Below are 111,776 nucleotides of genomic sequence, written 5' to 3' on the forward strand. Positions count from 1 at the left end.
GCATACCAGGTTGAACAAAATGGAAAATGATGAAATACCTGCAATGAAAGGCATTGGGCGACTTTAACCATCAGTCATTGATATGACTGACATGGACCAGAGGTCATAAACCCGATGCATTTGTGGGGAATATAGGGTCTTAGGGCATCTTCATATTTGCGAATTTTGAAGGGTCATTCACTCTTTTCCCAGCTGCAGTTGAATGCATCAGGAAACCCTGATCCATTGATCCGGAGATCCAGGCGTCGGTAGGACTCTTGTGTTTCCACGCCTCCCACTTTCACCCCCATTGTGGTGAATCTCCGGCTCACACACACTTTGCCAGACTTCCAGGAGTTGGAGCGAGTGACCGAAGACGAAACAACACGCCGACAACGTTTAAAAAAAGAAAAACCGTGTCTTCTTTCACGCATGGATCTACTTTCTTCTCTTGTGGGATTTCAAAGAGCTGCAATGGTTTGCGCTGCTGGGAATTTTGAAGACTCGTACCGGAGAGAAAGGGCACACGTTCTCTACGCTGCAAAGTTGTAAAAGTAGTTTCCCTTGAAGTCCCCCCCGCCACCAGTTAAGACTCCGTGTTTCTTCAGCCTGTAGACCCACAACCATCATGGCGAGGCGGACGAGGGAGAAACCTCTGGGTTTGACGCCGAATACGCGCGCTGCTTTCCGGGATAAGCACCTTCGGTTTCACAGGGGCTTGTTGGCTTTTTCGTGGAGCTTCGTTTTAATGTGCTCGGCTTTTTCTTGTGGATATTGCGGAGCCGAAACGGAGTTTTCCATCCTGGAAGAAGCGCAAGTTTTGGCCGATCAGATGAAAAAGCTGTCCTCCCAGGAGCTGGGAGTCTTTACTATGCAGGTAAACATGGATCAGAAATGCTTTAAAAGTGTGTGCTTGTTTATGTGTAAAAGTGTGAGAAATGGCTGTGCCACTTGATGTTGGAGCGGATTTAAAGAGCCAAACTGGTACAAGCAGGATTTTCAAAACAACAAAAATAATGTAGCCTAATAATCATAGAGGGAAACTTTGTTGACAGACATGTTACAGTGTTACGAAACAATAAGCTCTTTGGTTGCCAGTGTTTCACTGTAACAACAGGCGCTTTGAAGTTAGGACGCATTTATCTGGGGCATCAACACGCTGGAGGTTTCACCTTTATTATCCCCTAATCCGCTTAAAAATACGAATTTTACAACAGATCAGTTATTTAAACACACTCTGTGTGTGTGTATGTGTGTGTGTGTGTGTCTCTCTCTGCTGGAAAGGTGAATAAACTGTCACCTAACTTACATTGATTCTCATTTGAAATCAGCCATGACGCAACATTTAATTGTGGATTGGCTCTAATCCAACAGCATTACAGGCTTGTGCCTGGTTATAAAGATGCACACATGCCATTGTGCTGATAAAAAAAAAAACTGGTTATAATGTAACATGCCTTCCAGTGTGTCTGAGAATTGTGCTATGTAGGTCTCCTTAACGTCAATAACAATGACTAAATCCATTTTTATTTAACTTGGCTGCAGCCCACAGATCCAATCAGAGAATCAGCCTTTTGGACACAAGGAGAAGGGATTCTCCTCACAATTAACTACAAACACTACACAACGATTATTTTAATTATTAGTTAATCTATTGCTGTTTTTGTGGAGTAATCGATGAATCGCGTGGTTAGTAAAATGTTAGAAACTATTGAAAAATGCAGTCACAAGTTCCCAGAGGTCTAGGTGATGTCTTCAAATTGTTTATGGTCGACCAACAGTCCAGAACCCCCCAGAGATATTCAGTATACAATGATATAAAAGGAGAAAAGCAGCAAATAAAAGAAGCTGTAAACTGTGATATTTGTTGTTTCCATTTTTGCTTGATGGAGGGCTTAAATTATGTCACTATTTTCAAAATTGTTGAAGATTAATTTTGTTATCGATTCATTGTTTCAACTCTGACTGCAACTGACTTTGACTGAACTGATTTTTGAGTTTGATGAGTAAATGCCCTTATTAAATGATACAAACCTTGATTTATCATTGATGTTAGTGCTGAAACGGCCAGTTGATTTTTTACTTTTTTTTTTTTAGAAACAAATATGCCAAAACGGCACAGACTCTAGTAAACTGACAATCTTAGGGGTTTGAATAGAAAGCAAGCCATTTGAATTAGAGCTTAAATGTTTAGTCCATTAATTAGTTGGTCAACAGAAAATGCATTGACTATCAACTATTCTGATGATTATACTATAAAAATGAAATTGATTAATTTAAAGTCAGTTTAAGCAACAATACCACACATTCCTCCGTTCCACCTTTTGAATTCTGAGGATTTGCTGTTTATGTGATAATAACTAAACGCTGTTGGTCGGACAAACGATCAACATTAGTTACTATTGTCTGGCCTTTCATAGATCGATCAAGAAGATAATCAACAGATTAATCGATAATGAAAATAATCGCTTGCTGCAGCCCTGATTTTATTAAACGTGCTATGTGAACACAATGAAAACACCACTTGGCCATGTCCATGCGTGCAGACCTGCGTTGAGTCACCAAATGGCAGGGGGTGCAGAGTGCACTGCCGGTTGCTGCAGGGTGTGAGAGGGGGGGTGTTTAGCACTTCAGAGGCAGAGGAGCTCACAGGCCACGAACACAGAGGCAAGGCAGCGGGGGGGCCCTGCCCCCAAATGGTGTTTCATCTTCTCTGCTTCCACCCTGAGCTTCCTTCATCCCGGCCTATGGGAGACGGCTTTGATGGCTTCCTCTGATCCCCCTGGATCCGCCTTTGACGCCACTCATCCTTCCCCGAGCTCCAGTTTCTCTAGCTGATTGTAGAGTTTGTCTTTTTTTATTTATTTTTTGCTCTGTATTATTCTTGTTCTCTGCTGGTGCATACAGTGAAATTACTCACACCTCTTCTATCAGCTGCAAAGATGTAATTCATGCAAAAATATTTTAATATATTTCAAATACTTTCTTTCTAATGCCTCATTCAGATTTCATATAACCCTTTCTAAATTATTTATGGAAGCATTCATTCAGCATCATCCCCCTGTATCGTGGGAAAACAGCTTTGAGGCAGTAATGTTGTACAAGCTGTGAAAATCTGACTTGGCATGAAGCTAATGAGAGTTTGATTGAAGCGGTGCATTTCGTGGATTTGTCAGAGTGGTTTTCCACGAATGTAAGAGATGTGCGTCCAGTATAAACAGTCCACATCTGCCCGTGAAAGCAACTGTAGGAATCTGTTGGCCATGCTGTCTGTGCGGACACCTGCTCTGATGCTCAGATGTGGCCTGACTCGCAGTCTGCAGGTGTGTCTGTTGAACTGGATTTCACTTTATCTTTCTGTCTCTTTGGCAGTTTCCCCCTTTTCCCTGTGCACGAAGCAGTGATTTTCCACACTGTGATCTCCCCCCCCCAAAAAATGAGTTTGTATCCAAACAGCACCATTGACTTCAAGTTCAGCTTTCTGGAGTCACAGCTGCCATTCATTATCTCTTTGAGGCTCTTTTTGTGTTTTTTTTTGGCACAAAGACATCAACGTGCAAAAGTTCATGCTGTACTATTTTGGAGAAGATCAGAAGGTTTTGTCATCAAGCGAGCATCCCAGCATCTCCGTTTAAAGCGTAATTCTACCTCTCTCCGCTCCACCCCTCATTCTCTGGCAGATGTGTAATTTGAGGCTTTCCTTGTCAATGCTTCTGAGTCACTGGGTCAACCTTGTTCAATCTGTCATTGAGTTACTCCATTATCAGGGGACACAAGGGTGTACAGACGACACTCTGGTTAAGTTGATAGGTCCAGAGGATGTTTTTCTTTCAGATTTAGAAATGGCTTCTTTATTGTCCTTTTTCTATCTAAAAACACAGTCTGTACAGAGCCTCACATAAATACATAGGTACATGAATACATCATACACCCCAACATAACTACATGAAAGACATCATATACATCCACACATAGATATATATGTATGGTATGTTGTAAAAGCCATTCCCTCGGAAATTTTAAAGATTAACATTTTTAAGGTATTCCGCTACAATCTGTTACAATTAGTTCAGTTTATTTTTAGTAATTCAGTTGCTTTGTAACTGATTATTGCAACTACAAACTGTAACGTTTGCTGTAGGGCTGCAACTTTTTGTTATTGTCGTAACTGATTGATCTATCATGCTCTCTGTTATTTGATCATCGTTTAGTTTATGAAATCAATCAATCAAGAATCATCAATCAAACATTTCTCTGAGTCAAGGACATCTTCAAATGCTTTATTCTTAGGGCTGGGCAATATATCGATATTATATCGATATCGTGATATGAGACTAGATATCGTCTTAGATTTTGGATATTGTAATATCGTGATATGACATAAGCGTTGTCTTTTACTGGTGTTAAAGGCTGCATTACAGTAAAGTGAAATACTTTTCTGAACTTACCAGACTGTTCTAGCTGTTCTATTATTTGCCTCTTCCCCACTTAGTCATTATGTCCACATTACTGATGATTATTTATCTAAAATCTAAGTGTGAAGATATTTTGTTAGAGCACCAATTGTCAACCCTACAATATCGCCACAATATTGATATCGAGGTATTTGGTCAAGAATATTGTGATATCTGATTTTCTCCATATCGCCCTATTTATTCAGTCTAACCAACAGTCCACAACCATAATAAAAAAATTAAATATGATGAAGAAAAGCATAAACATGTCACATTTGAGAAGCCAGAACCAGTGAATGTTTGGCATTTTTATTATAAAAATGACTGATTACTGACAATTAATCAAGAATCAAAATAGTTGCTAATAAATCTCTATTTTCAGTCTCTAGCATGATTCACCCAACCGTTTAGTGTTTTGCATTCATTTCCCATCATTTACATATTACATTTTCCTTTTTAATGTGTTATTTCTTTTAAACAGCCTTTGTGTGGCTTGTGTTAAGTTGTTGCTAATCAATACTATTTGTATCTTTGATTGTTGCAGCCTGGCATTGTCTCTTAGTGTAAAAATCAGGAAGTTAATACTCTAATTAATAGTTAAGAAATTATTTCTTATTCTGAATGATTTCTGCCATGCAACTCTCAGCAATTGTTGTGAAAGTAGACAATCTTCTCTGATATACTGTATGTAACTAATAATGAGCATTTCATGTCAGATTTTCTGCGGCTTAAAGCAGGAGGGGTTTGCACAGCAATTTAGACTTGGATCTAAATATGAAATTGAATCTCCTTTCCTTTTTCCATGTTATTAAAACATGGGCATGGTGCTTCTCGTACGCTAGAGCCAGGACCCCGCTACATGTTTCCAGCCACAGTTGCAGCAACACACACTTGATCACTGTTGGAAACCAACAGCATAGATTGTCACTAAATGGTGAAGCCTAAAAGAGATCAGTCATCGCTGTGTGAAAGGTCCAGCTCACTTGCCTTTATAGAGAGGCTATTTCCTTTTGTAAAATCGGATGATTATTTACAAAGGAAATTTCACTGTGTTAGTTTTAAGGGCCTTAATCCCCCTCAGAGAAGTGTGGTTTGTTATTAAGGCTGGCTCATCCAGCATCCACGGCCCCCTAAATGAATATTGATAGTAATTTGAGGGCAATGGAGGGTTTACGCAGGAAAAGAGAAAATTGGCACTGTCATTAGGCTGTGATTTTCTGGGTTTGGGTTTGGTCCAAGGGCAACAACAGTTGAGGGGCTATCACAGAGCCCCAGTTCCTGCTTTGTTTGGTTTTTGTTATTTATATTTTTTACTTAGACTAGACATTATCTAAATGTCTTCCACCTGCCTTTATTTATCTACTTTCTCTTTTGTCTGTTTCTCTCGGCTGCTGTGTTTCTTCTCTTTGCCTCACTTTGTATTGAATCCCTTGCAGAGACGGAGAGGGAGGATGAGGAGGAGGGCTAGAGGATATACAGCAGGACATCAGAATTCTTGCTAGGTTCTCTGCAGTACAGCTTCAAAGCCTTCTTGCTTCTTATTGCATTGCCTTCATGGCTGTGTGTTGAAACAGTCAAGGTTACCACGAGCCTCAGAGGCCCTCGGCTACATGTTGGAGTATTTCTATCTCTCATTCATGCACTCTTTTCACTTTAAATGTGTGTATGAGCCGCTCTACATCCACCCTGACATGCTATAGCACTCCATGCAGGGCTTGTAGATGCTGACTGCGTGTTCAGTTGAACAGAAAGTTATAGTATATAGTGTGTATATCTATATATAGGCTATTTTATGAAAGAAGCGCACATGTACAAACATTTTGTCTTCACAGTAATACTCATCCAATATATCTCTAAGCAGATTCCTACAGTTGTCTTGTTGAGGACACAATGGGCCTCTTTTCGTTGCCCACCCCTCAGGGCACAGGGTTTACATAATGAAACCAACTATTCCCTGAAACATACCTTGGGTGGAGGACAGAAACCTTCTCTTTTTCATTTTCAGTAAATCTAACATTTTCACGCACAATGGAGTATAATGTAGGATACTGAACTAATCTCTGGTTCTTGGTTAATGTCCATACCATTACCGCTAAACCATCCAATCAAGGTTTTGTATGATTAACAGGGATGTTTTGCTGTGTGCTGTTCATACTGGTGCTGCAGAACTGGGGCACGTTTTTAGGATGTCGTTATATTGCTCACATTTCTAATGTAAAACTTCCAAAAAACACATTGATTTCTTTTGGCCACTTTTAGGCCAGCAAAACGAGCTGTAAATACAAAAATGTACATATTATCACTTTATTCTCCATTATGTTAGCCAGCAAACTGCTAACCTCATCTATTCATCATTTGCTGCTAGCGTGCAGTGGAAAAATGGTTGAAAATGATGATGTAGATAACAGAGAGGGCAGGGCTGGACTGGGGTAAAAACAAAATCAGCCCTGGACTTTTGAGACCCAGACCAGCCCACCAAAATCGACCAGACACCAACCATCCTTGCACAACCCTTCAACACATGACACAGCAGGGTTCAACATTGGTAGAATGGTAGATTTGCTTGATTCACCAGCAAAAAAAAAAACCCTGCATACCAGCCCCTAATACTCTCACTTATCTGAGTGGTAAGTAAGAGAGTATGATAATGTACTCACTGATTCAAAAAGGCTGCCTGGCTCCTGATGGCAAGATGGCTAAAGGTTGAGGGTGGAGTATGGCTGTCATCAAGATGTCTTGTATAGTAAACAAGTGACAAGTCTGTAAGTTAAACTTAAAGTGCTCATACTGTGCTTTTTGGCTTTTCCCCTTTCCTTTATTGTGTTATATATCTTTTTGTGCACGTTATAGGTTTACAAAGTGAAAAAGCCCAAAGTCCACCCCAAAGGCACTATCATCTCCAACAGAAAACACTGTTCACCAACTGCTCCAAACGGCTCTATTGTAGTCTAGCCTTTACTTCTGTGACGAACGTGTCACTTTGTAACACACGTTATAATGCTCGCCTAGCTGCTAGCATGGCACTCCCTTATACTCTGCAACTGACAAGCTAGCAGTACTTACTGCGCATGTGCGACTCCCAACAAAGATGGTACAGAAGTAAGATGTCTCACTCTGTAGCTAAAACAGAGAGCTCAACACACAGGGTGAAAAGAGGAGCTGCAGCAATGTGTAATACAACAAATATATGGTGTTTTCTGAAAATTAAACCACATAAACCTATTCTGGTACAACCTCTAAATACAATTATGAACCTTTTATGAGCACTTTAAGCTGCATTTTGTACACAGTATGCTTATGTTAGTGGAATCTGAATAAATCAGAAAGTTATAGTACTATGTTTGCAAGTGCCTTAGCTTGCTAAAACATAACTAACATTAGCTTACTAACAGCTAACTTGTCCTCTCTGGTAGACAATGGGTGCTAAAACAGTTGTTTGATATGCTTAAATCTCGTGTTTTTTAGCTAGCTACGGGCACTTTGTTGTGCTATTTTTGCCGCGGGTGTGGGCGGGACTTAAATGATCTGTCTCTATGATAGGATTGAAGTGGGCCATAGTGGGATGTGATTGGCCAGTGTTCAGATGAGAGACAAACCAGTTGGCCAATCATGTGATCTCTCTCCTCTTTATGGGCCCATTCAGCCCACACAAATAGACCGGCCCACCGGGAAATCTCCCGGTACTCCCGATGGCCAATCCATGCCTGAGAGAGGGTGAACCAAAACAGTGAAGTTGCGGGCTATAAAACCAAAACAGTGACGGTTAAACGTTGGAGCTGAGAGAAACTGCAGAGTCGAGGGATAATTCTCTGTGGGTTTCCCACTACGAGTGTCTCCTTTTACATAACCGAGTTAATTCATACACATGTACAAAAAAATGATCACAGCTGCTTTAACTTAACAATTGTGTTAAAGTGCAGTCAAGAAAAAAAAGTGGCATTCATGGGTGAAAAGGCTAAGTGTCTGTAGGGTTTCTATGGATTTAATAACGTTTTCACATATTCATTTGCATCAGGGTTTGGAGCCACACTGGATAATATTCTTTAACCCATTCACACCAATGACAAACACTGGTTTCCCTCCCCACCTCTCATGTTATCTTACTGCATTAAATGTCTGTCACGTTTTGAAAGTTGTAGGGGTTTCTTTCTCCTCCTTTCTCTCTTGTGTGATGTTCAGGTCGTCTGAGCTATAGGTGCTTTGCATTAGACAGCCTTGCATTGCGATGGCACAACCTCTCCTTCTCAGTCCAACCATAAATCATGATGTGCCTTAGCAGTTTATGAGCCATTCAAGGCTGTGCTGAACTATCTGCACAGATAGTTTCATAGCAGCAGGTGGTGCTTCTCTGTATCGTTTCCCAGAAAATGAAAACCGGCAGCTGATGGGACGAATGCGTCACGTGGGTCTTTTTTCTCTGGAAATTCACAGCCAGACTGTCATGGCGGCTTGTTCAGAATACGATCTCATATTGTACTAAAATAGTTCACCGAAATGTGTTTCTGAAAACCTTTTAAGCGAGAAATAGGCCATACAGTTGCTGAATCTGTCTTCATTTCAGATCGACAAAGGTCAGTTTAAAAGATTTTCATCAGATTGTGAGAGACCCATCCGCTCGCCATTTCCGGGTGAGTCCCGACTGCCCTGTCTCCGACTGAGCATGTCGGGTCGGCCAAAATAAAGGCCGACGGCTCCTCCAACGGACGTTGGCACAGAACACACCGAACAGACTCGAGTCACTGACCTCGCCAGACTGTCCGAGGGCCGATAATCGGGTTAGTGTGTCAGGGCCCTTAGTGTGGGGGCTTTAGTAGTCTGTCTTTTTATTTTTTATTTTTATCCAAGCTGAATTGAAAGTGAACATGGTAACTGATGTGATAATCTGCTGGATATACATGACCTTATTTCCAAGCTAAACTTTTCTGTCATATAAAAGTTAAATAGTTACATTGAAATTAATAATTGTTTCTTGAGTCAATTTAAAAAAAATGAGAAACAGGGCTCTCAGCCAACACCTGCGACATCTGCAATGTTTTAAAACTTGGAAGGTATTCGTTATAAGTTCTCATCATTCATGGCCTGTCCAAAACCTGTGGAAACAGCCCAGTTCTGTCGACTATTACCTTTATCATCCCGTCACAATGCTGGAGAGAACAGAAAGGACCACATTTTCATTAAATGGGGAGCTGCTTGTATGTTTTGGCTTGAGTCCAGGCACCGAGAGGCTCAGGCGCCCCTCATATCCAACAGTGTCTCCAACCTCCAAACTGAACACGCATCAGACACTGTGAAATCCCCAGACTCGTTGGACAAAACTGGGGATTAAGTGCTGCTGTCCGATGGAAACCTTGTTGCATCTGGATTCATATCCAACTGGTCAATCTGAAATATTTGAATTGGTCATTGGATGGTTTAATGAGCTTTGGTATGCTGAAGCACAACTTCTACATGGGGATAAATTCCATAAAAATACAATAGAAAAGTATTGTATATCATGCTTCTTAAAGGTCTTTTAGCCACATTTTGTCCCAACATAGATCTTCAGAAAACCAGGGTCCAAACGTGGGCCTAAAACAGGATTTATGCTTCTGCGGAGGCTCCATGCAGAGCTTTCGCTGTAGCCTACGTAAGTGGCCTGAAGTTTATGGGTTGGTGTGTGCATCAATCTCTTTAAGAGAATAGCAGGGCCGGCATGTGTGTGCGCCGGGGAGTGTGTGGTAGAGCGAGTGAGAGAGTGATGGCGATTAACTTCGGAGCGAGTACCGACTCTAGAGTCATAGTGAGAGAAACAAAGTGTATCCACTGTGCTTTCTGACCATGGTCGGAAATCAGAAGCGGGAAAAGTTAACCCTCTCCTTGATTTCATGTTTATGGAGAAGCAGAACCCGGAAATGAGTAGGGGGGAATGCGACGCTACCAAGCCACGGCCAAGCAGACCAATCACAGTTGTTGCTGTCTGCGTCGCCGCAACGTGTAGTTAAATTTTTTAGAGAGGTGCACGTCAGGCTACGGTGTAGTGTTCGAATCTCCACGTAACTACGTACGTTCCCACAGCGTCGATTTAACGCAGAAGCATAAATCGGCCTTAAAGCTTAAGTGATGTCTGATTCCAGTGTGTGGTTAGCTTTTTCTATTGTACTGCAGATTGTCAGTAATATAAGTGAAAAATGAATTTTGTCTTGTTAGCTACATTAGCTGTTTTGAGTCCCGTAAACTGTGACTCGAATGGTTAAATTAAACACACACCTGCCGCAGTTTGTGGGACTGTCGTGATTTAAGGTGGCTGGCTCTGGCTATCTTGGAGTGAATGTAATGGTCGCATCAGCGAGAGGGACACAATGTTCTCAGTTTGTTGATGAGGTATTATGATTAAAACGGGATTGAACGGAAGTCGTGTGCAGATTTGTCTTTGTTCAGTCTGTCCCTACCTGCCGGGCAGCTAACACTAGCTAGCTGTCTGCAGATATGAGGCTGGAGGGTCGTCAGCAAACAGTCAATAAGAGCAGATGATTTACTGAGCGGACTTTTCTGCTCTTATCTGCGCTGAAACTGATTATTAAAGTGGATGTATGTGCACTACTTAGTTGAAACCTCAGGTACTGGCAGTCCATAGCTGTGTGGCATAACATGTATTTTTTTTAATATGCATAATGATGACAGTCTCTCATGTGGTGCAGGTATTTTATCATTCTTGCGCAAATATCTTGCAAATGTATTCATAAAAGTCAGAAGTTTCAGGTCTGCATTTTGCTGGAGGAAACATTTGAGATTGTATTCTTTGGCTCCATCGCCCTGGGCTATTTATCCTATTTGTAAAGATTTAATTCTGAGTGACAACACAACCACAAATTGGCTATAAGGCATTCAAACTTAGTTTGGTTAGGGTTAGAAATGTGACTACAGTCATTGTCAAATATCTTTTTTTTTGAGGGACACAAGTCATAAGTTGACTTTGTGAAATAAAATGTTCATATTTTCTTTTGACACCAGTCAACTTTTAACAGTTGCCAACAGAGACCTGAACAGACAGGATGTATCATTTGGAGTCTGGCTTCATCTTGATTTGAATCTACCTGCAGCCCTCTTCCATATCTAACATAACTGTGCTAGAAGCTGGCTTGAAGAAAGATATGTGGAGAAAAACATTTTCAAGATGTGTTTTCTTTTTCCCCAGAGCTTTTGAACAACATGGCTCCAATTCATTTCAATCAAATCCCTTTAATTTATTTTGCCTGTGTAAATACAGCCTAGTGCACCGTCTTTTGGTTCCTGCTGGGCTGCGGCCGGGACGGAGCATAAAACTGATGTTCTTCCCCTTCTGCACCAGCTGTTGTGGTTTAAATCTGTCTGTACTGTCGTGGCCAGATCATTTATCTGACCGCTTTTTGATCTGTTTCCCACATTTCCCAGTTAAAGAAGGCCTCTCTTTGGTTGGCCTTGACTGAAATTGGTTTTGCAGTCTCTTGCAGCCTTTTGCCTTTTTCTGTCTGCTTTTGCTTGCTCTAAATCTCTCCCAGCTTACATCTCGTTGTTGACCTGCTCTACAATGCTGAGCTCCTGTTAAGAATCTAGAGAGTGAACATTTCCTTGGCTGCAATCTAAGTGCAATGTAGATAAACACGGGCAGATTAGGATATTAGTTATTAGTTTTACCTCTGATAAACATCGGGATGCCAATTGCAGGTGTGCACACATGCATACACAAGTCTGTGTTCTATCATAATCGCGTTGCTAGTTGAATTAAATGGAAATCATTTTGATAATTAGTTAGTTATAGTTATTCATTCTTAAAGCAATAATGCCAAATACTCAGCAGTTCTAGCTTTTTTTTTTTTTTTTTAAATGTAAGGATTTGCTTCATTTATCCATTTTAAATCATCGGAAGCTAAGGCCACGTCCACACGTACCAAAACAATCTTTTTTCCCCCCGTCTTCCCTGGCATCGTGTCAAGAATATTTGCGTCCAAATGGATCCATTTGTAAATGACTCAACACGCTACTTCATGTTCCAGGCCTAATAGGTGGCGCTGTTTCTGCTACAGAAATTCACCAAAAATAGAGAAGAAGAGGCGGAGCATGCCCATAAGGCTTGTGCGCCGTATACAGACAGTAGAAGAAGAAACCAAACACAAGAAGACGACGAAATGCCTCAATATCTTCAGCAGGAACACAAGCATGTAGTCCGCCGTTGTTATGAGACGTCGTCGCGGGATAAGAGGTCGAAGGCTAGAGGTCGAGGGGTGCGGTGATGACATCGATACGCAAGTATACGGCTTCGCTGTCCAAACGAAGCCGCAAGGGCGGCGTTTTCGAATTTTTTATCCCTGGGACCAGGTTTCAAAAAAGTGCGTCTTCAGGCAGTGCGTTTACAGGATTTGTTTGGACGATCGGCCAAAACAATGCGTTTATACCAAAAAGTGTTTCTGTGTGGATGGCCCCTAAATGTCTTTGGGTTTCGAAAAGTTGGTACGACAACATAAGAAATTTCAGGAGGTCACCTCAGCTCTGAGAAAGTGTGATGCCCATTTTTTCACTATTCTTTTCAAGATTTTATAAACTTGGCAATTAATTGATTGAGAAAATAACCATGTGACATAATTGGTACTTGAATGTAGATCCTGACCAGATAACTCTCAATTCACAAAGGCAAGTTTTGACTCTTACTTTTCACAATTTATTCATAATAAAATTCTTGTCTGCTTGCTTTCTCTTCATTCTCCATTTTCTTGCTGTAGACATGCAACTAATGGTTGTTATTATTGATTAATCACAGGTTATAGTTGTCTATTTAGTCTTTTAAATGTCCAAAAAAATCACATATTGCCATAAATCCATATTCAGTTTATGATGACATAAAAAAAGAGAAAAGTAGCTAATCCTCAACGCATATATTTACTTAATATAATTAATATTTATAATACTTTTGCCAGCATAATACTTTTTTATGATTAATCGAAACAGTTGAATCTGCCGATTAATCAACTGATCCTTTCAGCACTCTTTTTCTTTGTATTGAACTGAGCCCTGTGCACCAAACTTCCAGGTCTTCAGTGAAAGTAGCTACCTCTTTCCTCTTAAGGAGGAGAACTAATTAACTGGCTGTGTTTAATCAGCTCATTCCCACATTTTTTAATGACTCCCCCTCTCTCTATTGCCTCTCTCACTCTTTATCTCCCATTCTCTGTCACCCCCTCGGCCTCGTCTTTTTTTCACACAGCCTAACACACTCTCTCTCTCTCTCTCTCTCTCACACACACACACACACACACACACACACTCTCTTTGTCTCTCACACACACACACACACACACACACACACACACACACACACACAAAGCGAGAGAGAGAGAGAGAGAGAGAGAGAGAGAGAGAGAGAGAGAGTTACTTAGTTAGCTCCAACAGGGCTGACCTGGCAGTGTGAGCCAAGGGACCTCAGGCCACCCCTTAGCAAGTCAGTCCCTTCACTCGCCACAATGGGCAAGACTCAAAAATGAACTCTCCTTGAAAGAGAGAAAAAGGGGAAAGGAAAGGGGCGGGGGCTTGTGGTGAAGGCAAGGGGGCAGTGAGCAAAATACCCGACTTTGAGGGCAAGGAGAGTAGAGGGATCAGTTCCCTCCCCCCAAACAACATGCATTTGTAAGGCCCCCCATCCCCCTCATGGTGCACACACACTCCTGCAGGAGAGGCTTTGCATTCTCGATGAGGAGAGAGTTGGAGATCCTACTGTGGAAAAGCAGACCAAACTGTTTTTTATGCCTATTTTTTCTCTCTGTCTCTCTCGCTCTTTCTCTCTCTGTCTCTCTCTCTCTCTCTCTCTGTGCCTCTCTCTCAGGGCTCTGCATTGCATACATAAACTGGTGGTAACCCTAACTTCACAGTTGTTGAGAAACGCTGTTTCCGAAGTTGTCTCGAATTTCCATCCACGTTTTTTAGGCCTGTGTGCAGTATTTTTGTATTTGGATAGGTGCAGATCTGACTGAATATGTAATAGTAGGCTTTGGGTGACGACTGGAAGAGATTGTGTGCAGCAGTGGCTGCCAAGAAATAGCAGGTCTCTCAGATTGTGGAGTCTCGTACAGACATACACAAACCACCCACTGTCACTGCAGTTTGAATCTTTGTCTCTGATGGTGAGGAATTACATGACGCCTCTCTGACTCGAGGGTCACGGGGTTGTGGAGGTCAGCTCAGTAAGTCTAACTTCTCCCCTCACGGCCATTCACAAACATAATGACATCAGCCGGTTAAAGGTGCAGTCTGTAATGAATAACACAAAATCAAAAGTACTTTTTGTGCACTCTGAATTGTGGATTAGTTTTTCCAAAACGGGCCAAACATCGGTACACCAAATTAAAGGCAGAGTCGGTGTATTTGTTACACAGATAAGCAGCCTGTGATGTCGCTAACGTTAGTCATAAAAGCTAGAAAGTGCAGGTTAGCTTCAACCATTTTTATTAAGAACATTCATTCGTTCTTGGGTAAAACACTTAACTCCTTGCTAATGGGTACATTACTGACTGTAACTTGACTGCTTCCAGACATTATTGTATGCAAACTTTTTTGGAAGAAAGTAAAAAATGGATGAAGAGCTGAATGGAATTGTTAACATTTTGGGAATCCCTGTTGACAGTTAGGGCCTTTTAACACCTGAATGTCCGGACCGAGGTTCATGTTTTAGTTACATTTGGATACATATGATTCAGTTAGTTCTGGTTTCACACTTCAGTTATGCTAGCACTAAAGAACTATACATGACATAACTATGTCCTGTCGTCATACGTGAGCCGCATCTCCCGATACTTGTAATTGGTTGGTTTGTAGACTCTCGTATCCTGTCTCTGGTGTCTGGATTGTTTCGGATTCCTGCTCTCCCTGTGCTAACCGCGGCTCTTTTTGTTTTGTTGCGTTGTTAAGAAGCAAGACACGGGAACTTTATTTGGGTTTTGAGGAGCTACGTACAACATTTAGTCAGAGACAAACTGAAACCTACACTGTACATTTACTACCACTTAACAAGTAAACTACTAATGTATTCTCTGTTCTGATTGGCCGACAGCTGTCTGCTCTGAGCTATTCCTTAAAGGATCGTCCCCGGTCTTAGAACACATCTATAGCCTGCCAGAACTTCCTGTATTTAGTCCGAAAGTCTGAACCATCCAAAAAATGCCTTCACACTAGAAACCAACCAGACCATGGTTCAGTTTGATCTGGACCGAGACAACCTCTTATGGTCAGACCAAATTTCGGCTGTTTGGTCCGGGGGAGGTTTCACGCTTGTAATTTTGGTGCGGAACAAACTGAAAACTCTGAAAGTCTGGACCAAACAAAGTACAATAGATGTGAAAGGCCCCTTAGATGAGATGATTGATACCACTTGTTCACTACATATGGAGCTGAAGCTGGGAGGTGATTATGGCTTAGCATAGAGACTCAGCTAGCCCTAGCTTTGCAAGTTTTGTTTTTGTGGTTCATATCCTTTCATACTGAAATAATTGCATGATATAATATTGGTAGATTAATAGTAGAAAGCCACCGTCATTTCTCTGTTTCTTTTGGTTTTCCGTTGTGCCTTGAGGTCTTGGCAGTCTGCACTTCTGCACAATTTCTCCTTTGTCTGTCTTCTCCATCTTCATCCTCTCATCTTCTCTGCTTCTCATTCCTATCGGTGTAATTGTGTCTGCCGGTGGTGGTATGTGAAACTGTCCTGTGCCTTTTTGTCTTCCGCTGGTTCGCTGGCTTTGAAGATAAGTCAGGAAGTGACCCGGGCTAATGAGTTGAACTTTGAACTTTCTGCCTCTGTCTCCGTAAGACGAGGCTGGTTCGGAAGATGAAAAAGAGATTTTTCTCGCAGATAAAATAGCAAGGAAGAAAATGTGATACAGCTTGCTAATTAGGAGGCAGGGAGGAGTGTCAGGGTGAAAAATGGGTAGACTGCTTCAGACACTTTCAATGTTCCAAACACATGTAAACACCCAAAGGCACACTCTTACGCTACCTTTATCTCTACCTACACACACATATTTCACATAAACACAGACTTCTATAAAGCTTTATGTACGGAGCGGCTGCAGCTGTGTTTAGCTATCAGTGTCTCTGAGCTTAGTTATGTTTCTGCCAAACGACTGGCTTATTTAATCTGGACTGACTCACAAGCAATGGAAGACGAGCATTAGGGAAGCCAAACATGCTTTGGTGTTTTAACACATTTTCTCCTGCTGGCATGTCAACATGTCTCCATATCACCAAAGAATGAAGCTCATTTTTCCTTAACGAAGAAAGTGTCCTTTTTTTCTATCTTAGTTCATTCATATTTCTGATATGATTTTGACATACTTATTTCAATGCAGAGAAACAACAAACTTTCCAAGTAGAAAAGAAAGCTCATTTAGGTGAGACATGATAACCGAGTCCTTAGGTTTTTAAGTTTTCAGCTCAGTGCCTAAATGATGCCTCACGCTAGATCCCAGACTCATAAAAAAACATTGCTCTTGTTGCGTAGGGACCATCTTGAAATCATCTTGCAGCACATCTTGGCCTGGGGTTTCTCATTTTTTTCCCTCTCTGGCTGTCTCAATCTGTGTGTGCAGGTTATCTTTGTTGGTTGGATTTGTTCTAGCTGAGAGGTCTAACGTCCAGCCAGTGGTCCGTTTCACTACTTGAGCATTCATTTGTGTTTTTCTCCAGCAGAAGCTCAGCTAACTCTTTCTACAAGAAACCATCGTCTTATCTGGTCCTCTCTATCCTTCCAAACTTCCATCTCCCAGACTTTTGTTGTCTTTCCAGAAGGCCTGCTCACTGCCAGGTTTGGCTGCCTGGTGCCATGCCAGCTTTTTTCAGTCTGTCTAGCCCTGGTCTTAGCACCGTCAGCCAGCTGGGGTTTCTGCTGGCATCTCTTGGCAGCTCAACAAGAGACAACCCTTGTCTATACATCAAGCCCTTTCTCTACATTTTAAGGAACTTGCTTATTTATATGTGAATACATGTTACAGTGAATAATTACAAAAATATTGGATCATGGCTAGGGCTGCACAATTAATCGCAATTTTATCGTATGTATCAAATTACGGGGGGGCAATATTTGTTAAAGGCAAAATATGTGTTCTTCTGAATGAAGTATTGTGGGGCTGCAGAGACATCCTGGGCCTACAAATCCTATCCTACAGACTAAAGGAAAACATCTCTGTTTGGTACAGATTCTTGCAAAAATCACACTACATGACTATAGTACATTTTTATGTGTGTTTCAATGAAAATGAGAGTGATGATCCAAAAAACTGATCATTCCCTCGTGTGTGTGTGTGTGTGTGTGTGTTCTTGTTTAACTACATTCGTGGGGTCCAAAAACCGGGAATACAGTATACTTGTGGGGTCTGGACAGCTTTGTGGGGCCAAAATGCTGGACCCCACAAGTTTAAAGGGCTGTTTGAGGGTTAAGACTTGGTTTTATGATTAGGGTTAGAATTAGGTTATGGTTAGGGTGATGGTAAGGGTTAAGGTTAGGCATTTAGTTGTGATGGTTAAGGTTAGGGTAAGGGGCTAGGGAATGCATTATGTCAATGATGGGTCCCCACAAAGATAGTGAGACTGTGTGTGTGAATGAGTGAGTTGGTTTACATTTGCTTGCGTGTGTGATAGGGGTTGATTGATACGGCAGCGATTTTGCTGTAGCATTTATATCAGGGGAGCTATCCATCCCTTGTTGACTAAGACCACTGCAGCCAATCATAAATTAATATACTGTAAACCTGAACCATAGTGCTGTGCAACATTTTAAAACAATACCATAAAAAAGTTTAAAAAAAAACGAACAACAAAACTTTAGCCCTTTGTCTACAACTAAATATTTACCATATAATACTGGAGAAATCAAACAAAAATAATACTTTGCCTGCATATTGCCCTCTTTTCTAGGCATTTGAGACAATGTCATCAAAATAGAAAACAAAACGCTTATCATAGTTTGTACAATACAAAAGAAAATAGGACTCGATAATGCTATTATAAAAATATATAAAAGTATATGCTGTCATATCACCCACACTTAGAATGTGAATATATTAATATTGTTAGTGTATAATAACGTCCCAGACCAGGCATTTTGATTGACCGTTATAGCAGTGATGCCAAATCGAAGAGTCTTTTTTTTAGAGAGGTGCTGTCGTATGTCTCCTGCATATTTCAGAACCGAAACGCTGCTCTCCCGCTTCTCGTATTCACAGCAGCAAAGCCACTCATCATTTACATTCTAGAAACTTGTGAATGTCCTTGGGGAACGCTCTCGCTCTCTCTCTCTCTCGAAAGTGTCTGCACACAGCAATGATTGACTTATGAATCTGAATAGGAGAGGTTTCCGATATTTAAAGAGCACAGGGAAGAAACCTGATGCATATTCAGCTGACATGCACCACAGGCCTGCCTGCTGCCTGAGTGCTCCGCTTGACATGTTTGTGAAACACAGACGCTGTGTGTGGTTTGCTTGCGTGTTAATGAATGTAAATTAGACATTTCTTTCTATTAGGGCTGGGTATCGAACTTCGATACTTTTAAGGCACCGACCGAATTGCTTCCATAGTATTGAGTATCGAAAAATGCCTTGTCATTCATTACCAAATTTCAATACCTAATGCGTAACTCTCATCAGAGTCAGTGAGCCAAAAAGCATGCAGCAGGCTTGTACCAAGATCTAGTAATACTTGTGATTGGCTGTCCAACATTACAAGTCAAGGAGGCATGCAGGAAAAACTCTACGTTACGCACAGAGACGGGGCTCACTCGTCTGTGTTGTATTTTGAGGGGCTTGACTACAGTGTCAGCACATAGTTCTATGCAAAAATTGTATGTATAAAGGCTTGAGGCTGCCCTACACGTTACTTTAGGCCCAGTTTAATATGCAACTTCATTTTATACAGTATGTAGTAGGGGGTCCCTGCTCCGTCTCTCTTTCAGTTAAGGGGTCCTTGGTTTAAAAAACGTTGAAGACCCCTGCTTTATTGAATGAATCAAATCTGAACATATCTGTCAGTGGCTTGTTGATCATTACATTGTTAGTTAATTTCCTAACCTGGCCTGGCCTGGCCTGGGACACACATTCATACGGTTTGATAAAGTAACGTTACTTATTGGACTTTAACTTATCATTGCACTTACAATAACGAGCGTAGCTGTCCTCAATTGAGGTCATTGTGTCGTCTCATCTCCGGGTTTTTCCTGCAGCCACCGTGTGTGATTTTGTGTGTGTGTGTGTGTGTGTGCGTGTACGCGTCAGTTGCGGGGGGAACTGAGCAGCCCCGCCCACTGCAGAGAGCCAACAGGATTGAAACAGCAGCAGCTTTCAGCGACTTTAGAGAGAAAAATTGTTACAGCGTACATTAATGTTAAAATACAGGTAGGCAGGACGGTCTGAAATGTTTTGCACGGTCTTTCGCTGTACGTTTTGTTTGTAAATGTGAGATGTTCGAGTCAGTCGCACACGTCTCGTCTTCATCAGAAACAAAGAAATGATCAACCCGTGGCTGTTCTCACTCCCGCTTGGTCATTGGCTCTCAGAGTCACATACTGACGCAACGTGGGACTGCTGGGATTGGTTGAAGTCGTGGGAAACTTCAGGTTATTGGTCAAATTTGCGAGTTGCACCAAATTCGCGGTGATTGGTTGAATTCGCGTGAATTGGCGCGATCGCGACATCGCGAAATCTTGGAGGGACTGAATACCTCTGCAATTTGCAGATATTAGTTTCTAATATCAGTGGAGAATCGGAGTTTTTATGTTATGTTTGTTTGATGCTCATCTCAGACAACTGGAAACACCAGGGTTGTGTAATGCCCTCTTAATAAAGGTTTTCAAACTTTGCACCCTTGAGTATTAGTGTGTGCTGAAGAAATACTCTATTTCAAGTTGTGTGTGCCAATGTGGCAACAATTTAGTCACCTTTTATTCTGCATTAATTAAGTCTGAGACTGACTGAGAAAGCACTGTTATCCATACTCTTGTCGTTGATTTGAGTTTCTAGCAAAAGCTGTATGTGTGTGTTTGTGGGAATACTGACCTCGCCTAAACCAAAACCAACAGGTGCACATCTCTGATCTCTTTGTTTGCATTTCTTTTCCCCCTCTGTCTTTCTCCCCTCCCTGTCTTTAATCTCTCAACAAATCTTCATGCCGGTCGGTTGAGTATTGTTTTTTTCCCCCTCAGATTCCAAGAATCCAAACTTATCATTTGAGGACATCATCGTGGGCTTTGGGAAACACTGATCAACATTTTTCACCATTTTCTGACATTTTATAGACCAAACAACTAATTGATTAATCAAGAAAATAATCGACAGATCAATCGACAATGAAAATAATCGTTAGTTGCAGCCCTAATCAATATCCTCTTTTGGTCCGTCGTTATTTACTTTACCGCTTTCTTCGTTCCTTTGCACCGCCTCCATCTCTTAGGCAGTTCTGCTGACTTCCGAGGCAGCTTTGTGATACAAATTGTGTTTGTGAGTTACTCCACTGCAGAAAAGGGAGATTTGTGTATGTGCGTGTATTTTATGTGTGTACTTAGGCTGTGTGGTTTCCTGCCGTTATTGAGGGTCACAATTCATAAACCTCCATGTCCTCCTTTTAATTCCCTTGTATCTGCGTGCGTGCGTGCATGTGCAGTTGCAGAGCATTGCCTATGTAGACATGTTAGACGTGAAAAGTTCTGCTGTTGTTCGCCACTGGGTGCATGATCCATCTGTGTAAATGTGTCATTTCTACATGAGTCTATATGACGGTGTATAAATGTGCTTGTATATGTATTTCTGTAATTCAGCCAAGCATTGCCGATGTTTTTCCTTCCTCACCACAGCTCCCAGGTTGCCTCCCTTGGCATCCTGAGTAGCCAACACAAATCCTGCATCCAGTTAATCATGTCATGTCATAAAGATTAATGCTTTGCTGTGCTGCGTTACGCTGTGGCATTACTCTACTCAGTAATAATATTTTATATTAGTAATAGTCACGAGTGTATTTGGAAAATCTCTGTTACCAGGTTGTCATTTATGTGTCTGAAGTAGATACCTGTTGCCCTGATCATATGCAAAATTGTCCATAAAGTAACGTAACACAGGACAAAGACCATATGTCAACCCACATTTGACCGATGTCTTCCAGACTGCTGTTACTGGTTAAATCCAGGTTATTGGTGTGAGCACCAGGGTCAGCAAGACCAGGCTCCCCTTAGTTTAGTTAAAAACCAGTATCATGTGTAGCTTAAGCCTCTCTGCAGAGCGACCCTTGCCTCTATTAATCAGTGCGTGTAACTGCCCTAAGAATACATGAAGTAGAACAAGACGCCCGGGCTATTAGACCTTATAACAGTGGCCAGACATGATCTCACATCGTGCTCAGAAACCCGAGAAGGAGACCACCCCGGGAAATTTTGTTTTTCGTCCCTGTCCTTTCTCTTCTTTATCTCTTTCCCCATCTCTCCAATCTGTTCCTCTGTTGGTTAGTTTTTTCTGCAGCCCCCTCACATTCACCTGCCTGAGACATACACACATTATATTCGTTTAGGCAGTATCCTTATTTTTCTTTCTCTTCTTCCTCAATACCTTTGTATTCATTCCTTAACATAGTTTTGATTCTTACCGCCTTCCAATTTTAAAGATTAAAAAAAAGTGAAAATGATTGTTCAGAGAAGCCATTGAGTTAGCACAGCGCTGTTTTTATGGCACATATTCGAGAACGCAGTGTCTTATTTTCTTATTATTATGGTGACTTTAGTGTGGCTTTTGTCTACTGAACATATATAATGATGCTTGTTAACTGCAAGTAAAAGCCTTACAGATTAGTCCACAGCATAGGAATGTGAAGATAATCCAGGATAGTTTGTACAGACAGTGCAGGCGCCCCATCTGAACATCCCTTCACTTGGCTGAGAGAGCGGGGCTGATTTGGCAGGAAGCGTATATCAAAGTTTTGAATTTATTGGCCCTGTGTGACGAGACCTTCTGCACTGTCTCTGTTTCTCTTTCTCTGCCTTTTCTTTGACCCCCGGCTTAGAGTTTATCAGTCTCCTTTTTTTCACACACTGTTTTTTTTTATATCCTTTGGACATCTCTAAGGGGTCAGTATGAAGTTTTGGCCTTGGCAGGGTGTACCACAAGGGTGTGACTGGGACTTGTGGTGCCAGAGGCTGCTGGCAGGCTGGCATTGGGCCCTGAGGTGGTTGAAGCCCAGTCTAATCCAGAGGTTAAGTGTTTGCGAGGCTCTTGCTTAGTTTCCACTGCTGCGCCGCCTGTTTGCTTTATTTATGTCGTTTGTCATCTCAGTTAAAGCTGTTGTTTCTGAAAGATTTTTATTTTATAATAATAAACTCCAGCCGACAAAGGAATACAGAGGGGATCGATTCCCAGCATGTTTTGAAATTGAGCATTTTTTCCAGATTTTAAAGTGTCACACACAAGTGAAATACACGAAAGCAATGTGTCAGTATCCATTCCTAACTAAAGGATATCCATTGTAAACATGCACGAGGCCCCACTATAGGTCTCAACTGATAATTGAAAGGAATGTATAGTACACATTAGCCAACCATGATTTGCAGCAGAGGTTCTTTTTTAGTTCTTTATGAACTCCCTCACCCCGATCCCCACAGTAATTTACTAGCATTCTTGACATGAAGTTGGTCATATGAAATGAGCACAGTACTTAATTTGGATCTCAACTAAATGGCCTTTTGTCCCCATTTTATTCACAAAATTACCAAATTATCGATGACATTAATGGCTACACAGTGTATGATGGTTTAACTACGATAATCCTTTGGCTTTAGTCTCTTTCATGTTGTGAGAACACAAACACCCTCATTTATGGACCTTTTTGATATGGAGCAACATTCAAATCCCCTATAAAAACAGAGTTTTCTCATTATCTTGCATTCCTGTGTCAAACTTATTTGACCGCAATGAGGTTTTGTTTTCGTCCTCTTTCACTGCCTAGATTTTATCAGCTAAATGGAGGCGTTCAGGTATGCAGCTTTGATCTGTCTTTGGAAAGTTTTCACATTGGCTCCACTTTAACAGCCAGTTGCTATTCCCATAATGCACTGCTGGCTTGGCGCTACTGCCGCTACATACCGTATGTGTTGTATGTGCTGCTTTCAGGCTAAACTCAAAAAAGTCGAAAGAAAATTAGTTTGATATCCCATTAGAGCCTTATACGGTATATTCCAATATATACTGCTTACAAAGTTAAGTACACTTTTATTAAAAAATAGGAATGCCACCATCAAGAACTGAGTGTTTCATTAAGTTTTAGTGTTTCTAATTAGTCAAGTATGATCAGTGCATGGTTGATGTGGCCTGCAGCCTTATTTTAATGATTGCTTTAACATCAAAGGGCCTTGTGTGGGGGTAATGACCTGCACTCTACATGTATGCCTCTTACCACAGCTACTCTATATAGGCTCTCAAAGGCACACACACACACTAAGATGTTGTGCTAAGATAAGAAATCTGGATCATCAGTGTTACCACTACTTCTTAACTCTGAGCATTGTGTTTATGTCAGAACTTCAGACAATTTTGGGCACAATGTCCCTCTTTATGCCTGCACTCTCCATTCAACCCACAATTTACACGGTTTGATGGTGAGTGCCCACAACAAAAGGGGGCGGAAACCTAATTTACTCTCACAATGGGTGCTTTCCGACCGGATAGTACTTGTACTTTTTAGAGGAAAAGTACACTTCTAAGCAGTTCTAAGAACTACTCTCCCCCAAAATCTTTTTTTCTGTTTGCGTTCCCACTGGCCAAGTGGCCATAGGGACTGGTAGGCGGGGTAAGGGAGTGACGCAAGCACGGCAACGTGCTGGTCTAGTGACGATGCTATCGTGCGTGCGTGCGAGAGAGACTGTGTGTGTGTGTGTGTGTGTGTGTGTGTGTGTGTGACGGCCAGCGAACCGCAGGACACGCTTGTGGAGTTTAACTCCGAAAAGAAAGTTAATCTTATGATGGACATGTGTTGTGATATTTAAACAAACGAACCGTCAACGGCGAAATAAAAGCCTCTTATTTACGAGACCGGTCTGAGAGACCTCCAGCTTACAGCGGGGTCTCTGAGCATGATTGGCCGAGCTGTCGCCTCACTTCATTGAGCTTCTCAACTCCGAAAACTTTGAAGCAAATTGTCAATTCGGCATAAATTTTCGCAAGACTGCCTATATTCGAAATCTAAACAGTTAAAAATGCCCCGTTGTTGCTCTGTCTGCAAGTTCTGAGTTGGCAGTGGGCGTGACTTATAAGTTTGACCAATCAAGTACACCTAGGAAAAGGGAAAAGTCCCTGCTACTGAGGCCAGAGGAACTTAAAAATTTTTCCTGTCGGAACACAACGAAAAAAGTGTTCTAGGAACGTTTAGTTCTAAGTTCTAACTGCAAAAATCCCTCCGGTCGGAAATTCCCTTAAACTGCTAGCTTATGGCTCTCATTTGAGTCACAATGCCTTATTTTCAGACTGCAAGCCACAACTCAGATGGTTCATTACCATCCTTTATGCTACAGGAGGGCTACATGGGGTAACACTAGACATGAAGTACTTTTTGATTTCACAGAGACAACAAGGTAAAACATCTACAGCGTCCGTACTGGCTTTGGTTGTTATCAAACCACTGCACTGCTATCTTTCTCTTCTCTCTACTGCTCTCGTCTGACCCTGTCCCACTCTCCCTCAGTTTTCGCCTCTCCTCTCTTCTTCTCTCCTCCACCCTCCATTCCATCCCATTTTTTTCTCACATGTGGAACGCATTATATCCTGTCTGGTGGAGAGGGAGAGCAAACATCCCAGGCTGACTGAGACTGAGAGCCTCCCGGGTAGGTGTAGGGGGTGGTGGGGAGGCTGGTAGGATCTGCATGGTGGTGACTCTCTCTCTCTGTTGGCCCCGATGCTGTTTGGACAAAAGGGGGTCTTGTTATTTCAGAACCTCAGCACCCGATAGCTGACAGGCTTTACCCTCCCACCGCATTGGGCTCGACGAGACCCTGGTGGAATGAGTGAGAGGGAGATAAAGAAAGTCCATTTAGAGGTCTTTGCACTTTATAGTACATTTGGCGTGAATAATATCTAAAGCATCTGTAGCTGTGAGTTTTTTTTTTTTATTTAAATATGTTTATTGATTTTCAAGAAAAAGAAAGAAGAGAGAGGGGAAAAAAAACCTAACAAAACACATAACATACAGAACACAGCACATCTTGGATTACAACAATATTCCAAATGTGACGGTTTGCTGCTTTTCTTGTTCTTATATTATAGTAAAATGTTAAAATACATGTGATGACGTCGCTGGTGTTGTAGGATGTTTTGGTGGCCATATTTCACTGTTTTCTGATATTTTAAAGACCAAATAATTAATGAAAGAAATGTATCGTCAGAGTAATCTGTAATGAAAGTAATAGTTAGTTGCAGCCCTAATACAAAACAACAAGAGAAAACAGGTACCAAAAACCATACCTCCATTATCCATTCATTGCCATTGAATTTTTGTTAGTGTGTTTTGGGAATTGTGCTCATATCTGTATCAAAGGCGGCGTCCTTGAATTATGGTTTAAACCATCAAGGAATGTTTCTGAAAATGGGTCTCTTTCCTTGTTGCCTTTTCTGGCAGCTTTATACATGTATATCGCTGAAGATACTGACCATTATTGTAGCTCTTAGTTAAGTTAAATAAATACTGTTACTGCTCTTGTTTAAATGGCATGCCTCATCAAGAAGGCGTGAAATCATTTTGGGTGATGTCCGAGAAATAGAATAAGGGACTCTGGTCGAAAACATGCCTTTTTTTCTTTCTTTTTTTCAAGTTGCACCGCATTGAAAAGTCATCACATGTGGTCAGTGTGACACATTTGTCCAAGGCCTTGGACTTGGATGTTGAAAAGGTTCCCAGTCTTCACTTTATGTCCCAAAGTGGATACCATGACAGCAGGCTATAACCACCACCACACCCTTAGCGCTTAGATCCGGACCCACTCAATTGCAATGTGCTTAGTTATATCTTTAAAACATTTTCAAGATTTTCAGTCAATTCCCATATCTGGCAGTACTTTCCTCCCAAGTGCCCATTGATTACATTGGAAAGCCGCACGTGTCTATTCACAATTTCATATTACTGCATCAGATTCTGAAGGCTTACGGAAGATCCAATTATTTTACTTTTCTTTCTCAGTGTTACTGTGACTGAAATCAGAATAGTAGTAGCTCAGCAGTAGCAGAATGAGAGGGAGGTATGAAAGTGGGGGATTTGCGATTGACATCAGGCCTGAAAGTGTGATCATTCAGTGCTTCTGTAAAGCAGTGCAGCCTGGGATTTAGACTTTGCTTTTAAAAGAACATTGGACTGTTTTCTCCATTACAGCTTAAAGTCACATTACCGCATTTTTACGAAGATATAAAAGCTAAGAATCATTTCTGCATGTGGCAGCAATCCTCCCTATTTTGCATGTGCACATGAACGTCCACAAGCTCACAAAGACACGTAAAGAAGATTTAAAATGGAGCACAGTAAATTAGCTAACCGTGGTGCTCCAAGCCTTTGACTAGCAGGCTGCATGCAAACATGCACTCTCCACACTAACACAATGTGTGGGCCAGGGCTTTTGGAGCCCTTGCCTCAGGTTGTCCATTCGTTAGATTCAAGCAAATTAAATTGACCCACAAGCAAATTAAATTGACCCACAGAACCCTCTAAACGAAGCAGCAAGCAGTTGGCAGACACTGACAGTCTTGCATTTAATTAGCTCCAGAGCCTGCTCCACTGGGATGAAATAGAGATTCACTTAATTAGCAAGGGTTTGGTTTCTCTATGGCCATTATAGTGACATTTAGAGACCCACATTGGACAGGTCTCCTCCTGTAACTTCCTGTAACCCCTCCTTCGTTCTTTTCCATCTTTTTTATGGTGCCATGGTCACCTTGATGAGTTTAGATTCATTCCATTCAAGGCATTGCTTTGGAGATCTGTGCAGGATTGTGCAAACAAACTCTGGTGAGACAAGACAAAATATGGATTCCCTTATATTTTCCCTAATATTTGGTTGGGTGACACTTTAAAGGATGCATTTACCCGTTTTTAAAACGCTCTTTTCCCGTCATTTATAGACGCATTCAAAACAACTTCACCAAGAGCTTCAGTTTTAAGAAACTTAAATCTACATTGATTGATTCTTTTTTCGCAACTTGGTTTTGTTCAGGCCTGATGATTAGTCTCCTTTTACAATCACGTCAGCATGTTGAATTATAGCCATTATCACAATATGAATTCTTTCATATCATATGATATTAAAAATTCCCACCGGTATTATCGTGACCAATATGATATAGCACACCCCTATGTCCCACTAATTAAAAGAGAATCACAAGCCTGGCTTTTATAAACTCAACTTCCTGCTGGCAAGACTGTAGCTAGGAGAAATACTGTTTAAGCTCGATGAAAAGATGCCGCAGAACCAAAAATTGCATGTTATCTGGTTTCTAACGGAGCTGTGGCTGTGTTGTGCATAGTTATAATTGATAGGAAACACAGTGAATCCTTTTTTGAAGCATTTCTGAGTTTTCTAGGTTAGTTCACCAGGTTCCTCCCCATAGAAAAATGAATGAATACAAATGCTCTTTTCTTCTCTTGTTCAGGTCTATGTGTTGTGGAGCTTTAAACTGCAGGTGCAATTATTTCAGACTTTTTTTGTTGTATTGCAAAAATACAGAAACTGTGTGCTCTCTCTCTCTCTCACTCACTCACTCACTCACACACACTCACACACACTCTCTCTCCCCAGCTCTCTTTTACACTCCCAGGTGCCAGTTACCTGACTCTGCTTTGTAGTGTTCAGGAAAAAATCGAGATGGGAGGGCGACGTTCGGGATGGAGACATGGCAAAGGGTCTTGGAAAAGTAAAAAAAAAACAACACATGCACATCAGAGGCGAAGCTCTGATGCCGCATCCCCAGCTCCAGCTCTTTGTAGTGCAATGAGCAGAGAGTTGGAGGGAGAGAGGAAAAGCCAAGGGGGGGAGATAAAGCATTGAAGGAAGGAGGGAGGCTGAGCTGTATACCAGCAACATGGAGGAAGCAGCAGTTACTCTCCCTTGGGCTTTAGGCATTTATCTGTCAGTTGTATGGAAACCAATCTCTCAGACTCTACAGCTCCAAAACATCTACACTGCAACATAATGTGTGAATGTGTATGTGTGTAAGACGTTTACAGACATTTTCTACAATGAGAAGCCTGTAGTGACAGTTAAGCAGTCGAAGAGCTACACATACATGCACCAGGCCTGGGCATAGCCCTCATTCACAGTCTGCACATTGGCACACCATCACTTTGACTTGCTCACACACCCATGCTCCCATTTTTGCCCTCTGGTCTGTTCAGAGATAAACCGTGGATCAGTGATCAGCAAGCCCTGAAGACAGGATGTGTGTGTGTGTGTGTGTGTGTGTGTGTGTGTGTGTGTGTGTGTGTGTGTGTGTGTGTGTGTGTGTGTGTGTGTGTGTGTGTGTGTGTGTGTGTGTGTGTGTGTGTGTGTGCGTGCACACGTGTGTGCGCGCGCTAGTTCAATTCCAAATTAGGGTGGCTTACGGCTCCAATCTGGCCTTTGAAGATGGGGGGAATTGCTAATAGATGTGTTCTCAATTCAGCCCAGTTGGCCTTCTCTTTCCTACTTCCTTTTTTTCTTTCCTTATTCGCTTTTGCCTTTACCTCTCCACAGTCTGCTTCATTTTTCTCTTCTCTTTTACCCTTTATCACTGTGCCTGTTTCCATGTATTTTCACCTAAAAACATACACAAGTGACTCTCAAAGTCTCTTCTTCTTTGGGCTGGTATTTTCGGTCATCTCTCTGGATTTTAAGTCTCTGCCTCGCACAGAACAGAAGAGTCTCTTTAAAAGAGAAGAGCCTCTTGGGGTAGTTTATAGCATCCCCAAGAGAGCCTGACAGAAGAGCTAAAGAGGCAGGCCCAATTAAATGGATGCCATATTCTTGGAGAGTTCCCATGGTTAAGCTGCTATAACGGGGTGCAAAGAGAATTGGGGGGCCAGGAAAGAGAAACAAAATGATAAAGGGGAGAGGTTGTTTTTTTTGTGGGACTCTACACATCAACAGTGCAATCTAACAGCATGTACTAAAGCAGCATTGCAGGAGTTTTCTTGTGATGTGTAATCTGCTCAATCTTAATCTCTTATTTTCCTATAATTGAGAGGGGAGCAGGTTAAGTTATATGTCTGGACAAAGCTGGGAAAGAGTTTAAATGATACGTCTTCTAATACACGCAACACAATAAGACTGCAACAACTACCAACCCTGTATCATTATAACAAATATACTACAACACAGGTTGTGTTATTCATCTCTGTAACTTGCAGTTTGAGCTTCCACAGAGGTTTAGTCATTCATGTGAACCACTGGTCCGTGGTTAGGATTAACCTTAAGGTGGATGGATTTAAAACTGGTTTAATGACACAAAGGCTGGTGCTGATCAATGGACAGGAGTTTGGATGCATTTCTTGTGAGATTAGTGTTGAGAAAGCTGCCTATTTGGAACCAGTTAAATGTTTTATTTTAAAGGGGCCCTGCAGAGTTTTCTTGTAAACAAACAAAAGTTATGTATACATTCAGTGTCACCAAAACGCATTGTGTGTATCCTTGAGGTCTAACAAACAAAATGTGGACTGTATTTCCTTCCTCATAAAACATTTACCAAAGCTGATTTTATTTATTTTAAATCCAGCATTGTTTACGGGCTTGCAGTCTTCTTCCTCCCTGCCTCTGTTGATCCATTGCAGCATATCTTTACACGTTACTGCCACCTGTGGATTAGTGGAATAGTGTTTTAAAAAAAAAAATAAAAAAAATAAAATAAATTGGTAGGACTGTGTATAGTGTCCCTTTAACTCGGCATTGGAAAAAAAGGGTAATCCTATATAAAGAGTCATGTCGACTTGTTTGTAACTTTGGTTCATTAGTCATCCAAATGGATCACTGGTGTATGGGCAGTCAACATGCTGTTGCTACTAAATGATTTTATTCCACAGCATGGTAAATGAAGCAAAGGCTTCATAATGTTGCTGTTTGAGATGGAGCATCTTCGGTAAAATATTGTTGCTTCCCTGTTTCATTGTCTATCATTCCAGTCACTAATGTGAGATTTCTTCTATAGTAACTTTTTTTTAAAGAAACACAAATACATTCACAAAGTTAGATTTCTACCGAAGTACTTCCAAAACATTCCCATGTGACTTGGCATCAGTGACTACGTTTAAATGCACTTAATATTCCGGTTTTTGCCCTTTTTCCAAAAAAGACGATATTTCGACTAAGCTATTTACATGGCTAATGAAACTGAATATTCCACTTATATTCCCATTTACATGTAGCCATGCAAAAAAATTTTTTTTTCAAAGTTTACCAGCGGTGGCGGACTTGTTGGACCGTGCAAACACAGCGTCCCTCTTTCATTCCTTCAACCAGCTTCTTGAAAAGGTTGGCGTAGCGATGTTTGTCAAAAACCTGTTGATATCCAAGTCTTTAATAATGTTTGAAAGTTGCTGTGTTTCTCCTTCTTATCCGGTCTGCAGCCTTGCAAACTGTTGGCTGGTTGGTTTGTGTACAGCAACCCTAGCAACGCACAGAGCTGACCATGAGCAGTAAACAGGCAAGATGCCATAAATTGGGCTTAAACTGCAGTAAAACCCCCGATTGAGACGCATATTCCGAAGGCGCTGTATACATGTCCAAAGAATGCCTCTAAAAGCCGAATAATATCGGAATATCCCACGTCTTAATCGGAAAATGCTATATTCGGAAAAAGGCCTTATTCCGAATATTCAACCGGAATATGCTGTTTACATGACCTGGATCAAATTCGGAATATTGTCATTTTCGGAATAATAGTGGAATATTGGTGTGTATGTACACATACAGAGTGTTGGATATCCATTGCATAATGTAAGTGTGGATTTTCCTCATCTTCTTGTATCTCTCATATGTATTTTTTCTATACTGCCCAGTCCTACCTGGAGGCAGTAAGGTGTATAGGGAAGTCTGAGTACACCACTGCCACTGTACAGTTGTGTGTGTGCCTCTATACTGGTGTGAATTTGTCTGTGTACATTTCAGTGTTTGATTATGGCTCAGGGGAGGCCACAGGCTCACGGTGGCCCAGGCAGCCTCAGACCTCTCGGGTTTCAGAGCTGAGCATTCCTCCCTGGCTGCTCCATAGCTGTGAAAACCGCAAAGCAGCTCCAACAACAAACACTCAAGGCATCGGGGGAAAGACAGCTAACCTGTGACTAATCAACAACAGGAGTTTTCTTTTGCTTCAGGATTTGTTCCCAATTTTTCAGAATTGCTGGCTTAATGGAAACTAAGTGTTTCTCCATTCCAGTGCCTATTTCTACCCACACTTTCCTTCTCTTTTGTTAGTGTAGTGTTTTGAGAGCACATGACTCCTGCTTAGAAGTGACAGCTCTGTTTGTGTGTCCTTGTTCGTGTTTATTTGGTAGTTCTACATCTTTGGACCTTCTCGTCTTTCCACTAAGATGGGTGTGGAACAGTAGACTGTCTGGGCTTGGTTTTGCACTTTGTAAATAACTCGGTAGTGAAATATGTAGCTGTGTGTGTAGTGATAACCTAACGGTTTGTATAGCTCTTCTCTGTTAGTCTCATGCCTCTGTAAAATAAAAGGAATATGCTCAAAAACAGTCACGACTGCTGACTGATTTTAGACGAGCGGGATTAAAACTGAGCACAATGTTAACGCTTGTTTTGTCTTCTTATTGACCACGTTGTTCTTCTGGGTCAAAATTGAATTTTTCAAACATTTTTTTTAATGCTTTTTTCGATGCTTTTGACGCTTATTTTAAATGTTTTTGTCACTTATTTCGACGTTTTTTATTTTTTTATTTTTTTTTAAATTTATGGTCAATAAACCTTATACCTAATTTTTGAGTTAAAAAAAATTAGAAATTCTGAATTATTTTGACTAATAGTTAAGATCAGAAACATTAAAATTTAAAAAAAAAAAAAAATGTAATGCTATAAAATTGAATAACACACCCAAAATTCAATGAAAGTAATCATTAATTTTACTTGCGAAGAATGTTGGATGGGTTCCATACAGTGTATATCCGTGCATCCATGTTATATCTAGGCAATTTGGTTGAAAGAACCATTTTTCTGATATTAAAAACTTTGAAAGTGGGGATAATTTGACCCAAGGAAAACGCAAGGGTTAACATTTTGTTGAAGACAGATTGACAATTAGCACCGTTTGTTTATAGGCCACATTAGACGTAATAGAATTTTCAGGACTACCATTAACTGCCATAATTATGGCCCAGAAGAGGCATTGTAAGGAGATCTTGCAGCATAGCTGCATCTGTTTATTTGCATCTTTGTATCTCTGTGGTTTTGTTTGTCAACTGTTTTACAAAAAAATCTATTAATTAAATATGTTTTGTTTTCCAGCCAAAAATGTAAACATTTGAATGGTTTCAGCTTCTCAAATGTCAGACTTTGCTGCTACTCCTTGTTTTACATTATAGCAACTTGAATATCTCTGGGTTTTGTAGTGTCAGTGAGACCAAAGAGCATCAAATTGTGAGTTCTGATGTTTTATAGACCAAAGGATTGATCTATTAAAGGAGAAAATAGTCATCATATTAGTGGATTAATGGCCCTACTTTCATGATGGTGCCTTTACTTACATTTCTTTGCAAGAGTCGGTGGAAGAAGTATATTTTTAAGGCATCCTAGTATAAATCAGGTTCTTTTGATATTTTGAAGGCTACATTATCCTGAAGGAACTTCTCCTCTTTCCCTTTAACTGTGAAAACTAATACAACTTTGTTTTGTTCCTTGTAAAGGTGTAGCTACAGCTAGGCAATAACAGTCTGTAGTGAATCAGCCCCAGTTTAGTTGGATGTGGTCCATTCTGGGTAATTGGTGTCCTGTGGAATGTATCTAACAAAAGGTGTGGACAGGCAGCAGGAAATGGTTGCAGTGTGGAACCAGGTAATTTAAGGCTGTGTTTGCAGTGGGGTGGCTTACAGTGAAACAACTGCCTACCTGCTGCCTCAACACAAACATTAGTTTGTAGCTGCCACATAGCACTTGTGTGTGTGTGTGTGTGTGTGTGTGTGTGTGTGTGTGTGTGTGTCAAAGAGAGAAACTGTTTAGCTGATGGGACCCAGGAGACCATCTAAAAAAAATGTGTGTGTGTGTTATTCAGGCAGCTCTTAAAATGTGTTTCTAAAGCTCTCTTAGTGTGTGTTAAGGCTGAGGTCACACCAGGACTAATTTTCTCCATGCCTAATGTAGTGCCCCGCTTCCTATTCACTTAACAATATAAACCAGGGACTATTAAAATGTTTCAGTCTGGAAGGTGAATAGATTCAGACAGGTGACGCATTTTGCTACCAGACCTAGAAACTGATGTAAATGACAGAACATTATTGTCTGGGTCTATGGGTTGGTTGTTTTGGCAGTTTATCATTCTCTCTGGACCAGTAATAAAAAGGCTCCAGATGCAACTGTCTGAGCAGAGAAAAGCATCAATACTGATGTCTGCCTCACTCTGGATCTATAATCAAGACTATGTAACTACGTCAGTTTGGTAGTTGTTCATTAATTACCCATAGTCACACCATATTTTGTTAGGCACTATCATAATACTAAACAACCCACAACACTGGGGACATGTGAATACATCACCAAGCAATCATTTAGTTTGTCTTGTGTGTTATTACATGATGTAGTAAATTATATATTTGATTTCTTAAAAAATGGCCTCACTGCATTTTGACTTGCCATAGCTGGAGAATCACAAGTGTAACTGATTTAACATTAGTAAGCCAAAATACAAAGGTCCTGAAACACCTGAATGTAGCAGTCATTAATGGTATTAGTTAATGTTATTAATTACACCTGTGCTTGACAAATCAAAATGTAATTTTCATTAGAAAGGACTATCAACTCAGTTTTTGTTTGTTTTTGCGCATTTAGTTACTTGGCCCAGTTTATCCAGCAGTAGTCTCTCTTTGCCAGACCATCCACACGCTGCGGAGTGGAGGAGGGTCTGGGTCTAGCATTCTGGGATGGGAGAAAAACGTGCTCTGGTTTATTGGCATTTCTTGAAACTAGAGATGGGCCGATAGCAGTATCGGTATCGCCTCCGATACTGCCTAAAACGCTGGTATCGGGAAGTAATGGAGTTTATGCACCGATCCGATACCACGTAATAAAGCCCTAAAGAAAATCTTTGTTAAAGTAGTTTATTTGTTCTTTTTCCGTTATAACTGACTGTCAAACTGGTTCTGTGGCATTCATTGTTTGTGTTTGTTCATGTTTCACAAAGAGTTTAACCTGAGCCAGACCGACAACAAAGATAGAAATCATATCACATCAATACAGGGATAGTAGTATACAGTTGTTAAAACATAATAAAATATATGACACACTGGTATTGGATCGGTACTCGGTATCGGCCGATACGCAAGTTCAGGTATCAGAATCGGTATCGGGAAGCAAAAAATGGTATCAGACTATCTCTACTTGAAACCAATCACAATCGTCATAGGCGGTGTTAAGCGCAGGACGGAGGTACGGTGCTGCTGCAAAATAGCCTTAGGGAAGGAACTTGTTTTGATAAAATAGTTGTGCGAGGTAGCTGTCTCAATTTACCCTGCAGAGATCTGAGGAGCAGTTAACCATACTCCTCATAAATCCACTGGAGTTTAAAATTCCAACACAAATAAAGCGGAAGGAAACCGACATCGGCGAAAATACATGCATCCAGCAGAATTTCCTGCGGCACCAGAGCAATCCCGGAAGTGGAACGTCAAGGATGTAGACTAATCCAGCAGTAACTTTGGATGAGTTGTTTGAACTCTGGATTTTCTCCATAGAGTAACGGTGCTGGTTTAGTAAAACTAGCTGGACTTTCTGCAGATTCTTGAAGATATTTAGCCTCTCGGGCTAAAAATGTCTTCACTTCAGTCCAGTTGCCTATAGTCTCGCTTTGCCAGACCCTCCTCCCAAGCGTGCTGGAGGAGAGTCTGGCTACTCCACATAGCATTCAGGAATGGGAGGAAAACGTGCTCTGGTTTATTGGCATTACTTTAAACCAATCACAATCGTCCTGGGCGGTGCTAAGCACCGGAGAAAAGCCGCGGTGCTGCTGCAAAATAGCCTCGGGAAGGAACTTGTTTTGGTGGAACGTGTACGTTTAAAAGTTGTTTTAGTCGTGCAACAGAAAACTCAGATTGGACAGATAGTCTAGCTAGCTGTCTGGATTTACCCTGCAGAGATCTGAGAAAAGGTTAACCATAGTCCTCATAAATCGACCGGAGTTTAAAATGCCAACAGAAAGGAAGCCCAAGGCAACGGATATCCAGCCTAAATGAGTGAAATCCGGCGGATTTTCCGGCGGCAACGGAGTAATCCCGGAAGTGGAACGTCAAGGATATAGACTAAGTTGCCTATGACTTAATGGTGCACTTGTAGATCCACTGTGACCTGGATGATCACAGATTTATCTAAATCAAAAAGGTACTGCTGAAATTGAGGATGTTCAGTTACTGAACAGTTGTTTGCACTGAATATAGACTACCTTGTATGGTTCTACTTTAACCTGTTAAAACGCCACCACTGCCATGTGATTTCTTTGATATTTCTTCACTACTTAAGGGAATCATGTCTCAAGTTTAAACCTGAAAATGTCCTTTATTTGCACATGTTTAACAAGGTAGTACAATTCAGGTGTTGTGGTTGCAATGGCACCATTGAAAAAAAAAAACTAAATAAATGAATGCATGAATGAATGGATTTTCTGAAAAGTCTACTACTTTTTTAAGCCAAACATCAGATACATCAATGTATGGAATATTGTTGCAACACAAATGATTAAAAACAAAAGCTTCAAGAAAATACAAGATAAAACTATCTAGAAAGAATTGTGCAAAAAAGAAGTAAACAAGACAAGAGTATCTGACACATTCAATTGCAATTTCTTCGTACTTTGTGAAATCCATGAATATTGAAACATTTTGGTCTGCACACAGCATCATTATAGCTGGAATGCTTAATTAGCATGAATGAATGGCACGCAGCCCCCAAAAGCTCCTGGTTTGACTGGATTCTTTGTAAAGGTGAGGAAGTGCAGGCATGGCACCAAGCATAAAGAGGTGTGAATGCTTAAACTCTTTGTTAACCTTGTGATAATAATGCAATAGTTTGTAGATTCCCACAGGGAAAGTACTTTTGCAGACTACTTTTTTGTAGATGTAATCCCAGAGTGTTGATAACAAAAGGAATCTGCTCAGCAACACCTGGAACAAAAATCTCTCTCTATGAAGGAACTCTGCCAATACTCTTTCTCAAGAGATAGTTTTCCGTTATTGGATCCAAATCTTCTGCATTCCTCCTGATCTAACCTCACCGTCTCTCTCTTCTTTCTCCCTACAGAGGATTTTCAACTCGTTTGTGTATACTGAGAAGACATCAAACGGAGAGACAGAAGTGCAGCAGGTGAGTAACCGGCTTCTCCTTTCGTGTGTGTGTGTGTGTGTCTGCATGCTTGGATGGCACCATAGATTGTCTGTTTGGGTGTATTGTTCAATACAGCAGCAATGAACAGACACACTAGCACATACACTCGCCATCAGAGGAAAAAGAGGGTTTATTAAAATTCTGCGGCTGCTGTCTCATTGTCTTTGAAGTTCTGTTTTTCCACAAGTCTGTGAGCTGTCTGTCTCCCTCCCTCTGCTCACAATATGAGTGCAGAGCTGCAGTAAGACAGAATAAGAAGGCTTGAGGGAGAGAAGGGCATATTTTTGATGAACTTAAATCCACAAGTCAAAAATGTATGTGAGCCATTTTAGTCCCATATTGGAAATAAAATATCTTTCAATTTTCTAGCGTCCAGCATCCAGTCAAACATGATTATATGCAGGCATTGTGTGTGTGTGTGTGTGTGTGTGTGTGTGTGTGTGTGTGTGTGCGTGCGCGCAAAGAGGAAGAGTGACGGTAAACACCAGACTGGTAAACAGCCACCAGCAAGAACAGACAGGTGGATGTTTGTTTGCATTTCTCCTGTGACTATGTTTCTGTGTGTTTATCAGGGTACCCATCTGTGTGAAATATAAAATACCTCTCACCTCGCAGCTATTTACTATTCCAGAGGCAGCTCCAAATTGGCCTTGAAGCATTACTGTTTCTTTTCAATAGTGGCGTAGCCTTTTCCTTCGTAACTTGCACAGAAATAGTATTTATATACAACCCCTAGTATTTCCACGCTATAGAGAGTTCATCGTGATAATCATAACCTGTTTTGCAAGTCTCTCTTAGGTCTAAACGCATTTCCATTTACAAAATCCTCAGCTACAATACTTCTTAGGTTTTGAATTGATATCACATGGATTAAGTGTAGAGCACTGACTTCACGTCCTTGTTGGAATAGTTTAACGGGGGGCGCGACGATGACGACTTATTTTCGTAACAACACGCTGTTGGATGCTGTCCTCCTCTCCTACTTCAATGACTAACAAATCTCTCTCTCTCCCTGACCCGGTCTTTCACTGGTTGAAGCCTGAAAATATTGTAAACAAATTAATAACATAACTAATTACACTGATCGGACTGTTCAGCTCTGTTTCAGACTGATACCTCCGGTTCATGCTGGTCCTCAACCTCAACACGTGCCTTTTTCAGTTGCGGAAAATACTTTTCAATACTCATCTGGATTGAAGCAGCAAACATTCAGTGTAAGAGTAAAAAAAATGACATAACATTATTTATAATACGTTTATTTGATTCACAGCTGCTACATATAGTGTTTTGACCTCGACAACCCAACTGCATTTTTACCGCAAACTTGCGACTAGTTAACTTTCTAAAGTAGGCACAATCGCTTGTTTGCTAAGAGTCGGGTCGGGACTCCAACATTAACACACAACATTGTATTCAGAATATAAAATATTTTTATGGCACTTTTTAATGTGAGATTGTGTAAAGGTGTTCACGAGATAGATACCAACCTTTCGTGAACTTGTGAATTTCGCCAGCCGTCTTCTCTCCTTTATGGAGACAGACGCTGTGTGCACGGTGGAAGGGTGTGTGTGTGTGTGTGTGTGTGTGTGTGTGTGTGTGTGTGTGTGTGTGTGTGTGTGTGTGTGTGTGTGTGTGTGTGTGTGTGTGTGTGTGTGTGTGAGAGAGCGAGACGCAAGTGACAGAGAGACAGAGGAGAGCAGGGAAAGGAAATGCAGCTGAACGTGTTTTAAATAGCGTAAAAAAAAAAAAAAAGAATAACGAAAAGCAATGTACGGCGGCCGGTGTTGATAATGCGGCGCACCACCACACATTAGTCTATGTGTGGGAAACACTGGTGGTCATACATTCTAGCTGCAATCCCCCTGAGGCAGATTCCAACTAATTCAGATGACAGCTCTGGCATAGTTGGCTTGCGTGTTTTCTCTGGGCAGAGGGGCTGTGTCCATGAGCCAAAGTGAGACTCAGTTAGGAGTGGGTCTGCAGAGGAAGAGAGAGCAGGGAGCGACGGCAAGGAGACGAGTTTCTCCTCTGGAAATTCATTATTTAGAGAGCAGATATCTGTCCCTCTCTAATGACACGAGCTCTCCCTCACTCTGTCTTTGTCATTGAGTCCGTTCCTGTCTATTCTATCGTTTTACTCTTTGACGTGCTGTCAGTGAATATCAAGAATTGAAACTGCTTGATGCTGTTGTATGTTACAATGCTGGTCCCACATTCACATGCATGCAATGCTTTGGCTTAGCAATGGGTTGTTTTAACAAAGTAATATCCATGAGTTCTATGAGATTTGAATAAAGATTAGGCTTTATACAGCCGATGCAATCCATCAAAACCCATAATCCAATCAAAAAAAGAAATCATGAGCTACCTACTGATAACTATTTATTATGGAGAATTAAACTGCTGTTGTGGCCAGGTCAATCCTGTGAAAGATCATTTTAATCTCAGTGAGGCCTTTCCCTGGTTATATAAAGTTTTATATATATATATATATATATATATATATATATATATATATATATATATATACACACACACACACACACACACACACACACACACACACACACACACACACACACACACACACAGGTACTGGTCATATAATTAGAATATCATGAAAAAAGCTGATTTATTTCAGTAATTCCATTCAAAAAAGTGAAACTTGTATAATGTATACATTCATTCCACACAGACTGATATATTTCAAGTGTTTATTTCTTTTAATTTTGATGATAATAACTGACAACTAATGAAAACCCCAAATTCAGTATCTCAGAAAATTAGAATATTGTGACAAGGTTCAATATTGAAGACACCTGGTGCCACACTCTAATCAGCTAATTAACTCAAAACACCTGCAAAGGCCTTTAAATGGTCTCTCAGTCTAGTTCTGTAGGCTACACAATCATGGGGAAGACTGCTGACTTGACAGCTGTCCAAAAGACGACCATTGACACCTTGCACAAGGAGGGCAAGACACAAAAGGTCATTGCTAAAGAGGCTGGCTGTTCACAGAGCTCTGTGTCCAAGCACATTAATAGAGAGGTGAAGGGAAGGAAAATATGTGGTAGAAAAAAAGTGTACAACGAATAGGGATAACCGCACCCTGGAGAGGATTGTGAAACAAAACCCATTCAAAAATGTGGGGGAGATTCACAAAGAGTGGACTGCAGCTGGAGTCAGTGCTTCAAGAACCACCACGCACAGATGTATGCAAGACATGGGTTTCAGCTGTCGCATTCCTTGTGTCAAGCCACTCCTGAACAAGACACAGCGTCAGAAGCGTCTCGCCTGGGCTAAAGACAAAAAGGACTGGACTGCTGCTGAGTGGTCCAAAGTTCTGTTCTCTGATGAAAGTACATTTTGCATTTCCTTTGGAAATCAAGGTCCCCGAGTCTGGAGGAAGAGAGGAGAGGCACAGAATCCACGTTGTGGATTACTGGATTACGTCCAGTGTAAAGTTTCCACAGTCAGTGATGGTTTGGGGTGCCATGTCAGCTGCTGGTGTTGGTCCACTGTGTTTTCTGAGGTTCAGGGTCAACGCAGCCGTCTACCAGGAAGTTTTAGAGCACTTCATGCTTCCTGCTGCTGACCAACTTTATGGAGATGCAGATTTCATTTTCCAACAGGACTTGGCACCTGCACACAGTGCCAAAGCTACCAGTACCTGGTTTAAGGACCATGGTATCCCTGTTCTTAATTGGCCAGCAAACTCGCCTGACCTTAACCCTATAGAAAATCTATGGGGTATTGTGAAGAGGAAGATGCGATATGCCAGACCCCAACAATGCAGAAGAGCTGAAGGCCACTATCAGAGCAACCTGGGCTCTCCTAACACCTGAGCAGTGCCACAGACTGATCGACTCCATGCCACACCACATTGCTGCAGTAATTCAGGCAAAAGGAGCCCCAACTAAGTATTGAGTGCTGTACATGCTCATACTTTTCATGTTCATACTTTTCAGTTGGCCAACAGTTCTAAAAATCCTTTTTTTTTGTATTGGTCTTAAGTAATATTCTAATTTTCTGAGATACTGCATTTGGGGTTTTCAGTAGTTGTCAGTTATAATCATCAAAAGTAAAAGAAATAAACACGTGGAATATATCAGTCTGTGTGGAATGAATGTATACATTATAAAAGTTTCACTTTTTGAATGGAATTACTGAAATAAATCAACTTTTTCATGATATTCTAATTATATGACCAGCGTGTGTGTGTGTGTGTGTGTGTGTGTGTATATATATATATATATCCATCCATCCATCTTCATCCGCTTATCCGGGGTCGGGTCGCGGGGGTAGAAGCTCCAGCTGGGGACCCCAAACTTCCCTTTCCCGGGCCACATTAACCAGCTCCGACTGGGGGATCCCGAGGCGTTCCCAGGCCAGGTTAGAGATATAATCCCTCCACCTAGTCCTGGGTCTCCCCCGAGGCCTCCTCCCAGCTGGACGTGCCTGGAACACCTACCTAGGGAGGTGCCCAGGGGGCATCCTTACCAGATGCCCGAACCACCTCAACTGGCTCCTTTCGACGCAAAGGAGCAGCGGCTCTACTCCGAGTTCCTCACGGATGACTGAGCTTCTCACCCTATCTCTAAGGGAGACGCCAGCCACCCTCCTGAGGAAACCATTTCGGCCGCTTGTACCCTGGATCTTGTTCTTTCGGTCATGACCCTATATATATATAATATAAATCACTTTACATAGATTCTAAAAGTTAATATGAAGTACTACACTTAGCCGTATGTACAGGCTAGGATTGGATGTACCCGCATTAGGAGTGCTACAGTATATCAGTTCAGTATACGACTCTATACTACTCTATATGACTCTGTGTGTAGGAGTGTTATGGCTGTCAGTCACAGCCCAGGTAGATGCAGTCTTCACAAAGTGACATTTAAGAAATGGAAGGAAAAGGACAACCAAACATGGTTCCATTCAAGTGAGAAATGAGATTTTGATTATTTCAACATTTCTTTGTCAGGTCTACACTGCTGACATGTTATCTGTTTACTGCATTTACTCCTTTCTTCAACGGTATCAGTTAGGGGCATAAGAAACTAAATATATCTCACTTTTTCTTGGTATATACAAGTAAATTTAAAAGTAAATTTAAACAAACAATCCACAGCATCAGCCTGATATCAAATTAACAGTTAATTAATCTTGTTGTGTTTTGTGAGTTAATTCCAGAAAATAGCAGTGTCTGGGTCTCATATTGGTATCACTAAGATCATTGTCTCTTGCTCATGCTCTTCTGGTGTCATTTCTTCTATTGTAAACTGACACAGCTTTTCATGACAGACTTGTGAGCAGGAGGTTTTTTCCCCCATTTTATCATTGAAAGACATTTAAAATCATGCTAAAAAGTTCACATCACCTTCGGTAGGGCAAACAAAGAAGCAGTGTGCTATGTTTAACAAAACTTTCATTGGAAACAATGTGTCCCCTTCTCACCAGTGAAAATGCACTAATTCAATAACAAAATTAGTTAATCCAAGGAGAAGCGGGACATGTGCAGTCAAGTTTCCACTGTGCAGTTTATTAGTTCTGCAGAACTCGACTAGCATCCCTGTTATACTCCCTATATTAACCTCATCCCAAAGTAAGTCCTGGTCTTGCCATAAACACCAGTAACTGTGGTTGAAAGCTGCCTGGCTAACCTTAAAATTTCCAGGACAAGATGTTGGGGTGAGCCGCTCTATTCACTCCAGTTCTGTGGCTGAACCAACCCCACTGGGTGCTGTAAACTCTAAAAGCCGGTTGGATGGGTCGAAGAGAGAGGAGCCCTGTGTTTTGGAGTGTGTGGTTAGTCTGCAGAGCACAGGTTTGCTTTGGTTGCACTGTGGCAGACTGTAACTTAAGCTTTAAGTTGCACGGCTCGAAGTGTCTGGTTTCTCTTAAGTCACTCTGTTAAAAGTCCAGTCTTTCTTTCTCTCTTCTCCCCCCCCAGCTATGGAAACACTCCTCAGCTGAACACTGGCCCATTTCCCCCTTTTTAATACAAAGTCCACTGAAGCTAATTGCCATGCTGCTATGCATGGACAGTACTGTGTGTGGGGGAGTACCACATTTTGTGTGTTTAACTTTATGTCCGCATGTGAGAGCGCACATGTTAGTGTCTTGGTGTGTGTGGGTGTGTTCCTTGTGGTTGAGCAGGAGTAATTGTGGGCTGCGCCTCAGGCCCCTGTTAAACCACTAATAGGAATAGCGGCCGGCTGATTAGGTGTACAAGCGGTCAGTGGGTCGCGGTACATTTCCCTGTTCCTGGCTTGAATCGCAGCCCTTTTGCAGGCACCGGTAATTATGGGATGTGAACAAAGGGGCTCCAGTTACTGTGGAAATAAGCCTTTCTCTGTATTCAAAAAGGCTGAGAAGGTAACTTACAATTGCTTTGGAAAGTATTTAGACCACAGCCATTTTTTTTGGCGTTATTGTTTCCACCAATGTGCACATACCCCTTGATGAGACATTTTTGCAATTAATCTGAAATCTAAATAAAAAAAACTTAATTTACACAGGTATTCTAACACTTTGTACAACTATCTGAATTCAGTTCAGGTGCATCCCTTATCCTTTAACCAACCGTGAGGTCTTTAGAAGTTGATTAGACCCCACTGGTCAAATTCAGTTAGGTGGTCATGATTCTGCCAACTCGCATTATAGTATGAGTATTTTGGCCCTCATGAAGGCTGGGTCATGACCGAAAGAAGAAGATCCAGGGTACAAGCGGCCGAAATGGGTTTCCTCAGGAGGGTGGCTGGCGTCTCCCTTAGAGATAGGGTGAGAAGCTCAGTCATCCGTGAGGAGCTCGGAGTAGAGCCGCTGCTCCTTTGCGTCGAAAGGAGCCAGTTGAGGTGGTTCGGGCATCTGGTAAGGATGCCCCCTGGGTGCCTCCCTAGGGAGGTGTTCCAGGCACATCCAGCTGGGAGGAGGCCTCGGGGGAGACCCAGGACTAGGTGGAGGGATTATATTTCCAACCTGGCCTGGGAACGCCTCGGGATCCCCCAGTCGGAGCTGGTTAATGTGGCTCGGTAAAGGGAAGTTTGGGGTCCCCTGCTGGAGCTGCTACCCCCGCGACCCGATACCGGATAAGCGGACGAAGATGGATGGATGTCTTAGCAACACATTAGCCTCAGAAAGCTAGTATAATGGCTATCTTGGTTAGCCGTAAACTGGTCACAGATAAACTAAATGAGCAAATCACAAAACGGCTATTATAAAATTAGTATCTACAGAGAATGTTTCCAGCACAGACATTTGGGGAGTAGATAAAAGATGATTGGTAATATTTGCTTAGTCACAATTAACAAAACGGTGGATGTAACAATGTCAGTTAAGATGCAGAAGTTAAATCAGATTTCTGTGGTTATCAAGTATTGTACTAAAGCGTATCAAAACATTACATCCCAACAACTCCATGCTCACCACATCATTCAAAGCTCTTACATGTTTCACATATTTTAGATGGGAAAGTAATCTAAAAGTAACTGGCTCTAACTAGTAATTAGTTATTTAGCAGATTGTGAGTAAACTCAAGCTTTCAAATGCAGTGGATAATCTGTAACAGATTACATGAATGTGATGTTTCAGATTAAGTGGATGTGAGTTCCTCACAATTCCCCATAACATCCTTTCAAGGCAAAAGAAAGCAAGAACAGGAATCTCTTATAAAGAGGTGGTGGTGGTGGTGGTGGTGCGCTTGTTATTAATATCCACCCCCCAGGAGGCGGCTGCAGAGCTGGTTATTAGTTTTCCCAAAGGAGCTGGAACCCCATTTTTAAAAGCGCACTGTGAGATATGTGCTCAACCAGAACCCAGTCCTCCAGAGGAACAAAAACAAAGTATAATGTATGCATGTCCAGGGGCCTTCATTAAGGGCCCCAGTAACCACTGACTGAATTGGCTGTTTTGCATTTGTTTTAAAACACCATTTTACATAAATGCACTGCATAAGATAGCAGGCACATTCATATAAGAGCTGGAACTTTATAACCCAAAACCTCTTTTATGCACTTGTTTTATGCATGTTCTTTTCCACAAATATTTACAATGCCTCTGCTCCCAACATTCAACTTTTGTATTGTCCCAATGTTGTCTTATAGGGTGGATTTTCGTATTAAATGATGAAGGGTGTGCTGTGTGGGAATTGTTTTTTGTTCTCCAGCCTCAGACATCCATCATTCGGCTCTGCTTTTAACAGTGATGGATTTCACACTTAGTTCAGCCTGAGTTCTGGGCATCTTTGATGTTGCTTAGCTTTATTTGAGATTATTGAATTGTGTTTGTGTATGCATGTATGTTCAGAACTGACGTGTGTGTGTGTGTGTGTGTAAAAACATTTGTCAATCTCGCATGGATAGGGTTGGGCATCGTTTGGATTTTAACGATTCTGATTCCGATTCTTCCTTTCGATTCCGGTTCTTATCGATTCTCGATTCTTTGAGAGGTGGAGTTGAAACGGGTCACATGCTTATTTTCACAAATAAGAGGAAAGTTTTATTTTAATTCAATGGTGGTTTGCAGTTTTACAGGGGTTTTTCAACGTAAAATAAAGCCCCACTAGAGCGCTGCTTACTGTGCTCCATGGCTGCAACACAACAAGCGCCTGGCTGCTACGGAAACCAAAACTTGTACATATTAAATTGAGAAGCGATGAGAGGATTGAAAACCAAATCCTCTTAATGATTCCAAACGATTCCAATAAAGAAACGATTCTACTGGAATCGTAATTTTTGAAACGATTCCAAGTAGGAATTGGTTCTCGATGCCCAACCCTACGCATGGATAACATTAAGGTGTTGTTGGTTGACGTTTGCAGAGTTAAAATTCTGGCAGCTTGAGGACAGAGACAGCACTGTGTGCTTTGAATCAATGCACAATTCTAGCATTACCTTTTTAAAGATCCATCACGTCATCGTTGCAGAAAGAGGGCTAAATTTAGAGGTTAGCTATTTATATTTAAAACTTTAAGAAATAGAAGAAAGCAGAGGTCACAGTAAGAGGAAGCTTGTTTAAGAACAAAGCAGCAAAAAGTTAGAGAGAAGCAGATGCACTGCAAGCAACCAGCAAAGAAAATGCACTGAGATTTATGAAAAAAAAAAGGAAGAAAAATAGTGGGAGAGAAAAATAGTAAGTAAGCAGCAAATGAGATTAAGTGAAGGCAAAAGAGAAAAGGCTGCTCTAGGTCAGTTTCTTTATTCAGCTGTATTTAAATGCATATAGCCCACTATAATGAGTTAACAGGGGAGGGGAAAAGGGAAATAACAGATGAATAGAAATGCTTGAAAGTAAACTGTTCTGACCTGCAGTTAAATACACAATTCAAATATTGTAACACAGACGTGTGTGCATGCACGTGTTATCTTTTTGCTACTTTAGGCTTTAGTTTGGCAGATTTTAGGCAGGCTAAGGACTACATAATATCCCATCTAGTCTTTCAGGTAAAAAATGGATTTAAGGAAGTAAGAGATTAGGTGTATCCACTAATCATTGTCGTGTTGATGTATCTGTGTTTCCCTTGTGCAGTTGGCCAAAAAGATCCGAGAAAAGTTTAACCGCTACCTGGATGTGGTGAACCGGAACAAACAGGTGGTGGAGGCCTCATACACCGCTCACCTCACCTCTCCGCTCACTGCGATACAGGACTGCTGCTCCATACCTGCATCTATGATGGAGTGAGTAACACACACACACACACACACACACACTCTCTCTCTCTCTCTCTCTCTCTCTCTCTCTCTCTCTCTCTCTCTCTCTCTCTCTCTCTCTCTCTCTCTCTCTCTCTCACTCACTCACTCACTCACTCTTTCCTCTTTGTCTTTCTCATAACACTTGCACACAAATCTCAGCAGGAGGTTCATTCACTGTGTGTAAATTTACCTCCTACTGTTAGCACCTGCACTCTGCTCTCTATACATTGCTTTATGCTTCAAACACACACACACACACACACACACACACACACACACACACACACACACAAATCCTCATCTCTTCCTTGTTTAAACCATTTATGATCATCTTTGGATGACATCACATCATTTGCAGCCTTGAGCACTACTGGCGCACTCTGATACTTGGCAGCGTTTTTAAACTAGCTTTATTTCAGAACCTATTCAGGCAGTTAGTAGTTGTGCCAGTTGTTGCTTTCACTGCCGTGTACCTTGACATTAAAATATGTTATGGTACTTGGAGCTAGGGAAGGCAGGGAGATACTGGGTTTTTAAACGGGTAACGGAGGTTTTTGGAAAACCTGGAGGTTTAACGGCTGTGTTTGCATCAACTTATATTCCGTAAATGTTTTATTTCATCTTGATATTTAAACAATTCTAAACCTTGCAACACAAATGGCAATGTTATTGATGACAACGTGACACAAATTTGATTTTAGTATATTATCTTCATTGTGTTTCTTAATATAGTCATGGGGCTTTGTGGAAAGGGTGCCCACATGACAAAAGTGTATTTTGAAACTGGGTGTGAGACCAAATGTGTCATCTTTTAAGTCCACTACTGAGAGAGTTTAAAAATGCCCCAGGCCACAGTATAGACCCAGCTTTTCAGCCAGTCACCAACTCCAGCAGGCAAAAACACAGTTCAAAGCTGAGAGCTGCTTTCAGTTCTAATCTACAGAGCAGCAGCTGTCTCTACCCATCATCCTCCCTCTCTCTCTCTCTCTCTCTCTCTCTCTCTTTCTCCATTTCTGTCTATATCCCTCTCCTTTATCAGCTGATGTAACCAGTTATTGCTCTCTGAAGTTTTCGTGCTGCAGACTTCACAGGCTGCAAGGTTGCCTGTCCTTTCTTCAGTCTTGCAGCAAGGAGACCACATGGCTCAGAGCCACTGGCCATCTGTAGTCAAACCATGCACAGGACATACTGTACATACATTCAACAGTTGTTCACATGCAGACATGTTGTATTTATGTCCCGACTCGTGCACCCATGTCCAAAATCATGGATTTACAGCTCCGAGAGACCATTTGAGGCACAAATTGCTGAGAAAAGGTTGATATAAGACCCGGGTAGGAAGGATGGACTGATGCGGGGGTGGTGTTGTGGGGGGATGAACATACCAAACTAAAGCTGAGTCTGACAGATCCCTGAACTTCAAAGGATCTTCCTCAGGGGAGGAAAAACGCACACAGCTTGCTGGCTTTCATTTTTTGGTTTATGCAAGTCCGTGAGATACTTTAAGGAACAGTATGCGGAATAATTGTGCTATCTCTTCTGAGCGCTCTGCATCAGGAAGCAGCTGAAGAACCGAGCACCTCTAGGGTAGTTTAGGCTTTGATATGTCCCTTCAGTATGTCTAAAACTGACGGGAACTGTAGTTTTTGAATGCTAACAAAATCCTTGTTCTTAAAATGGTTAGTAAATCCATACCACTAATTTTGGGGGCATCATCTGCATCTGTGAAAATGTTGGCTGATACACAACTAGAACTTACAGAAATGACAAATGTATGCTTAAAATAATTTAGAGACAGTGTCGCTGGTACTTAGTTTGTCCACCAGAGAAAACTGAAAGTTTATTTGTTGTTGTTGTTTACATGTCCTGGTCACGAATCGTAAATGAATTTAAGAGATCTTTATCAAAGATGTTTGTGTATGTCATGTTTTTATGAAAAATGTATTATTGGCTGATATACTGTTTGATTATTTGATTATTGTAACTCTCAAAAACAGATATTGGTATAAGCCAAAAATCCAGGATCAGTGGGACTATAATGATTAATATTAATAAACATTGTTTGCAAATAGTTCAAGTACTATACAGCAGTGCTGCTCAACCTATTTACTTAAAAAAATGGCTGCCTAGTAGTTAAGGTCCCGGCCATGCCGCAATCTCCCTGGTTCGCATCCAGCCAGGAAAGGTTGTCGCATCTCGCTTAATTAAGGCATAAAATGCAAAAGAAAAAAAAAGAAAAAAAAGAAGAAGAAAAGAAAAAGAAGTCAGAAAGAAAATGTAATTTCATGTTCCTGGTTGAGAAGGATCTATGCCAAAACCAGGACAGCAATTCGGCTCTATGTAGTCTACTTCAGAGTGTCCTTTATTAGTCTCAGGCATCAGCTGCTTCTGGGGGTCTCAGTCAGGTCAGCCAGTTTAGAGGGGGATCAGGTGGTTCACAGAGTGTTCATGTCTGTTAGCCGTCAAGCTAGCAGGCTATCATTTCACAGGGAGGCTACCAAGGGCAGTGCTTAGTGCCCAGTGGTATGCTTTAATCACAGCTGGGTCTCAACGACAGACTGTACCTGAAAATAGAAAATGTATGTGACATGTAGAGTGTGTCTGTGCGTGTCTGTTTATTTTTAACATGTAATCTCCAGTTGCTCATTTCAACTGCTATGTAGTTGTAAAAGTGAGAAGTGTGCTTGGGAGCAGCCCAGGTGGAATTTAATGGTCTCATTTCACCAGTAGTTCTAGAGGAGATAAGCTGCAAATGGACTGTGTAAGAAAAATGCTATTCATATGATCCTGAAGAGTTCTTTTTAAGAGGTAAAAATAAAATAATATATACATGCATACATGCATACATACATACATACATACATACATACATACATACATACATACATACATACATACATACATGCATGCATGCATAAAATAAAAGAAGAGGGAAAGTTAACATGACAAGGTCTCCCTAAAGCTGGCCGGGCCATTGAAGCTCCCTGCAGGCATCACAGTGGCGAAGTCTGGCGATTTTGAGGTAATCATGGTGCTAGATGAAAAGTTAAGGCACCAAAGTAACTACAATTTATCCCGAGGGATACATGAATGTTTTGTTCCAAAATTCACGGCAATCCATCCATCCATTTAAAGTGCTCATATTATGCTCATTTTCATATTATGCTCGTAAGTGCCTTTTGGGGTGGGCTTTTTGACTTTGTAAACCTGTAACGTGCACAAAAAGATATATAACACAATAAAGGAAAGGGGAAAAGCCAAAAAGCATAATAGGAGCACTTTAACTCATAACTCCCTTCATGGTGCCACTTCACGTTAAGTCTATGCCCATTACTACCTCTATTACCGTATCTAATACAATTTAAAGAAATACTTTTTGCAACCCTGCTCCTATCTAGGATTGGGTACCGTTTGGATTTTTACAATTCCGATGCCAACCGGTACTTTTAAAACGATTCCGATTCCTAACCGATTCTTGAAAAATGACATGGATTTTTTTTTTTTTTTTATTGAAAATGATTTAACAATATATTAACGTTTTAAAGTACTTACATATATAATAAGTAAACCTAAGTCACCTAACAAATAATTACAATAATGTAACAACAAATAACAGTTACACTATTAACAAGTAACCATAAATGTTGAGTTGGTATGCCAACCAGCCTTAAACTTTCTCTTTACCTCTCCTGACTTACGGCATGTCCTGCACAGAAGAAAACTCTCTCAGATGGTGTCCAAGAGGCCTGTACACACAGGTATGAGTTTGAAGGGGCAGACAATTTGGGGAGGCTGTCCCGCCTCCCCCCACCACCAGGCTACAGGGTCTTGTCCTGAACGATAGACTAGCAGAACAAGTGTAATATGTTTACTAGCGATCACGTGCAGTGAATGGTTAATATGCTTTCACGTCCGTTTCGGCCCAGAGAGAAAATATGGCATTTTAAAAGCAGCCTACATTTATGATAGCGTGATATTTGTACGTCCGTTTCGGAGCGTGAACAAAAAGCCGTCTATCAGCAGTGATAGTAGAGTGCATGTCGGAAAATAGCGCGGACATGCGTATCACACCGTGAGCGGGCACGTGCGCCACTCTGAGGAAAAGGGAGAAAGAAAAAGTCTGCCGCTGTCCGGAGCGACAGAGGGAAAATATTTCAGTCGGAACCGAAATGAGGAACCGAAATTTGCGTTCTAATCCGGTCCGAATACTACCGTTTGCGTAGGAACCGGATCCATAGTGGAACCGGGTTTCGGTACCCAACCCTACTCCTATCTGTGACAAATACTGATCTTTCCCATAAATCAGGCCTTCACTTTCCAATACAATAGGCATAAGATATGCAACTTCTGTGTTTAGGAAGAATTTTTATTTTAATGGGAGCATCTTCAAAAAGCAGTTGGAATCAACTCCTTGTCCAACTCCTACCAAGTGTTTTGTTTTTAGCCTTATATTGTACATTTAGATAGTGTTTTTTCATTTTCTTTTTAAAAATAAAAAGTTTCAGAAAGCTTTCTCACACTACAGTATATGTTGGAGACAACTGAGATGTGCGTTGTGCAAAAGGGTCTCTAACTCATTTCACAAAACAGATATATGATAGGTAATGTATAATTTATATATTGCAGGTTTTTCAACTACAAGAATTGTACGCATATTGGTTTGCACACCTGCTTTTCCTGCGTCCCATATGACAAAGTCACTAGCATGGGTCTGGGTGGCTAAAGAGAAAACCAAATGCCTAACATTATATCATCATATCAAATTAGGGATGATATTGCAGAATTTCCAGTACCCTCACTCATAAATTAAAGACACCATAGTGCTAATACAGAGCTCCTGTTTCTTAAGAAGAATTCTCACCATCTGTTCTATCGGCAGATTTACAGTCCAGATCAAGAGTATACGTGGCAACTACTCAAGAGTTCCAGCTTCAGATCAAGTTGATCTTTTGGTTGCTCAGTCAGCACAATGAGTATACCTCTGTTTGCACATCAGAGAAGGAGATGGCAAAATACCAGGCAGGTTGGGAGGGGGTTTGTTTAAGTGAAGCCGTCTGCTTTAATTTGGGCCGATTTGACTTGTTGAATCGTCCAGTGGGCAGTCAGAATCAATGACCAATCTGATTGGTGGAGTGCTAGCCCTTGACTAGCAAATCAGTACACTTATGTCGAAACACTTACCGGAAATGAATCTTTGTCAAAAAAACTGACAGATTCAGCAACTGTATCTGGCAACTGCCTATTTCTCGCTTAAAATGTTTTCAGAAACACATTTCAGTGAACTATTTTCGTAAAATACGAGATCGTATTCCGAACCAGCCACCATTATGGTCGGCTTTGAAATTCGGGAGAAGCCAGACCCACGTGACGCGTTCGTCATTTCCGGTTTTCATTTTTTTGGCAACAATACAGATTAACGCTGCCTGCTGTTATGGAGACGTATTACGTCTCACGCACGCACAGAACATACGCTCAAGTCGGCGTCGCTTCGGTGTGTTCCGAGGCACTTTTTGGACCGACGGGAGCCAAATGATCAGTCCGGCTGCCTTTTCTGCCGATGGTCAGCCGTCGGGTTGGTGTGTCAGAGCCTTTACTCCCTAGTAGGTAGATTAATGGGCAGCACAGCAGTGTGAAGCTAGGTTTATGGTCGCCATGGTGTTCCAGGCGCGATGTGCGCGTGCCATACGATATCACCACGTCTGTTGTTTCCAGTGTAAAGGCTCCTCGTCACGCACCTCTGACTTTTTGTAACTTCCGTTTCGACATGGTCGGTTGGGAAGACTGGCCGAGCAGGTTCACCTGTACAAACATCTGTATGATTCTTTATGTAAAGACCACATGGAGTCAAACAGCCATAAATATGTGTAAGAGAGAGCCACCACACTGGGAAAAGAAGAAACATTTTGCTGGAGAGTGTGAAAAAACATGAGACGTTTTGTCAAAGCCTAAAAACGGCCCTTATTGAAAGAGTGTCCGTAACATCGAGAGTCATTTCCACTTGGAGATAGGCGACAGTAAGGTTATTAATTACACAAATGTAATGTTTGACAGTATGTAGATGTTTATCATGTATGTACTACTGTTGCCAGGCAGCCTGCTTTCCTTTACTTTTGCTCTCTTCTTTACCATTTCTTGCTTATTCACAGACTTTTACAAAATTGTATTTTGTTTGTTTACTGAAGCATTACAAATACATTAGAAAGGGTATTACTCTTGACGTTGGAGCGTGCACAACAGCAAACCTCTTCAAGGTAATTGTAAACGCTGGGCTTTTTGAATGGTGTGTGATTGCCTCCTCTGTGGATATACATGGTTCCTGCAGCAGGGTACAATCTAGAGATGTTCCGATACCGATACCAGTATTGGTATTGCCTCTGATACTGCCTAAAACGCTGGTATCGGGAAGTACTGGAGTTTATGCACCGATCCGATACCACATAATAAAGTCCTAAAGAAAATCTACGTTAAAGTAGTTTATTTATGTTCTTTTTCTGTTATAACTGTCAAACTGGATAATAAAAGAAAGTTCTGTGGCATTCATTGTTTGTGTTTGTTTATGTTTCACAAAGAGTTTAACCTGAGCCAGACCGACAACAAAGATAGAAATCATATCACATCAATACAGGGATAGTAGTATACAGTTGTTAAAACATAATAAAATATATGACACACTGGTATCGGATCAGTACTCGGTATCGGCCGATACGCAAGTTCAGGTATCGGAATCGGTATCGGGAAGCAAAAAATGGTGTCGGACCATCTCTAGTACAATCCTAATATAATGGATTGTATTAACAGTGGATGGCTAGTAACTGCTGAACATGACAGATGGGTGCCTGTTTTTTTTTCTCTTGCAAAACCCCATTTGGCTCTTTAGAACTGATGCATTGTATATATTTTATTTACATGCTGGATTTAAAAATGTAAATGTAAAGAGCATCAATAGATAGGACACTCACAGGCCCATTACTGCTGCTGTCTATCTGTTTAATTGTCCTCAGGATCCTTTCTAATTGCTGCATAGAGAACAACCCCTTTTGGGAGGTATGGTTAATCAAGCAAGCATTCCTTAAATACATTATTTATAAAAATGTTAAATGGAAGAATGATTTAAAGCACCATGCATTCAGACTGAAACATTTGCAGATAAGAGTTTGGCTTTCTATTCTTTATATTCTGTAAATCAAATCAAACTAGTGCTGTTCCTGCTTGTGACGGGCGAGTCCAGCCTGCAAAACAGATTTTTGCCCTCTCTCTCTCTCTCTCTCTCTCTCTCTCTCTCTCTCTCTCTGGTTCTCATATGTGTTTATGATGTGGAATTCAAAGCGGCTGCAAATGTATTTTTTATCTGGCACACATTTGTGCTGAGCGTCCTGCCCACCGCTTCTGTGCAAAGTGGGTTGATGGAGAATAGTAATGACTTTGGCCTTATGGGACTCTAAATGAGTGAAGTTCAAACACAGCTTGCACATCACAGCACCTGTCAATCAAACCGGGCCAGGGCCAGGTCTGCAAGCAGAGGGAGCCAAAGAGTGTGTGTGTGTGTGTGTGTGTGTGTGTGTGTGTGTGAGTGTGTGAGTGTGTGAGTGAGTGAGTGAGTGAGAGAGAGAGCCAGGGTGGGGGGGTGCTGGGGGGAGTTGGAGTGATGGAAGGATCAAAGCACCCAGGCTTGGTGCAGTGCAGAACAGGCTATGCGCCTCTGCATACCTCCCCCTTTATCAGCTCTTAAATCCAGAGATATGAACTCTGGAAACCGGGCTTCGCCATCAAATCACACACACAAAATAGATTAAATAATAAATAGATAAAATAACACTACCCATCCTGTTGCTTAACACTAAATGTAATGTGATATGTGTTTAGATGTTCGTAGAAAACCACGTGTTAAAGATTTGCTGATGGCAACAACGGTCTCATTTTTCGACACCTCTTAAACACATTTGGGTGTGTGTTTGTTCAAGGACAGCGCTGCATTACTGGGCCTCATCTTTTACACTGCAATAGAGCTCTGTTACAGTGCAAGCAAGCAATGCTGCTGGGAACTAGCATATTTTTAAACATAATACATGTTCATTATAAGCTCATTCTGTTTGCGGATAAAGGTTAACTGCTGATCCTCTTTTTGTCAAAGGCTATAACTGCCATCAGTGATGTATCCTCGGTGCTAAGAGTCACATTGTTTAGTACATGAGAGAGAACGAGCATATTAGAAAAATGTAATTGATACCAAGGACTAAGGAGACAGATACGTGTGCTTGTGCTTTGTGTTATTTTTTTAGATTACTACCCTGAACTGTTCATAGGATAAGGAACACATATAATATGCCTTTAACAAACAGCTGTAATACAATATGATGCAGGAAAGGGTTTTTTATGATCATTTTTATTTTGATGTAAAATTGCTCCAGATTATAAAATGATATATTATAAAAATTGTATAAGATAACTTAATGCTGTGCCCAGTGATGCTCACATTTATTAAAGAGTGAAGTGGCTCATATCCAGCTGACCTGAATTTGCCCCTTGATAGCCATGATGATGTGTAGTACAGTTAGTTCCAAGGATTTGGACAAAAACATTTCAGCCATTTTCCTGCATATTAAAAACAATGGGTCACTTCTATTTTTCATGTTTGTGTTTCTTTTTTCTTTACAACTTTTTGGGTTACAGATTAAAGTCAGTTGAAAGTTGGATTGTCTTATCATTAGCATTGTGTTTAGCCAGGTAACAACCAGTGAGAATAATATTATAATCAATATACACATAGATTTTTCAGAACTACTAATATCGACCATAACCATAAGAAGAATAATGGCTCAACTCTTAAGTTCTGTTGAAAAATTACATGATGTGGGGTGGGGGGATGACAGAGACTGATAATGCAAGTTTGAGGTTCTGTGACAGCAGGCAGCCCTTTCTACAATTACGTTATACAGATGTATTCAGGGAACTGGGTATAAGCTTTATTGAAAGAAAAGCAGAATCCAAGTAGTTTTCCATGGAAAATATTATTCACCAGCCAATTACTCCTACTTTAATATGAGGTCTGGGCAACAGATGATATAGCCAGCGATACAATTCAGCTCCGATGAAACAAGCAGGGTCTATTAGTTTCAACAGATGTTTCATGTAATTGGATTAACTTCATGGTTTCACAAAAATGTCTTTACTATTTGTGTAAATTGTGTAGATATTATTCTTTAAAGGTAAAACCTAAACATTACCATGAAGTCAGAGGTATTTGCAAACCTGTGAGTTTCGTTTTCATTGGAAATAAAGCTGCGGAGTAGTAAATCTGTTAGTGCTGAGAGAAAAGTCAGAGCTGCTCTTCCAACAAATGAGTCGAACACACTCTATAAATGTCTCAAATGATGCCTGTTTGTGTGTGTTTAGGTTTGATGGAAACTTCAATACCAACGTATCCAAGACCATCTGCTGTGACAGACTTTCCCCCAACGTCAACAGCCGAGCTTTTAACCCTGGACGGGACCTCAACTCAGGTTTGACGCACGCGCACACACACACACACACACACACACACACACACCACACAAGAGACAAGGATTTGCTCACATACAAACTGAGTTGGTTTAACAACTGAAACATGGACACACAAAGCTCCTTTTTCATGAATATTTACCACCACCATCAATTCCAAGTATTCCTTTTGGCTTGAAATTTTACATTTGCATTCGCATGAACTGGGGTACACGCTCCATATTCATGCGCCATCTTGAAATACGTTGGCCGGTAAGGGACATACAGGACATAGTGCTCCGCCTTTCGCGTTTTCGCTGTCGCACAATAAACTCCCAGGTGCCGCTAATGCTGCTAACGGGTATCGTAGCTTCCCGGCCCCGGCAAGTTTGAAGAAGGAAACATGGAGGACCACATGTATTCAAAATCCAAATTTCAGGAACAGGAGTCTTCTTCTTCGCCCAGAAAAAGAAAAAGGATATTGAAAAGAGCAAGAGACCGGCTTTTTGAAGCGTGAAGGCTACCGTAGCTGTAATACGTACTTTGAACTGCGGGGCGCAAGAGAGTTGATGGCGATATATGATCTCAACGCTAGATGGGAGAAATTCCTACACATTGGACCTTTAAAACATTTAAACTTCAGAATCCTTTTCTTTTTTACTATGAATAATTTAACAGACATTGTCATGGCAACCAGTTTTAATTAAGAAGTTGTATTATCTTTTCTATTCTTATCTTCTGAAATGTTCAAAGAAGAGGACATTGATCTGATGTGGATATAATTAGCTGTGCATGTCTAAAGAGATGTTTTCACACTCTCTCCTGTGTTCCCTCACTCACTTTCTTCTCTTTCCCTCTCTGGCTCGCCTCTGTTTTTTCCTCCCGTTTGATTTTAAAATGATTTTTACAGCCTGAGATACAATGCACTTTGTTTGACTTTGAACTCTGTCTGCTATTGTATTCAGGCAGTGTATGTTGTTACCATCTTGTTGTTAAGGGCTTTGTCAGTTTCTGTCCTCACTTTACCTCAAATGGAAATTGCATCAGTTGTCACAAAAATGAGGTGTATTCATGTCATAGTACATATGTGTAACCTCAACATCGTCATAGGAGAGAGAGCAATGCCCTGCTACCACATTACTTTTATTGAAGCTCCAGATTGCATAAGCACATTGCAGAATATTACTATGTAAAACCCACGTGTCTGCACCACATATGTCGGTCTGCATTTGATTAGGAAGAAAATGGACCAAATTGACTAAAGACCAGGCTAAGGCCAACTTTCCCCTGCTGGTTTTACTGTTCTGATGCCATCGCTTGGTTAGCAGTGTGTTCTCTCTACTTCCAGAGAAGAAATATCAAGCTGTATTACATGGGTTCGGGACACATACAGTACAGGCTGAATTTCCCGGAATATTGAACTCCCTTTCTCCGTGTCTCTTGAACTTCCAGTGTCAGTCCAGCACACATTGTAAAATAAAATTACTGCCAGTTCCCTCCAGGAATTTGTGATTGTATGATCGCAAGAATTAAAGGAAGTTCTACTGATCCCTGCTTTTACCAGTCACAATCAAATAAAAATCCAACTACATAGACAAGGGCTGTGTTTCCCTATGGCAAGTTCTCCATTTTAAGTCACCAAAACCTAAACAGAACCATTTGGTTTGCAGAGCTTGTGGACAGCACTATATTGCATAACATGAAGTGTTAAAACATGTTTTTACCTGGCTAGCTTGCTTACTGCAATATATTGTAAAACAACACAAAATTGTTGCAGATTTTAGCTCAGGGTTTAAAAAGAATTGATGCAAATTGAATTATTTTGGGTGCAATAATCCTAAAATAAATCCTGGATGGACTGCTTAACGACATCCATATGATTCAAATCATACGCACACACACGCGCACACACACACACACTGCACTTTTTCCTTTTAGATGTGTTGTTGACACTGGATACAAACTAGTTTATTCAAAGCATACTGAACTTTTTACTCTTCCATTTAACCCTGGATATTGCACTTGGCCCCCTCTTCCTCCCCTCTTTACAGGAAACTTCCAACATCATTTGTTCTTCTTCTGCAGCCCCTCTCCTATGTTTTTTTTTTCCAGACACCCCAGCCTGCTTCTCTCTCTGCAAACCATTCATAATGACTGCCATTCATAACACGTCACCATCGGCTGGGTGTTATTTTCCTTGCAAGCCTGTCACGGCGAGTTCAAGTTACCCCTCTCCTCTCCCTGTCCCTCACACTCAGCCCTCCTTGACCCCCACGTTCCCAGCGTATTCATTCTCTCCCATTTGTCTCAGCTCAGTCTAAACAAGCAGCTACAGAGGGGAAGGAGGAGCGGGTGAGAGAGGGAGGGATAATTGAGGGGGAGAGAATGATGAATGAAGGGGATGAAAGGAGGGGTGAGAGCTGATTGAAATGGAGTAATTACATCAAGACTGTATTGTATTTGTTCCATTTCTTTCCTCTCATCTTCCCTGTTACTTTTTTGGGGGGGAAACAGGAGAGAGATAGTGGATGTGGGGCATCAATAGTGGTACCAGCAGGTTGGGCAGAAAAGACAAGTAGATGGAAGATGACTGGTGGTGGAGTTTGAGCCATCTTCTTTCTTCCGTCCATTTTTATCTCTTTACAGCCCTCCTTTCGTCATGTGCAATTTCATCCATATGGGTGTGTGGCCTTGTCATGCTGGAAAGCCTTGCCTTCATTTGCATCAGGTTAACAGAACCTTAAACTGCTCATATTATGCTTGTTGGCTTTTCCCCTTTCCTTTATTGTGTTATATATCTTTTTGTGTACATTATAGGTTTACAAAGTGAAAAAGCCCAAAGTCCACCCCAAAGGGACTTAACATCTTCCAGAGAAAAAACTGTTCACCAACTGCTCCAAACAGCTCTATTGTAGTCCAGCCTTTACTTCCGTGACGAACGTGCGTGCATCACTTTGTAACACACGTTATAATGCTCGCCTAGCTGCTAGCATGGCACTCCCTCATACTCTGCAATTGACTAGCTACCAGTACTTACTGCGCATGTGCGACTCCCAACAAAGATGGTACAGAAGTGAGATGTCTCACTCTGTCGCTAAAACAGAGAGCTCAACACACAGGGTGAAAAGAGGAGCTGCAGCAATGTGTAGTACAACAAATATATGGTGTTTTATGAAAATTAAACCACATAAACCTATTCTGGTACAACCTCTAAATATAATTATGAACCTGAAAATTAACATAATATGAGCACTTTAAAGTGAACTCAACTCAAATTAATTACAGCATACTACTAATGTTGTAAATGTTTTGTGCAGGGCCAGAATTTTTTGTTTTTTTTCGTTTATAAGCAAAGCCACACTAATGACAGGACTCTATGGATGATGAGGTTGAATGGTGTGTTGCCCGGACTTTCGTTCCACCACCAAGACCAATGCATGACCAAGACCAGAGTGTATCAAGACCAAGACAAGGCCAAGACTTTGAGGGATTGAGACTAGGGCTGGGTACCGAATTCCATACTTTTTAGGCACTGACCGAATTGCCTCTAAAGTATAGAGTATCAGAAAAATGCCTCGTTATTCAATATCCAGTTTTAATACCTAAGGAGTACATCTCAGCAGCGTCAGTGAGCCAGTCAGCACGCAGCATGCTTATACCAAGATCTAATAATGTTTGTGATTGGCTGTCTAATGTTACGCGTTGTAGAGCCACGCAGGAAAAACTCTACCTTACACAGAGACAGCTCATGTACTAGGAGCTGAAAAATAAGTAAAAAGGAGCTGTGCCGTAATGTGTAATATTGTCATTTCTTTATGTTTTAGAAAAAGTATTGTTAAGGAACCGGTATTGAAGTCACAGTACTGGTATCTGTACCGGTATTGAAGATTTTTTAACGATACCCAGCCCTAGTTGAGACCAAGTCTAGACCATGACCGATCTCGAGTACAACAACACTGGTCCAGACTAAATGTTGACGAAATGTCTGTACAACTCTAGTGCTCCCATCACTTTCTATGTAGCGCCATTGTCAGGTCCAAATTTTAAATTTGTCCAATACTTCTATCTATCAAATACCTGCAAAAGTGTCAACATCACTATCAGCCCCAGCTGTTCTGTTTCATCATAATTAGCAAACGTTAGCATGCTAACATGCTAATCTATGATGGGGAATATGGTGAAATGACTGCTAAACATCAGCAGTCATACATGGAGACGACAGAAATACATAAGGAAACTATGCGTTAATGTTACCATGTTTTTTTAAGTAAAATATTTATCAAACTACTTGTCTCATTGTTGTTACCAAAGTTCTTTAAGGACATCATGTGTGTTCCCTAAATTTAAATGAAAGAGATTGAGAGACCAGATACAAGATACACTTGGGTGGCACTTTGAGACAATTTTTCAAATGTTTTCGCAATACCTGGATCATTCTCTGCTAGCGTGCAATTCTCAAAGCTGTAGAGTGTGTGTGTGTGTGTGTGTGTGTGTCAAAGCAGGTCATTACAAACCGTCAGCAGTATTACGGTTGTAGAAAATGGGTGTTATTTGGATCATATTTCTTGGCTTGCCCATCTGTTTCTGGGAAGATCTAAACACTGGTGGCAGAGTGGAGCAGTGTAGTCTGATAGATGTATACAGGGCCCTTCATCCACTGTCAACACAACTGAGTGTTTCCTGTTTATATGAGCCTCAGAGATGGATTGAGTGACTGGGCAAGGATGATGTATGATGGGCGACCAGGGTGTCTCAAAAAAGCATAGTTCTTTTGCCAAATGCGTGCTTTTTGGTGCCGTTTATAATGTTTGGCAGTTGGACGGCTGTTTCAGATTTTAGTATAAGTTGAAATTGAAAATTTGACGTATGATTTTCCACCTCTGCCTGGAAAAAAAAAATTCTTTGGATCGTAATATTGCTGGGAGGTTGGAAAAGGTCAAAACAGGTTCTCGTTAGCAGGTGATTTATTGTGATCACAAGCCAAGAACCACATTTTGAGACTATTTAGACACAGCTGTTATGAATGAATAGTGGTTAGCATGTCAGACAAAAAATGTAGACCTAATTAATACGATATTTGAATTCCTACCCGTCTGTGGAAACCTCCACCCGAATCATAACAAATAGTCAGCTAAATGTACAGCTGCTAATGACTTTCAGAAACCACGATGAATGTTTATTAGTAGTAAGAAATTAAACCTTGTAATACCTGGCTAAATCAAACCAAACTTTCTCTTAGAACATGTTATATTGGACTGAATATTATTATATATTCATTTCTAACCAAAAACAAGTAGGAGTCTTGTGGATATTTGGGTTTATTGTTGAGCAAATACCCAGGCTCAGTGTCTCTGCAGAGGTTGTAGTCAAGGCTGTTATTTCAGCTCGCCCTGCAGTCACAAGTATAACACACAGATCGAGTTCCGGTATCCACATGAAAAAAATGTACCGTATACTTTCCAAGTAGTTGAACAGTTCAGACTTCTTTTCTTCATCAAGTTAATTAATTCTGTGAGAGGTGTGAATGGGAAATCCATTTACATGTGTATACTTAATGTCCAGTCCAAAACGGGTTATTTAACTGCGCGTCGTGCCTGAATAGGCAGGTTTGCATTGATCTGAATTAGGTGTGAGAAGGCCAATAACAGAAAACAATGCACAGCTGTTTATCAGAGGGAAAGTAGACATGTTACAGACGTTTGTGTGTACCGGAGTTGAAAGCAGGCTCGTTCAAGATGAGCCAGGCCTTGCAGAATCTATCACCGCACAATGCATGCTGGTTACATTTCTGTCCGATTTGATCCAGATTTGCTCCGACATCGTCTCATGTAAACATATACAACAATAACCTCACAAGATCAAGGCAGTCACAGTTTTTGGAGCCAGGTTGCACAGTTGCTATCCACCGACTACAAAACATCAGAGCATGATGGAAAATGGCTCTCCCCTGATCAAAGAGTTGATTGGTTTAGATATTGGATTAAAAACACAATGGTCTGTTGCTAGCTAGTTTACAGCTAATGCCTGTCAATGCAGTACAATGGCAGTTTGGGGCGAATAAACACAAGCAGTCAAATTCACTTTGCTGTCTTGTGTGAATACACCTTGAACATTCAACATAATACTGGGATTTTAACTAAAGAGGTCCAAGATTATATCCAGGAATTCACATATAACAATGTGCAATATAATATTCTCAAATGTATATTTAAGTCAAGGTAAGTGAAGTCAAATTTATTTGTAATGTCAAGTCTTGCATACAAAGTTTCAAAGGACTTTACAGATCCAAAACGGCACAAATTTCCAACACAGTAATCATGAAAACTATGACAATTAGCACAATACATGAACCCGAGAAGTGTGTTTTTTGGATTAATCTTGTCTTGAGTGGTTTCTCTCACCCACTCTGATTCACACAGGAATCACAGTTGACCTCTGAACTTGAAATGGCTCCCTCTTGAAAGAGGTAAAAGGTTAAAACTAAACAAAGAGAAACTCTCAAAAGTACCAAACTCCTTACTTACTCACATGTTTTACCTTGCCTATCCCACTTTGTTTTTCCTTACTTGATCTTTCTCCTCCCTGTTTGTTTTTCCCTTATCCCCTTTATCCTTTTCTCTTTTATAACAAGTTTGCTGTTCTTCCTCTCTCTACAGTTTTGGCCGACAACCTGAAGTCCAACCCAGGGATAAAGTGGCAGTACTTCAGCTCAGAGGAGGGCATCTTTACAGTCTTCCCTGCCCACAAGTTCCAGTGCAAAGGAAGTTACGAGCACCGCAGCAGGTACAGGTTAACCTCTACTTTTGAGTAATGTTTATTTTATTGTCAAGCTCAAAGGTACCAGCAAACACCCAATTTGTCATCAGATATTAATAACTAGGGCTGGGTACCAAACTCTGTACTTTTTAGGGTACAGCACATCTTTTACGTCGGTACTACCGAGTACAGATTTGCGTTAAATCAGTCGGTGCCAAATTTCGATACCTGAGCGAGCGCAACCTTCTCCTCTGCATGTTTGACCGAGAGAGGGGCTCAGCTCCAACACACACCCATGCAGAGCTGCAGTGTGGACGGAGCGAGACTACGTCGCCTCTGCAGCTTGTTGAAGTCACAGTGAGTCACGGCAATGCAGATAAAGCGGTCACAAGTGTGGTTACAGTTTTTTCAAAACTGCACGCAGACAGCGTTCGCTTGAATATAATATAATAGCGAGCCGAAAGCGGTCGCTGTTAGGTTACACTTCCTCTGAGGCTATGCCCTGGTGACAGACTGACAGGCTGGAGGTTGTAGGGCAAGGCAAGGCAACTTCAAGGTGCTTTACATAAAACATTAAAGAGCAATTAAAAGCAGTCATGAAAGAGATAGAAAATTAAAAACTAATAAGATAAATGTATTAAGATACAAATACAACAATAAAAGTTACAATGCAGTGTAAGAAATGAGTAATTATTTGATGTACTAGGTTGTAGGGACAGGTTTGGGAGGGGAGAGGAAGGTATGGAGGGGGCTTATTTTGTTGAAAATTGAGAGGTTTGGACTTGTTTTTTTTTCACTGAAATAAATGTTTTTGTTATTACACAGAGAGTGAAGTATTATAAAAGGTACCGTTGGGTACCGGCACCGAATTTCAGGTACTGGTTAACATTTGAACAGTTTTATTAATCACTTGGTAAAGTATCAGAACAGGCTGACGTCAAAACCACATCAACTTGTGCCTGCCCTCATTCCCCTCCCCTCCAACTCCTCTTTGTTAGTTGCTGTGGGGTGGCCCAGAGGGCATGTTGATGGCATGCCGCCCTTACACACCCTGATTACACATGCCCTTGGCAGGAATGTGGCTCTGTACCACTAAAGCCTGTTGGAATTTCACACCTCCAGTGTTGTGGTTTTTTTTTGCGGCCACGGCCTAAAGCCATCTCTTTCTCCCTCGTCCTTTCTTTCAATATTCTTTTGTCTCTCTCTCGCTTTCTGGTGCATTTTTTGCATTGGCTCTCACCTTTTATCATGTGTTTTGGATTTTTTTTTCTTCTTTCTGGCTGTTCAAGTCAGTGAGCTGGCATACAGCCATGAGAGAAATGACGATGCTTGCTTCAAGTGTGAATGAGGCTTTGTGAGTACATCACTCCCCTTCTCCACCCTGTGTTAGTGTCTCCTTGTCCAGCAGACCACACACACACACACACACACACACACACACACACACACACACACACACACACACACACACACAATAAAATAATAGATTTAGACTTACTTGTATACCAACAGTAGGCAAACAGTTAGCACATAGTCCGCTTTTGTGAATCAAATGTGAATTATTGTTAATGCTGAGGGTCCATAATGATGTCATTATGGGGGGGGATTTCCTTACTTTAGCAGGAAGTTTGTTATGTATAGTTGGCAGATACGTGAGACAGTTGCAGAGTCATGCAGAGTCACACTTACTCCAGAAAACATATACACATAGAAACCATTAACATTTTATTATCACTGTACAAATGCTATTATAGTATGTGTTAATATCGTCTTGAATTGTATTCCTGTGTAGTTAATGTTTGTGTGTATTCCCGCAGGCCTGTGTATGTGTCTGCAGTGCGTCCCCAGTCTAAACACATCGTGGTGATGGTGGACCACGGAGCGTCTGTAACTGACACCCAGCTTCAGATCGCCAGAGACTCGGCACTGGTCATCCTCAACGCTGTAGATGAACATGACAAGGTCAGTAAAAAGGAATAGCCTTCTCTTTCGTACCTTGCTTTGTTAAGAAGAATGCACTGTTAAGTGCAAGTTTGGAGAGCATCACATATGCTTAAATGCTTTGGAAAATAAAAAAGAAACACAATCATTTTTCAGTGTTATTCCAAGTAATTAATATATAACAAATATGGATATTGCCACAACAAAATTGTACACATTTATGAATGTGGTGTGTGTGTGTGTGTGTGTGTGTGTGTGTGTGTGTGTGTGTGTGTGATGGACGGGGTTAGGGTTTTGATTGCATAGCTTTGTTGGGAAGGGGTGGGGGGGACTGGTTTTAGGATGTGGGAACGATTGAGCCCATGATAATTTTATTGATGCAACTTTGCACATATGTATTATTGTAAATTAGGTGTGAATGTGTTTGTAAAATTGTATATTCTAATGTTTTGTACTTCACTTGCATTGCATATTTATTGGTTTACTTACCTGCTCCAGGGACTATGGGTGGAAAACAGCAATTGTGCTACAACCTGGTGCAATGCATCTCTCCTTGTTATACAAGATTCATGTTTAACATGAAAAACACGTGTGCATTGTCCCTGTTTAAATAAAATTACCTTATATTAAATAACATTTTTATTTGTTCTCATTATCACTCCTTTCCAGATCTCCATTTTGTCAGTGGCAGAGATGGTTCGCTCCTGTTCTCTGGACCAGTGCTATAAGAGTCTGCTCTCTCCGGCCACCAGTGAGACCAAAAGGAAGATGAGCACCTTCATCTCCAACATCAAGGCGTCTGATGGAGCCACACTGCACGCAGCTGGCTTCCAGAAGGCCTTCCAGCTGCTCCGAAACACCAGCAGTCTCTGCAAACAGAGTAAGAAATTGTGGCCAAGCAGCGTATTAGGAACAAGCACAGTTGTCTGTGCGCTGCCTGAGAGATCAATTCCAGCTCTTGTGCATCCGTTTCATTGGCATAATTTACAACATAATCAACTCTCTTGCCATTTCATTTGATATTACTTGACATGAGTGTCGTGTGTTTTTCTGTCTTCTATCAGCCACAGACATGGTGATCATCTACCTGTCGTCTGGTATCACATCTCGAGAGTCGTCGGAGCAGGAGAAGAGAGCGACGCTCACTGTGGTCAGAGAGGAGAACCGACACCTCAACAACTCGGTCATGATCCTCACATACGCTCTCATGAACGGTAGGTCCCTTGAATTTACACATTTAAAAACACATTTTTTCCACGTGTCTACAGTGTAAAATAAACTAAATGTAGTAGCCTGTATTCTTTTCACATATTACACTTAGTTGTACAATTACAGTTTATAAATTGTTTTATTTTTGGTATTTAGAACAGCAGCCAGCTGAAAAGTCAAATCTTTTAGAGATAAAGCGCAAAACAAATCTATTTACTATTCTCCACATTCATTTAGATTTTGCTATTTTCTTGTTTTGCACATCTAGCATCTGCATCTAGAGCTTCATTCTTTTTTTGCTCTACTGGGAGCTGTTTCTGTGTGTTAGATATCCATTCTCTATATTCTTGGTCACAATGTGTTCAAGAGAAGACTGAAGGTTAGAGAGGTGCTCAGGTGCCTTTTTTTTCCCTGCGTGTGTGTTGTGTTGGTGTGGTGTGTATGCTTCCTTTTCCTCTTTTATTGTCCTTGTCCATCCATCTGCCTCTTCTAATTCCCACCTCCCTCTGCAACACACACGCACCCCCTCACTCTGCTGCGCATGCATTAGTCCACCAATAATTCAAATCGCTTTTGCATCTGAGAATGGAAATTAGGTACATCTAAGAGAGGAGAGAGTGAGACTTCAAAGGGTGTGCTGCTCACTCTGTGTATGACTGTCAGAGGACCTTGGCTGTTTAAAGAGCTTCATGATGAAAAGGATATAGAAATCTATCGTCCTGAGTTTATTAGCATTGCATATCCAAAAAAACATTTGTTTTGTTGCTGAGGCTGTTGCACACAGCTGAAAGGCTGGGTGTGTGTGTGTCTTATTTCCTGCATCCCCTGCCAAATGTGAAGTGCTGATTGTTTAAGGAGATCAGCAGTCCCTTCGCTGTATAATGCACAGGGTGTGTGTGTGTGTGTGTGTGTGTGTGTGTGTGTGTGTGCGTGTTCTGCACCAAAACTGTGTATAGAAGCCTGAATAACGTCCTGAATAAAGTGTCAGCAAGAGTATGGATGGTTTCTACACTGCAGGTGGATCATTACCTGCGTATTACTCACTGTATTTTGCAGATAGCTGTATGTGTTTTTTGATTTCTCAAATAAATGTAGTCTGTAAAATGTCAGAACATACTGAAAAAGCCCCGTCACAATTTCCCAGAGCACAAATGCATGTATTCAAGTGATTTAATATGACACACAGATGTTAGGTTCAAAAATCATATTGAGTGAAAAAAATCCTCGCTTTAGAGAAGGCTGAACAACAAATCTATTGTTGGATGAATGACTGAAACAATGAACTAATCTTTTATTGATTGGCTGTTGATTTAGTTTAGAATGTTCCTACTAGTCGAGTAAACGTTTCATTCTAGTCACGATTTTCTGATTAAGCCTGTTCATGAGTAAGTGGTTGATGACGGACTGATTACCTCGAATACTGATGCTCACTGTTGTAGGGAGAGATGTTATTGTTATTCAGCTTTTTTTTTTTTTGGTAAATTATATAAATATCTGCTGAACCGGGTTCAAGTTTCCAAAAAATGCCTTTGTGTATGTTTTATATGTTCTTTAGGCCTCAAAGATACATATACTGCATTTTAGTGAGAATCATAACTGTGTTTGCTTACAAGAAAACTTCACAGGGTATCTTTTAATATGTATAGTTACCTGAAAATTCCAACATTAAGAATAAAATAAGAAACATTCTACCTATCCTAGAAAGAAGAGTGGGATTGGAGAAAGTGAACAGAAGCCTGTGCTGTCAGCAAACTCTCTCCTTTGTGTTCGTTTGACATTGCCACCCGTGACGACATTGCCTCCGGTCAGTCACCCAGCGTGATGATCAGCAGAGCCTTGGCATTAATAAGGGATTCTGCTGTAATCCAGTCAATGATTGGATACTGGCAGACAGTCTGTGCTCTATCCTTCCCAATAGGTTGTGGGATGCCAAATGTTGCAGGGGACAGCTGTGGGGGGGCCGGCCATGGTTATCCATTCTCCTCTATATGACTGTATGAGGCTTGGAAAGATTGAATTTGAACTGTGCATTAACTACTCAGCTGCATATTTTCTTTAAAGTGATGAGGGATTTTTTTCATGTCATGATCCATGAGCTTCACAGACGACAATTGTTGTTTGGCAGATGCCCAGGATTGTACAAAAGATGCTTATAGAGATCAGGACACAGGTTTCACAAGTCAAGGCCTGCATGTATGAAATATCTCTGCTGCTGATGCCAAATAAATACAGATAAAAAAAGAGAAAGTTCTCTGCACTTCTGCAGACCACAACAATTCGGTGCAACCAAGGCAGGACAAAAACGGTATAAAGTAACAAAAAAATAGCCGGTGCAACACAGATGTCTTCTTACTTGATAGTTTTATTACTTAAGGTGCAAAACAGTGACTAACGTTTCGATGTAGAGTTACATCTTCATCAGAGTCCTTGAATAAATAAATACAGTATCACTTGTGAAATCTTGATTAATGATCCCGTTTAATGCAAGCCTCTTGCTGCTTAACCACGTGGGGTTAATTGTTCTCTACATACACTCCTTATTTCAAAGATTCTTGATGAATTCAGACAATGTTTGGTGGCAGGAGTGTGATTCAACTCTTTTACAGCTAGAGGGAAAGGGGAACAGTGGGTTGCCTTTTATATTAGGAATTTGAGTCATGCGTTCTTTAGAAGAGCGGTTTGTTCTTTTCACCTCCTTTCACCACTCCCTTCTCTTTTCATTTGCACAGTTACCCTGGTTAGTAGGCGTTCAGCCATTCCGCAAAATGTAAATCTTCCTCCTTATCCCAAACTCATTCTGTATCCTATTCCCTCCTCCTTCAGAGGGAGTAACGGGCCTCAAGGAGCTGGCCTTCTTGAGGGATCTCGCAGAGCAGAATTCGGTGAAATACGGCGTCGACCGAACTTCCAATCGAGACCGCTTATCTGCGGCATCCTCGTCCGGATCAGCCGGAGCTTCCATGATGCCAGTGGTGAAGGGAAGTATGATGGTTCTAAACCAGCTGAGCAACCTGGAGACGACAGTGGGCCGCTTCTACATTAACCTGCCCAATCGCATGATCGACCTGGCCCGCTTCAGCCTGCCCTACACTGACCCCATGGGAGATGGTGAGTGGTTTAGACAGATACTGTAGCCTGGAATAATATTGAATGACATTTGAATCGTTGGTCTGATAGCAAAGGATCTCATCCTGAACAAGTTTAGATCCATTTAATAAAATTGCTCTCTTGTTCTCTTGCCAAGAGTCGGATGAGAAGATCGACACCCCTCTCATATCTGTAACACGAAGCTAGAGCCAGCAGGCGATTAGCATAGCTTAGCATAAAGACTGGAAACAGTGAGCAGCTGGCCTGGATCTGTCTAAATGTAAAAATCTAGCCTACCAGTTACATGCTGGAACTATTTTGTGACTGGGCCTGTGACCTGCCAGGGGAGACGATTTAAACGTGATATAATTTAAGATTTGGATGTGCTGGTAGGCTTATTTTCTTTTACCTTTGGACAGGCCGTTTCCCCCTGCTTCCAGTCTTTATGCTAAGCTAAGCTAATTGCCTGTTGGCTCTAGGGTTCATATTTATTGTACAGACATGAGAGTTGTATTGATCTCCTCATCCAACTCTCGGCAAGAAAGTGAAGAAGTATGTTTCCCTCAAATGTCAAACTATTTCTTTAAATAAATACTTTTACTGAAAGCAAAACCATTACATTTGTATTCTGCACAGAAAGGAATGAAAGCACACAATGAGCTCAAAAACAGATGATCTTAGTGTGTTAAACTAACACGAGGTGTTGAATGAACTTTACTTAGATTCTTGTTCTTCTGTCTCCAGGGTTTATCATGACCGTGAGCCGGCCGTGTTATTTCGGTAACCTGCTCCTGGGCGTGGTCGGGGTGGATGTGAACCTGGCCTACATCCTGGAGGATGTCACCTACTACCAAGACTCACTGGCTTCTTACACATTCCTCATCGACAACAAAGGTCAGTCACACAGAGACAGGCGAGGTGGTAGAAATCAATCTACCGTGTGTATCTACTAGTGCAGGAAACGGGGCCTTTTCTAACCTTTGTTCAGCCACATGAACAGCAGTGTTTGTAACCAAATAAGGCTTTAAATCTTGACAGCCTGTTCTTTAAATAAAGGTTTCTCCATGTGCAGAAGAAATCCGTAACACATTGCGTGTTGCTTAGATTTGTCTGTAACACAACAAGCAACAATCGTTGTTGGAAGAGAGTGTATTTGGGTGTTTTTGTTTCACATACAAGTAGAATTGAATGTTATTTTGTCTGTTTCAACTTCTTCCACAGCCATTATCCCTTATTAGACTTAATTGACATCTTCACGGCAGCACTGGCACTTCTTTGGCATTTCATTCTCTGTTGAGCCATGCCTCAGTGCGTTGCCACAGTGCAGGGCGGTAGTGCTCATGTCCGGTTTTGGTTTGTTTTGGCCTCAGCTGAGGGGGTCTTGACTAAACCACTGGTGCTGTACAGCAGGTAAGTTGTGCTCTGTAGGCCTACAGAGCAGGGACATTAATGCTAAATGGCGCTGTAGCTGCAGATTGATTCCCCTTACGTATACTTAGTAATTTTGGCTGAAATAATGTCCTCCTGCTAAGCTATAGTATTAAAAAATAAAGATGAAAACTAGGTGTTAAAAATGAAAACTGATTTTTTTAGACCCTTGCACATAACTCTCATAGCTCTCAGCTTTTAAATATGCCACCCCTAATAAAACACTGCAAATGACCCTAACGAAACTGAATATTCACCAGACTTGAAGTTGTTGAAATGTGGAGTTAGACAGCAGGGAGGGCGGGTATATCTAATATGACTAGCAACGAACACCACAATACCCAGGCTTGATTTGTGTTTAGTATTAGAGCCCTGGGCAGTAGGGAAATGCTCCCCATGCTAAAAGCAGGAACAAGATGAGGTTGAAATGAAAGGTTGCATTAGTTTGGGTGGAGCTCAGAAGAGGGAGCAGTGAAGGGCAGGTGGAAGACGTGTAGCGGAGAGGGGAAATATTTAGGAGGGAGGTGAGGTATAGTGGAGCAAATCAACAGACATCCACCTGGATAGTTTAAATAAGTGTTTAGCGTCGTCATTTTTTTACTTTTAAACCTAATTATTGCAAGTGAATTTTTGCAGCTGTGTGGATCTCTGCCACTCTGTGTGAGTCTCTTTTTTCCCCTCTAAAATGTTTATTGTAATAAATATGCCATCAAATTATAGCTTATTACTGCACCATGCTTATTAGTGCAGCAACTCAGTAAACATTGACAAACGAGTCCCATTAAAGTTATTTAGCTGGCATTCAAATCGTCTGCTGGCAATTAGAGTGTAGGTAAATACAATTAAGTAAATACACGGCTGACAAGAGGCTTCCGGACCTGGAACTGAAAATAGCAGGTGAGTAAATTGGAAAGCTTTTTGCATGGGAGGCATTTATCTTTTTGAGTGTATGTTGATCAGAATTAAGCCTATACCTAAACTGGATTATGTATAGATTTGTCTACTTTATATCAACGCTCTGGCCCTATGCATGTGTTCATGCCGTATGAAGACAGAGATGCCTTGTCTAATACAGCAAATGGATTCTCCTTAAAGAGTGTGAGAAACCACACAAATCAACACACACTCTTTTTCAGAGTGTATTAGAACTGTGTTGAAAAAACAGTCCTGTTTGTTTACTTCTTTCACAACAGATGGGCTTTCAATACAGTATCTTGAGGGCTTTTTTGGCACTCCCAAAATGATTCCTGCTGCTATTAAGAGCTGTGTTTTTCACAGCAGTGCACTCCCTAGCACCAGCAGAGTACTGTTTGCAACTGATCTTGTTTAGAACTGATGCTGTGGTCTTTCTCAGTGCAATTTAAGATTTTGGGTAGAAAGCAGCGTTAGAATAAGCAACGTTGTGACAAAAAAAACGAAAATTAGTATTTCTACACTCCAAAATAGTCGACAGGCAGGAGGTTTATGTTTTCCTAACTCTGTAATGTATTATCTTTCCTTAATGCTCAGGTTTTTGCAAATATGGTTTGATAAGGAGGCGACTGTAGCATGGCTAGACTAGAGAAGTAGTACTATGATACACTCTTAAATATATTGTTTTTACTGGTCTTCTGAAGAAATAGGTTTGACTAACTTTGGAGCAATTACTGCACATTCAGTTAATATGTGGAAACCAATTTGCCAGAATAGATGTATGGCACATAAAGTGTTATTTAAGCTACTCATTGGTTTAATATGTCATTACATTATTGGTGGCAAAACAAGGATTGCCCAGTCTTTCTGGCATTTTTAATGAATTGGGCCTCAGAAATAGAATACATTTAAAATGACTTTCAAATTGCCAAGCAGCATCTTTTTTGATGTACCTACACCTACATCTGTGTGCAGCAATGCGCACCTACAGTATCTTGTCCCCTGGAATCAACCCTTGTCACTTAATTTCTTGTTGCATTTTTAATGATTGTCTCTTACCTGTATACGAAATTACAAGACAAACTGAGTAGAGCTGTATGATCTGTTGCTGTATAAAATGTTGAATTAAAAGACTAAGATTTGTTAACTGGCAGAGTGTATGGAATAATGTTGACTAGTAATGATGATAGCACGAGTAATTGTGCATTATGACTACTAATGACAGTCTTGTTTGACAGTGACCACAACATTCCCTGCTGGTCCCTAAAAGTTGTTTAAATGTTCGTGCAGATCCATTTTTTCTTAATTGGTCTGTGTATGTTGTTGTTTTTTCTTTAGTATGTATAAGCACTAACAAATGATGTCGTTTGATTTCCCAGGTTACACCCTGATGCATCCGTCACTGACACGACCCTACTTGATGACCGAGCCTCCTCTTCACACTGACATTATCCATTACGAGAATATCCCAGGATTCCCTGTTGTCCGGCAGAACATCCTCAGGTAAGACAGAATGAAGAACACTTGAATAAAAAGTTGACTTCAGCCTAAAAAAAAAACACATATTTTATGTGTATTTGTTGTTGTTTAATGATGTGTATTTTTTTGCAGCCTCCCTCTGGGCAGTCAGGTCATTTCTGTCCCAGTCAACTCATCTCTGTCGTGGCACACCAACCGACTCCGGGACAACAACAAAGAAGCATACAACGTCAGCTACGCCTGGAAACTGGTAGGTGTCCGTACAGACCTAGTAGAGACTGTAGAAACATCTGACACGTGTTCACTGGTGACATTAAACTTCACAGTCCAGCAATTTGCCTCTCAGCCTAGATCGAACAATTGACTTTCTGCTCACTATTTTACACCCACAAATAAGCAAACGTGCATACGCTTAATTGCGATGTAAAATGAGAAGAATTACATACATACTTAAGTTCTTATATAGTGCAAGTAGCATTGTGTTTTTCTAAAGTTTCCTAAAGAGAAAATAGGTGCTACAAAGAGGAGTTGATGCTACAGCAGGATACAATATTTTGTTTCCAGAGTAAATTAACATATGTGAAGATGGAAATTATAAATTGGCAATTGCCTATGTTTCCTCATTTGAATGCCGAGTAAATGTGAGCAAAGTATTGTTTTTGAAGCAGAACAAGCACTCAGCAAGACAAATGATGATGTTTGGCTCTGTGCCAGTGAGCCATTGTCGTGGTGGGATAATAATCTCATGTAGTTTCTCTCTACCTCTTCCATCTCTGTCTATAGGTCTTTATCATTACTGTACCGCTGTCTAAAAGCAGTGTAGAAAGTTATGCTCCCAGCCTTTATGTCTCCATCAAATTTCCGTCACCTTAAAGGTCCCATGACATGGTGCTCTTTGGATGCTTTTATATAGACCTTTATGGTCCCCTAATACTGTATCTGAAGTCTCTTTTATATAGACCTTTATGGTCCCCTAATACTGTATCTGAAGTCTCTTTTATATAGACCTTAGTGGTCCCCTAATACTGTATCTGAAGTCTCTTTCCCGAAATTCAGCCTTGGTGCAGAATTACAGCCACTAGAGCCAGTCCCACAATGAGCATTACTTAGGATGTGCCATTTCTGTGTCTGTAGCTATTGAGGAGGAGAGAGGGGGGGGCAAGGTGGAGAGTGGGGGTGTGGCCTTGACCAACTGCCACTTTGCTCATTTGAAAGCCATGATGTCTCTCTCTCATGGGCGGGCCAAATTCTCTGGGCGGGCAAAGCAGAGAAAGGGGAGGTAACCTTGCTCCGTATGACCTCATAAGGAGCAAGATTCCAGATCGGCCCATCTGAGCAGCAAGGCAGAGCAGGATACCCAGGGCTCGGTTTACACCTATCGCCATTTCTAGCCACTGGGGGACAGTAGGCAGGCTGGGGGAACTCATATTAATGTTAAAGAACCTCATAAAGTGACATTTTCATGCCATGGGACCCTTAAATTAGTTGGTGTAATAAAAACCAAGTGCTCCCACACCCAGAAACCGTCTGTCTCTTGAATCTGCTTTTCCTCTCCGGCTTAGAGGTGTCATGTTTTAGGAACAAATGGCAACAGAACAGCAATAACATCACACCATATTGAGTCTTTTTACTTTCTGACATTTAGATTTTTGGCAGGAGCAGAAGTATCACACTTGATTTAGGCATTTCACTTTAAGCGTTTAAAAAAAAAGAAAGCTTTTGACATTTAGTTTTTTTCACACAGGCACTAGAGTTCAAACACGTCATCATTTGCCATGAGTTTGGCCGCTGTCTCTGTTTTTTAAAATGAACTTTCTAGAGCCAGAAAAATGGTAAATTGGCCCAGAAAGAAAAATCGAGAAGAGTCTGTTGTTTCCCAGACGATTCTGTCTTTTTGTAGGACAAATAATGTCTAGTGAAATCCTTTACGAATATACCATGTTTTTGTGCTTGTGACCAGAATTTAGACAAAATTGTGTCTTTAAAAATGAGCAGCTGAGGTCATTTTTCTCCTATTTATTCTTGAGTTATCAGAAGCTCTTGGGTCTGCCTAAAAACTTATTACTGTTTGTTTGACAGTTTGCATGATTTAACAACAAAGTCTCAGAATGTGGGGCCAACCAGCCCTGCATGGTTTATTTAGAATCAGTGGGGTAAAAGCAGAGGTTAAGCCAGACACTTGTATCTTCTCTGGAAAGATGCCTGCGGCCCATTCAATACTGGCTGTGAAGGCTGACGCTAAACACTGAAAAGAGCTGATAGTATTACAGGGAGTGTATGTAATGTCACAGTTTTGCTGTTTTCTAGTTTGTACAAAGTATGAAGAAGTGGAGATGCACTGGTCTTCCATCAACTCCCAGTATTTTATTCACAGGCTCACACTTGCCACTAAAGGCAAATGTATTACATTATGTGGTACATTAGTTTAAAGCTATAGTGCGTAGTTTCTGTCGCCCCCATGAGGAATTCTAAGTAATGACAACAAAACTGTTGGCACATCCACATGATACAAGACTTACGTGACTGCGCACCACCCCCACTCCTGTCTTTTATCTTCTAGGTTCAGGACACGTCTTTCATCCTGTGCATCGTGTACGTGCAGCCGGAGATCCCAGTGAAGCATCTGAAGAACCTGAACACAGCTCCCAGCTCCAAGCTACTGTACCATCGTCTAGACCTGCTGGGTCAGCCCAGCTCCTGCCTGCACTTCAAGCAGCTATCCACAGTTGGTAAGAAAACAGCACTGGACTAATATATAATAACTTGGGAGTAATAAGTGAGTCTACAAACTTTTATTTTTATCCTTAGTCAGCTCAAAAACACAGATTAGCACCTCTGACGGTCCCTTTCCTCCCCTTTCTGTCGCTTTCCCAGAGTCCCCCACTGTGATGTTGGCAGCCGGTAGTTTCTCCTCTCCCTACGAGCACCTCAGTCAGCCAGAAACAAAGCGCATGGTGGAGCACTACACCGCCTACCTGAGTGACAACACCAGGCTCATAGCCAACCCAGGCCTCAAGGTAATCACACATGGGAACACAGATACGACTCACGGCTATGACCAGCCTGTGGGCGCGCACAGGGTTAATGTTGTTTACCTGACAAACACATGGCACACATCCAGGTTACAGGCGTGTACACACACATTCATATTCTTCAAGTATGTACAAACACACTTACACACAGTGAATGGGTCCCAAGATAGTTATTGTGTTTAGAAGTAGTTTTTAAATGCAACTTTCTTACAATATCTGACAAGCAACTTGTTCAAGCTGCTTACATTCCAACTTAAATTCAGACATTTTGAATGAAGCTCTGCATCTTTAAGAAGGGGGACAGACCCTCACGTGGTTTTGGCAGCCTGTGTGCATTCCTGTCCTGGGGGAGTAGGGGGTTAGAGTTTGAACTCTAAGCCCCAGTCCCAGCTCTGATTCCCAGGCTAGTCTTAAAGGCCCCCTCTGGTGACCTCATCACCCCTTTCAAACTTAGAAGCCTCTCTGAAAATGGCATTGGGATGTGATCTTTCAGGGTGTTTTTCAGGGCTTTAGGGCTAATTGAGTCCCATTTATCACTAAATACGGGTGTTTTGAGCCTTGCTTTTTGTGATTTCTTGATTATACTTTAATAAAAAAAATATCGCTTGTATAATAATTTCAAGTTTAGTTTTTAGTTACGCTTTAGTAACCTTTTCGTTTAGTTAGTTTTGTTTGTTTGACAGGAGTCACTTTTTAACTTTCATTTTGTTTGTGGGTAGACTGGAGGCAAACTTGCCAAAAGTTTTAGCAAACTTTAATTTCAGGCAAACTTGAAAGTAATGCTCTTCCTTTTCTACTCCTTCCTCAACTTTTTTGTCCTCTCCTTATGTACCTCCTCCTTTCTTCTCTCTCTCTCATTACCCCCACTTGACCGTCCCTCTTCTCTCTCTGTCTCCCTTCATCCCTTCATCCTTTCCCCTCTGCAGTCCTCTGTCAGGAACGAGGTTATGGCGACCAGTCACGTCACGGATGAGTGGATGACACTAATGGAAATGAGTAGCCTCAACTGCTACATTGTGCGCCGTTACATAGCAACGCCCAGTGGGGTGCTCCGGATTTACCCAGGATCACTGATGGACAAAGCCTTCGACCCGACCCGCAGACAATGGTGAGGCTTTTTTTTGGAGTGTGTGTGTGTGTGTGTGTGTGTGTGTGTGTGTGTGTGTGTGTGTGTGTGTGTGTGTTAAAGGGAAGCGATGCATGTTAAAATGGTGACCAGCCATTACTGAGATGGATTAAGTTCAGATTTTCTCATTTAACTGTTGAATTGTAATGACTTGACAAATATCCAATAACATTAAGTCAAGTTAATTCAAGCAGGTTTGTCCTTGCTGTTTACTCAGAAGGTAAACTTAGTCATTTTTAACATAACACACAATGCTTTTTGTGTTTAAAAAGTTGTTTGTCAAGTCAGTTTATTTATATAGCACAAGTTGACCAAAGTGCTTTAGACAGTAAAAAGGAAAAAGTACAGAAATTGACAAATTACACAATGACAAAAACATATATTGACATAAAACACATTGAAAGCCAGAGAAACAAGTGGGTTTTTAGCCTGGAATGAAAACATCCGATGGTGGGGGCTGATTGAACATGTAGAGGGAGGCAGTTTCACAACTTGTGATTTCATTCAGGCAAGTTTTGTGTTGTTAGAATGATTATCAGCACATTGTGTAGAGCATTATCACTCTGAAACCAATGTATACAGAGAGTAATCAACCATATCACTTATGTTTGTATAAAAACACACAAGGGGGACTTAGAATGATAAAAGAAATGTGTAATCTTTGTAAGGCTTACAGCTGTTCTAACCGCTTTTTCTTGGTGCATTCAGCTGTGGATACAATCTCTTCCTTGACAAAATCAGATCAGAAAAAGCTTGCTTTTAAATTTTGATTTATGAACATAAAATCTAGAGTGGGAGAATTCATGTCTTTCTGTAAATCCAAACAATAACCAATTTTTCAAAGTAAAAAAATTAGACTAGATATTTTTTGTATGCAGCCAAGACCAAAACAAATTCACAAGCAAATCCAAAAAGTACTGTTGACATTCTCAAGGTATCTCATTTACTTCTTTAGCCAGGAAAAAGAAGGTTAACTTTATGTAATAAGCCTCTGCCCGTGTGATCTGTTGTGTAGGTACCAGCATGCTGTGGCTAACCCTGGCCTCATCACCTTCACTGGACCGTACCTGGATGTAGGCGGGGCGGGCTATGTTGTCACCATCAGCCACACCATCCATGCCTCCAGGTAAGAAGAAGAATGTGTATTTTTACCACAGTAAAACCTTCTGTCCTCTCATATTTTACTGCGCCAGAGGAAATCAAGTCTGGTCGTCTGATGGCTAATGTTAGCTAATGCTAGCAAACATTAGATATATATTGCTGTGTAACATTACATTACTGAGTCAGTTCACTGTGCTACTGTCACATATTTACATTTAAGGGGGTTTATTATAAAAGCAAAAAAGTAAGTAAACACACCAAAGCTCTCCAGGAAACAAGAGAATCTTGGGATATGAGGGAACAATTTATCTGCCGTTAAACTGTATTTGAGTTTGAGCTGTCCAGCCACCAAACCGAAACTGTTTTGGTTCACTCTCAACGCTCTCATAGGGTTGTTTTCGGCTGCAGCAGGCAGCTGTTTTCAGCGTTTAAGCTCTACTGTGCACTCCGCACCAAACATTTCAGCAGAGTGCACTGTCTCCAAAGACAGGAGATCATTTGAAAGAGACTAAAGGAGACCATCAACCATTTTTGCTGTGTAATAAGGGACAGAATATTCCTCAACCAAATGGTCTGGGTTTAGTCCCAGTTGTCTTCTAGCATCTGCTCTTCTGAAGTGCCCTCGAGCATGCCACTGTATTCCAGCAACCTCCTTGAGCTCAGGTGCAAAGAAGTGAAGGGTATTACCCTGTGCTTCAGCCAAGTTTTATAGAAGTTATAGCAGGACGTTTTGGTCAAAGATCATCTTTGAATTGAAGCCTGTAACTGCTGCTGAGATTAAAGTGTTTTATGTTTCTAGTTCTGTGAGCTTAAAATGCAACTTAGCACCACAACACCACTTCCAGCAGCACAATAGGAACCGTTTGCCACAGTCCATGCAAATGTACACATAAACATTCAGTATCAGTGTGTGTGATAAATCAAGATTAGTGTGCTGATGACCGGCTCAGTGAGCATAACATTACGCAGTCTGTAGTCTGCTAAACACAGATTTAAAGAGAGGGCGCGAGGGTATGTGTGTGTGATGTATTTTGTGTACGTGTTTAATGGGGATTTTGGTTTGGCTGGTGTGGGTAAACATTTATGTTATCCTAAAGGTCAGTAGAGTAACTGACAATTACTTCAGTCAGCATACAGCTTAACGCACAATCACAGCAAGAAATTTAGCAGAAAAGTTCAGTTTTCCTCCATTTAAAACAAAAAAACCTTTATCATGCTTTTCTGTCTGCTCCTTTTCTCACTGTCTCCTCCTCTCTCTTCAGCTCTCAGATGGCCCCTGGTTATGCAATTGCAGTGATGGGTATAGACTTCACTCTGCGCTACTTCTATAAGGTCCTACTGGACCTGCTGCCCATCTGCAACCAGGACAAAGGAAACAAGATCAGGTAGAAAGAGGATGGATTGTTTTGATCTTCTGTTCATGTCTCCCCTTTTGTTTTGTTTTCTCTTCATCCTTTTTCTTCCACCCTCCCCTTTCCCTCTCTCTCTCTTCCCACTTCCTTCATGCTCTCCCTGTTGGTGTTCAGGAGCCATATGGAACAGGATTAGCTCTAAGGGGATGTGGGGCAGAGAGTCTGAGTATTTGGCAGAATATTTAAAGCATAACTCTCGCCAAAATGCAACCTAGGGTCTTTTTGTGAATGTACCCAAGTCAAACTTTCGTTTAAAAGCATATTTAGGACAGAAGCGCCACTTTTAAGATTTACCATATCAGTCAAATGGCGTTTTGAATGGGAGTGCTAGGGGCACTTTTGCTAGCATGCTAGCATAGCGAGAATAGAAGAGAATAGCGCGGACACGGGCCTGTGAGCGGGCACGTGCGCCACTCGGCAGAAAAGGGAGAAAGAAAGAAAGAGAGTCTGCCGCTGTCCGGAGCGACAGAGGGAAAATATTTCAGTCGGAACCGAAATGAGGAACCGAAATTTGCGTTCTAATCCGGTCCGAATACTACCGTTTGCGTAGGAACCGGATCCATAGTGGAACCGGGTTTCGGTACCCAACCCTACTCGGGTACATTCACAAAAAGACCCTAGGTTGCATTTTGGCGAGAGTTATGCTTTAAGGAATGCAGAGAAGTAGAATGGAGCAGTATTTTGCAGGTTGAAGTTGAATTTAGCACTTAGGAAAATAATAGGGATCTAAAAACTAGTGGTCAAGTACGCGTATGACTAATGTAAGTTATATTCTTTAAATTGATCCCCTCTGTCATCACGTCTGCAGTCTTTACATATATTTGTGTGTATACATTGTAGGTGCTTCATAATGGAGGACAGAGGGTACCTGGTCGCTCACCCCACTCTCATTGACCCCAAAGGTCACGCCCCTGCAGAACAACAGCACATCACACACAAGGTAAAGGACCAGGGACTAATAAACAAATGTAAAAAATACCCTTAAAAATTCGCAATGAGCTTCCTTCTCTTTTCATGTTTTTCTCTCATTTCTCATTCTGTCATCCTGTTCTTTTTTTGATGGCAGGAGCCGCTGGTGGCTAACGACATCCTGAACCACCCCAACTTTGTCAAGAAAAACCTATGTAACAGCTTCAGTGACCGCACCGTGCAGCGCTTTTACAAGTTCAACACCAGCATAATGGTGAGTCAGGAAAACACGAGATCATTGGATGTATGAATGACTGCACAGGAGCACAGTTATACTCAGCAGCAGACAGACCTTGACTAACACACTCCTTTAGGCCTGGATGTGAATATGTGGTAGTATAACACTGCTCCCTTGTGGTGATCCATGGTGTTGCAACCTTGAATTATTCCTATATACTATGATTCTATTAATGCTACAGTGTATATTATTCCAATGTAAGGTCTACAGCTTTAAAGTTATTAGGGTTAACATCTTTTTAAACATGTCATACTATTTCATTCATGCACACTTAAACATCAACAAGGAGCAGATTGAGGATATCACAAAATTCAAATCTAAGTCTTCCTAAATACCTCATGTCCCTTACTAGTTTATTTAGTGATGGCTGGTTCTGGTTCATTTTTATGTTCTCTTGTTTTTTTCTTTTATTATAAGTATTTGTGAAGAGGCCTAATCTGTATTTTATTGCTTTTGAGTGGGGAAAAATAAAATATAAAGTTCTGTAAAAAAAACAAAAAAAACATGTCATGTCCTGTCTTTCTCATAGGGGGATCTTACCAACCTGGTCCATGGTAGCCATTGTTCCAAGTACCGTCTGACCCGAATCCCCGGCACGAACGCCTTCGCTGGTATCGTCAACGAGACGTGTGACTCTCTGGCGTTCTGCGCCTGCAGCACCGTGGACCGGCTCTGTCTCAACTGCCACAGGTCTCACCTTCACCCACACACTTATCAGGGATTTACTGTTTACCTCTCAGGCACTCAGGAGAGTTGCTAACCAACCGTGATACTACATTATTAAAGATTAGATGTGTTTTTAGTTTGTTTAACAGAATCACAAGACAAACCTCTGGAGTTTATTAGGCATAATGATCTAAAGTATCATAGGCATAATTTACAGGGGGAATGGCAGGGTTGACCCCCCGCCCCCCCTAAAAACCTATTATAATTTCCTTTACATAAATAAAGACATTTGAAACATAACTTGATGCAGAAAAGGCATAAGTTGTTGCAGAAAAAATTCACCAGAATGCAGGAAATGAAGTGTTTGATATGCTCAAAATTTCAATTTTGCTCAAAAGTGGAGATCTGAAACTCCCCCAATGTTGAACCCAAAGTTGCACCCTTAGATGGTATAATGGGTCAGGCAGGGTCATTATAGCTTGTGTGAATTGTATTTACACACAGAAGCTCAGCTAATGAAACATTACATACATGGATGTTTAAAAATAGTCATTACTTGACCACAACAACAAATTAAATGGAGTTTTCTCGCTAAACATGCAACTGTGTTTTTCAGAATGGAGCAGAATGAATGTGAGTGTCCATGTGAATGCCCCCTGGAGGTCAATGAGTGTACCGGCAACCTCACCAGTGCTGAAAACAGGTCAGTGCAAGACATGTCTGAACCACATACTGCCTGCCATTTATATTCACAAATTCTACACCGTGAGTTATATCGAGTGATGTAATATGAGGGGAAAAAACTATTCAGAAACAATTTAATGCAGGTAGCTTACAGAAGAGGTAACTGTTCAGATGGTGCCTGATCTGTTAGAGCAGGGGTCTTCAAAGTTTTTTTAGGCCGGCGACCCCTTAGCTGAAAGAGAGACGGAGTAGGGACCCCCTACTGCTGTACATATATTGTATAACATTAAGTTGCATGTTAAACTGGGCCGGATGGATAAAAATAAATGGATTATTAATATATTATTTATACATCATGTTTTAATGTTACACATACTGTATATGTGGAAGGCACAGTGACTCCTTAAACTTAACTGTATGGCTACCATAGAGGCTTCTGTACCTATAGTAAGCCTATCTTCAATGTGTAAATGAATTAAAAAAATAAAAAAATAAATATATATATATATATATATATATATATACACACACACACACACACTGTGTATATATACTGTATATTGTATATTTTGTATATTATTTTTTGAAAAGAGAAACTTTAAAAAAATTATTTTTTAACATAAATTGGCAGCCCTCCCCCCTGCACTAACTCTGAGGACCCCCTATGGGTCACGGACCCCCTGTTGAATATCTCTGTGTTAGAGCAGCTAGGTGTGACATTATGTGCACAAAACTAGTGCACATAATAACAGAGGCCAGAGATAAAACCATAGTTCTAAAGCTTGATTTATACTTCTGCGTAAAATCTACGCCGTTGCTACGTACGTAGGTACGTGGAGACACGACCCTACGCCATAGCCTGACATGCACCTCTCAAAAAATGTAACTACACGTCGCGGCGACATATGTCACTCGGCCGTGGCTTGGTAGCGTTGCTTTTCACCCTACTCATTTCCTGGTTCTCCTTCTCCATAAATAACATGAAATCAAGGACAGGGTTAACTTTTCCTGCTACAGATTTCCCACCGTGGTCAGAAAGCACAGGGGAGACACTTTGTTTCTCTCACTATTGGCGCTTTTCCATTACATGGTACCTGCTCGACTCGCCTTGCCTTTTTTGGTTTTCCATTACGAAAAAAAGTACCTGGTACCTGCTAACAGGTACTTTTTTTAGTACCACCTCAGTCGAGGTTCCAAGCGAGCTGAGCCGATACCAAAAGGTGGCGTGAAAGCGACAGACGGGTGTCCTGAACAAACCTGCTATTTTTAAACAGTTTAACCAGCTGTTTTTTTTTTTGCTGCCTCCAGCTTCATTTGAAACTAAATGTGTCTTCTGGCTGTGGCAACAACAACACACCTTCCACGTTCTGTGTGTGTGTTGCATTAGGTCACGGCAGTTTACTGCGGCGCCGTTTGTTTTACAGTTCTGCGGAGGCTCCAGGCAGAGCTTTCGCCGTAGCCTACGTACACACACACATGCTGGCTCGACGCACACACCAGCGCACAAGTATAAACATCAGGCCACTTTTACATAGGCTACGGCGAAAGCTCTGCGTGGAGCCTCCACAGAACTGTAAAACAAGCTCAAGTGGCCTGATGTTTATACTCTGGTGTGTGCGTCGAGCCGGCATATAAGACGACCAGCCACGCTGAGGCGGTACTAAAATCTGCAATGGAAAACGGACGCACAGTGTGTCGAGGCGAGTCGAGCAGGTACCATGTAATGGAAAAACGCCATATGACTCTAGAGTCGGTACTCGCTCTGAAGCTAATCACCGTCACTCTCTCACTTTCTCCCTTGCTCTATCACCCACTCCCCACACACACATGCTGGCTCGACACACACCAACGCACAAGTATAAACTTCAGGCCACTTAGGTAGTTAATTAATCTGAGAAAAATAACGCGTTAAAAAAATTAACGCAGATTAATCCATTCCATATTGACGTTTGCATACAGACGAAAATCTGGTGCAACTGATATGTCTGCGCTTCTCTCTGATGCTCTGAAGACGATACAGGAAACACAAACCCCGCTGCATGTGACGCTAGTTAACGCAATACTCAACAGCAGCTAACGTTAGCCTACCGCTAGCTAGTTAACACTATACTCAACAGCAGCTAACGTTAGCCTACCGCTAGCTAGTTAACACTATACTCAACAGCAGCTAACGTTAGCCTACCGCTAGCTAGTAGCTGGATTAAACACGGTTAAAATGCTGACAGCTAACGCTAAACGGTGTAAAGTTTGACTGCGTTTTACTGTAGAGGATTCAACACCGGATGTAACAATCTGCAGCTGCCGTCGGAGAAACAACACAGACGGTGCGTTCAAAGAAACTGGTAAACTACAGCCTCGTGGTGCATTTGTTATTGTAAATGTCCATTTCCCATCTGGTGGTTGTTTTTGTCGTTCAACAGCAATTTACTAGTGAAATAAGTTATTGTTATACATTATTATTAAATCATTTAATTTTGACCATATGGCCTTAGCAATAAACAAGCCAATCTTTTCACCAACTGTTGTTTAGTACCCTTTTTTTTCTTTTTCTTTTTTTACTTTATTAAAAAGTATCGGTTCAGGCACCATTAATTATGTATGCGATTAATTAATCACAGAGTATGTAATTAATTAGATTACATTTTTTAATTGATTGACAGCCCTACTAAATATTAACAATTATGCCATTACTCTTGGTGTGTATTTTGCAGTGCTAGAGCTGCCAATCACATCCAAGGCAGATACAGTCTTCATAGGATGACATTTAAAAACTGAGAAAAGACACAAATAAAAAGGGTTCCTCTCAAAATCTATTTAATTAATATTCAGATAAAAAACACTGGCATGTCCTGTTAAAGTTTTGCTATTTGACTTACAGTATATGAATATGAATGACACCTTTAGCATGCTAAATGCCAGATTGAATGGTAAAGCATGCCAATGCAGCCATGTCTTGCTACAAGTTAGAATTCACATTACAAATATACATTTGTTGTACCTTTTGTTTTTACCTAGTATGTGATATCTCTCAGACATAAAATAACATTTTTTTTATACTTGCTGTATAGCTATATTTTCTACTTATCATTCAGTGCCACATCAAACATTTTCGAAATTAATTTGTTTAGTCCTTGTATACAAAAGTAGTGTCTGTGAATGCACATATTCTCTTCCATATTCCTGTTATTATCATTTGAACTGTGGACATGTATGTTCTCCGGCAAACATATTAGGAGATCTGTCAGTGTTTGTGGATGTATCCTCACTTCTCTTTGTCTCTTACTATCTCTCTTGTCCTTTCAGACCTGTGTCCCTCACATCTCTCTCTCTCTCTCTCTCTCTCTCTCTCTCTCTCTCTCTCTCTCTCTCTCTCCCCCTCGTTTCACCCATTTCCTTTCATCAACCATCATCTGCCTTTGACAGCATGTCAATGTTTCAAATGCCAATTCCTCCTTTATTTCAGGAAGACATGCAATTATCATTTTTTCGCTGTCAGATTCTTCTCTGTGTTTTGTGTCAAGCAGCATTGATGTTTGTACTTTTAAAGCTGCTTTGCATAAATTGACACGCCGAAGACTTTGCCGGCTCACGCTTTGATTTCTTTGTCTTTGTCAAATTTACTGTACAGTATCTGCTTTCTTTCTTGTTTTTAATTGTAATCATGTTACATTCTAGGATTTGGATGGATGTTGTCAGCTGGATGTTTGTATTTTGACCAAGAATATGTACCATACCCGCACCTTTCTGTGTTTTCACCTTGTGTGTTTTATGATTTTGTGTGTGTGTGTGTGTGTGTGTGTGTGTGTGTAGGAACCCTAGCTGTGAGGTGCACCAGGAGCCAGTCAGTCTGAATGTGATTGATCCTAGTCTGCATGACACCCTGCCCCAGTGCATCAACACTCGCTGTAGCCAGAGATACACCAGCAGGTATACACACTAAACTACACACATATGAGGTACACGTTAACAGGTGTAATATATACATCTATGCATGTATGAAGTACAAAGCCAGACGTACAACAGAGACACGTCAATTTACCATGAGCTACAGGGTGTATTTACATTATATGTGGTTGTTACACATCAACAGCACAGTGCCACCCACTGGTAATACACGGGAAGTGTGAAGAGTGTCCCTCTCTATTTTGCTCAAGACATTATAGAATTGACTCAATCTCAAAACATTTTATCATTGTTGCTGCATATTTATGACAGAAACAGGACTTAATGCATCAGGCAGATACTCTACTGTAATGCACTTCCAAAGTTACAGGCTTTTGTCTCTATATAAATTGGACAGAAAAAAATATCCCTTTTGTCTCTCAAATATTATTTTCCACTTTGCCCTTCTAAAAAAACAAACTTATTTTAAGTGTTTGCCCTTCAAGAATCTTATTTGAATCTCTATTGCCTGGGCCCTGTTTCAGTGATTGTTTCGGCGTGTTGGACTGTGAGTGGTGCATGGTGGACAGTGATGGTAAGACTCATCTCGACAAGCCGTACTGTGCCCTGCAGAAGGAATGTTTCGGGGGTATCGTCGGCGCCAAGAGTCCTTATGCAGATGGCCCTGGAGCCCTAGGTGAGTAATATGTGGATATAAATCACGATCTACATACTTTACAGAAATAGAGCAACTAGATAATTTATTTCGTTTTCAGTTAAGGTGCAAAGTGGTCGAGTCCTTCAGAGTATTTGCAGTCTGGTTCCCCAGAGACATTGGTCCTAAATGTACTGTAGTGCGCATTCTCAGCCAGCAGAGTGAATAAATAAACAAGCAAAAACAAAATAAGACAAAAGTAAAATCTTGATCGTAGATCACAGATAACCAATATTTCAGATTGACTGAAACTTTTCTGTTGGCTGATAATTTGTCTTTGGTTCTGTTAACAGTTCTTCCAATAAGAATTGGTCGTCTGCCTGCAGTTGAATAACTTATGTGGGAATTCACACCGATGAGAGAATAGAAGCGAAGTAGAAAATGTCTCAGCGTGAGTTAGGAACTGAGCCAGAGCTGTTTGATATTGGCGTGTTCTTCAGCCATCTGAAATCCTTTGTAATTTCTTTAAACAACCTTCCGCCTCTCCTTTCCTCTCCTTTCTTCTTCTCTCTTTCTTCCACAGATGAGGAGGTGGCATCTCTAAACATGATCAAGAGCGCCCCTGTGGGTCCGGTCGCCGGGGGCATTATGGGATGCATCATGGTGTTAGTGCTGGCTGTGTACGCGTACAGACACCAGATCCACAGGCGTTCGCACCAGCACATGTCACCACTGGCAGCACAGGGTAAGACTGATGGATGGCTTCTGTCTCACAAATACATCTTTACAGTTAAGGTGAAACCTTACAGCTCAGTGAAATCGAGATTGAAGGGAAATTAACCCACAGCTTCATTTTTCTGCATTTGTAGTGGGGTTTCTGTATCTTACATTCCCACTGGTTGACCTGTAGTGCCCCAAAAACTACAAGAGCAAAAATGGAAACACAATACAGTAGTTTCTTGTATTATCCTTAAAATTAGTTCTTCACATACTGGCAATTTTTCAAATGCCAAAGAAAGAAACAAAGTCTTAAAGCAGCCTGATTAACAAGCAGTGTGGCAACTGCTGCTGGAACTTACCAGCTGACATTAGCATCACACAGCACCAGCTGCTGCAGCATGATTTATGTAATTACTTAGCGTTATTGACAAAAAAAATCAAACACTATTAGAATCTCATTAAAACTCTTGAGTCCAAGTCACTTTTGGTGTGATAGTTTGGTAAACAACTTGGGATAGATGGTGGAGTGTGTTATCACAAGGCATTAGGCTGAGGAATTGGCTCATAAAGTCGCCGCTGTGTGTGTGTGTGTGTGTGTGGAGAGGAGAGAGATGAAATATCTAAAAGGGATATCTAAAAAGTATCTTTTGCAGCTTGTACCAATAACACACATGGTCAAAGGCGAGGTTAAAAGTCACTTGCAGTGCAGCATGTGTACCCCATTTTTTGTTTTTTTTTACAAACGTTTTAACACATGCACTCACATACTGGCTAATATCCCCATGTACACAAGTTATTATCTGGGCTAAAGAGGTTAAACGGAATATCAACTGTAATCATCATACATGTATCAACTCCATCCAGAACTAACCTAAACCTCCTACTTGCTTGTTATACTTCACATATTGGAACAGTAGCATCGATCTTATCTTGGCATTTTTCTCATTTCCCTTCCCCTCTACCTTCATGCTGCTCCAGAAATGTCAGTGAGAATGTCCAACCTGGATAACGAAAGAGATGAGAGGGATGAAGACAGCCATGAGGACAGAGGAATCAGTAAGTATTGGCAGTATATGACAGTGCAAGTATTTTATTACTAAACTGGGCCTTTGTGTTGACCTGTGTGTTCTCTTCACTTTCAGTCAGTAACACTCGATTCATCGCTGCGGTGATTGAGCGGCACACTCACACGCCTGAACGGAGACGGAGGTACTGGGGTCGGTCGGGGACAGAGAGTGACCACGGTAAGACAAATAATTTATCTCTCATCACATATACATAGATAAACCGAGGCGGAGAAGTTAACGCGATGACACTCAAAACCACTAGTTGTGTGTGCTGTATTATGTCATACAGTGCATCAGCATTGATGGAAAGAGGAATTAAGTAGATTGCATTTAAATGCTGGTAATGCTGTATCAAAGCAAAACTATTTATATGATTTGTATTCTTTAGTAAGTGCTTGGTAAGTTGAGAACTGCTGCCACTCATGAGATTATAAAATCCTTTCTAAAGGACTCTGACTGGATATACCTAAAAATGCATGCAGGTCAAGCTGAAGTCATCACGGTTGTTAAGAAGTTGATTTTGTGACAACTTAGTGGAAACAAGAAGCATCAACAATATCGTCAGGCATTGTTTTGTAGAAAACCGCCTAATGTCCAGTAATTATTTATTAGTTTTGAAACAGCGTAAACTTCCTTTCAACCCTCTCAAGGTTAAACGTTTTTTTTGTTCAGTCTAAAATAATCTTGGTTTCTGGAAAATGAATCATTCATTGGTTACAAAACTGACCCATCCAGAACGCGTTCTGCTGAAATGTTGCCCTAGGCAGCATAAGCATAGCTATATAATTGTACATTTAAAATGAAAATGTCAATACAACCGTGTGGGCAATTATATTTGGGGCTCAGGTATCATATTTTTAAATGAATGTTACAGCACAGTCTCAAATCCACAGTTGGCTCTTATTTGGCTGTGGTTCAGCTCCTGGCTTGTTCTTTTTATTATATCACAGCTCAGAACATTGTTTTCTCTCATCTCTAGCTCTGGGAGAGTTGCTCATGTTTTGCTGTAACCATTTGTAGAACTTGTAAGTCTGACACTCTGTGAACGTGGATGGGCCCTTTTCACCCACATGGGCTCTTACCACCTACATATGGCATCACTCCACTTCCTAGCAATGAGTGTCTCCAATATTTGTTGCATAACTGATAATGACGGAGATAACAAGGATGAATATGGAGAGAGGAGAGGAAAGGAGAGGAGAGTGGGCTAAAGTGAAACAAAGACACGTGTAACAGCTATTCAGCTGCCGCTGTTAAACTAGAGAGGATAAAGAGATGTGAGGGAAAAAAGGTTTTCATTTTTTAGTAAGATTCTCTGTATGTCACATCTCCTGCATAACATCAGTTTTACTATACAGATTAATTTAACCTAATTCTATATATCAAAGGAATTGTTTTATTTAACTACATTTTGTGAAGGAATGGAAGAAGTGTCAAACAAAAGGTTTTTAATCCGAACGTCATTTAATGAAGGACATCTGAATTCTCTTTCACAAAGAAGTTGTAAGAAAAGCAAAAACAGTGATTCATAAGTGCTAATCAAAAGAGCTGTCTACATAAATGGACAGGAAAGACCATCATATGTTGCATAACTGAGAATAGGAAAGAAAGAAAACAGAAAATGGAGTACAAGTGGAGCGATGTAGGGATGCAAAAGTGATGAAAGAAGGGAAATAAGAGTGTAATGCAAGGGCAAGAGGACAGGGACAGAGAGCAAGACAAGTTTGAAATAATGGAAACGGGGTGTTAGTCCGTCAGGGATTAAATCAAATGTATTACCAAGTTGACGCTTCAAACTTGCTGCTCCTCTCTGCTTGGTCAAAGGTGGTATTCCTACCACAATCAACTCACTCATACTGCTGAAGGGAACACACACACACACACACACACACACACACACACACACACACACACACACACACACACACATATACACACACACACACACACACGCACACGTTACATGCAGATCACTGAAGGATCAAAGCATTACATCTGTTCAGTGAGTGAAGTACACGTACAAAGTGCTGTTTGGCAGAGCTGCAATATTTGCATACAGGCAATGGCTAGAACTACCCATTTAATAATGAATACTGTACATATAGAGTGATGCAGGAATTAGGGCTGCACAATTAATCGCAATTTTATCGAAATCAATATGCACTAGTGCAATATCCAAATCACAGCTGTATTCTATGTGTCATACCATTCTGAATTAAGTATTGTGGTGCTGCGGAGACGTCCCAGCATACAAATCGTATCCTACAGACTAAAGACATTTTTTTGTTTGGTACAGATCCTTGCAAACATCACAGTTATTTTCAATTCAAATGAGAATAATGATACAAAAATGATCATTCCCTCCAATATCGTTAATCACATCGCAATTGCAATATCAGTCAAAATAATCGCAAACATTAACACACAATTATGAAGAAATGAAAAGAGGAATTGTATTGAGATTTTTAATACTAAAATTTATTAAAAAAAAAAAAAAATTTAAACTAAATTTAGTTTGAGATCCTGAAGATAAAATTGACATCGTATAGGCAAGTTAAAGCAATAGTTTGACATTTTGGGACATTATGGGAGTTAGATGTGAAGATTGATACCACTCTCATGTCTGTATGTTAAATCTGTAGCTACAGCCAGTTAGCTTAGCTTAGCTAGTTACTGCTCCCGGGCCGGCCATGAAATGTAGTAGTCCTTTATGCAACCACCATAAAGCCACAAATTACACTGACATTTTTTTTTAACGTATGAAACAAATGAGATATAACATGCTTATTAGAGAGTTTTAACATTTGGACAGAGTAGGGTGACCAGATTTCCTGGAACTAAAACCGGGAAACTTTGCGTGTGACCGTAGTGCTCGTGCACGCACACGCTTTTTTAACGTGAACATGTGCCAGCCCAGGTCAGATAGACACAGACAGATTAGACACCATTTTGCCAACAGCACACACTGGCCTACTGCTCACAACATAATGGGGTATCTCAGTTAATATTCATGAATTTTCTTGGTATGTAGCCTACATATCTAAGTATAAAGTATATGTAGTAGGCTAAATAAGTATAAATAATAGGCTATTAAAAGACATTGAGTGAGTTTTGTGTGGGACCAACTTTATTTTTCAGAATTGAAGCATTCTTTTGGAAAATGCACCCACTGAACTTGTGAAAAACCTTATGAAAAGATATTTTTCATTGCATGGCACTAAACGAATTATTTGGAACTGCTGCCACAGGCTTGAACTAAAGTTATGGTAACACTTTACAGTAAGGGTATATGAATTATGAATTCATGCATGAATTAATTCATGATTTGTGCATTACTTCATTCCTTTATATCTTACGAATCATCAGGAATTGAGTTCATAGCCTCTCATTCATGACCTCATGCATGAACAACACTACAATCAACTACAGCATTAGGTAAGGGTACATCATTATGCACAAGTTGTGTTCTAATCAGAATTTGCGCAGTGATGACCACATTTTTTTGCAGAAAAACAAATGATCATGATCATGCTTAATAAATCATAATTCATAATGATGTGCCCACGTACCTAATGCTTCAGTTGTGTTGTTCATGTATGAGGTCACGAATGACAGACTATGAACACGTCAATTCCTGATGATTCATGGGATATTAAGGAATGCAGTAAACACATAAATCATTACATATTTACATATCTACATCAATTGATTCATACATGAATTCATGATAATTAATGTACCCTTACCGTAAAGCGTTACCAGTGCTATTCTAACCAACAACACACACACACAAATGTAATCTCATTTGATAGAGCAGATAGCATCCTTATTGGAAACAGTCATTCCGTGTATTTGTTAGAGGAGTGAATTTGCTCAAGAATTAATTTGTTGGCTGAAAGCCTACTGTGAAATTGCGTACAGGTGTCAGCAAAATTGGTCCGTGTGACGAGTATCTGAGTCACATTTTCAGCAGGGCAGCGGAGCGGCTGTGGGTTGAGTCTCCACGGTTCTCATGGGTTTTAAGTCCTAACGTGAAAAAGCGTAACGTGGTTTAATGTACCTAAACAGTGATCAGTGATCGCCAAATTTCTCTCTCCTATTGCTTCTCATAACCACTGAAGAATGTCAAAAAATCGAACCCAAAGTGCAATTATTATGGGCGTTATCTGACATTAAGCGTTTCTGCCTCATTGAGGCTATTGTAAGGAAAAGGCTTTACATGGTTTAATGTACCTAAACAACGATCAGTCATTACATTGACACACATGACATTTGGTAATCATTGATCGTTGTTTAGGTCCATTAAACCACATTAAGCTTTTTCACGTTTTAGAATGTCCCCATTTCCAACCAGCGCTCGTCCGCTGACTTTCCAGCGGACCTGGAGGGACTGGTTAAAACAAGACAGATAAGAAGAGGCATTGCAAAAATGTTTACAAATATAGCCTACATTGTAACGCTGGCTGCACAGATTATGCAGACCGCTACGATTGACTGACACACACACACACACACACACACACACACACACACGTTGTTAAAATCATACACTGGATGCTTTATTAGTCTTTCTACATGGGTTTAGTTAATGATCGGGCTATAATAAGACCACATCGGCTATGTAATCGCTGAAAACCGGGACACTGTCATAATGGTTGGTGTAAACCGAGACATTTTAGCGTCCCAACAATTTTGTTGGGAAATGGAATTCAAAATCGGGAGTGTCCTGGTCAAACCGGGATGTTTTGGTCACCCTAGGACAGAGCCATGCTAGCCCCTGTTTACAGTCTTTATACTAAGCTAAGCTAAACGGCTGCTGGTGGTTTCATACTTAATGCACAGACATGAGAGTGTTATTGATCTTCTCATCTAACTCTAGACAAGAAGATGAATAAGTGTATTTAAATTGTCGAACTGTTCCTTCAAATATCGGTATATTTTAGTCAACATGTTATTTTGTCACAGACTCAATTGCTCTGTCTTTAAACTGTCCAGGATTTGTTTCCAGGATTCAAACTTGTCCTCCATTTAAAACAAACAAAAACTAAAATAACATAGTCGTTTACCCTGTCTCTCCACAACTCTTGACATCAGGAGGGATTTGCTTTCTTCACCTGGTGCAGCTGAAAATTGTCCCCAGCACACAATTAGCTGTAGGCCTGTCTGAAACTCTGGCTCTTGCTTTGGGGAAAAGAGGGATAAACTATGCTGAAGTTGGCATCTTCCATGTCTGTAACTTCTTTGAAGTCTCCATCCCTCCCTTTTCTTTAATCCCTCCCTTCCTCTCTCCTTCTCTCTGCCCCCTGTCTTCTCACTTCTTCTGCTCATTCTTCTGTCTCTCCTTTTCTTTGTCGGCTTTAATTCGTTTGGTATCAAAGCTCGGCTAATCTTCTGAGAATCAAGGAGAGAAATGTTTGAGCAAATTCTCATTTTGACTCTAGTACAGGATTTTAGGACTCGTCAGTAAGACATACAGGACATCACATCACATTGTGGGACATACATTACCCTCCATTATATGACACTTTATCACTGGACATACACAACTAAACATGACAGGAAGGACCTTAGAAAAGTAAATGCTGGCAACATGCTGGTCGCATGGCTTTAAGAGGGATGGCAATGTCAGTCAGTTGGTCTGCATCATTTTGGTACAAGCAGAAATATAACAACTATTGGATGGATTGTCATGACATTTTGTACAAAGATTTATGTCCCCATCAGGATGAATTGTAATAACTTTGATGAGCCCAACACGTTTCCTCTAGCGCCATCATCGGGTAAAACTTTGAATCTGTCCCACATTTTAGTTTATGACCAAATACCTAAAAAACTAATAATATATCATCAATATCAGTCTCAGCTTTACTTTGCGTTTAGTGCTAATCAGCAAATGTTAACACGCTAAACTCAGATGATGAACGTGGTAAACAAAACATACCTGCTTAGCAACAGCATGTTAGTGTTGTCATTCTGAGTGTGTTAGCATGCTGGTGTTAGCGTTCATCTCAAGGCATCTAAAGCCGCTAGCATGGCTGCAGTCTCGTTTCTGAATAGTTTGGCTTGGTTCTGTACTTATTAAGCATTTGCTTGGGGATAGCCTGCTTGATAATATTGTATAATATGAATATCAAGAATGATAATATAATAATAATATTTAATAATATATTTTTTACTTAATCACTTATTTTGCTTTGCATTTTGACTCTTGAGCTTCTATAACAAGTGAATTTCCCCGGTGTGGGATCAATAAAGTTGATCGTATCATATCTTATCCTACTATGAAGTCCTTAAGCCCTGAGAGGAATGTTGAGAGATCAGATAGGTTGACCCGATGGTTTAGATGTTTAACGGTTAGATGTTTAACGGTTAGATGTTTAACGGTTAGATGTTTGGAGGAAAAGGTTGTTGGGAGATCAATTTGACACGATAATTCATCCCACCACCTTCTCCCTCCATGCCTCAGACATATGAACCCACACACACACACGCACACACACACGCGCACACACACACACACACACACACACACACACACACACACACACACCACTTGGTTCAGTATCTCTGGAGGTTTAATGTTTCATCATCCAAAATTGCAGTGATTTTTCTATAAATATAATTGTTGAGGCGCGCAGGCTTACAGGGTTTATTTGCTCGACTGCAATAACAGATTGATGTTCCCGTGGTGCAGCATGTTACTGGTGTCACTTCAGAACCTGAAAAAGACTGCACTAAAGGAATTAAGGAAAATGGGTTTATTTCCAGATCATCTCCCAAATATTTTTTTATAGTCAGACCATGTTTTTCAGATGGATTTCATGGTCCCGAAGGTGCTGAAACCCATTTAGCAGATAGCAATTTTATTTGTATAGCACATTTCATTACACGTAAACTCAAAGTGCTTTACATTGAAAGACAAAATATAAGCATAAACCTGAGAACATAGGTAGCATTAACAACATACATATAAAAATACAGTGAGTAAAATTCAGAAACTGAATCAATGAAGCATACACCCAACCAGACAGCAAGAAAAAACCCAAAACATCCACACAATCAAATGGAAACCCCTGCCCTATCACATAGCCACACATGTAACCAACTGTACAAGAAACAAGTGTGACCATTCATGCGCACGCACACACACACACACACACACACACACACACACACACACACACACACACCCCCTCACAGTAATTAACCATAAGCTTGTGGGAATCAGAAAGTTTTAGGTTTGCTTTTGAATGTAGAAGGGTTATGAACAATTTGTGTTAAAGTGAAGAAACAACTGAATAAACCCAGAGCCAAATAAGCTGCTGGAAGAGTACATAAGTAACCTCAGTCATCACAAACTTGGACTATATTAAAATATTGGTCTTTTTATGTATGATCTGTTTACGTATTCTCTGACCCAGTAATCCCCTTTTTTCTGTAACAGCAGTAGCGCCCTCCCACTGCTCCACTTAACAATGTATACTAAATGCCATGTTGGCTTATGTTTCTATCTCCTTGGGCTAGACGTATGTGCAATATGTGTAGGAAAGAGATCATAAATATGTATGCCTCTTTTTTTTCCAGATTGTATGAGAACGCTGAACACATGGAGCAAAAATGACCTGTGGGGATATTTAGTTGTCAATGTGCCATCAAAGAGCTTGTACTCCTTTCAGAAACAGTGTGTCTTACCGTGTATTCACATGAATGTTTCTGTGTTGAAAATCTTCAACTGGAAGGCGTCATTTGCTGAGTAGTTTGCTTTTCAGTGTTTTTCAGTGTTTTGCAGCTATTCTAAACTGATGCACATGTACAGTGCTTTCGCTTTAACCCCTCATCTAATGCCTGAATAAGGCATCCTAGAGCGTATAATGTGTAGCACTTGGATTTTAACTAGTAAACTAGATTTTTTTTAACTAGTAAAAACCTGTGAGGGTGTTGATTTTGAGGGAAAATATTAAAACAAAGAATATTTTATTTTGTTCCAGTTTAGCTTTTTGGGTAAAGGTTAAGTGTGAAAAGGTTCTATGACATGTTTTGGGGAAAGAGTTGTAAGAGGCATAACAAGTCCAGCTACACCAACCTTTGTATGTATGTTGTCTCCAGGCTACAGCACCATGAGTCCGCAGGAGGACAGCGAGAATCCACCTGGGAACAACGACCCGCTCTCGGCTGGTGTCGACGTCGGTAACCACGACGATGACCTCGACCTGGACACGCCTCCTCAGACGGCAGCGTTGCTCAGCCACAAGTTTCACCCCTACCGGCACACGCATACACACCACCACCCGCTGCACACGCACCACCTGCAGGCCGCGGTCACCGTGCACAGTGTGGACGCAGAGTGCTGATCTTCAGCGCGGCATTCGCCCCCCCCTGCCAGGGATGGAACTTTTTTTTTTATTATTAAAGACTATTTTTAAAAACATTTGTGCTTGATTAGACAGCACACAGTAGGTACTGTCAGGATGGCCATAGGGAGAGAGAAGCTGGACTCATAGTGTCACTGGGCCGCTGGGATCTCTGCCATGAATGAATGTTTAGCTTAATATGGTCTCATTGTGCCAACATCTCCATCTCAACCCTTTTTTTTTTTTTTTATAACCCAGTCCAAAATCTGGCAAGTGTACACAGTTTTACACACACTGAAAATTACCAGACCTGGGCCAGTAATAATAACCAAATGGAATGTTTGTTTTTTGAAGGAATTTGGCATTCAAAAAAGCACACAAAAATGCTGTTTGAGCCTATTCATTGAGAGGACACATCTGGAACCTAAAATCCTTGAGGGGAGGATAGAGGTCTTTATTTCCATGTGGAAGGCCAGAGAAAACACTTTATAGGACCAGAGGATAATCAAATTAACATAGAAATCTAGATGCTGATTGGACCCCCCTAGTGCTCCATCCCAGCCTCCCCACTAAGTCCACTTGTGGTGATGGGCAGGAGGGGAACAAAGCTCTCTTTACATTTGTGAAAATGTCTCAGATGAAGAGTAAGAATACTGTATTTTTACACAGACCGGTACCTAATGTGGGATTCTATCATGAATTATATTGCAGCTTTACTCTCTGTTCTGCAGATAGACTCTCCACAGCTGGGTTTCTTCTAAAGATATTTGGGCATTTTTCACAAGTGTCTGTGAACTTCAAAGTGCGAAAAGAAATCAGTAATTCACATAAATACAGAAAGAAACACTTTTAAGAGGGGAAGATTATTTTTCTACTATTTATTAAAGCAGTAAATGTTCAGAACAGATGAGTAAGCAGCTGCAGCTAACACAAACAAGAAAGTAGTTGGGATAAGTGATACGTACTAACCTACCCTCATTATTTTCTGGTTGTTTATTTGGAATATAAAGAATATCAGACATATTTGCCTGTGGTGCATAATCACAAGCTCATTCTCTACCCCAGAGGATCCCATTTACTATATAGTGTGGTGAACAGTGTCTTCTTGCAGCATCAAACATGTTTGGATGAGCAGGGACCTTAAATCAAAATCAGATCCCCTCCTTTGAAAAAGAAAAAGATATTCAGGTATTTTTCGGTAAATATCATTAAAAAAAACTAATTAAAACGATGAGCCTTAAATCACATCCTGTCTCAGAGTAGTTTGGAGGAAATGGTCCTTGACATAGCACATTTTTCTTTCTTTATTCACAGTTCTGAATCACTGAGGTCTTTGTGTTATTGTGAGGTAAGACTTGCCGTGCCAAATATCCTCATTCTGGAAATGTCCTCTTTATCAGGAGGCAGAACTTCTATGCTCGCTTGCCTTTGTAAGCCTCCTGGGGATGAAGGAGAGAACAGTGAAAGTAACACCAGCAAAACATTCCTGGCTTTAGTCATTGCTAGGGATTTATAACAGGATAGTTGGGGATCCTTATAGAGGTTCTGAGAGATTCACAAAGACTGAGTGCTGTCCCCTCTGTCTGCCTGAGTAGAAAAACCAGTGGAGAATGCCTCCCCCCTCCCCCCTCAACTTATTTTGCCCCTGAGGCCAGACTGATACTGTGTGTTAAAGTTGTGTGCTGGATTTTGTGCAAAGCAAGTTGAATTTCCAGTGATGCCCAAGATGGAGTCTCCTTCTCATCAACGAGTGAAAGAGGGAGAGATGCTGCTGTTGTACAGAGGTTACACCCATCTGTCGGCTCCTCTGTGGTTAACCACTCAAAATGTATTTTCTACACGTCTCTGGTGTGTGTGTGTGGGTGTGTGTGTGTGTGTGTGTGTGTGTGTGTGTGTGTGTGGGAAGGGAATGATCATCCACCTGGAACATTTTCATTGAATGCATTATTGTATTTTTTTTTTCAAGATAGTATCAGAAAACTATAGGTGAAATTATTATGATTGAGAAATCCACTTACTTTTATTCTGATGAAGTCACTTGACCCGATCTGTGCTTCGTGGGTTTGATTGTTCAGCTGGTTAAAATTGCGTCGGTGTGGCATCCATTTATTTCTGGGTGCAAAAAATGTCTATTGTTTTTCAGAGATTCATTGTGAAGTGTAAATACAGAATCACAAATAGCTATTAATGTCCTGTACACTCCATTTTTTATGTTAGTAAAACATGATTTATGCTTCAAATGATGCTCAGATATTTGGGTATGATATTTTGAATTGTCTGTTCATGGTGTCTCACTATATTTTCGATGCCTTGGATGTTCTTTTAGATTTATTTTTCTTTAGGTCCATATTGGATGGAAGTCAGTACTTGGAAAAATTAATACACACGTTTTATGTTTGAGAGACTTTTAGTTTTTAATGTTTTATCACGTCTTCAAAAATGTTAAAGAAAGCTTATCTCACCATTAACTAATTTAGATTTGCAAAAAAAAAAAAGAAACGGTACTACATCTTTTTACTGATTTACGACCAAAACAATACACTTGTAGTGGATTCAGTTTACAGTAAGCTGCTGTAAGCCATGCTGTGGTTCTGTTGCTACTTAAGACTGTAAGCCATTTACAGTTATTTTTGTGTTTGCTGCAAAAGTGCTAAATATTTTGACTAGAGCAGTGAGATTAAAACAAAGTGGTGTTATCTTTGTAATATTTCATGTCAAAGTACTACTGTTCTTAAACTCATTGTATGTGAAGTGGGTTAAATATTCTCAATACACTCAAGGCTTTGAATACAGAAAGGTTTTTCATTACGGTTATACCATCAGACCATTTACTGTTGCAAGTTTGACCATATTAACATTTATTTACCTACAGTCATATGTGTCACAGAAAATCTATATTCACCACTTCACATGGTACATCATTTTGGTTCAATTGGACATCGGCACAGTCTTGTAGCATTTCAGGGCATATATTTTAATGTTTGTGTATGTTGGGGCAAATCGTTTTTTTCCAAATTGAGTTTGTTTTCAAAAGCATTTTTTCATGAGCTATAACAGTATTTACCAGCTGTGTGTGTGTGTGTGTGTGTGTGTGTGAGAGAGAGAGAACTGAAAAGCATTAATTAATGTACTGAAGGAACGTGTACATCCCCGCCATGTATCATAAAGTTATCAAATTGAGAGTTAATGCAATGCAATGTGAATGTGATAAAGTCCATTTTACACTTAAATCATCTGTCTTTTTTTATAAATATATATTCCTGCTCATTTAAGAAAAAGCTACACTGTTGCATATAGCTGAGCAGCGACTGCTGCACTGCTCATTGGGCAGTCCCTCCAGAAAAACGTGATTATGCGATCGCATAATTCAATGCATAATCAGCCAAAGTCCGCATATTTATGCGGGAGCTGCATTTTTTTCAAATACGCCACACTTTCGCCGCATAAATTGCCGATTTCTGCGCAAAATATGCAGGGCTTGCATGATTTCATAATCCCCGCATTTTCGTTGCAAAACAGTCACATATATCTTAGCAGAAAGTTGAAAAATGTTGCGTTTACTTCACACAAGAGCAGCCATTTTCCCCTGTTGCCATGGGAACGTTATGAAGTGACGTAATTATGCGACGTAAACATCATCGAAAAGCTGCAAACCTCGCGATGAAGCCATGATGAAACCGCAGTTTTTGCAAGTTCCCGCAATTTCATCGCATAAAATTGCATAAATATTAATATAATATATTAAATAATATAAAAATATAAATATTTTAAGAAAACGTGCCGCATAATCAAGGATTTTTGCCCGCAACAATCACAAAAAAACGCATTTTTCTGGAAGGACTGATTGGGGGTTCAAACTTAAAGTAGCTATGAGGAACTTTCAGTTTGTGTTGATTCTTGCGGCCCCTTTGGACAAAAGCGGTAGGGTTTTTACCACACCTGCTGTCGTAATGTTATTTTCTAGCAGTCATGAGCCAAAGCATTAGCAAGAGTTTGTTAGTGTATATCGATAACGTTCCACTTCCGGGATTGCTCCGGTGCCGCCGGAAATTCCGTCGGATGTCGTTCTTTTCGGCCGAATGTCCGTTACCTTCCGGTACCATCTACCTCTTATTAAATTTCTTTTCAGACACCTGAGGATCAAACAATTTTACTAGCTGATATTTTGTGTTATTTTGCTAGCTGAAATTTCATAAATGTAACACCTGGTCTGAGAAAGGAGGAGATGCTGAAATCTCTGCAAGTAATAAAGGCCTACTCCTGCCAAATAATCTATTCAAGGAAATGCTACTTCTGAGTCTAATTAAACATTGATGACTAAACGTTCATAAACTATAACTTTCACATCATTTATCACCATTGATGAACCCCATAAGAAGATTAGGCAATATCGTTTCTAAATCATTATAGTGTCTGGTATTTTTTTTCGCTTTACGCTGTGCATGCAAATCTCGGCAGGCAGGCACAACCATAGATAAATACCAGAGACGGTAGGATCTTTGTAAATACGTATTTATATCTAGTTTTATACAGTCTATGACTTATATCCATGGTGTTAACCTCAATGACGTCAAAGGGTGGTGCAGAGTTGCGTCCATTTTATTTCCATGGTTGCGCCTGTCCACAGAGATTTGCATGCGTACACGTATGGGTAAACACCTGTTGGGCTACATCACTGATTGAGGTGTGGTTTTAAGTGCTGTAAATCTTCCCACAGTGCGGAGGATGGTTCCTCCTTTATAAGTATAGCAAACACCATTCAACCTGCAAAGCTACACTCATTTAGCCTATTAATGTTTAGTTACTTTCTAAAACTTGGGTTACAACAATCAGGAAAAAAACTAGCTAACTTTAACACATAGCTAATCCATTATGAATTTGATACAGCTAGCTAACATGTTAGCACATCCAAGATAGAAGGGCAAGATTATGCAATTGGAGTCGTGTTTCCACGGCCCTACGTTCCCACAGTTCTCACATTTCTAAGATTCTTTTCCAAAATTAGGCCCTATGTTCCCACATTTCCGTGTTTCATAAATTTGTATCAGATTTTATTCCCTTAACCCTAACCCTAAAAAATGTTGTGGGAGGATAGGGCTTAAATTGAAGGGAAATGTAGGAACACAAGACCTAATTTTGAAAATGTCCTAGAAATGTGGGAACACAGAGCCTAATTTTAAGAAAAATCTTAGAAATGTGGGAACATAGGTCCTAATTTTCAGTGAAAACTAAATTCTTAGAAATGTGGGAACATAGGGCTGTGGGAACATAGGGCTGACCCCATGTTTCTGGCCACTTGATGAATGTAAGTTCAACATTCACTCTCCTAGCTCTGTCTTTGTCTCAACTAACTCATGAGAAAAGTATAATTTCATCTCTCTTTCGCTTCTAAATTGGCGAATTAGCTAACTAGCTAGATGTTTGGGTTAAATCATAGAAATATCGGGTTCAATATCGGCTAGCTAACTTAGTTCTGCTAGCTTGCTATGTCTGCTGTTTGAGTCGTACAGTGTTTCTGTCATAGCTTTTTGGATAAAATAACTGTTGGTTGTTGGGAATGAGTTTTGCAATGGTAAAATGAGATTTGAAATTAGTTGATAATAGGTTTTGAACAGTATAGAAGTAGTTATTTGCATTACATTTGGCCTATTGTTACATGGCAAAACTCAAAAATATATCCAAAACACATTTGTCAAACATACACTAGCCTCTATCAAGCACAACATGCTGAATTACACAGACATATATGGTGAAGGGAACTCACACTCATGTTGCTAATTGTGTTTTTCTATTATCAGTAGGGCCAGTTTGTTCCTACTGTAAGAGGTCATGGAACAGGACAACAACAAACAGTAAGCCAGGAAGATTATCTGCAGGGGATTTTTTGTGTGTTGTTTCAATATCTATCCCAGTACTCACATTTACTGACAGCAGAGTAATGATGTCTGATGCACCCCCAGCCTTTATTATTCTCTCTGGTTCACACAGGGATATTTAGGACACCTACACTCCAAAAATGCTGCTCTTCAGAGGCTTTTTGGCCTTGTTTGGAAGGATGTATTTTTAATGTAATGTTGAACTGGGATATTTGTCAGACCCAGTAGTTGGAGAGACTCAAATCCATGTATGCCAGTATCTACTCTATTGGAAATGTACTTGATTGGTAAAAATGAATTAATATGTTCTGCAAATAACTTTTTACAGGAATCAATATAGTCACAACAAATATGCATTATGTAGGCTATTAATATTTTAGAATATTTAGTAAATGATCACTCTATGTTTAAATCTCAGTTAATATTGGGTCAAGAGAAATTTGCGTTTTTCTGTCAAAGAAAAAAATGTTTCATGTTCAAAGGAGCTTTATAACTTTTGTAGTAAGGAAATATTCACGTATATACACGTTTTCTTTCATAAATCTAAATGTCTTTTTTTGCTATCTTAACCTTGAGAAATCCCCCCTAGTTTGTTTTTTTAGCTCTTGACCCCTACTTCAAGAAATGGTACATTTCAGAGTAAAATGGTCTTTCAGTAAAAATCTGCTTTTAGCTCTACAAAAGGAGGAGTGTTTTTTTTCAATGTGTTTGAAGCTGTTGGTTGTAGGTCATGCCATTTGTGGGTGAATAGTTGTACATACTGCCTGGAAGACCCTATTGGTTATTTATGAGGCCTTTCTGTACACATACAGTGTTTCCTGCCAGGGGACCCAGGAAACAACCACAGATGGAGAGACAACATGCTCACAACAATATAAGACTGAGGCTGCTTTGGTTTTTTTTCTTTTTTTCAGTATGTTATGTTTTATGTTTCAGTGGGGTTTTTTTACTTTTAAAAAGGAAAAAAAATAATCTCAGAATACAATTTAAAGTTAGATTTGACATCACTTTCACCTTGTCTCGTCATATTCTATATTAAAACTAGCAATGATCTGATCTTATTAACAAGTACAGTCTGTGTACTCCGCTGAACAGTGCATCTCCCAAGATTTTGGAACAACGCAGACTGCGTTGCAATCAGGGTTTTTCCTACCATTATAAAGCTTAGGCACAGCACCCAAGCCGTTTGGGCAGCACCTAAGCCCAATGACAACTTTGATTCAATGTGAGCATCAAAACTGACTTGATTGAATGACTCAGATCTAATGATTGTAGTTGGTCCCCAGTGGACCTCTTTTAGCAAGTTTTGTCTTCAATTATCAGCTCTAGCTTTTCCAGTGTTTTAGATACGGTAATAATAATGGTCCAAAACTATAAAAACGTAATGTTTTCTTGAGGAAGGACCCCTAAACCCCCCACCAAATATGTGCACCTATGTCTTCCACAAACATAGGGAAAACACTGGCAATGATTGGCTACAGAAGAGAAGAAGTCCGTTCTTGGAGCTGCTCTGAATGCTGCTCTGGCTCTGACCACTACTCTGACGAATGCTCTGATCGCCCCTCTGGCTCTGATCACTGCTTTGACTGCTGCTCTGACCACTGCTCTGGCTCTGACTGCTGCTCTGACTCTGACTGCTGCTCTGACCGCTGCTCTGACCGCTGATCTGACCGCTGATCTGGCTCTGACTGCTGCTCTGGCTCTGACTGCTGCTCTGACCGATGCTCTGACCGCTGCTCTGACCGCTGCTCTGACTGCTGCTCTGACTCTGACTGCTGCTCTGACCGCTGCTCTGACTGCTGCTCTGACCGCTGCTCTGACTGCTGCTCTGACTCTGACTGCTGCTCTGACCGCTGCTCTGACTGCTGCTCTGGCTCTGACCCAGGGTTTCAAGGTCAAGGTAACTTTATTAATACCCAAAGGTAGATTAGGCTTACAGTGGGTGTTGAGTGGGTCAGCCTCCTTTTACACACACTCACACACACACACACACACACACACACACACACACACACACACACACACACACACAATCAGCAGCAGACTGTAGGATGTAACATGACAAAGGAGACATCATTGCTCATTACTAATAAAATACAAAAATCAATAGTTCCGCAGACACAAAGAAAAAAAAAAAAAGCAGCACTTTGCAGCTAAGGCGGCCGCCTAAGCAGCCTGAGGTAAACTATAGCTATCATTAAACAGAAGTGACGTGGTGGCTGGCGTCTGGTGTGTACGCTAGTGTGTGCGTGTGTCGGCCCGCCCCCCGCGAAGCTCCGACATGCAGACAGCAGAGCAACAGAAGAAATTAGCTGCACCTTCGCCAAAATGAAGACTGAAAAACAGAACTATTTTGGTACAAACATTTACTCGCCATGTGGCAGATAGCTAGCCTGGTTCCGCCCTCCTACTTACTTCCGCTCAATTTTCATTTCCCTTCAGTACTCCGTCTGGGTTTGCGGTATATTCTTGGGTTTTCTCCGGTCAAATATTTGTAGGTCCAATCAGCGAACAGAGGGAGTGGCTGAGAACAATGACGTTGAGGATGTGCACTAGAAAGGTGCGAGCGAAGCCATTCTGTCCGTTGTGGCAGCAATGCTGCCGAATATCCAGAAGTTAAAGCCCGAGCAAGAACAATCTTTGCTGAGTTTTGTTGGTGGCCATGATGTTGTGGCCCTCTTCCCCACGGGGTTCGGAAAAAGTTTGATTCTCCAGCTCGCTCCGTTAGTGGTGAAGGAGTTGGCTAAGGCTAACGCTAGCGATGCTAATGCTAAATATAACCCGATGTTGTCGGTCTCCCCTCTTGTTGCACATGCGCATGACATACGTCACGACCAAACGTTAGCGATTGGTTATGGCAGATCCAGAGTGGCTCTGGGCAGATCCAATAGTTTTAAACTTCAACAGAGTACCCGCCTTCAAGGAAGTTAACACTTGTCAATGGAGAGAGGCCAGACTCTCTGTACAAATGAAATGTACGAGAGTCTGGTAGGACCAGGCTAGCAGATAGCCACATAGATATAGATAGATATCTATATCTACACCCCCCCCCCCGGTCTGACGGAAAACCCCACCCTACCACCTTAACTAACACATTTTCTGCGGGAAACCCCGCTCTGACCACTGCTCTGACCACTGCTCTGGCTCTGACAGCTGCTCTGGCTCTGACCGCTGCTGTGGCTCTGATTGCTGCTCTGACTGCTGTTCTGGCCGCTGCTCTGGCCGCTGCTCTGGCTCTGACTGCTACTCTGGCCGCTGCTCTGGCCGCCACTCTGGCCGCCACTCTATGAGCAGTTAGTTTCAGTTGAACATTTTGTTAATAGTATAGCAACTGCTACTGACTCAGTTCATAGCAGTTTAACTGACAGTGTTACATCCACCATTTTCTCTATATTGACAGGATGCTTTAATCTAACGAACTTCCCAAATGTCCTTGTTGGATTTTCTGTATGTACTAAATATAGCTGTTTTGTGATTGTTGATTTGTAATTTTTTAATTTAGTTAAGTTTACTGTGAACCAAGCTAGCCACTATACTTGCTGTGGGAGGCTAACATGTTACTAATGCAACAAACTGTTAGTTCACTGTTAAATGTAACTAATTTGACAGTCTATACTTTGAATCTGGTCTCTCACCTTTTTAGTATTTTTTTTCTGATTTATAATCACTATCATTTAATGTGTTGTCAAATACTGTTTTCACAGTTTCACAATTGTTTCCAGTGAAAATTTCAAAGGCCAACTCCACTTGTCAACCTTTTCTGGAGGTGCGTTTAGCTTTCTGTGCATTTACACGCACGGTGGGGGCTTTAAGTCTGCTTTAAAAATGACAATGTATTTTTGTGACATGTTTTTAAAGAATTACGTCTTCAGTAGGAACAAACAAGTTTGAGTCTAAGTGCCACAGACAATCAATCGATCAATTTATTTGTCATGTGAAATCATATAAATACAATTCCAGTGACAAGCCTCTGGAAGTAGGGAAGTATTAAAAAAAAACTAGCTTTTTTTCTTATATTTGCAGCATAATGCTTATGCATTATGCTGCAGAGTTGCACAGAGATTTAATATTAGGTTAACTTGTTAACATAAGGCACACCAAATGACTAATATGGAACAACTATTTTGATAGTGGTCTTGTTTAATACTCTTCATTTTACACTGAATAGAAGAAAGTTGTTCAGAGTGGATCTTCTGGTGTCTCTGCTACGGTATAACATCCATTAGTTCAGTTAATACATTTGTTATTCTAATATTGAAAGAAACACCTAGACTATTTGTAGCATGTGAAAAATTATTGAATTGAAGAATACTTTTAAACGGAGCTTATGTGAATTTGCAAGGTCAGTCTTCTTTGATACTTTCATCTGATCTCATCTTTTGAGATATCCCATTTTATTTAAATAAACTATAGACTAGGTCTGTAGTTCCCACAGGCCCTGAAAAATGCAGTCATCAAGCCACTCTTAAAAAAGAATAATCTAGACACGTCACTAATGAGCAACTATAGGCCAATATCAAACCTTCCATCTGTAAGCAAAATCATTGAAAAAGCGTTTTTTCAACAACTCAAGACAGCTCTTGTTAAAGTATTTAATGACATCCACTTAAACACAGATAGTGGCAAAACTTCAATCTTAGTATTACTTGATCTCAGTGCTGCATTTGACACGGTCGGCCATGACATATTACTAGACCGATTGGAAAACTGGGTTGGACTTTCTGGCTCAGTACTACACTGGTTTGAATCCTACTTAAAGAATAGGGACTACTTTGTGTCTATAGGTAATTATGCATCTGATCATACAAATATGATGTGCGGAGTTCCTCAAGGTTCCGTTCTGGGGCCTCTCCTGTTTAACATCTACATGCTTCCACTGGCTCAGATTATGGAAAACAACAGAATAAGTTACCATAGTTATGCGGACAACACACAAATTTACATAACCTTATCGCCTGGGGACTATAGTCCAATACAAAAACCGAGTAAGTGCACTGAACAAATTAACGACTGGATGTGCCAGAACTTTCTTAAATTAAATGAAGAAAAAACTGAGGTGGTTGTTTTGGAGCAAAAGAGGAACGATTAAAAGTCAGCGCTCAGCTTCAAACGACAATGTTAAAAACAACAGACAAAGCCAGAAATCTTGGTCGAGTCATGGACTCAGACCTGAATTTAAACAGCCACATTAAGACGATTACAAAGTCAGCTTATTATCACCTTAAGAATATATCAAGGGTTAAAGGACTTATGTCTCAGCAGGATTTGGAAAAACTTGTTCATGCTTTTATTTTGAGTAGACTTGACTACTGTAACGGTGTCTTTACAGATCTCCCTAAAAAATCAATCAGACAGCTACAGCTGATTCAAAACGCTGCTGCTCGAGTCCTCACTAAGACCAAGAAAGTGGATCATATCACTCCAATTCTTGTGCCTCAAAGAATTGATTTCAAAATACTTCTGCTGGTTTATGAATCACTAAAAGGTTTAGGGCCAAAATACATTTCTGATCTGCTACTACACTATGAACCACCCAGACCTCTCAGGTCGTCTGGGACAGGTCTGCTTGCTGTCACCAGAGTCAGAACTAAACAGGGGGAAGCAGCGTTCAGTTTTTACACTCCACATATCTGGAACAAACTCCCAGAAAACTGCAGGTCTGCTGTAGCTCTCAGTTCTTTTAAATCAAGGCTGAAGACCTTTCTTTTTTGTTGTTGCCTTTCTTTAAATAATTGTTAATTTCTTATACTGCACTGAAACTTTTATTCTCATATTCTGTTTTTAATCTTTTAATTGTTTTATACTGCGCTTTAATGTTTTATGTAAAGCACTTTGAATTGCCCTGTTGCTGAAATGTGCTATACAAATAAAGCTGCCTTGCCTTGTCTTGCCTAGGTAAGCATAGGTGGTGTACATCTGTCTATTTTAAGAGGAGGTCATAGAGTGCAGTTAAGTAAATTGTTTCACCTTGAGGTGAAAAGGGAAAACAAAGAGGGTCAAACTGGGCTCTCTGTTTACTGAACATCAGCAGGGAATTAGTTCAGCACTGTTGAGAGCTGAAGGAGAGAAGGAGCTGTTTCTCCATGTCTCTGTCAGTCTGCCTGACGCCATGTCCCATAAACCTTATCAGTTTTTCAGCATTCATTCATACCTCCCTGACATTTGTCTCTTTTCCACTGTCACTCTAACTCCTTTACTCTCCCTCTTTCTCCCAAGCTGTCTGCTGCACCCTGCCAGGGAAATGCTGTAAATTAGAGCACTGAGCTCGGTGTCCAAGCACCTTCGGGTCATTTCAGTCTTCGCTCAGCCAACTGGTACAGCAGTTTTACACTAGCAGCATATTTTGTGCAGTCCAGAGTCCCAGTGTCCCAAACACATCTTAGCAGTATGATCATATTAAGTCTTGCATGCAAGCAATTTAAAGCACTGTGAAATCTCTTTGACAGTGCTTTGTAACGCATCATGTGGGTTTTGCTAAAATTATGTGGAAAATGTGTAAAAAACAAAACAATACAACTTGAATCTTACAGTGAAATCTGCCAAGGAGGGATTTCAAAATGTTCTGCTCAAAGGTATTTTACAATACTTTACAGTATTATGTCCTTGTTAAAAAAATCTAATTGGGGCCTTTAGAGGGATCAAGACACAGAAAAGTACACACGAGTTATGCTTGGGTTGAAAACCAGGTTTATTCACGTTAAAATAGATGCAACTTTCTCATTACAAATTAACTTGCTGGCCATATAAAAGTAGCTTCCCTGACTCACTGGTGAAGAGGTATGCTTATGACCACTGTAATTAGGACATGAATTGGGCAGGGACCTCTGCATATTGTCCCTGTGGGTTCAGGTCAGCTGTTTTTTGTAGGTCATATCTATGCTATAAGAGAAAAGAAGCCACGCCAACAGATCTGTGATCATTTATAGGAGCACAGCACCGGCTCATAATTGTAGGAAGAGCCTACAGTCCATTTTTACATCTTCAGACAGGATTGCAAAGTGAGATGTCTATAATCACACTGCACAATCATACAGATATACATGTGTATGGGCTCACCGTTAACTCCTACGTGCAACTACTTTGCCATTTAGGGTTCAACCCTCCTTCCCCTCCCCTCCCTTCCCATCCGCACGCCTATTGAGCTCATCCCAGGTGCCTGCTTTGCCCATTCAGCCACTCAGCCCACCCACACACTCACACTCTCAGTCCCAGCAAGCAGCGGCAAACGTGTTCCCGCTTTCTTCTTCTCCTCTCTACTCCCACCCACTCCAAAATGCTGTGAATCACTGGCTGACGCGCTGAAGCACCAGCAGGGCTCTTGTGTTTTTAGATAGAGAGGGACTAACATCTCCTTTTCCCTTGTTTTGTGAAGCATAGCCTATTATTGTGGGGTTTGACTTGCACATAGGTACAACGCTTTGAAAGATACAGTTTGTGTAACTCTGCAGGGCCGCTGTAGGCTGACATTAGTTAATCCAGGTGTGTGTTAGTGTGTCTTCAAGTGTAATATGGCATGCATTTGTGCCAGTGGGACTGAGAAACGTTGTTTAGCACTTAGTGGAGTGATTCGTGCGTTTCCAAAATCAGCCTGTGCAAGTGACAGGCAATGTATTTTCAGAGAACCACTGCTCAATGATTCATATCCCCCAATCTGTCAACAGGCAACGACTATTGTATGAGCTGCAGTTACTGTAGATCAAAAACTGACTTCTCCTGAATGCCTTTCAATTGTTGAAATCATAAAACATATCTTCCATATTTATGGTATGAATGCTGGTCAGTAGCATTTCTCACCTTTTGATTTGAAGGAGGATATTAGTTTTTAGCACATGTAGTGCCATGTATATATGAGGACATGACAAAGTCTCAACAGAAAACAGCCTGCTGTTGATCAGAAGATGTAGCCTGATGTACCAGGAACCAAGTTGAGCTCAAATTATTTTCTGGGTTAATCAAATAATACTTTTTTTCAATATAATATCAGAAAATGGTGCCCATAGTAATTTACCAGAGCCTGAGAGGACGTCCTCACATTTTCTTTGTTGTCCGACCAATAGCACAAAACCCAAAGATGCAGTATTCAATGGATTATCTGATAAAGCAGCAAGTCCTCATCAGAGAATATTTGGCATTTTTTTTGCAAGAAAAATAACTGAAATGATTAACTGATTATCAAAACAGTTAAAGATTTATTTTCTGTTGTTTACCTAATTGAGTAATCAACTCGTGGTTTAAGCATCTATTAGCGTTGCATCCAAAAATCCTCTTTTTCCTTGAAATAATAAAATAAAAGCTGGTATTGTTGCCTTTTGGAGGTGAAATTTGTCCATCATTTGCAGGAGGATGTACATTTGTGACTTGGATTTGTAACACATATGATACTGAGTAGAATCTGATAAAGACGTGTCGAGTCTGTCATAGGATGAAAATGCTGTTCATCCTCTATTCCTTCTGTTTGAAATGACATAAAATACCCTTTTCTTTGGCCTTTCCACTCTGGAGTGGACTGAGCGTAAGCTTGATTGAAGCGTTTATACATATACAGTCGATGTATGTCAGTTACACTGGTTCAGCCACTTGGCAATGTGAGATCATTTTCACCCACTGACAACTGTGATTGTCTGGACTCCAATCTGCCAAGAAACGCTTCACACAGATGGCGAGAGAGAGAGAGAACGTGGAGGTTGGATGATGGAGGTTGATTTCACCGTCTCTTACAGGCCTCGGCATAATCACGCTCTCAATAATTCCTTTAGTGGGTTGATGTGTGCAATTGCTGACATGTTTGTGGGTCTACATGAGTGTGAATGCATCTTATGATTGTGTGTGTGTGTGTGTGTCTCAGCGACTCATGCAGCCTGCGGAAGCTACATAGGCATTGTGAGGACTCGGCAGGGAGCTCTGTTTCTTTTGTGTTTGCCTGGAGCAGCTTTCCACCCACGGTGGGCAGGCTGGCTGCTAGTTTGGCAATCACTGGATGACTTGGGTAGAAAGGAGGGAAGGCACACAGCC

General features: G+C 40.8%; 1 protein-coding gene across 1 annotated transcript; it reads left to right on the forward strand.

Moving 5' to 3' along the window:
* The first annotated feature begins 291 nt into the window (after positions 1 to 291).
* Positions 292 to 100,118, forward strand: cachd1 (cache domain containing 1). The gene is made up of 27 exons (XM_078258531.1): positions 292 to 856; positions 36,918 to 36,980; positions 46,533 to 46,681; positions 56,090 to 56,196; positions 62,830 to 62,956; positions 64,747 to 64,891; positions 65,540 to 65,750; positions 65,935 to 66,084; positions 68,903 to 69,187; positions 69,911 to 70,060; positions 72,886 to 73,009; positions 73,118 to 73,235; positions 75,546 to 75,714; positions 75,860 to 76,002; positions 76,944 to 77,125; positions 78,159 to 78,269; positions 79,507 to 79,629; positions 80,497 to 80,596; positions 80,723 to 80,839; positions 81,393 to 81,553; positions 82,146 to 82,232; positions 86,024 to 86,140; positions 86,641 to 86,792; positions 87,334 to 87,495; positions 88,449 to 88,526; positions 88,613 to 88,714; positions 96,644 to 100,118. The coding sequence occupies exons 1-27, from the start codon at positions 608 to 610 to the stop codon at positions 96,886 to 96,888; spliced, it is 3,927 nt and encodes a 1,308-aa protein (XP_078114657.1). The 5' UTR covers positions 292 to 607; the 3' UTR covers positions 96,889 to 100,118.
* Positions 100,119 to 111,776: the final 11,658 nt, after the last annotated feature.

Source organism: Sander vitreus, chromosome 9 (assembly GCF_031162955.1).
Source record: "Sander vitreus isolate 19-12246 chromosome 9, sanVit1, whole genome shotgun sequence".
NCBI classification, from domain to species: domain Eukaryota; kingdom Metazoa; phylum Chordata; class Actinopteri; order Perciformes; family Percidae; genus Sander; species Sander vitreus.

Bases quoted from the DNA above. Each gene is read 5' to 3' on its own strand.
- cachd1 (XM_078258531.1), top strand. From the start codon at position 608: ATGGCGAGGCGGACGAGGGAGAAACCTCTGGGTTTGACGCCGAATACG. The intron at 73,010-73,117 runs GTAAGACAGAAT...ATTTTTTTGCAG, and splicing joins GTCCGGCAGAACATCCTCAG to CCTCCCTCTGGGCAGTCAGG. The intron at 76,003-76,943 runs GTAATCACACAT...TCCCCTCTGCAG, and splicing joins TAGCCAACCCAGGCCTCAAG to TCCTCTGTCAGGAACGAGGT.